Source organism: Canis lupus, chromosome 10 (assembly GCF_048164855.1).
Source record: "Canis lupus baileyi chromosome 10, mCanLup2.hap1, whole genome shotgun sequence".
Classification (NCBI taxonomy): domain Eukaryota; kingdom Metazoa; phylum Chordata; class Mammalia; order Carnivora; family Canidae; genus Canis; species Canis lupus.
Window position 1 is genome coordinate 61,046,781 of NC_132847.1, and position 120,771 is coordinate 61,167,551.

Consider the following 120,771-nt stretch of genomic DNA (forward strand, 5'->3'; position numbering starts at 1 on the left):
ACAATATAAGCAAATAATTAATATTTTATAAAAATATACAACTATCATTTACCTACATCCAATCAACCTTTCATATCTGAATAAAGATATGCTATTCATATACCTATACCAAAACTTATCAACTTTGGTTGATAACCCTTCTCTGCTGTGTAATACTATTTCATACACTTCAAATTAGAAAAAATATTTATATTTTTATTTTCATGTATAGACTATCACCTGCAAGAGGTCAAAAATATATCTTAAAATATTTTATTATTTTAACTCTTATTGTTCTTTTAAAATTGTTGTAAATTTGTTGTGGCATCTTTGAAAAATGAGTAACATGTTTCAGAAACCTCAGCTATCCTCCCTTGCATCCTTGGAAATGACTGTTAAAATTTAACTCCTGAAATATATAGTTTTCTTATTTCTACTATTTCATTTTACAAAATGAGCTTGTTTAACTTTTATAAGAACAATATCATTCATTTTTATTGTTTAAACTTTAATGCATTAATTTTAATGTCATAATTTTATGGATAATTTTTTTGAGTATTGATAATTTTTTTTGAATAGGAAAACTCCTATTCAGCATGAATGTTCATTATTTTTTTGACCAGAATTTTATAGTCAGCTTCTTACTCAAGGTTAATTCCCAAGAAGTAGTTCTCAGTGCTTCTTGGATTGATAAAAAAATTTAGGAAAATACTCCCATTGTTTGTAAGGTAATATTATGCTAAAATTTATGCTCAAACTAATCTGCTTCTCTTCTTTTACTTTTGCTCAACACTTACCCTCATGAAACTATTACCCCCCTATTATTGTGTCTTGAGTATTTTGAAGAACATTAGACAAGATACGGGAAGGGAAACTATCATCCTTATACACTATAACACTGTCCTTTGTAATTTATGTCTTGTCCTACCTAATCTCAATTTAATCCATACCATAACCCTGTGCATCACGTTTCCAAATTACGAAAATATTAACTTTGCAATGTCCCATATTAACTTAAAGAGATTAAATACTGAGCCTAAATACACTCAGATGGATAGAAAGCTTTTTAATGGTCATTTCCTATGTTCTCCTCACAAAACACCCTCAAGGCAGAGTAGTTTTGAAGGACCTACATTGGACTGTAGCTAGAATGATCTTTTATTAGTCACATGATCATACCTCTGCTTAAAAACTGCCCATACACATACAAAGATCTAAGTAGAAAATCACTTCCATTCATGATTTTTTGCCTCAATAAAAATGTTGATTCAGTAGAAGTGGACCTGAAAAGAATATCAAGCTCATTAGTTTTCTTTTTCTTTTAAATTTAAATTAATTAGCCAACATATGGTACAAACTTAGTTTCAGATGTAGTGTTCAATAAATTGGTGATGGGCATTAAGGAGGGCACATGATGTGATAAGCACTGGTATTATATGCAACTGATAAATCATCAGTTTTCTTTTACACATGGGGACACTGAAACTGAGATAAAGGCCTTGTCTATATGTCGTGCAGGGTGATAGAGACACTAACTAGGAAGGAACCTATATATAACTCCTAAATCACATCCCATCACACTATTCACACATGGTACTATTTCATCTTGCTATATTTCTAAATTGTCCACTGGCCTCCTTCTTTACCATCACAGCATCTAACCATGCTAAGATTTTCTTTGCATACAAACATTATCTCAAACTTATTCCTATCTAAATCCCAACCTCATCTTCTGACATCTTTTCCTTTCTTTCAGTTGTTTCACATCAAACTACTTTTTTTATTCCTTGATTTTTTATACTTCTATGGCTTTATAAATGTTCATATATTTCTTGTCCTTTGACAACTAGATTAAATATTAACTCTTTATAAAACATTACTTTCTGAATTTTCTGGGCAGGTTGGTTCTCTGTGATCATATAATCTCTCATACTTGCTTCTGCAAGTAAAAAATTATGATTTATAGGCACAGTGGTTAAAAGTACTGATTCTGGAGCCAAATTACCTAAGTACAATTCCTCAAACTGCAATTTAATCAAATGCTGCCCTCGGGATCAGGATAATAATAGGGATAACAATGGAAACTATTTCATTAAATGAGTTAATAAAAAAGTAAAATAAATCTCTGATGATTTTTACTTTTATCATATTTCCCTTAAATTTGTATGAAATTATTTGCTTCCATGTTTCTCTATATTATTTAATTCAAGGAAACAATTCTCATGTTTGCAAGTCTTAATTCCTGATGTGCAATAGAAATTTAATAAATACCTGTTGTATGAGTGAAAAACTGAGCATTCTGTAATCCTATAACAACTGATCTAGCCCAAGTGGTTTCTCTAGGATCCCATATTCAGAAATGCTATGTTTTGATATTCATAGTACAAAAGATGCTGGGATTTGACAAGATATTTGCATTTGGAGAATAATCTCCAAACAAATAAAGCAGATATATTTTAAGATCAGAGATGAATGGAGTAGTTGAAAAAGAAGATTTCACAATCAATAGCTAAAATCAGTTCTTTTCAAGGCAATGTATTTTGTTCTATCACTGTCATTTATATCAGTTTTTCTATACTTGGCATAGTAGAAAAAAGAAAATTTGCACATACTATATCTTGAATGTTCTAAACATCCCTTTCACTCAGTTTAATTACTGTCACTTAAGTCAGAAAAAAAAAAGTAAGGGGAGAAAGATATTGAAGCTAATTAAATTTTCAGCTAAGCACAAAGGAGGGAAAGTAATCTTCAAACTATGCAGTTTAGATAATTTCCCAAGCCAAAAATGATTCATGGATAAATGTCATTGATGGCAAACTGTTTATCCAATAGCATTTGCATTCTCTTGGTTGTAACAGAAACATAAAATATAGTATAAATGTATTAAAGATGAACTAAAAATCCTTAACTATAATTTTTATATTTTATATTCCTAGATTACTTCTTATTCCAAATGTAGTGTTCCAAATGATGAATAAATTTTATATGTAGATTTTCATTTTTATACAGGGAGAATAAAGAGATATTTTCATTTTTCTACAAAAAAACACCTACTTATAGATGTTTCCATATGGCAATAGTGACTCATTGCATGCCAAAGATCTCCTATAACAAAATTAAATAGTCCTTTACAATTGTATCAAGTCATAGCATAAAGCAAGAGTTATCAGCATGGTTCCTTGGCCAGGAAGAAGCGTTATATCCACTGGGAACTTATTAGATATTCAATTTCACAAGCCTACTAAGAACCATTAAATCAGAAACTCTGGAGGTCGGGCTCAACAATTAGGATTTAACAAGTCCTCCAGGTGATTTCAATATATGTTAAAGAAATATTCCCGAAAGATACATTTTGATACTTGCATTAAATGGAGGAGAGTAGATAGATGTGCGCTAATTCTCAAGTTTAATGGAGCACACTAAATCACTGGTTTAGCCATGTAAGATTCTTAGAGATAGTAGTAAATTTGTTGAATTGCTAGGAGTCATGGTGTGTCAACCATACTTCAATTTAAAAAAAGTTCTTAGAAAAAAAACGTTCTTAGAGATAATCAATAGTTATGTATACATTTACACATAAAATCTTGAGAACAAGAATGGTTAGATCTTTTATATACTGATACAAGTTAATCAACATTTTGGAACTAGCTTTTGCTATGGCAGTATCTTGATTATGTCAAAATTCACAATACCCGAAAACACTCAATCTAACTTTACTATTAAACATCTGTTTTATGAGACTACTTTGACTCTTAACTTTGCAGACATTTGGACAAGGAGGTGAGAAGCCCAAACTAACAGCCTCTTGCAAATTCTATGTTGCATTTCCGGGAAGGCAATGGTGACATCCTTGGCTTATTTATTTGACCTCTTATTAAACAGTTTATTTGATTTTAAGTTATTAATTTATTCAACAAATGTTTATTGAGCATTTATTTTACTCCAGACAGATCTCTCCTGATGTTTCCTAAACAGGTGACATTAGCTTAAAGAAAAGAAATAATTGAGGGCCACAGAGGAGTCACCTGCTAAAAATCTCCTTAATCCCTGTGGATTATTATCAGATAATTTCTAAATGGATATTAGGTATCTTCAGGTTTTATATAGAGAGCATCAATATATATATTGATGATTCACAAATATACAAAAAGCTAAAAAGTTTGCTTTTGGCATCAGTCATTATATGAACCAGAATAATACTTAGGTTGCTTCTCTCTGACAATCCTTCCATTTTTGCATGTTCATATTTGATGTGGAAATTCAGAGGTTACTTCAATAGTTAAAGTTCTACCTTCAATTCCACAGACACCTTCTGAAACCCACAAACTATCTGCCACAGGCAGTGAACTGAGCACATGACAAAAATCTCTAATAACTTCTCAACGCACAAAATATTAGACAAATAAATTTAAATGATACAGTTATGCGTAACACCACAGAAACTTTTTGTAATCCCGAAATAGAGCTCTTATCAAAAGAACGCTACAAATAGAAATATATAGATTTCCTATGGAAGCCTGGATAGCTATACAGGAAATGATTGGGAATTCTGTCCCTAGACAGATGTGCTTCAAGAGTCTGGTAAATCGGGGGTGGGGAGGTGGCGGGGGGGACTAAATTCAAGGGAAATAAGGAAATATAACAACAAGCATATAGATATATTGAATAAGATATTTTATTTTGTAAAAAGTAATTATGCTCTTAGAAAGATCTAATTTTCTATACTCAAAATTAGTTTATAGGTTTTTATCAAATATTTTATTTATTTATTATTTGTGCATGTGAGAAAGCATGACAGGGGGAGGGCCAGAGGGAGAAGGAGAAGTAGAATTCCCACTGAGTAGGGACCCCAACTTATGGTTCATACCAGGACTCCTGGGATCATGATCTGAGCCAACGGCAGACACTTAACTGAGCCAGCCAGGTGCCCCAAAAGTTTGGCTTACGTTAAGAGACATCATTAATCAGTAAATATTTCGATCTTACTTTAATCTGTAATACCTCTTCACTTTGCTTTTCAGGAGAATAACTTTATCCCTAGCTAAGTCGTGCATTTCTTTTCAAGTATTCTCATTACGTTTATCTTTTGCAGTTTTTAAAAAAGTTTATTTTTAAGATTTTATTTATTTATTCGTGAGAGACACAGAGACACAGGCAGAGGGAGAAGCAGGCTCCATGCAGGGAGCCCAATGTGGGACTCCATCCCAGGACTCCAGGATCACGCCCTGGGTCAAAGGCAGGCGCTAAACTGCTGAGCCACCCGGGCTGCCCTTTAAAAAAGTTTTTATTCAAACTCTAGTTAGTTTACAAACAGCATTTAGTTTCAGGTGTACACTATAGTGATTCAACACCTCCATACACCACCTGGTGGTATCACAAGGGCACTCTTTAATCCTTATCACTTATTTCACCCATTCTTCCACCCACTTCCCTTCTGGTATCCATCAGTTTAGTTTGTTCTCTATAGTTAAGAGTCTATTTTTGGCTTGCCTTCTCTTCTCTCTCTCTCTCTCTCTCTCTCTTGCCTTTTGCTTATTTGTTTTGTTTCTTAATTTCCACATTCAAGTGAAATTATATGGTATCTTTCTCTAACTGGCATATTTTACTTATCATAATACTGTCTATCTCCATCCATGTTGTTGGAAATGGAAATATTTCATTCTTTTCATGGTTGAGTAATATTACATTGTGTATGTATACCATTTCTTCTTTCTTTATCGTCACTTGATGGACACTTGGGATGTTTCCATAATTGGCTATTGTAAATAATGCTACTATAAACATTAGGGTGCATCTATCCTTTTGAATTAGTATTTCTGCATTCTTTGTATAAATACCTAGTAGTGTAACTGCTGGATCATGGGGTGGTTTTATTTTTAACTTTTTGAGAAACTCCGTACTGTTTTCCAGAGTGGCTGCACTGGTTTGCATTCCCATCAACAGGGCAACAGGGTTCCCTTTTCTCCACATCCTCCGCAACATCTGTTGTTTCTAGTGTTGATTTTAGCCATTCAGGTAGGTGTGAGATGATGTCTCATTGTAGTTTTGAATTGTTATTTCCCTGATGATGACTGATTCTGAATATCTTTTCATGTGTCTGTAGGCCATCTGTATGTCTTCTTTGGAAAAATGTCTAATGTCTTCTTCCCATTTTTTAATTGGATTATTCATATTTTGGGTGTTGAGTTCTATAAGCTCTTTATGTATTTTTGATACTAACCCTTTAGCAGATATGTCATTTGCAAATATCTTCTCCTATCCTATAGGTTGCCTTTTATATATTCTGCAGTTTTACAATCACCTTTATCAGATATATTTATGTATATATTGCTAGAATCTACAATGAATATTTGAGTTTATCTACGGAAATTTGATGTTTAGGAAGAAAATTGGGATCCTAGGCATTATTTCTGGTATCAAGAGCCCATTATATCTTAAGAAGCTTTCTAATGTTGATTGGCTGATATATATTAAATGAGATCCCAACATATGACACTGGTGAACATACTTCTGAAAAAGTGGGTTTAGACAACATTTGCAAAATCTTCTCTTTTACCTTTATTTATAATGCCTTCTCCATAAATTGTAGAATGTGGGTTGTTATAAATTTATAGAGCATCATTAATAAGATAAATTGTTTACCTTATTTGTCTACATTGGGTAGGAGAAAAATAATTGCAAATGTCTGATGACTAAAGAGATATGAATAGTTGCTAATGAATTACACGTGGGAATACATGATGGCTATTTTCTGATAACACCTTTGCACAATCGTATCAATACATAGAGTTGTTTATGCCTAATACTTCCATATTAAATGATAAAATCCATTACATATCTGTATAATGCAAACATAATTTTCATAGTCTTTCTAGGTGTTCTCTATTTTCTTAGTTCATTAATTTTTTAACTCTCTTCTGTGAACTTTGGTGATTTATGCCAACATGGTACCTTTGTCTATAATGATACAAAAACTGTTCGACATTCTTATTCTCTCACTTGCTACTACACGTAGCTTATTAGGTTCATAAATCAAGGCAAGACATAACATGATAGACAGAAAAGAAGACTACATAATAAAATGATTTAGTGTGAAAAAGGATCTGACCAAAATTACAAAAATTGTGATTTAGATTATACTCTAACATCTGCAGGGGTTGGGGCAAGAATAGAGATATAAGCCCAAATAGTATATGACTAAGTCTATGACTTCTAAGTCAAGTTAAGACCATAGCCCACCCAGTATTCCTACCCAGGACCAAGTTGCTCTACACTTTTTCTAATCCAAGAGCTGACTCTGATTTTTTTCGTTCCCACCTTTCTCATCCTATTCATGCAAGCTCTTTGGAGAACTATGTATACGTGCACACACACACACAGACATACACACACACACACACACACACACACACACATACATACTAGAGCTCACTCAGCCCTGATCCTCTGATCTGAGGGCAAGTTTGGTTTAAGATCTCTCTCCCATGAGTTTTGTTTGATCAAACTGTCACAACACTCTTACAGGATCAAATTGAAAAAATACATACATAAAAGGTTTTGTATTTCTGTTTGTGATCCAGAGTCCTCTAAATTCAGTGATTTCTTTTGAAAAGCAAAAACAAACATATGACCAGTTTTGTAACCATAAAACATTAAATATACATATACAGTATTTAAAATGTTGCCACAAATATAGACAAGAATATAGAGGTATAAATATTTTATAAGTGGAGAAATTATTAAAGCATCACACTTGAAGAGTTGTATCAAGTGGTTTAAACATTTGCCATTTTAATTTGCAATGTGATCGAGTTACTTTTTTATGCAATATGGCTACTTTTCCATATTTTCCACATAATCACAACACTTGTGATTGTTCTATTCAGGGCTTTAAATTCAGGCTTAATTATTCATGGCATATTCTAATAACATTTTCTAGATCCCTCAATGCCTTTGCATTTATTACTTGGATATCTTCTCTAAGGAAGACCTGTCTCTTCTCTCTCCCTTTATTTACCCTACTATTTATGAACTCATGGATAATTATATTATTTCATGGATTATAATCCAATGCACATGTTATTTTGTTGTTCAAATTGTTCTAGATTTTGTTGTTGAAAGCTCTTTTAGCTTAGCTCTTATGTGCTTTCAACCTACCCCCATCCTTTTTATTGAACAATTCAGTTCTCATTTTATTTTAATCATGCAGGGGTTTTAAGATGATAAGTCTAGTAAATATCTAAAACTGTATTTATAATATCATCTCAGTTTAATAAGTATTTGTGTAAATATAAATTATATTCCATGATTTAAAAATCTATTGATTATAATTTTACACGTATTTTTGTGATTTAAACTATATATTGTGATTTCAAAACTGTTGTCTCTGTGAAATGGGAAAAAAGAACACATTCTAATGTATATGTTTGTATTTTTAAATTGCTTTCTAACACGAGTAAGTTTTAATTTGATACAGAGAAAGAATATTTTAAATTGAAAAGTAATACATTCTGAATAAGGGGCAGATTTTTTCTTCTGTTTAACTTCTTGAATTTGACCTATCTATGGAATATTTTTAAAAATAAATAAATAGATATGTAAAACCAACAGCTAACCATGAGTTGTTGTTAATATCTTGGTTTCTAATACAACGAACCAGGGCTCCTTGGAGAAGTGTTTGATTTTATAACCATAGAAAGAAAAAATATTGATCCTAGAACAACCTGTGGTAGCAAAAAATAAGGACATACTTAAGCAAAAGCATGGGGCATGTTGAAAGTGCACACTCTGGAGAATTTTACAAAACAATAGAGCGGCATTCTTCAGAAGTGTCAAAGCATGAAAGTCCAGAAATGGTAGAGGAACTCCACAGATTTGGAGAAGGTGCCATGACAACTAAATGCAATGTGAGGGATCCCTGGGTGGCGCAGCGGTTTAGCGCCTGCCTTTGGCCCAGGGCGCGATCCTGGAGACCCGGGATCGAATCCCACATCAGGCTCCTGGTGCATGGAGCCTGCATGGAGCCTGCTTCTCCTTCTGCCTATGTTTCTGCCTCTCTCTCTCTCTGTGTGACTATCATAAATAAATAAAAAATTTAAAAAAAAATGCAATGTGAGATCCTGGGCTGTCCTTGAACAGAAAAACATTAGTGAAAAAAGTGGTAAATCTTAAAAAAAGATAGTTAATTTAATAGTATTGTACCAATATTAGTTTTAGTTTTTCAGGTTGTGCATGATGTTAACATAAGTTTTGGTCATGATGTATGGTGTTAACATCAGGGGAATTTGGATGAATGTGACAGGAGAACCTGTATCATTTTATAATTTATTGGCAATTCCAAAATTAGTTAACATAAGAAGTTACACAAATTATAAATTCACATGTAACTTCCTCTTGATCCCTGCACTATTAGAAGAATTTTGTTTAATCTGGTGACTTTCCAGATATCTTATTATTATTTTCTAGTTTAATTCCATTATGGTCCATGAACATACTTTGCAAGACTTCTTTTTATGGTGGATAATATGCTCTATATTGGAGAAAGTCATATATATTTACCTAAAAACTTGAAATGAATAAATACTCTCCTCTTGTTAGACTGTTTTAAATGTAAATGAGGACATGTTGGTTGATAGTTCATTGGGTCTTTTACATTTCTTGGTGTTTTCTGTCTATTTTTTATATGATTATTAAAAGGAATAAAGTGTGATAGTAGAAGAAGATAGCAGAGTAGGAGGATGTTTGGTTCAACTTATCCCATGGATACACTTAGATAACACCTGCATCAGTCTAAATAACCCAGAAAATGACCTGAAGATTGACAGACTATCCATACCTAAATGTAGAGAAAAGTCCACATCAAAGAGGGTAGAAAGGGCAGAGACCCAGGAAGGAGTGAACTGACTCAGGATTATCTGAAAGAGAGAAAATGATGCCAAAGGCCATGATAGGAGGGAGGATCACACCTCAATACAAAGTACACAAAATACAGAGGACTCATACTGGAAAGGTGAATTCTCATAATATTTGGCTTTGAAAACCAGAGGGGCTTAACTTCTTGAGTTCTTATAATCACTGGGGCTTACCATAAGGAATTTAAGAAATCAGGGGGCTCAATTCTGGGAGAGTCGAAGGGCAATGGGAAACTGAGACAGCACAATAAACAGACCTGCTGAGATACAGCACAGGAGCAGCAGTTTGAAAAATGCCTGGGGTATACAAGAAGGAGATTTATATACTAATCTTAGAGCATGTGCTGAAGGGATGGGGATCTTTAGGAAGACTTCTTAAAAAAAAAAAAAAAAAAAAGGACCTGGCAGGCATCAGTTCTTTCCCCTGCCTCCAGCCTAAATACATGGGTACCAACAGGGACCTGAGCACCATGAACACTCTCTGCCTAGCTTGCTAACAGTACACCCTGCCCCACATGCTTCTGTGAATCTGCTCACTCCAACCAGACTTCCTCAATTCAGCAAGGTGTAAACCTTGGTAATACCAAATGTCCCACCCCTGTACTCTTCTGCAGACCAAGTCCCTCAAACACACCTTCAGTAAAAGTTTATCCAAGTGGCACTACAAGTGTGGCAGTGTTCAAGAAGCACAGATCTAGGTCAGCACCACCTCAAATTGACTCTCGTCCCAAGGAGAAGAGAAGATAACCATATATTGCAGCCCAGAAGTGGTCTGGTCTGACTGCAGGATTTCTCCACCAAAGGTTCTCAGGGGATAATACAGGGAGAGTACCCTGAAGTTTAGTGCTCCTGCAGCTCTGGCAGTTGCCTGGTCTGATTCAACTGAAGCCCAAGGCATCCCCAGACTCAACCAGTAATAACACAGGGCCTGAACATTGTCCACAACAGGCAAAGAGAGCCATTGCAGACAATTAGTCTGAACAGAAAGGCAGCTCAACCAAAACAGTAGGGTTCATGCAACACACATAGGGGACACCCCTGAAGCACCAAGTTCTGATAAACAGGGGGCATTTCATTGTAAAGCACTACAGATCTCTTCTTCATGATGCTACTACTTTAACCAGCAGGTGATGTGGGTGACATTCCTAACACATAGAAAAAGACAGAAGGTTAGACAACATGAGGAGACAGAGGTATATGTCCCAAGAAAAGACCCATGTCCCATGAAAGACCAGGACAAAATCACAGCAAATAAAAAAGTAAAACAAAATAAAGATAAGTAACATGTCTGATAAAGAATTTAAAATAATGGTCATAAAGATACTCACCGGGCTTGAGAAAACCCGGTCCTCACTGGAGGACCTCAGTGAGACCCTCAACATAGAGATAGAAAACAAAAAAGAACCAATCAGAGATGAAGAACTCAATAACAAATTAAAAATACACTAGAGGGAATAAATAATAAACTAGAGGAATCAGATGAACAGATCAGAGAATAGAGTAGAGTGGAAAGCAATCAAACTGAATAGGAGAGAGAAAAAAGAACAATAAAAAAAGAAAATAGATCAAGGAAACTCAGAAACGCCATCAAGCACAATAACTTTCACATTATGGGGATCCAAGAAGGAAAAAAGAAAAGAAGGTAGAAAATTTACTTGAAGAAATAATAGCTGAAAACTTCCTGAATCTGAGAAGGAACCAAAAATGCAGGAGGCAGAGACAGACCTCAAGAAAAATCAACCCAATGACATCTACACCAAGGTACCTGGCAATTAAAATGGCAAAAAGTAGTAAGAAAGACAGAATTTTTAAAGCAGCAAGAGAAAAGAAAATTGTTATATATAAGGGAAACCCCATATGGTTATCAGAGGATTTTTCAGCAGAAATTTTGAGGCCAGAAAAAAAGTGGCATGATACATTCAAGTGCTGAAAAAACAAAACAAAACAAAACAAAACAAAACAAAACAAACAAACAAAAAAAACCTACAACTGAAAACAGTCTATCCAGCAAGGCTATGATTCAGAATAGAAGGAGAGATGAAAAATTTCATGGACAAAAGTGAAAGGAATTCATCACCACTGAACAAGATTTACAATAAATGTCAAAGGGGACTCTTTGAATACAAAGAAAAAATTATAAGTAGGAATAAGAAAAGTAGGAAGCATAACAGCAGTACAATTAAATATATCTATACAAATAAGTTAAGGAATTCACAAAATTAAAGGATATGAAGTATAACATCATATGCCTAAAACATGGAAGGGAGAGGAGGAAAAAATTTAGTACTTTTAGAACAGGTTCAAAGTTAAGCAACCATCGACTTAAAATACACTGCTAAATGCAAAAGATATCTATATCCTATATCATATCTATATCTATATCTATATCTATCTGTATATATAACACTACAAATCAAAAACAAGTGAGGGGTATGCAAAAAAAAGAGAGAGAGAGAGAGAGAGAAAGAAAGAAATCCAAGTATATCACAAAGGAAGCCAGTAACTGTGAGAGAAAAGAGCAAGATAAGAAAGGAATACAGAAGAACTACAAAAACGATCATAAAACAAGTAACAAAATAGTAATAAGAACATACCGAGCAGTACTCACTTTGAATGTAAATGGACTAAACACTTCAATCAAAAGACAAAGGGTAAGAGAATAGATAAAAAAACAAAACTCATCCATACACTGCCTACAAGAGACTCATTTTAGACCTAAAGATATGTGCAGATTGAAAGTGAAGGGATGAAAGGGCATTTGACATGCAAATACAGTTGAAAAGAAAGCCAGTGTAGTAATATTTATATCAGACCAAGTACATTTTAAAACAAAAACTGCAATGAGAGACAAAGAAGATTATGATTATGCATAATCATAATGGGAACAATCCAATGAAACATAACAATTGTAAATATTTATGGACCCAACATGCAGCATCCAAATACATAAAGTAGCTGTTACAAACATAAATGCACTAATTGATAGTAGTACAATAATAGTAGGGGACTTTCACATTCCACTTACATCAATGGATAGACAATCCAAACAGAAAATCAACAAGGAAACAGTGGCTTTAAATGACACATTAAACTAGATGTATCTAAAAGATATATTCAGAACATTCCACCCTAAAACAGCAGAATACACATTCCTTTCAAGTATGTATAGAACGTTCTCCATAATAGATCATATATTGGGCCACAAAACAAGTCTCAAAAAATTAAAAAAGGTTGATGTACCATGTATCTTTTCTGACCACAAGACTAAGAAACTAAAAATCAACCACAAGAAAAATCTGGAAAGAACACAAATACACTGAGATTAAGTAGCATGCTACTAAACAATGAATAGGCCAAACAAGAAATCAAAGGAGAAAAAAATATATATAAATATATATAAAGAGAAACGAAAACGAACACACAATGATCCAATATTTTAGGAAGCAGCAAAAGCTGACAGGCCTACCTCAAGAAGCAAGAAAAATCTCAAATAAATAAGAACCTTACACCTAGAGGAACTTGGGGGCAAAAGCAGTAGAAAAAAGGAAATAAGGATTAGAGCAGAGTGATGCATGTGTGGCTGTGTTTCAGCGTCTGCCTTTGGCTCAGGTCATGATCCCGGTGTCCTGGGATCAAGTCCGACTTCAGGTTCCCCGGAGGCTCTGAGCCTGCTTCTCCCTCTGTCTATGTCTCTGCCTCTCTCTGTGTGTCTCTTATGAATCAGTAAATAAAATCTTAAAAAAAATATTAGAGCAGAAATAAATAATAGAAACTTAAAAAAATAGAACAGATCAACAAAACCAGAAGCTATTTCTTTGAAAAGATCAACAAAATTGATAAACTTTTAGCCACTCATCCAAAGAGATGGGGAGGACTCAAGTAAACAAAATCAGAAATAAGAGAAGTAACAACCAATTCTTCTTGTGGAAGAATTATATGTCAACAAATTGGACAATCTAGAAGAAATGGATAAATTCCTAGAAGCACGTAATCTTCCAAAACTGAATCAAGCAGAAATAGAGAATTTGAATAGACTGATTACTAGCAATGAAATTGAATCACTAACCTAAAAACTCCCAATAAATAAAACTCCAGGATCAGATGGCTTCACAGATAAGTTCTACCAAACATTTAAAGAGTTAATTTTTATTCCCCTCAAACTATTCCAAAAAAAAAAAAAAATAGAAGAGGAAGGAAAGCTTCCAGATTCATTCTATGAGGCCAGCATTACCCTGATTTCAAAACCAGATAAAGACACCATAAAAAAGGAGAACTACAGTCCAATATCGCTGGTGAACATATATGTAAAAATCTTCACCAAAATATTGGCAAACCAAATCCAACAACATATTCATAAAGATCATTCACAATGAAGTGGCATTTATTCCTGGGATACAAAGCTGGTCCCATATTTGCAAATCAATGTGATACCTCACATCAATAAGAGACAAGATAAAAACTATAGAATCATTTCAATAGATGCAGAAAAAATCATTTGACAAAGTATAACATCCATTCATGATAAGAACCCTCGGCAAATCAGGCTTACTAGGAATGTACATCAACATAGTAAAGGCCATGTATAAAAAATTCACAACTAGCATCATACTTATACTCAATTTCTTCTTGGGTCAGGAACAAGAAAAGAATGTCCACTCTCACCACGTTTATTCAATATGGTACTGGAAGTCCTAGCCATGGCAATCAGATAACAAAAAGAAATGAATGGCACCCAAATAGGTAAGGAAAAATTAAAATTTTCATTATTTGCGGATGACATAACATTATATATATAAAACCCTCAAAGACTCCACCAAAAATTATCATAAATTGTCAATAAGTAATTGGTATTACTGGTATTATTGGTATTCATCAGTATGGCTGTGGAATACAAAATCAATATGCAAAAATCCGTTGCATTTCTGTACACTAATAAGGAAGTAACAGAAACAGGATTTATGAAAACTATCCCGTTTACAAATTCACCAAAATAATAACATATCTAGGAATAAAGTTAATGAGGAGCTGAAAGGAACACTCTGAAAACTACAAAACACTGATGAAAGAAACTGAAGCTGATACAAACAAATGGGATGCTATTCCTCGCTCATAGATTGGGAGAACAAATATTGTAAATGTCCATACTACCCAAGCAATCTACAGATACAATGCAATCCCTATCAAAATACCAACAGCATTTTTCACATAACTAGAACAAATAATCTTAAAATTTGTATGAAACTACAAAAGACCCCAAATAATCAATCTTGAAAAAGAAGTACAAAGATTGAGGTATCACAATCCCAGATCTCAAGATAGCCTACAAAGCTGTAGTAATCAAAACAGTATGATAACTGGCACTCTGAAAGACACATAAATCAATAGAACAGAATAGAGTCCAGAAATATGTCCACAATTATATGGTCAATTAATCTTCCAATGCATGGAAGAACATCCAATGGGAAAATGACACTCTTTAATAAATGATGTTGAGAAAACTGGACAAACTGGACGGCTACATTCAAATGAATTAAACTGGACTACTTTCTTACACTATACACAAAAATAAACTCAAAACGGCTAATTTTTTTTAAATATTTTATTTATTTATTCATGAGAGACACAGAGAGAGAGAGAGAGAGGCAGAGACACAGGCAGAGGGAGAAGCAGGCTCCATGCAGGGAGTCCCACGTGGGACTCTATCCCAGGACTCCAGGATCATGCCCTGGGCCAAAGGCACGTGCTAAACTGCTGAGCCACCGGGGCTGCCCTCAAAATGGATAAATGACCTAAATGTGAGTCTTGAAATCATAAAAATTCCTAGAAGAGAGCACAGGCAATAATTTTTATAACATTGACAACCTTTTTTTTTTTTTTTTTTAGATCATGTCTCCTGAGGCAAGGGATACAAATGCAAGAATAAACTAGTGGGACTACATCAAAAGAAAAAGTTTCTACGTGGCAAAATAAACAATAAAAAAATTATTGAATATTGAGAAAATATTTGTGACATATCTGACAAAGGGTTAGTATCCAAAACACATGGAGAACTTTTACAACTCAATACCAAAACCAAATAATCCAATTTAAAAAACTGGGCAGAAGACATGAGCAAACATTTCTCCAGAAAAGACATACAGATGGCCATCAAACAAATGAAAACATGCTCAACATCACTCACCATAAGAGAAATGCAAATCAGAACCTCAATGAGCGATACATCACTTCACGCTAAAATCAAAAACAGAAGAAACAAGTGTTGACAAGGATGTTGTGAAAAAGGAGCCCTCATGCACTGTTAGTAATAATGCAAATTGGTGCAGCCACTGTGGAAAACAGTATTAAAAATGGAATCACCAACTGTCTGGTAATTCCACTAGACACTTGGTAATTTTACCCATTTTCATTGGAAATTCCAATTGTGGAATTACCCAATGAAAATGAAAAACACTAATTCCAAAAGATATATGCATCCATATGTTTATTACACAATTATTCACATAATCAAAGTATGAAAACGACCTAAGTGTTCACTAGTAGATAAATGGATTAAGAAGATTTGGTGTTAATATATATATTTGATATACACACACAATGGAATATTAGTCATAAAAAGAATGAAATCTTGCCATTTGCAACAACATGGTTGGATCTACAGGGTATAATGCTAAGTGAAATATGTCAGAGAAAGAGAAATATCATATAATTGCACTCATATATGGAATTTAAGAAACAAAATAAGGAAAAAAGAGACAACCCAAAAAACCAGACTCTTAATGTAGAGAATGCACTGGTGGTTACCTGAGAGGAGTAGTGTAGGGCAATGTGTTAAATAGATGAAGAGGATTAAGAGTATACCTATCATGGGGCACCTGGGGGGGTCCCCGTCAGTTAGTGTCTGACTTCAGCTCAGGTCATGATCTCAGGGTCCTGGGATCAAGTCCCACAATGAGGTCTGTACTCAATGGGGAATCTGCTTGTTCTTCTGCCCCTACCTCACCCCTTCATGCTCTCTCTCTCTCAAATAAATAAATAAATAATAAATAAATAGATAAAATCTTTAAAAAATACATGCCAAGGATGCCAGTGGTTAAGTGTCTGCCTTTGGCTCAGGGTGTGATCCCGGGGTTCTGGGATAGAGTTCCATATCAGGCTCCCTATGGGAGCCTGCCTCTCCCTCTGCTAATGTCTCTGCCTTCTCTCTGTGTCTCTCATGAATAAATAAATAAATAAAATCTTTAAGAAAAAAACATACCTTGTGATGAGCACTGGTACTGTATAGAATTGTTGAATCACCATATTATACACTTGAAACTGTATTACTCTATGTTAATTATACTGGATATTTTTTAAAAGAAAAATAGTGTCCAACTATAATTCTAGATCTGTTTCTCCTTTCAGTTCCTTTGCTTTGTGTACTGTAAATTCTGGTTTTAGGTTAAAAAAATATTTAAGAATATTATATCTTCTTGATGAATTGAGTCTTTATGTAATGTTCTTCTTAATCCTTGGTTTTATTTCTTAGTTTGATACTTTGTAGAATGTTAATATAGTCATTCCACCTTCTAAGTATTATTACTACCATATGTTATATAAGTTTTCTACTTTTAATACATCTATGTCTTATGTAGTTTTTTAGTAAAAATTTTGTTACAATTCTAATTTTTCTTCTTTGGTATGTTATGTGTTTGTTATATGTTGTTCTAGTTGTTTTCCCTAGACCTGCCATTTCACAAGTGTTCATAATTATTATTAGGAAAATAATATTAATCAGGAAAATGCAATTTAAAGCAGCAGGGATATACCATCACATACCTTTAAACTAACTAAAATTAAAATAATTCATAAAAGCCACTGTTGTGAGGATGTGGATGAAAAGGAGCTCTCCTATACTCCTAGTAATATAGGCACTTTGGAAAATCGTTTGGCATTGTCTAACGTTGAATATCACTATACCCTATCACTAAATACTTTCATAAATGTTATATAACAACATAAATGTATGATCATATCTTCCAAAATACATGTGAAACAATTTTCATGACAAAATAATTAAAAATAGTTTAAAAATTAGAGGTAAAATAAATGTTCATCAATTTTGGTGTATATAAATAATATTATATACATATGTTATAATTATATATACAGAGAAATTATGAACAAATTGCAAATACATCCAACTATGTAGATCAATATAAAAGTATGTTATATTGAAAGAAGCCATATATGAAAATACATATTATATACTAATATGGGTTTCAAAAATAGACATAATTAATAGTATAATAGTTATAACAGTTTTAATAATAGTGATCACCTTTGGGGTGGGTATAAAGGTAAACAAATTGAATAGATCATAGGTCACTAGTTCAAACAGATTGTAACAGATAATTCTTTTTTTTTTTTAAGATTTTTTATTTATTTATTCACAGAGACACAGAGAGAATGAGAGGTAGAGACACAGGCAGAGGTAGAAGCAGGCTCCATGCAGAGAGCCCGACGTGGGACTCGATCCAGGGTCTCCAGGATCACGCCCTGGGCTGCATGCGGCACTAAACCGCTGTGCCACTGGGGCTGCCCTGTAACAGATAATTCTTTAAAAGTTTGTTCATTTTATACTTATTATGCTTATCACTTAAGATTTGTTACATTTAAAAGTAATAAAAGCTCAAAACTTTAGATTTTTATACAATTTCATGATTAATTTTTACAATAATGATGCAAACTACTAAAGTATACAAAATAGTTTAGATTATATTTAATACATTTATTTTTATACTTATATATTCTTGTTAGGTGTCAAATATTTTAAACAACAGAATTAAATAATTTGATGATACATGTATAGATACATAAATAGCTTAATATTATACAAATCTTATATGTATATATGCACATAAATATGTGAATCTTTGAAACAATCACATGCTTGAAAATCTATTTTAGTTATATAAGTACATTGATTTTATGGGAAAAATTAAATACCATACTTTTAAATTGGTAATAGATTATAAAATCTTAGGAAATAACTGAAATTCAAGGACCAACTGTTCCTATTTTATGCTGTGTTATTTTAAGAAATAAATGAGTTAATATACACAAATTATTTCATGACCTGTGAAATACTTAAAATATATTCTATACATTATACTTTTATCTTTTCATTTCACAAATATATAGTTCCTAATTATAATATTTGAAGACACGCTTTTTAAAAGGAATGGTCTTTTAATAAAAACAACAAAATGCTTGTATGTATTAGTGCTGCTGAATAGACATTGTCACAATCTTAGGACATGAAAAATACATATGAAGTTGATATATTTCTCATAAGCCTCAAAGTAAGGTTTTAGTCTAATTTTGGCTTTATGGTAGGCAAGAACTGAAGAATGACCCCCAACAACCTTCCCTTTGAGAATAGATGGGTTGTGAATATGAGTATAACTATATTGTATTATGGCTACAATATATCCATATATATATAATATATATATACATATATATATAATATATATATATAATCATTCCCATGGTTATGCTATTTTATGAGGTACAGGTGGCCTTAAAATGGAGAATATCTACATGGGCCTAATCTATCCAGCTGAGTTTTTTTGGAAGACAAAATTTGCTCTATCTGGTGACAGGGGAGGAAGGCAGAAAAAGAACACAGATGTGAACTATGAGAAGGACTTGAAACATTCCTGGATTGACGATGGAAGGTGTCATGTCAGAAGGAACGTCAGCAGCTTCTAGGAGCCACAAGGAACTGAGTTCTGCCAACCAGAATGTCACTTGGAAATAGATTATTTCTCAGGGCCTACAGGTGAGAGAATAGTCAACAAATTGACTTCAGCCTATGAGACACTGAGCAGAGGAATCAATTGAACTTGCCTGGGATTTCTGAACTGCAGAATTATGAGATTATAAATGTGTTTTGTTTTATAACTCTCAGTTTGTAGTAATTTGTTATATAGCAATAGAAAACTAACACAAGCTTATTATAAAAGATCATTAGCTGTCTGAGATCCTAGTAGATCACACACATTTAGTTAAGAATGACAATGAGAGATTAACACAAGAAATCATGGTGCAGAAGGCAAGCATTGCTGGGTGTCTAGTCATGATTTGGATCTTACTACATACTGATAGGGGGAATGCATTGGGTACATATATTTTTATAAACAAGGTACATATAAAATCTTAAACAAAATATTGTGGATTTAGAAATCATACATTGTTTGCTAAGTCATCACTTGGCAGGAAAACATCAGCATTAATAGTGTTAAGTTAGTGGATAATGAAGCAAATCAGAGAAACCCAAATTACTAAATCGCCTTAAGGAAACCTCCTACCCAACCACTCTAGAACTTACCATGGTCTGAGACATGAGTTAGAAATTTTCACTGTTTAAATGGGAAGGAACAATAAACTTTCACTGAGTTAAAACCACTGAGATTTTAGTAGTTGATCTCCTGCAGTAGCTGAAATTTAATGAAAGTATTCCTTAAGAGAAAAAAAATCAGCTGAAATTCCCTAAAAGGAGCTAGATAATGGCAATGTGTTCAAATATTACTCGATATAGTTATTTTCATTCATCTGTTAGTGGCTTGGAGTGCTGGGTGTAGTAAAAATTATCCAACTCCGATCTATCAGTAAGTCGACAATTTTAATAAGCTCTAGCCTTCTGTAAAATTTGGTATCTTATGAGAAACACATGTGCTTAAAATGGGAAAAGGTAAAGGCACAAAATTAAGCAAAGGATTTAACAAAAGACACATGACTATCATAGGTGCTTAGATTTATCCTTTTCTTATATCAGTCAATAAATTATAAGTACATGAAAAATTCAGACAAGATTTTTATTAAGATGAAAAACCAACTGATTATTTTTAAGCCACCTGTTTTATTTTGTCAGGAATAATGAATGAAAGAAAACACAAATCTTAGACTGAATATTAGAGAATGTGACATACAAGTAAAATTGATTCCTCTTGTTTTCCCCTTTAACTGCCAGTGTGCATGACCTCTTTATGATGTCATCTCTCAACATCACTAATTTGAACTTACAGTGCCTGAGCCCTGGCAAATCAGAGGTGGGGGAAATGTCTGTACCACGATTGTAAGTCCTCTGGTCAAATTGTATGTTTTAAAATAGCTGAAATGTTACAGTTAGCTTTCTATTCAACCTCTTTAGTGTAAAGAGATGTTTGTTATTTAGTATTTGTTATAAGCAAGAGAGTTTGTGTTTAGCAGACACATACATTCTCCAACAACATCATAGATTGTTTTGATCTAAGACTTAACTAGTTCATTCACTTCAGTAAAATAAATACTTAGCTTTGGATAAGTCTTTATCAATGTGATTCTTACTTCATTTATCTTTATCATACTGTATTTTCTAATACACAGAATCAAATAATTCATGGTTCTCATTCAGACAAATACCACCTCCTTAGAAGCCATCTGGAAATTGATGGGAATTTTTTTTTTTTTTTTTTTTTTTTTTTTGTAAATGTCACAGTGACTGAGGAGTCTACTGACCTTGAGAGGGTGTGGGTCAGGGCACTAAACCTCTGGCAATAATTTCTTCTTAAGAAATACTGAGTATGCAAAAGTACTTTGCAATGTAAAGCAGATTATCCAGACAAAGGAAGTTGGATGATAGTGGTTTCCTTATGCTTAATTCATGTCATGTTAAAATGAGGTAGAGAAAGAAGATCTTCAATTACATAAGCCTTTTTACCATGTAGGTTTAGAATGAAGATGAAGGCACAGAACTGTGAAATAGAAAGGAAAGTGTAACTGGATTTTCTTGGCAGTACTTTTAAAGGAAAGATAAAACACAAATCTCAAAAATAAACAAAATGGGCTTTAATTGGCACTGGTGCCTACTTCATTAAAATGCAATCAGTACTTTAAGGGACAATCATCAGTAAAAGGATTCAATGTATTTGTAATGATTAAAGGCTGAGAGACTTCCTGATGATTACAAAACAATCTGTACTCTGGCACATAGCAGGACAGAATTACACTATATGCTAATTACTTAAAAATGTTTAAGCACAATAAAATATTGATGACATTACTATTATGAGCATTGCACGGCTTTCAGAGAACTTCACTAAAAACTTATTTTTACTTTACATTGTTTTCTGGTAAAATCCTAAAACTCTCATGTTATCATAGAAAGAAACTGTTTAAATTCATTATCAAATGGCCTCAAGGATACACAAAAATTTAATGACAAATTCTTATACTTATTTAGATTCAAGTGGCAACTTCCAGGTCACTTAATAGAGAAGTTGAGATGCAAAAAACAATTTCCTACTTTGTTTTCCCTCTGAATTCTATGACAGGACCTTAATTTTAGACTTAAGTTTCTGTGTCATGGCTATCAACTTCTACTTGATAAATTTTCCTCTTTGAGTTCAGTTTTCCACCTCCCCACTTACTCTTCTTTAAAACCCTTTTCACCCAAATCTCAAAAACTCCATTTAAGTGTTTCACTTTAAGAGGTGAAATACTTCTTGCCTTTTCCTCCAACACAGGTTGTCAGTCAACTTAATCCTTCCATTTCTAATAGTGAATGGGTAGATCTAAGGTCTCTGAAGGAAGTGGGAGAGTTATTTACAAACATAGGGCTATCTAAAAATCTAAACTATTGAAACTTCCTGTGTTAGCCTCTGGATCTCATATCCATTGTACATTTTTATTTTTGGGGGCCCCTGAGTAGCATTAACAAGGTCCTCTCTTACTACCTTGCCTAGGAAACCTTGATATAGAATAAAGTTTCTGAACCTTAACACTATTGACCTTTTAAGGAAGAATAACTCCTTACTGGAGTTGAGGACAGGGAGGGCCTCTGCTTTGTTAGTTGTCAGCAGAATCTCTGGTCTCTACCCACTAGATGCCACTGTCAGCACGTGCATGTGCGTACACCTTCACCACCACCCTCAGACACAGACCCACAATTGTGATAAAAGTATCTTAGATAATGCAAATGTCTACAGGGGGAAGGGATTCTTAATAAACCCAGGTTGAGAAACACTGCTCTAGAATATGTTAGAAAAAGACAGCAAATCTCACCATTCTACACATAAAGCCATCCCTCACCAAGACAATGACCATGTGGCAGTTGACGTTTGCCTTAAAAAGAGAGACCTCTATAGCAAATACAGGAGTGGCTCAGGCCCCATTCAGCCCCTGGAAAATTTTCTGCCACGTGCTTTGTGACCTTATTGGCCATTTATCTGATGCAGAATCCAAAAAGCCAAAACCACGTGACAGGATATCGTATGGCACTGACATATATGATTGCAGCCATTTTACCATTAAAATCAAACTTCATTGTGGAATGTTGACTATCTTTCCTCTATAAGCCAGAAACAAGGCAAAGATGTTCATTATTTCTATTCAACCTTGTAATCCAGACCCTATTTTGTTCCATAAGGCAATAAAACATTAAGATGGAACAGGAAGAAGTAAAATTATCTTTATTCACAGAGGACATGATTGAGTGGATTATCCAGTAACACCTACAAAAAGATTTTTTTAGAGCTATTAAAGGAATGTAATAAGAGTATATGATACAGGTTCTAATTATATAAATTATATTTCTATAACTGGAAAAATTAGAAAATATAAATGTAAGAAAACAATACAATTTGCAATAACATAAAAAACTGTTTAGAGACAAGTTTATTGAAATATACACAGGACATATATAAGAAAACTAAACACTTTCCTCAGGGAATTTTTTTAAATTTTTTTTCCTCAGGGAATTTTTTGAGGAAGGTATAAATATATAAAATATATTATATATAAATATATTATATATAATAAATATATTGTATTATATTATAAATAAGTGACATATAAATAATATATAAGTTTATTTATATATAATATATGTTATATAATACATATATAAATATATATATAAACATACATACACATAAACTGTTATTTTTACTATATATAGTCAATATATATCCTCTGATTCAAAGATATCCTTTATACCCTTTTTACCTACTAGAACAGCTAAAATTAAAGATTAATGACACCAACAGTCAGCAACACTGTAGGGCATCTGACATGTTCAGCACTGGTAGTGGGTGTAAAATGGTACAACCACTTGGAATGCCACTTGATGTTTTAAAAATAAAGTTAAACACACCCATATTATATGTATGATTTAGTACTTCCACCATAGCTTACCCAAGTTCGCAAAAATACTTAGACAAAATGTGTATAGCAGCTTTATTCACAATAAGCCAAACTAAAATAACTCAAATGTTCATACACAGGAGGATGGAAAAACTCAGTGTATTCTATTGCTGTAATGGAATACTGCTCTGCAACCTAAAGGAATGGACTATTCATATACGCAACATGGATGAATAAAAAAATTATACTGAAAAGACCCAGAAACACAAAAGCATTTACTGTATGATGTAATTTCTATGAATCTCAAACATAGGCAAGGCTGTCCATGGTAATTTAACAGGCTTTGTGGGGGAGGGCCAGAGTGGATTGACTGGAAACTGGTACAATGTAACTTAATGGTGTGGTTGAAAATTCCTGTGTTTCTCAAGGTTGGTTAGGCCACGGTTAGTGACAAATAAATTTAGTTCTCTTTCATTTTCACTGGGAAAAGTTTATAGGACCCCAAAATAGCCATGATCTGAATACTCTAGTTCTCACTCCCTATGTAAATTTACATGTCATAAGCAATTCAATACATTTAACTTTTTGGGAATAGATGGCATTTTCCACTCTTTCACCTAAATCTGTTTCTGCTGGTGATAGCACCTCTCCCTTTACCTTTCCCAGACAGTCAAGAAATTTTCTAGACCAGGATATATTTAGATTCAATTTTCGAAGTTTCTCATTAATGACAACAGCAAACATGTCAGCATGTTTTATTATTTTCTATTTTGAAAATATTGTCTAATTTAATTATCTAAAAAGAAAAAAACTGCAACGAGTCAAAAAGGTTGTTCATTCTTAATATAACTAGTTTTTTAATTAAGGCCTCTGGATATTGATGGGTATAGATGTAGAAATATAGATATAGATAGATATAGATATAGATGATATAGATAGATAGATATAGATATAGATATAGATATAGATATAGATATAGATATAGATATAGATAGATGCAAGCATAACAACTAACCCTTCATCTCAACCAAGGTAAAATGGAAAACATGCCACAGAGTCTGCCTTCACTGCAGGTGCAGTGCCAAATATCCAATCATTTTAAAATCAATTTCAATATATCTGAGCATTTTTTTCTTTGATCTCAGGATTCCTTTTCATTCTTTAAAAATTTTTTTATTTGAGTATAGTTGACACCCAATGTTACACTAGTTCCAGGTGTACAACATAATGATTGAACAAGTTTATACATTATGCTTTGCCCCCAATAAGTGTAGCTGCCATCTGCCACAATACAATGGTATAACAGTATCACTGACTATATTTCCTATGCTGTGCCTTTTTTCTGTGATTTATTTATTCCATAACTGGAAATCTGTGTGTCCAATTTCCCTTCTCCCACTTAGTTCATCCTGGCAATCCTCCTCCACTCTGACAGCATCAGTTTGTTCTCTGTATTTATAGGTCTGATTCTGCATTTTGTTTTAGATTCCATATTGTGTGAGCTTTAAGAAGGTGCACGTTGTTAGCACGTGGAATGTCATGAATTCATGACTAAGAAAGGGAGACAGGTTTACGTTTTCCTAAATAAAAAGTTGAGATCCTAATGTAGGAGGTATGGAGACTTTATTTTTTCGGACAAAAATTTATTTTTATATTACCTCTGGAAAAGGTTTTTTCTTTTAAAGGAGTAAACATTTAGCTGCATTTGTGGATTTTTTTTCCTTCTTAGTCTGAAAAATTTTAAACTTAGTACAAAATACACCTGCCCTTAACTATAACAGAATACTTAACAGAATACTCTTGCCCTTAACTATATCTCTGGTACATTTTAAAATGTATAATAAATTCAAAGGATAAGGACTCTCAGTAATGTGGTATCTCCTTCAGTTTCATTTGAAATGGAGTAAGTATTGTCTGGAGACATTTTATCCATCTGAGGAAGATGCCTTCTGTTCCTAGTTTTCTGAGAGTTTTGAATTATGAATCAATGTTAATTTTTCAAAAGTTCTTCTGCATATCTTGACATGATTAGATGAATTTTGTTATTTTAAGTGATTACATAGATTGACTGACATATGTTAAACTAATCTTACACTCTAGGAAGTAAATCTCAATGACCATGATGTCTCTGCCATTCTATATATTGTTCAGTAAGATTAGTTGGCAAGTTGTTAAGGGATTTTTGTGTCTGTGTTAATGCAAAGTATTGGTCTATAATACTCATTTCTGGTATTGTCTTTAAGAAGTTTTGGCGTCAGGGTTATTTATATTGGTCTCAAATATGAGTTGAAACATCTTTCCTCTTTCTCTTCTTTCTGAAAAATCTGTGTAGTTAGTATTTTTCCTATTTTTCAGTAAAACACTCCGAGTCTGCACTCTTCTTTATGAGAAGGTTTTTGATAATGGATTCATTTTATTTAATTACTATGAGACTAATCACATATTTATTAATCATGTGTCTGTTTTGCTAAATTAGTTTAACAAGGAGCTCACCTATTTCACTTAAGTTGCTGAATTTATTGCCATAAAAATCTTTTTTTTTTAATTTTTTTATTTATTTATGATAGTCACACACAGAGAGAGAGAGAGGCAGAGACACAGGCAGAGGGAGAAGCAGGCTCCATGCACCAGGAGCCCGACGTGGGATTCGATCCCGGGTCTCCAGGATCGCGCCCCGGTCCAAAGGCAGGCGCCAAACCGCTGCGCCACCCGGGGATCCCTTGCCATAAAATTCTTATTAATATTCCCCATTATCCTTTAACATCTATGTAATTTTAACATTTGCATCAACCCTAATATTGGTAATCTGTATTTTCTCTTATCAGTCTTTCTAGGAGTTAATCAATTTTAATAATCTTTTCAAAAAACAAAATTTTGGATTTTTTTGCCCTAATTTTGTTTTCGCTTTGATTCCTTCTTAAAGCTTTATTAATTATTCTAACTTTGAGTTTACTTTGATATTTCCCTAATTTTATAGGAGGGATTTAAAACGCTGTTTTAAACTTTTTTCTAATATAAAACATTAAAGCTTAAATTCTCCTCTATGACCTCTCCCCAGTATTCTATAATTTTTGATACTGTTATTGTTTATTTGCTTCTTTTTTATAAGTGTGAATTGTGATTTCTGTTTGACCATTGGTTATTTAGTAAGAACTACTAAAAAATACTTGTGTATTTTCTATATAATTTTGTTTTTGGTTTCTAATTCAGTTGCTTGGTGATTAAATAATATGCCCTAGAGATTATACCAGGAAGTAATGGATCATGTCTACGTGTAATTGTTTTAAATCTCAAATTTAATAATATTGTTTCATGAACCTGAAATAGTTCCTCTTTCAGAATATTTAAAACAGAGATGTTCATAACCAGGGTAGAACATCAAAATTTCTCCAGGGGTGTATAAATGTACATTAGCTAGATGCATACCTAGAGATTCAGATATGGTGGGGCAGGTAATTTTAATGCAAGTCCTCAGTTAAAAACAGCAACAACAATAACAATAACAATATTATGTGGATGGAGCTAGAGAGTAATATGTGAAGTGAAATGAGTCAGTCAGGAAAAGACAAATACCTCATGATTTCCCTCATATGTGGAATTTAGGAACCAAAACAAACAATTGAAGGTAAAAGAGAGAGAGTGAGAGAGAAAGAGAGGCAAACCAAGCAACAGATTCTTAACTACAGAGAACAAACTGATGGTTACCAGAAGAGAGGTGGGTGGAGGGATAGGTTAAACAGGTGATGGGGATTAAGGAGGGCACTTGTGATGATCACCACATAGGGAAGTGTGGAATCACTATATTCTACATATGAAACTAACAATATATTGTATGTTCACTAACTGGCATTTAGATAAAAAAAAAAATTAAAAACCACTACCAGACACCTTTTTGATCAATATATCCTAAATTTTATTCAATTAAAATCATTTAATTTTTAAAAGAGATTTATTTATTTATTTGAGAGAAAGAGCACGCCAGCAGGGGAAGGGGCAAAGGGAGAGGGAGACAGACAGACTCCCTGGCTCAATGCCAGGACCCCAACATCATGACCCCAACTGAAATCAAAAGCCAGATGCTCAACCAATTGAGGCACCCAGGCACCCCTATTTATTTTTTTTTAATTTATTTGAGGGGAGGGCAGGCCAGAGGGAGAAGAAGAGAGTCCTAAGCAGATTCTCCACGAGTGTGGAGCCCAACGTGGAACTTGATTCCATGGTGCTGAGATCATGACCTCAGCTGAAACCAAGAGTTAGAGGCCTAACCAACTGTACCTCCCAGTCCACCAAAATCATTAAAATTTTTATAGTTACAGAAATGTGCTAAGTTTTGTGCTTGGAAATAGAACCTAAATAAAGATATCAAGATTTTTATTTTAATGTACTTTATTCCTTTTTTTTTTTCATTGAGTATAGCTGACATATAATGTTACACTAATTCCAAGTGTACAACATAGGGGTTAGACTTCTCTAAATATTATGCTATGCTGATCATAAGTGTAGCTACCATTTGTCATCATACAACACTATTACAGTATACAGTATCATTGCCTATATTACCTGTGCTGTGCCTTTTATTCTCATACCTTAGTCATTCTATAAGTGGAAGCCTGTATCTTCCACTTCCTTTCACCCAATTTGCACCTCCTCCCAAGCAATCATCAGTTTTATTTATGGATCTACTTCTGCTTTTTGTTTGTTTATTCACTTGGGGTTTTTTTGTTTGTTTTAGATTCTACAATGTAATTTTTTCTTAATATTTATGTAATGACAAAATAAGTAAAATACTATATGAGCACGTGTGTGTAAGCCCAAACTCATACGTGACAATGGCTATATTTCTGTAATGTAATAGGATGTTGTAAAATAAGATTTCTCTATCAGACCTTAATATATGCCTCCATTAAAAATAAATAAAACGGTATTATAAAATTCCTCTTTGTGGGAATAAACATGTTCACATCGCACTAAAGCAAATGGAAACTTTCAAATGAAAAATATCTGGGGCACCTGGCTGACTCAGTTAAGCAATTGCCTTTGGCTCAGGTCATGATCCCAGAGTCCTAGGATCCAGCCCCACATCAGGATCTCTGCTCAGTGGGGAGCTTACTTCTCCTTTTCCCTCTGCCTGCCACTCTGCCTACTTGTGCTCTCTCTCTCTCTGTCAAATAAATATAATCTTTAAAAAAAATGAAAAATGCTTTACAACTACGTAGTTTTATTTCTCAGGTGTTCCTGAAGAACATATATTTTTTAAAAATTAAAATCCATATCAATGCTTATGGTACACACTGACACATTCACAGACATACAAGTATGCCACTAAATGATTTGGATTTGCTTAAGTTTAAGAATATTTTGTGGATTAAGCAGTGTTTTTAAAGTGATGTCTTTGCTGAAATTCAATTGCAAGAGAATTTGGAATATGAGATAGAGAAAAATAATTCACCCATGAATTCACAATTTTTTTAAAAGGTCTACACTTCAGAAATGGCAATTTGGTAATTTTTAAAATGTTTTTATCTACTTTGTCTTAGTTATATTGAAGTTTGTGCTAAAAACACACATTTACTCATCTATTATTTTTTTAGGATGATGTAATCTTACATAATAGTAGAGATCTGAGAATACAAAATATTTCTGTAGTTGGTAATGGCAAATGCTTACACATAACAATAATCATTAAATACAGTGAATTTATGTAAATTAATTAAAACTTTTCCCTCTTATTTTAATAGCCAAAAAATAAACTTTGGAACATATGATAATTACATTCCAGGTAAGAAAGTATTAATATTTATTTCTCAAACATGATTGATTTTAGGATTATAATTACTTTTAAGGATAACTGATTATTATCCTCTATTCAAAGTGATAAAGCAGTAGATCTTATGGAATATTATTAAAAATCAGCTTTCTCATGGACCTTTAGGAAACACTTTCTAAATATATTTTGTTCTTGAATCCAACAAAGTTTAAGCAAATATGTTCAGCAACATAAAGGTGTTGTCATGTTAGAAATCAAACAATCAGATAATCTTACACTTGAAAAGTAGTGTAGAAACTGGATGAACAATTCATTCATGTCTGCAATGACTTCAAGTACATTCATGATAAACTATAGTCCTCTTATAGTTGGCCAAAAATTCACCAATCTGATGTTGAAGGAACTCACGTATTGGACAATTTACTTCATATATTGAGTTTAAATATGCCTTTAATTCTGTATATTTTCTCATTGTTCCTGTTTTCAGGAGACTCACAGGAAAGTATATTTTCTCTTACAAGAAGTAGTACTTCAATACTGCACATATTTAAAGGAAGTGAAAATCTCTCTCTCATTGGTCTATGCTAATTATCTTTAAACATTTCTCTTATAGTTTCCAGGTAACTTGTTCCTCACAGTTACAATTCTTATTTGCAGTTTTCTATATTAATATGTCACTTACTACAACAATGCAATTCTTATGTGTATAACATTGACTCTTATAGCTTGGAAAATGATTACTAACCAAAGGAATCTTATTCATTAGCATTCAGATACAATCATATATTTACTGACTATTTTATAACAGGTACTGTCTATACTAATACTAAGTACTTTAGAGGCTACAAAATTAGCTATCATATTTTTCATCTCAAAAGAATTGTATTCTAACCAAAGGAATCTAAAGCAAAAATATAGACTAGAAGAGAAAGATTAAAAGAAAGCAGTAAAGATATTTCTTTGCATTTATATTACAGACTATATTAGTTTCACAATGACTATGTAGTTTTCTATAAAACTGATCAAATAGAAAAAATTATTTTCATATGTTGATAGCAGAGAATTTAAAACCTAACTAAATAAATAAAGCCATAATTTGTATCATTTGTTCAGTCATGAAATCTATTATCATACTGCCATTTTAGAGCTGACGAAATACTATTTACTCTAAAACAGTTAATGTTTTCTGATTTTAGTCAGTGAATTAAGCAAAAAATCATGGAATCAGCAACACTTTGCCCTGAGATTTCCCAAACCACCACGGCCAGGAAAAAAAAGGAGATCAAAACCATCCCAACTACAAGACAATACAGTTTTCGTGAGTATTGAAAAGATCATATCATTTTACTAGTGCTAAGCTTGTGAAATCATGTATAGTTATATGTGTTACAGATCAGCGCTGACCAATGGGATTTCTGTGATGATGGAAATATTTTATGTCTTTGCATTCCAATGTGGCTATTGAACACTTAATATGAGGCTAGTGCAACTGAGGAATTGAATTTTACATCTCAATTCAATTTAATTCAGTTCGCTTGTGGCTTTTAAATACCATATTGGACAGCACAGTTAAAGGTAATTCAAATTCTACACTTGAAGAAAGTAGATACATTTTATTTGCATTTCACTGTATAAACACTGCCCCTTATTTCATATTAATTATTTATTTAGTAGCCCCACGTTATAGAAAATATGTGTTCAAGAAGCACAAAAATCTGGAGATCCTAATACTACAATTAGTATTAACATTCAGAAAATGTTCCCCAGCTGGAAAAAAAAAATCACTCATTATAATCATGTGGTTATATTATACTTTGATGAAGTTTTAATTCTTTCTCATTTTCTGTAGTATAGCATTCAGGATTCTGAATATTAGAAGATAAGTATTTCTCAATGTTTCCTAGAGTCATCAAGGGATATGAAATGTTTAAAAAAAGTTTCACAAGATAAATTTATCATCAACTCTTATTTATTTTAGGGAGCGTTTCCATTCAGTAGCGGTCCTAGCTTATTCTGTTATCTCACACTCTTTGCTTTTCCCTTCTTTATTCAATTTATTTTCTCCATTGTTTGTTAACATTACTTCCTAAGTTTGCTGCTTCTGCAATTAAGATTTTTGTAAATACTTGGTTAGGAGTTGAAAACAAAATGTACCATTCTGCACAATTTTATGTGCATTGAATGTTACAGCTTTATTATCGTAGTTTTCTATCTGATGATACTCAATTTATATCTTGCTAAGCAGGAGTTTCATGTTTTTACTTTTTACTACACATAGTATTCCAAATTCCAGAGACCCTGAATCTGATAACAGAGACCAGGATATGCCTAAACATAAAACTATTACATATTAGAAAATGATTATTTTCTGATTTAGCGTAGGAATAAAAAGTGGGCAAGATATTCTAATACTACTTGAGAACACTGAGCGGGGGTGGGGTGGGGAGGCCTCTCTTGATTGTGAAGAGAGATTCTGATGTCATTAGTCAGTGGAGGTCTCTACCCATTTTTTTTCTCTACCCATTTTAACATAATATATTGAGGGAATTTTGAAAATCCTCTAAATTGAAATAAGGCCCACAATAAGACATGACTACCCATTAGTCCAAAAAAGAATGAAATTGGAAAAGCAGAATACACTATGACATCTTACTTTATCCACTATTTATCAAAATCTAAAATCCTTTAATGGTCGAAGTTAAAATGTATTTGGTATGTGGTAATAAAAGCTGTGTAATTCACATACAGGTTGTTAATGATTATTATTCTAACCAATATTCTAGGTATATGATGCAGATAAATTAAAAGAAGCTTCTAAACGACCATTATGGATGCATAGTTCTTTAATGAGAATTTCTGAGAGGCCATCTGATTATTTAGCTGCCAGGAGTCAGCCTCCATATAAATCATATAAATGGAAGAAAGATGCTAAAGTAGCAGAAGTAGAAAAACCTACATCTCCAATAGCAGGTAAGAAAGATAAAGAAGACAAGCAAGCACACAAGGACAAATTAGAATCAGAAACAGAATCCACAGTTTTAAAGGAGCCAAAAATTACTAAGACAAAGCCAATGAAAGATAGGGATATAGAAAGAGGAACTAAAGGTGAAAAGGATGTTGCAAAAACAGATGCCAAAAAAGAAAAAAAAGATTTAAAAAAGGGCAAGGAGTCAGCTACAGAATCTGAAGATGAAAAGAAAGGTCCCAAGAAAGAGAGGAAAGCTTCAAAGAAGGGCAAGGAATCAGGTACAGAATCTGAAGATGAAAAGAAAGGTCCCAAGAAAGAGAAGAAAGCTCCAAAGAAGGGCAAGGAGTCTGCTACAGAATCTGAAGATGAAAAGAAAGGTCCCAAGAAAGAGAGGAAAGCTTCAAAGAAGGGCAAAGAGTCTGCTACAGAATCTGAAGATGAAAAGAAAGATGCCAAGAAAGAGAAGAAAGGTTCAAAGAAGAGCAAGGAGTCCGCTACAGAATCTGAGGATGAAAAGAAAGATGCCAAGAAAGAGAAGAAAGGTTCAAAGAAGAGCAAAGGGTCAACTATAGAATCTGAAGATGAAAAGAAAGATGCAAAGATGGATAAGGATGGGAAAAAAGATTCAAAGAAACTAGGAGAGAAAGATGATCAGTCAAAAGACAAGAAGGGTCCCAAGAAAGATACAAAGAAAAAGGGGAGTAAAAAAGATAAGAAAGATGAAAAGAAGGCCAGTGGGACAGATATTGAAACAAAGGATGATGCCAAGAAGGGGGCCAAGAAGGGCTCTAAGAAGGATGGCAAGAAGGATGGCAAGAAAGATACTGACACAGAATCTGCTGATGCAAAGAAAGATGCAAAGAAGAAAGATGCAAAGAAGAAGTAAGCCCTGGATAATAATTCGAAAGCATTTGATAAACAATTTTAGTAGTCTGAAACTGAATATGAGTGACAGGGGGATTCAAAGAATTAATCAAATAATTTTTAAAACGAAGCAAAGAAGAATACAAAGAAAGACTCAGACAAGTATAAAAATGTAAGAAATACGAAAAATTAAGCAATGGTTCATTTAAGGACTTGGAGGATACTTATGCTAAGTTTGGAGATATGAAAGATTCGATGAAAGGTCCCTAGAAAGGTTCAAAGAATAATATTTAATCAGGATGCAGGAGTTAATGACACAATCTGTGGATACCAAAAAAAAAAAAATCAATCAAGACTTCAAAAAAATTCAAGGAGGCAGATATTCAATCTATGGAATCAAACAGTCTCAAGCTGCATCAACAGACTTAAATAAAGAATCACAGGAGTAACGAGAGGAAGTCAGGAAAATTTAAGGAACTCTACTTTAAAATAAATACAAATACAAACTAAATGTAACATTCTTCAAAAAAGAAAGAAAGAAAGAAAACCTATTATTTCCTTGTGAACCCATACCACCATCTCTGAAGTATAAATAACCACAACCAGGTTGATGGATGTTAAACGTTCCACTTTCAAGCCAAAATAAACATACTTGGTAAGTTAGTTTTGTTTTATTTTAAGTCAAATAGGATTAAACAATGCTTGAGTCAATTTAAAGTTTGAATTGAAGTCTACCATTCTTAGAAAAATCTGTGTAATCTGCTGACTACATTTTTACTGGGATTTGGTAGAATGAAGTAGCATTTACTTTGTGCTTTCTCATTCACAATAACTGGGAAATTTGGTGACAATACTACAATAATGAAGATGTTAAAAGTATTAATGAAAAAGTAGATTTGTCATGAGAGATGAGACTGGTTTATGATACATGATAACTTTAACACTTACCAAGAATTTTTTTTTTCTTCAGGCAGAAAATAGTAGCCAACTTCTCTCCATTTAAGACAGGTGTATATTTAAACAATACATATTAAGGAGATGCCTGATAAATTGCTAATACATATGCAAAATCAAATTAGCTAGAATTCAACAGAGCCTAACAGAGTGAAAGCATCTACATATTATTTAGATGTGAAAACAATTAACTTTGTATCTTTATAACTATATTAAACTCTCTTGTGATCCATAAGTCCTATTAATGTGAAGAAAAATAAAAAGCAACATAAAGCAAAATGCAAAACTCTTCAAATATCCAATTAGTAGCAATTAGATCTTTTAACATCTTTTTCAGATAAACGTTGTTGCAGAACTTGCTAAATGATTTTCTCTCCCTTTATCCCTCCCAATATAAATTCTGGATGCAAAATAAAGCTTTTCCTTGATACTTCTAATTCCACATGCCTTCAAGAACTAGCTTTCTATGAATAATGAGATATAATTGTGTGACCTTCTCTTTAAACATTGGCCCCTGTTTCCCTACACCAACTACTGAACGATTCATGGCCATTTGTAATTTACGTATCCTTGTGGCTCTACCTTGCAGATCTAAATCAGCTGTAATGACAGTCAAATCCTGTCTCACTGTTTTCTCCCTCTTCCAGGAAACTCATTCTTCCTCTTCCTCTGCTTATAGTAAAATTCTATATTCAGACTTTCAAAATTTTCTGGAAATTTTAGCATCTCTCTAAGGATTTAGGGAATCATTTAAAATTTTTTATTCCTCTAAAAAAAAAGCCCTTAGATTATTTTCTAACATGGTATTCAAAAGTCAAGTTTTAGATTAAAATTCAATGTATCGTGTAAGAATAATTGAGCTCCTACCTTTACCGTTCTACTGAAATGCATGATGGTTCCCCCAACCCCTTGGAGTTCCAATCCTAGTCCCTCTTTTCTGTCTATATATTCCTCTAAAATTATTCCATTCCATTTCCATGGCTTTATACATCATTATTCTTCTGTTGAATCCTACATTTAAAATCTAGGACTGAATTTTCCACTTAGTTCCAAAATCATGTGTCCAAATATTAGGTTAAACATCTGCTTGACTGTCTTCTAGACATCTCAAAATCACTATGTCCCAAAAAGAACTCAATACCTCTCCACCCAAACCTGTCTTCCCTAGGTTTTCACCATATCAGTAAATGATACTAGCATCTAACTTGTGACTCAATAAAAAATCCATGGGTCATTCATAATTCTTTTTTTTCCCACCATGTTTATCTATTATTAAGTCCTGCCTGGCTACCACTAAAATATTTGAATTGGTCTACTTCATTCCATTTCTATCTACGCTAGAAGTCCAATCAGCCATTATATTACACTTAGAAATCTCAAAGCCCCCTAAATGCAGGTAAAGCCACCTACATCATCTCTCACCACCACCCAACATCCCATTCTCAACACAGAAATCAGGTTTTTCCATTACTCTAAATCTTCTAGTGGACTGATGTCCTATGTAGCACAAGCTTTTTTTTTTTGCACTAGCTTATAAAGCCTTTAATGATCTGGTTTCTGACTACTTACCTGCCTTCATGTGGTAGCAAAATTATCTATCATGCTCTTGTCACACTGGATTTCTTTCTAAATTTAACTATACAAATCATTACAGATACAAAGCTTTACAATTGTTTCCTCTGCTTATAACACAATCCTAGAACCTTGTATTTCTGACTCCAAATTATTTACTCTCAGCTTAAATTTTACCTTTCCTGACCTTCAAAACATACTTTATTTTAGAGCATTTTTAGGCTCACAAGAAAACTGTTGAGAAGGTGCAGAGATTTCCCACTTATCCCCTATAACCAAAAAACGCATAGCTTCCTCCCATTTATCAATATCTGTCACCATAGTAGTATATTTTGTTATAATTGATAAGCTTATGTTGACATATCATCATCACCCAAAACACTTAATTCATATTAGTGTTCACTCCTGGTGGTATTCATTCTGTGGGTTCTTTTAAATGTATCATGATGTATATTAACCATTATAGTATCATACAGAGTAATTTCATTGCCCTAAAAATCCTCTGTGCTTAACTGTTTCATCCTATCCTTCCCTTTTATGTCTGGCAACCACTCTCCAGAGTCATACAGCTGAAATAATGGAATAGATGGCTTTTTAAGGCTGGATTCTTTCATTTAGTTATATGCATTTAATCCTTACATGGCTTGATAGCTCATTTCTCTTTAGTGCTGAATGTTACATTGTCTAGATGTACCACAAATTATTTATCTATTCACCTACCAAAAGACATCTTAGTTGATTCTAAATTTTCACAACTGTGAATAAAGATGCTATAAACATTCATGTGCAGGTTTTTGCAAGGACATATGTTTTTGACTTATTTGAGAAAATACCATTGAGTGAAATTGCTGGATTGTATGATAACAATGTTTAGTTTTCTGACAATACAAGTCTTTTATGCCTAAAAATTGATAAAAGGGGATCTTATATTAAGTTTTCTTATCATACGAATGACGATAATATATAAAACGAGTGGAAGAAACTTTTGGAGGATATAGATATATTTATGGTATAGATTGTGGTAATAGTTTCATAGATGTGTATGTGTATACCTATCTCTAAACTATCAAGTCATCAAGTTGCATACATTAAATTTGCACAGCTTTTTGAGTGTCATATAGATATAGATAGAATGCACATTAAAAAGAAACCTCTAAACTGTCTTCTATAATGGCTGTACCGTTCTGTATTCCCACTAACAATGAATGAGAGTTCCTATAGCTCCATACCCTCCTAAGCATCTTGTGTTATCATTGTCTTAGATTTTGGTCATTCTAATAGGTATGTAATGGTATCTCACTGTAGTTTTGATTTGCATTTCCCTGATATCATATAATGTGGAGCATTTTTTATTTGCTTATTTGCCAGCTTGACTATCTTTTTTGGTGATGTATCTGTTAAGGTCTTTGGCTTATTTTTTAATCAGGTGGCTTGTTTACCTGATTATTGAATTTTAAAAGTTCTTCATATGTTTTATATAACAATCCTTGGGGGCACCTGGGTGGCTCAGTGGTTGAGCATCTGTCTTTGGCTCATGTCATGATCCCAGGGTCCTGAGATCGAGTGCTGCATCAGGCTCCCCACAGGGAGCCTGCTTCTTCCTCTGCTTGTGTCTCTGCCTCTCTCTGAGTCTCTTACGAGTAAGTAAATACAATCCTCCCCCAAAATAATCTTTTATGAGGTATGTATTTTCTAAATATTTTCTCCCTTTTGTTCTCTAAACAGTGTCTTTCACAGAGCAGATTTTTTTTATTTTATAATGAAGTTTAGCTAATCAGTTTTTTCTTTCATGGATTGTGCCTTTGGTGTTGTATCTAAAAAAGCCATCACAAACTGACAGTCAGATTTTCTCTTCTAGGAATTTTATAGTTTAGCATTTTACATTAAGTCTGCAGTCCTTTTGATATAGACATATTTCACTGTCCACTCTCATTACTCTCTTCCCTATTACATACCTACTTCTATCCTTTAACATGCTTTATTCTTTTATGTAACACACACAACCACCTGCCTGTGTGTCTCTATCTATCTATCTATCTATCTATCTATCTATCTATCTATCATCTATCATCTATCTATCCATCTATTACCATTTCCATCATCATCTAAATCATTTATTGCACATTGCCTATGTCTCCTACAAGAATTAAAAACTCCACTAGGAAAGGAAAATGGTGTGACTTATTTATTGCTATACCTTCAGTATATAGAACTATCTCTAGTAGGTAGGATATACTCATTAACTCTAGGTTAGGTAAATGACCACTTACAATTTGGAGTATCTAGTGAAAAGAATGATGTACTTGGGATGAGCCTTTCCAAAATCCCAAACTGAAACATACCAGTCTCAGTAAAGTCAAACTAAAGTAATCATAAGTATCCTTTCAAAAAAGGGAAAGTCCCAAAAAGGGTGATTTTGACGGTTAGTGGCAATTTGGACAGCAGACAGTGTTCTTTATTTTAATGTGATGATACATGGGAAATTTTATGAACTATGTAGTGATTTTATAAACTATGTGTGCAGGGTAGCAGAACTTTTTGGCTTTATTCATTTTAATCCTTGATCAATCACGCTTGCTTGTTTGTTTTTGCAGTGTGACAACTGAACATTGCAACATTTCTAATCATGGAATGAGGATTTATTTATGATCTTTATTAAGGTGAGAACATGGGCTTCTACATGTTACATTGTTTTATTTTCTTTAGAAAACTTATTGTGGATTTTTCTAATTTTTATAATTTATAAGAAGCACTTTTATAATGTCCATACTTGTAATAGCATTTGAAAAATACAGAAATAAACAAAGAAGGCAATTTTCCCTTTTTTCCACTCCTACCTCCATTTGACAATGCATATATCTTTTCCAAAACTAACTTTCCCATTGTTTTCTAATTTATTTTAATTGCCTGGCAAATTATTGAGTTGTAAATTTTTTTTTATTGAAGAGATTAAATTTGCCATTCTGTGAGAGAAGAGGGAATGAGAGATGACAAAACTGTCCATTGATCATAAAGTATTTTTCTAAGATGAAATCTCTTCATCTCTAAAATACACTATTGAAGTAGATGATGTAAATTGAAGCTAGTGGTCCGAAAGAATAGAAAGAGTGACAAACATAAAAATGGATATTTCCTGCACTTTACTACCTTAAAATACTCTCAAGTTGTTTCGTTTTCTGCCAAGAAACAAGAATTAATCTTTTTTGCATTTGATGAACATACAGCTCACAGAATACTCCTCATGGATTCTAATTCTGCAATTGCTATTTGGCTCAAAGGGATATGGACATGGCTCAATATCATTTAACAAGGTTCTTCTCAATGAAACTTCACTCCACTTCAAATGATCAGCTCAACTTGGAACTTAGTTACCTAGATTCATGCACTCCTTCATATTTATAGACTGATATAAGTAGTTTTTTTTTAATTTCCTACAACATGAGAGCAATTAAGATTTTGTACCCTCTAAAATCCAATGGGAAAGTACAGGTGGAGTTTTTTGAGTCTTTATATATCTGAGTTCTTTATATATATATCTGAGTTCTGACCTAAGTTACTCAATTCTTCCATAAAGACTACTAATGACTCTCCATCAGGTTAGATCCTGACTTATGCAGAGGATAGTGACTGTCTTCCAAAGCTATATTTTATGACCCAGATGGGGGTTCTGAATTCTGTTAGAAATATATGGAAGTGAGTAAAGAAAAAAAAAGTTATTTTTCAATACAACGTTTTGGTCATTAAGAAAAAATATAATAAGGCAATATGAATTATGCACATTTCTAAAAAGTATCTAGTTTTCTTTTAGTTATTTGCTAATTTTTCCTCATACAAAACAATAAGCAGCAGAGATGATTGGCTCTCTAACTACAGGTCATTTCTCCAACCTTCATTTACCTGGTCTCCTTAGTACCAAAGTCAAAAGTGCAGAAGAAACAAGATAGGAGATTAGTGCAAAAGCAAAGATCCATGTATAGCACAACTTCCTACTCAATAATCTTGCCATATGTTTCAGTTCTCAATTTAGACTTTTAATCACACAGTTTGTATATAGAAGGTACTTTTTCCTCTTTTACTAATTAAATTTCCCTTGAGTAAAACTCAGAGCCATAAAAGTGGAATACAGATGTTAAAGAATTGCTAGTTTTGTTGGCTTGTTGATTAGTGAATATATGATTAAGTCTCTGCAAAGGCTTGGAGTGATGGTTAAAGACTCTCAGATGTGGCTAAAATCACAGAAGAAATATCAGTAAAAAAGAAATGTCATAAAACAAAAACAAAACTTTCTTTAGAAAAGTATGTAACCTCTAATTTAAAAAAAATATCTATAAATATTCCACAATATGACTCATCAGCTGCAATAGTTTGGTAATTTGCAAGGTTCTTTTGGTTTGAATTTTTTTCTCCTCTGTATATGTGCATATATGTGTGTGTCTGTGTTTTTGTGATATTATCAACATCACAGAGCAACTAAGAAAAAATGTTGAAAGTGTCATCAAAGATGAAATGACTGACAAATTTGAATACTTTTTAAGAACTATCTTTTAGGTAGGGGGAACAAACATTACAGGACACCCAACATAAAATAGACACTAATTTTCCAAAATTGTAAGAACCTTTATTTTTTAAAGATTTTAATTGTTTATTCATGACACACACACAGAAAGAGGCAGAGACATAGGCAGAGGGAGAAGCAGGCTCCCCACAGGGAGCCTGATGTGGGACTCAATCCTAGGACCCTGGGATCTTGACCTGAGCCAAAGGCAGATGCTCAACCATTAAGCCACTCAGGTGCCCCTTGTAAGAAACTTTAGATATCAGTTATATTTAATTCTAATAAGGCCACCATCAGCAATAGTTTTAACATATAAATAAATAAATACTAATGTTAGTAACAATCTGTTGTGCACCCATAACAGTATTTTGCATTGTGTTTCACAGAGCCTTGTCCTAAACTTTTAACATGCTACTCCAATTGAAAAAAATCAGCGATGGCCTAGATGGGTAACAGGTATTAAGGAGGGCACTTTTTGTGATGAGTACTGGGTGTTGTATGTAAGTGATGACTTACTGAATACTATTCCTAAAACCAATATTACGCAATCTGTTGACTAGAATTTAAATAAAAATCTAAAGAAGAAAATAAAAAAGAAAAAAATCTACTCATACCTGTATTATAATCCACACTACAGCATTAAGTAGACATTTGGAGATTAACCTGACCTCTATATGCCATTTATGATCTCCTTGCAATTGCTGGAATTCATGGGATCCTTTAAAAGGTCACACTTCATCCTTCCACATCCTCAGTGTATATTGCAGTATACATATTAGCTCCTTAAGAAATGTTTTTTTTTAATTGGATTATAAACATTTTCTCCTACTCCATAAATTGCCTCTCATTCTGTTGATAGTTTCCTTTGTTGTGAAGACATCTTTTGAAATAGTACCAGTGGCCTATTTTTGCTCTTATTGCTTTGGTTGTAAGACTCAAGAAAAGCATTATATACACCAAAGTCATAAAGATTTTCCTCTAAATTTTCTTCTAGGTTTACAATTTTAGTTCTTGCAATTTAGACTTTAATCCATATTAAGTTGATTTTTGTGTACAGGATAATATAACATAATTAATTGCCCATTTTCAATCTTTTCCATGTGAATATTGTTTGTCTAACACCATTTTTTGAAGAGACCATCTTTTCCTCATTACGTACTCTTGAAACCCTTGTCAAAACTCAGTTGACTCTATATGTGTGGTTTCGTTCCTGGGCTCTCTATTCTGTTCAATTTGTCTATATGTCTGTTTTTATGCAAGCACTGTGCTGTTTTACATACAGTAGCTTTGAGATATATTTTTAAATCAGAATGTTGATTTCTTCAGCTTTGTTCTTTATTAAATTGGTTTTGGCTCTCTGGGGTCTTTTATGTATTTACATATAAATATTAGAATGTTTTTTTCTTTTTTTTTAAAAAAAAAGATTTTATTTATTTATCCACGAGAGACACACACATAGAGAGAGAGAGGCAGAGACACAGGCAGAGGGAGAAGCAGGTTCCATGCAGGGAGCCTGACATAGGACTCCATCCTAGGACTCCAGCATCACGCCCTGGGCCAAAGGTGGCACTAAACCACTGAGCCACCCGGGCTGCCCTGTTTTTTTCTATTTTAGTAAACAATGTCATTGAAATGTCATTGAAATTTTGATAGGGGTTCCATTGAACCTGGAGATTGAATTGGGTAGTATAGACGTTTTAATAATATTAAGTCTTCCAATCCATGAACACAGAATGATTTCCATTTGTTTCTGTTCTTTCATCAGTGTTTCATAATTTTTAGTATATATAATCTTTCACTTCCTTGGTTATGTTTATTTTTAAGTATTTTATTTTTTTGATGCTATTGCAAATTGGATCTTTTTTTACTTTCTTCTTTAGATAGCTTATTATTACAAACACAATTTTTTTTAAAATTAAAGTATAATTGACATACAATGTTATACTAGTTTCAGGCGTACAATATATTGATTCAACAATTCTCTATATTACTCAGTGCTCACCATGATAAATGTAGTTACTATCTGTCACCAAACATTATTATAATATTATTGACCAAATTTCCTATGCTGTATTTCTCATCTCCATGACTATTTTATAACTGCAAGTTAGATCCCTTAATCCTCTTTATCTATTTTACCCATCCTCCATCCACTTCCCCTAGGGCAAATATCATTTTGTTATCTGTATTTAAGAATCTGTGTGACATAAGTATTGCTAAATATTTCATATAAGTTTCACTTATATGTGGAATTTAAAAAAATGAACTAAGAAGAAACAAAGTAACACAGCTGATTTTTGAATGCTGATCTTATATCTCATGAATTTACTGGATTTGTTCATTAGTTCTTTTTTTCTGAGTTTACAATAAGGGTGTAGTGTATTATTATACATAAATTGTGTGGTACACATCCTAATATAAAATTTATAATAACCTATGTATAGAATATACATTTTTTTCCAGAGAGTTATTAAGCATTTATCAGCAAACTACTGCCTGTGTTTTACTCATGTAGGGAAAGTGGGGGATTGATCCATTTTTCTTTGTTAGTTTTGTTTTTACTCTTAGCACAGGAATCTCTTTTTATTGAAAAATATCTAGTTTCAGATCCCTGCCTATTGGCCTTTTGTTGTTTTTTACAGTGTCAAGGAACTTGGGTTAAGGGCTACCACAAAGAAGAGAAGGCAGTGATTACCTATTTTCTTTACAATTGAAAGTGGCCTTTAAAGATGACAGTTGACCCTTGAACAACACAGGTTTGAACTGTGTGGTCCACTTATATGCAGATTTACAGCACAGTTCTGTAAATATATTTTTGCTTCCTCGTGTTTTCCCTAATGACATTTTTTTCTCTAGCTTACTTTATTGTAAGAATATAATATGTAACACAGATAACATATTAAAATATGTTATAATTGATTGTGTCACTGGTAATGTTTCCAATCAATGGTAGGCTACAACAGTTAAGTTTTGGGGGAGTCAAAAGTTATATGCAGATTTTCAACCGTGCAGGGTGGGTTGGCACCCCTAACCTTGGGTCAACTATACGTACACTCTGCATTATCTGGGCTAATAGTCAAGCTGACCCAAAACATATTAGCTGTCCACTTAAAATTATTTTTATGAGTTTAAAAAAAGATTTATGCCTGTGATGTTTAAAAGAAAATGACAACTTAATTTTTTTTCACTTTTTAAGAAACCAGTAGGTACTCTGAGAACAAGAGTACCTACATTTTAAAACCCAGGTGTGCAACCTATCAACTCTGTTATCTGCTTAGATAAGCTCCCTGTACTTCAACTTCCCCATCTGTTAAATGAACATAATAGAATCTACTGCATATAGTTGTGATAATTAGATTAGTCAATGTGTATAAAGTATTTAAAACTGTGGCTGGCACACAATAGAAGGCTTGCCACTATCATTTCCATGCTTTTACTACTATAGTTGCTGTTGCTGCACAAGGAGTCAACTCACTGACATCTGTTTTGGGTTCTAATACTACAAGGTGTGTGATCTTTGGTAAGTCACTTTTTTCTGCACAAGCATGAATCTAAGGTTAGGTTTACATTTAATATCGATAAGTCAGTGAGTTGACTATTAATTTTTTTTGGTTTGCTACTTACAAGTTCATGCCATCTACAAAGAAGATAATTTTGTTTCTTTCTAATTTAAATGCCTTTTATTTTCCTTGCCTAATTTCTCTAAGACTTTCAGTACAATGTTGAATAGGAATTGCTAGAGTGGCATCCTTGCCTTGTTATAGATCTTAGAGGAAAAGCTTTAGGTTTAAAGGTTGAATATGATGTCTGTCGGCTGTGGGCTTTTCATATACAGCTTTTCTTATGTTTAGGTAAATCCCTTCTATATCTAGTGTGTTAAGAGTTTTTACCATGAAAACACCTTTAATGTTGTCAGATGATTTTTCTGCAGCTACAAACTTGATCATGTGATTTTTTGGCCATTCATTCTGTTATTGTTGTGTATCACATTATTTGTATATGTTGAAATGTCATTGTGTTTCCAGAGATAAACCCACTTAATCATGGTGTATGACCCATTTAATGTGTTGTTGAATTCATCTTAATAGCATCTTATTGAGAAATTTTTCATCCATATTCATCAGGGATATTGGCCTGTAATTTTCTTTTCTTATAGTGTTTTTACTTGGTTTTGGTATTAGAGAAATGCTGGCTTACAAAACGAGTTTGCAAGTGTTCACTTCTTTTCTGTTTTTTGGAAGAGTTTGGGAAGAATTGGTATTGATTCTTATTTAAATGTTTGTTATAATTCACCAGCCAAGTCATCTGGTCCTGGACTTTTCATTGCTGGGAGGTTTTTGATTACTGATCAATCTCTCTCTCTCTTTTTAAAAGATTTTATTTATTTATCCATGAGAGACACAGAGAGAGAGAGGCAGAGACACAGACAGAGGGAGAAGCAGGCTCCATGCAGGGAGCCTGACATGGGACTCGATCCCGGGTCTCCAGGATCAGGCCCTGGGCTGAAGGTGGCACTAAACTGCTGAGCCACCTGGGCTGCTCTCAATCTCTTAACTCATTATTAATCAATTCAGATTTATTTTCTATTTATTCATAATGCAGTCTTAGTAGACTGTATGTTTCTAGGAATTTGTCCATTCTTTGGGGTTATCGAATATGTTGGTGTATAATTTTTCATAGTAGTTCCTTATGATCCTTTTATTTCTCCTTAAGCATCCCTTGTAAATGTCTCTTCTTCCATTTCTTATTTTGTTTGTGTTTTACCTTGTTTTCTTAGTCTGATAAAAGGTTTTCCAAGTTTGTTTATCTTTTCAGAAAGCAAGTCAGTTTTGATATTTTTCTACCATACCTTTTGTTCTTTATTTCATTCATTTCTGCTCTAATCGTTATTTCTTCCTTCTGCTACCTTTAGGCTTGGATTGTTCTTTTTATAGTTCCTTGAGTTGTAAAGTTATGTTGTTTATTTAAGATCTTGCTTCTTTTTTAATGTATGTGTTTATGCTACAAGCCTTCTTCTTAGTATGACTTTTGCTCCATCCCATATGTTTTGGTATTTTGTATTTTTATTTATCTTGAGATATTTTCTAATTTCCCTATTGATTTTTTCTTCAACCCACTGGTTGTTCAAGTGTGTTGTTAAATTTCCATACATTTGTGAATAATATATGTATATAGACAGTTGATCTTTGACAAAGTTACCAAGAATATACACGAGGAAATGACAGATTCTCCAATAAATTGTTTTAAAAAAAACTGGATATGAAATTAGACCCTTATCTTATACCATATACAAAAAAAAAATGAGCTCCAAATGGATTAAAGACCTAAACATAAGACCTGAAATTGTGAAACTCCTAAAAGAAAACATAGGAGAAAACATTATGACATTGGTCTTGACCACAGTTTCTGAGATTTATCATCAAAACCAGTCAACATAAGCAAAAAAATAAACTACCTCAAAAACTCCTACAACTCAGCAACAATGTGGTCCCAGGCCCTGAAGAGGCATTTCTCCAAAGTAAACATACATTGGCCAACAGACATGAAAATGTGCTTGACATCATCCCTAATAATCCCTAATCTCTTCACATTTGTTTTCAGAAAAACAAAAGATAACAAGTGTGGGTGAGAATGTGGGGATATTGGAACCTGTGTACATTGCTGATTAGAATGGGTATATATCCAAAAGAATTGTTAACAGGATCTCAAAGAGATGACCGCACTCTCACATTCACTCTAGAATTAATCAAATAACCAAAATATGAAAATAACCTAAATTTCCATCAACAAGTGAATGGATGAAGAAAATGTGATGCATGCATACCATGGAACACTATTTGACCTTAAAAAAGAAGTAAATCCTGTTATATACATCCTGTTAAGTGAAATAAATATGTCATGAGACAAATACTACATGATTCTACCTATATCAAACATCTAAAATAGTCAAGCTCGTAGAAATAGAGATTAGAATAGTGGTTTCCAGGGGATGGAGGGAGGAAGATATGCAGTTGCTCTTCAACAGGTACTAAGTTTCAGTTATACAAGATGGATAAGTTATAGATGAGTACATCATGTAGTAGTTAACAATACTGTACTGTGCATCTAAAAAGTCTTTAAGACCATAGATCTCATGTTAAGTGTTCTTACCATAATGAGGAAAAAAAATGAGTGTCTTAGATGGCTGACCTTGGAAGTGCTACTTAGTCTACTAAAGAATCTCTTATTTGTACTTTTTCTTGGGAAAAGTACTTTTCTTGGCTTTTCAATCTTACAATACCACTTTTAGATATATCAAATTTTCTAAACTTTCTAAAATTTGGATTTCCTATACTATGTAGATATTTTAATAGGTGAAAACTGAGAGATTATCTCTAATACCCCTTAATGAGGAGACTGAGGACACATGAAATTGAGTAATATTTCAAGTTTTTCTAATATCTCAGTGACAGAATTTGGATGAGAATACTGGTTTTTCTTCAAATTCCCATTCCACTGTTTCTGCTTATGCCTACTAAGCAAAATTTTTGATTACTAAATTTATGTCACTCTTCACCCTTCTCACAAAGTCATTTCTAATCTAAATTTTCTTTGATAGCTGTATATAAAAGGAGAAATGGAATCAGTATTTTCAGGCTTTATTGGAGACAGAAAATAAATTAATGCTCTAATCAAGACAATAAAAACACACATATTTTAAATCTCAGGAAAAATATATTTGATATGTAAATGTAGCCTTTCCTGGTGTCAATGAATATTTTTTAATTTCATCATTAATATGAGTTAAATGAAAAAAAATAATATGAGTTAAATGTCCAAGAAAACTGATCTTGTTATTTTTTTGCTTCACATAGAGCTCACTTTTAGTCTTGAACACATAAATTCTTATAAATACACTTAAAGATAGGGTCAGTATATTTTCAAGTAGAACTTATACAACATGTGTAAATGTAAATGAAGTTTAAAACAATTTTAATTATAATAAATTGATCTCTAAATTTCAAGAGAAATAAGATTTTCTTGCAACAAATCTGGATGAATTATACACTGTCTTTTTTTCTTGCAATAAAATTTTCTAATTTAAAGATAATATATTTTAGTTTATTAGTTTGATAGGGGTTATTTACTACCAAAGAAATAAGAAAAATCAAGTCTATTACTGTAACATTTCTGAAGACTGAAATTATGACAAAATAAAAAGTTTAAAATAAGCTACTGATAACTAAAATGTTCTGACTCAGGCATCATCACTCTTCAAATGCTACATTCTTTGTATTTGAGAAAAAATATCTTGACAAAATTAAGCACTGTCTCATATATATTATTTCAGACATATTATTATGTGCTAATGTATCTGTACAAACAAATTAATTCTTTCTTCAACATTTTTGTGAATTTTTGCAGCTATCTATAAAATATTCATGATGCATGGATATCCTATGACAAGGCTCTTAATTAAAAAAAATAAAAAGTATGGTTATTGGTCCTTATTGATCCTGTAACTCTTATTACATATGCAATCTCTATATATTAAATCATCATATAGAATAATTATTGGAATAAAATTGGCTTTGAATTCCTAAGTTCTAGAGACAATAATTTATTTTCTTTTCACTAAATTGAAACAATTTTTTGTATTGCATAGACACTACTATGAAGGAAAACATTTGCAGTAGAGACATTGTTTAGGAAGAGTGAAGTAATAATACCCAAGGTACATCAAATTCTAAATTTAGAAATATAGGTGTAGTTTGGGTGGTGTAAATTTTTATTCCATTAACACTGGCTACAAACTCATCCCCAGAAGCAATCATTAATTCTATCTCTGTAATGCTGTATCATGTAGAGAATGTTTTAAGAAAAGAAGATCCTAAACAGCATAGAGATAATTGAGAACATGAGCATGGAAAAACTAAGAAGGAAAGATATACAGAAAAAGGAAATCTTAAAGGTCCTTCCAAAAGTACAACAGAACTTTGGCAATGAAGACTTTTCAAGGTTTTATAATTTAAAATCTATGATATGTACTAAATTTTAATTTTGCTGAATTTTAATAATTTTTAATGATATATGAGAAACTATCACTTAGCTCTTATGTGATCCTTATCTGCTGGGCATTCCAATTTCATCAAAATATTCTCTGTCCAATCTTTGTGGACTATGCATTAGCTTTTGCAATGAGTTAAAATGTCTTTAAATTATCATCAGTTCAATTTTCTTGATTTAGAAACACATTATTAGCACTACAAAGATTAATTTAAAATAGTGAACTTATTTGCATGGAAAAAATTAATAGATTTTCCATTCTGACTACAATTAATTCATGTAACTATACAGAGTAGAGCTGTACATATCATGTACCCCATAAATATCTTCCTGTATATTCTAGAGAAAGTAGAAGTAACAGAGATATTTTAAAAATCTAGATTTCATTACTAGATAACTGTCAGAATTTATGATCCACTAATAAAAGGGGATTGACTCATAGTTCAGTCATTCTGGAATTGTATATATAATTACATTTCCTAAAAAAAAAGGAAATGCATGAGTTCCTTCTATTCACTCAAGTGCTAATTAAACTTAATTTATGCTTTTTGGTAAGACATATGTCACATACTGAAAAACAGAAATTATTTAGACTGTTATATTTTTATATTTTTATTTATCACATCATTATGCCATTAAAAAGACTGCAGTTGGTAAAAAATAAAAAAAATGTTTTTTCTCTATATATTCAATGTTGAACTTAATGTGAATCATTAAAAAGTACCATTGTATATGAAAATAACATTTTACATTCTAGAAGTGTGAATAAATATTATAATCTAGTTGTTTGAAAAGACTATATATTTGTTTTATTAATTGAGTAGTTGTAAAAATTCAGAAAATCTTTTTATATCTATGGTTCAATTCCATTTCAGAAACATAAATAATAATAATAATAAAATACAGTTAAATTTTTTCAAAAAACTCTTATATACACTTAAAATATATATCACTACTTGTGTATGTATTCAATTTTATTTCGAGGAGGTATCAAGTACTATTAATTTAAAAAGCAAATAACAATCACTGAAAAGAGACAGAAAAGTTAGAAATCATTTACTGAGAAGGCATAGACCACTTTACTGTCTAGCCAGGAAATTCTGTAAAAGCAACGGCAAAATCCAAAAATATTTCAATGCCATAATCATATGTCAAACCACTAATCAAATACTTAATCTACAAAATATTTCCAAATTGAAATAACAGCAATAGCAAAATCAACTAATATTTATTGGCTACAATTTGCTAAACACTTTTCTTGTATTGTCATTTAATACTCATAAAAATCCAAATACGTCACCTGTTTAACTGAAGCACAGAGAGGTTAAGTAACAGAAGTAAATTTTAATGGTAAAACCAGGATTTCAATCTGAATTCAAATCTCATTGGATACAAGGACTTCGACCATGATTTTGTGTCTTAATTGTTCTGAGATTTGGGGGAATTTTCTTTAATATCTCGGCATTAGTTTCTTCATAGTATCATTTCTGTATCTGCAAAAATGTACAGCTTTGTTAAAATGACACAAAATTACATCATGTGTAATGTTCCCACTATATAATTTCTTTAAAAAGGCAATTATTCAATGCTTAATTGCTTGGGTCCATTAGTCTTAAAGAAACCTGTCCTGCTACTACTCTTCCCATTCCCTACATCTTTTAGTGTGTCTCTTCATAAACATTGCACTCAAATTAGCAAGTTACATGAAAGGTATTTGCAGGAATATGCTATAGAGAACAAAAATATGGAAATTGAAAATATGCATTTGAATCCTAGTTCATCCATTGTGTATCATGAAAGAGGGACAAAGAAAAGAATATAAAACACTGGGCCCAAAGCAGAATGGAAAAATATCATCTCACATCCAAATGGCACTGATTCTAAAAAGCATTAGAAAAAGAATGAATTATGCCTGGAAAAAGGTAAAGATAAAGATTCATCTATTTATCTACCTAAAATATTTTAAGGATAAAACTTTATGAAAGTAAAATAAAATTTATGATGGATTTAGCATATAACTCATGATACACAGAAATACTTATTAAATACTACACTGAAATTATCTTTTATTATAAAAGGGCACGAAACTAGTATTTTGTTCTACTTTTATGAAATGTAACTTTCATTAAAATTGATAGCATATACAATGAAAAGACATGCAAAATTCAGGTGGTTCTATGCATATATACAGTATGTGTATATGTTTGTGTATATATGTGATGCTTATGTGTGTACATGCATGTGTTCTGCTTCAGAAATGTTACATTAGAATTTTAGGTTGATTCTTTGGAACTCTTTATTCTAGACATATATAAGCATCTTTAAAAAATTAAAAGCATATATAAATAGACTTCAGAATCTGGGAGTAAACTTGGCAGAGGTAAAGGTTTTCTAGAGAAATTTCTTGTAAGCCAGTAAGCACTTACAGAGGTGAAAAAACCATCACTCCAATATAAGATAGAATTACTCAGAATAAATTGTGTTTAGTAACCATAACTTTCTTAGAAGTCCATGATGGGGGATCCCTGGGTGGCGCAGCGGTTTGGCGCCTGCCTTTGGCCCAGGGCGCGATCCTGGAGACCCGGGATCGAATCCCACATCGGGCTCCCTGCATGGAGCCCGCTTCTCTCTCTGCCTGTGTCTCTGCCTCTCTCTCTCTCTCTCTGTGACTATCATGAATAAATAAATAAAAAATCTTTAAAAAAAAAAAAAAAAAAAAAAAAAAAAAAAAAAAAAAAAAAAAAAGAAGTCCATGATGGGACAAGTTTAACCACATTTGTTTGTGCGACCTAGTTACTTTTTTTCAGGACATATGTGTGTTGGAATAATTGAAGACAAGCTAACAAACTGGCAAGTCAGACAAACTTTAAAAATACTTTACGTAAAATTCTCTCTCTTTCCCTCTCTGTGTGTGTTTCTATATCTCTTTCCAATACCCATTTATTTTTTTTCTATATTTAGAGTAGTTGTTATGGATTGGTAAAGATAGGGCAACGCCTTTGGGTAGTTCGCTCTACTTAGCAAATTAGAATCTTGAACTCTAAAAGAATGAGGGTGAGACATCTGAATCCCAGAAGCACATTCTGGTTAGCCCTACAATTATCAAGTATAGTTTGATGTGAACAAATATTCCAAAACTCATGAAAAATAGACATCTTATATGTCTCTATAGTATTTCATATAAATGTTATGTTTCACATTAAACAATAAGCAGCTATTACAAGTATTTTCCATCTCAATAAAAATCAATAAAATTTTATCAATAAAAATTAAAAATAATTATACAGTGACAGATTTTAAAAACTGTAGGTTAATACAAAAAGATCACTGATATAGATATTTTAAATATATTAAAAGACTCATTAACAGAGAAATTAAAGTTTGAAATGAAAGGGATCACTGCCAATAACATATGTTTCAGTTTACCAGGAAAATATGATGATTCTAATCTTTTGTACAACTAATAAAAGCATCTCAAAAATATAAAGCAAAAATTGATTGAGTTAAAAAGAGATGGGGCAGCCCGGTTGCTCAGCGGTTTAGCTCCGCCTTTAGCTCAGAGCCTGATCCTGGAGGCCCGGGATGGAGTCCCACGTCGGGCTCCCCGCATGGACCCTGTTTCTCCCTCTGCCTGTATCTCTGCCTCTCTGTGTGTGTCTCTCATGAATGAATAAATACAATAAAAAAAAAAAAAGAGAGAGACATAGATCCAACATCCTATTGGGAAAATTTAATTCATGTCTCTCTGGAATGAATAGACAATAAATATCAGTAAGAATTTTAAAAATTCAAAATAGCGAACACCTATATATACTAGATAAATCTATAACTTCATACCTAATAACTAAGAAAACATATACTTTTTTCTCCATTATGCAAGGTCCATTCATGAAAAATAGTTTCATTAATAACAACAAAAAAAGTCTCATTCAAAGCTTAAGGCAAAACTCAAAAAATGAAAAAAAATCATTAGTTGCAAATTAATTAAATTAAAAATCAAGAATATACATAATTTAGGAAGATTCTAATTGGAAATTAATAACTATCCATTTATAAATAAAGGAATAATGTATTTTTAACGAAAGCATAAAGAAAAAGTAATGACAAAACTGTGTAATAAATCTTGTGGATCTAATTAAAATTGGAGAAGAGGGGTGCCTGGGTGGCTCAGTGTGTTAAGCATTTGACTTCAGCTCAGGTCATGATCAGATGGGGATTCTGCTTCTCCCTCTTCTTCACTCAACTCCCTACCTACCCAGCTCATGTTCTTTCTCTCTCTCTCTCAACCTAAATAAAGTAAGATCTTAAAAAAAAATTACAGTAGAGAACTTTCTATAATGCAACTTAAGAAATTAGAAAAACTAAATACAATGTAAATTTCAAAGAACAAAAAGAAATCATAAATAAATTTTAAAATATAAGATCAACATATCCATAAAACTGAGCTTCTTAAAAAAATAAGATTCATTACCCTTTAACATTTACCAACTAAGATTGATGAGGAAAGAGAGAAGGCAAAAAAACAGACCATATTAGGAAAGTAAAACATGTATGAAAACAGTGGAAACCTATATTTTAAAAATAACAGATAAACTGTGATTTCTTTATCCCAATAAATTTGAAAACTTATACTTCCCAAGAAAACATAATATTTGTCAAACCTGACTCAAAACAAAAAGCTTTAATATTACTCTCATGTCAAAACCCAATATGATTTTTAATAATTGTCCTATGAAAAATGGCAGGTCCAAGTAGTATTACCTACTAACATTCAAGGAACAAATCACATTTACCACAAGTATTTCAAAGTCCAGAAAGGGAACATATCTATATTACTTTAACCAAATCTCCTAACCTTGGTACCAACTCTAATAGAGACAATATTCAAATTAGAATTATAAGCAATTCTCACATATAAACACAGATACAAATATATTAAATATCCTCAAACCAAATTAAGAACAAATAAAGGTGATAATACACCTTGAATAATTTAACTTTACAGCAATTTATTGTTTTCCAGTATTAGAAAAAAACCAATTTAAAAGGATTAATTTGTGAGAAAATCAAGTAATCATCCCAATAGTCACCAAAATGAGGATTAAGGAATCACAACTTTCATTATTTTCAAAAAAAAATTTTACTAAGAAAAGCAGAAAATAGAATGTTCTTAACCTGATAATCCTTAACTATTGCAAAACTTGAAACAAATACATAATATGAAATATTTAAAATATTTATGTTATTACCAGAAACAAGTAAAAAGCATCCATTCTTACTGATATTATTTCTTATTCTGCTGGAGACATTGTCTAGTGCAATAAATTAAGTAAAGAAAATAGATAGGTGGATGGGAAAAAACATGTCAGTTCTTAATTTTTAAATTATTAAAATTAACAATGGAGCATTTGTATACAAATTGATATTTGAAATTTTACTGCACTTTCATATTAAAACTACAAGCATTTCTAACAACTAATTAAAATATATCACTTTACATAGCACCAAAAATTTTAATGTACCTAAGAGGTAAAATTTAAGAAAATGTGGACAAAACTTTTACAGGAAAAAAAATGCATTTATAATATTTATATATAATTTATATATTTTATGTATAGGTTATTTTTAGTATACATACAATGTAATTATATATATTTAAAGCAATATTAATAAATCAAGAGATATCACATACTCGTAAATTAGAAAACTTAATACCACATTTATAAAAAATGATATAGAAATTCAATTTAATTCCAATCAAAACGCCAATAGGATTTGGTGGAAATTAACAAACACATTATAAATTTTAAGTTGTAAAAGGCCAAAAATAGTCTAGGAATTCCCAAAGACCAAGATACCCACCAGATAATTATCAAGTATCATTTCCAAAGATGACATAATTATGGCAATATAATATGACAGTGCTTTAAGCTAATCCAAAATATTTTCAACACATATGACTGCACAATTTAGGACTGGTATTATACATAGGATTTCTATAAACTTATCAAAAAAATCCCATGAAGTATCAAGAAGATAAATGGACATACACAGGGACATGTGGGTGGCTTAGTTCATTGAGCATTTGCCTTTGGCTCAAGTCATGATCCTGGGATCCCAAGATGGAGTCTCACATCGGGCTCCCCTCAGGGAGTCTACTTCTCCCTCTGCCTGTGTCTCTGCCTCTCTGTGTCTCCCATGAATGAATAAATAAAATCTTTTTAAAAAATGGAAATACACAGAGGCAATTTACAGAAAAGGGAATATGAAAGCCCTAAAATTATAGTATGATATCATGTATATAAATATCAAATTCATGCAACTTCAAATATAATTTTTAGGAATTCATATATGTGTGATGACATTCTAAACACAGACAAAATATAAAACAAAATTGAGGCTAGCAGTCTTTTAGGAGAAACACAAAGGTGCTCTGGCTAATTTTCAGTAAGTATATGCAATATTTTTAATATTTGGTATCTAAATGCCACATGGGAAGATGAAGGGCTCTGTTGATCCAATTCTATGCCATCATTTTAATCACCATCTCTCCTTACTTGCCTTTTGTATACACATGTAGATTGTCAAAATAATTTTGACTGTTGTCTCACACATAAGATCACAACTGGGGTTAAAAAGAGTATGAATCATTGCAGGAATCAAAATGTGCTTATATCTGGAACATCAGAGGTCACAGATCTATTTATGGATAGAGGTATATAGGTTACTTTCCTGAGATGAAGAAATTTTCTCCTTGAGGAATTAGAATACAGAAGAATTTCTTTTTTTTTTTTTTCAGAAATTTTAAAGTATTATTTTGAGAACTCAGGCCTTTTCTAGGGCCAAGTAAGATGTATCTCACATCAAACTTATCTCACATTTGGCTTTTAGTATTAAGGGGAAGATAAAGTCCATCAAGTCCTTTGTGTGAGATTTCTTTTGAAGTATTAGGTATTGATAATTGGAAATCCAAATTATTTTTCTAGATGGCTTTTCTTAAATTCTTTTCTTCATGAAATGCTAGGGTCTGTTATTTACGACTGCAACATGAAAATAAGAGCCAAAAATGCATTCTGGTTGTTTTGGAGCAATGAAGTTTAACTAAGATCCAGTTTATGAAAAATCTGATGGATAAAAATTGTGAGAAAGAACATACAGCACACTTTTCATTAAAATTCTTAAGCCTGAGGGAATGTGCCAACTGGAACTGAATTCATACCACGGGATAAATCCTGCATTATCGAATATCTTCTTATATATCCATATCTTATAAATATAATGTTGCTGCCATGCAACTATGGAGATGCTCAATAAAAAATCATTTCATCTGGAAGATGACCAAGTATGGAGCTCCTGCAGATAGAAGCTATGGGGTAAATTGACCCAAAGAAAGGGATTATGAAGTGTAAATGTGAGATGAAAAGAAAGAAGTTTCTTTTCTGCCATCAGCTTTTGCGATGTTTTCTATCCACTTTTTCTTTCAAATTCTTGCCAAAATTAATTTAAATTGATATTTGTTTTCCAAATATAGTAATGTATGCATGTGATGCTTACTGGTCATAATCCTGTAGAAGAGGAAGGGTCAGTGGCAGAATTAATTCTGAGAAATGTGCTCTAGAAAATTTTTCCAATTCTTCTCTGGCCAGAATGTTACCACTACTATTGATTACTGCATAAAGAAATCCACTCTGCAAGCCCAGCAACCCTCTGTTTGTGACTCCTGCTATATCTATCCTGCTCTATTCCTATCTTGAAGAAAGGGCATGGTTCTCTGTATATCTAGAGTTGGATTTTCATTTATCATTGTTCTTACCAGGGATACAGCATCTTAAACTCTGCTGGACTACCCCACTGACACTGATTCTGATTTAGAATTTTTCAAAAATAGGATGTTTTTATGTTTCTTGATTTGGTGATGCTGCCAGAAATTGTTTCTGCCACTAATAGCAGAAGAAAGAAAATGACATTGATATCACTAATTTCTCATTTCTGTTCTGCCATATATGCCCAGGGGTGTATCACTTCCCCCCACTAGAATGGATTATAAAACCTGGACTTGATATAAGAGAAGATGTCTACCCCTGTAGTCCAAAGTTTGCCTCATATTCTGCTCTATTTTCCAGGATGATTAAGAACAGATTAATCCATTCTCTTCAGTTGAAAATCCTCTATCCCCAATGTCTGAGCTATTTACAAGATTCCAATGGGGGGACAAAAGTACATTTCTCATGCAAAGTTCATAATTTTCTAAGGTAGTTGAATCTTTTAGTCAATTAAAAAAATCCAGTACACTAGAAGTCTAGTATACTTTTGTCAGGAAATATAACAGGCATATATTCAAATTAGCCTAGATCAATAAAAATGACAACTATTGGAAGGATTCAGAGATATTGTTCAGAACCCAGGACAGAAATGTGACAAGAATCCACGAGACTCTAGATCCAGGACACAGAATGTTGAGAACTGAGGCCATAATATGAAAACAGATATTTGAGAAATTATAGCTTTGGATAGTGGAAACTCATTAATACTGCATCATGAATAGGTAAGTTCTTGGTAAAGTAGAAAACAATACATAGCTGAGATGAGTTATGTCATGCAAGGTATCATCTTAAATGAAAGGAAGGAAGTAAGACTATCTTTTAATCATCAAAAATGTTCTCTAACCCCTCCTACATAAGGATTTCCTTGGTATAGGTGTATTGAAGGATTGACAGTTGATGCTCAAACTATCCATACATGCACATACACACCTCTACATTTAACTAATTGACTGGGTTTTTGTGTCGTTTTTGTTTTGCTCACTGTTTTGTATCATAAGCACAGCCTGCATTTTTTTTACAGCCTGAATTTTTTTCTGTAGCTTTTGTTATTATAAATTTGAAAGTTGCTTGGATTTTCTTCTTTTAAGTTCCTATATAACGTTGATAATGTAGGTTTTCCAAGTACTACAAGACATGAAATAGTTATATTCTCTTTCTCAAAAAAAAGCTTCATGTTTGACATTGTCACACAGGTTTGATGGCTAACTCACTTCACTATTGAACCTTAGTACTTCAGGTTAAGGGAATTTAGGTTATTTCTGTAGAAGAGGTGACAGTCATTCTGTAAGGGTTCTTGAAACCTGATGAAACCATCTAAGGGACAAAAATGAGGTCCAAGTGAAACCTATTTTGATAACTGGAGGAAGTGAGGATGGCTGAGTAGATAAAGCATTATTAATACAGTTCTAAGTTAGGGCTCAATTTCACAAGAGATGACAGAAATCTAAAACCACTACTCTGTGGGTTTATAGAGTAAAGTTTTCTAAAGTTCTCTCATGAAGTATACAAAAAGTTTGCCTCCTCAAGAGAAGGTATTAACCTAAAGCCCATAAACATCCGAAACTTATAAGCAAGTTCTGTAGACATCTGCATTATTTTTTACACAAAGTTTGGCCTCAGTGAAAAAATGATAGCTCAGAGTTTCTATGAAAGCAATTCTAAAGAAATATTATTCAAACTCCCGTGGCCTTTGTCAAATGATGAAAGGAGAACTTGCTAAATCCTGAATTATTATCTTTAAAAATGAGAGGAGAGTGATCATGTTAAGATAAAGAAATGTTCAAAAGCTAATTAATAATGGAATATCCATCTATCTCTCCTGTTTTTTTCAGTAGTTTCAGTATTTTTGTATTACGCTCTTTCAGAACTATTTTTAATCCATCAGACAAAAATTCATTAGAAACTTCACCAGATGGAAGAATTCTGGTGTTTTGATCATTCAATATGGCATCTGGAGAGATCTAATACTTTCTAAGAAAACACAGCCTCCATTTCAAACTTTTCCCTGTTAAATTCTTTATTTTTTCCCTGTTATTTTTTTTAAATTTTTATTTATTTATGATAGTCACACAGAGAGAGAGAGAGAGAGGCAGAGACATAGGCAGAGGGAGAAGCAGGCTCCATGCACCGGAGCCCGACATGGGATTCGATCCCGGGTCTCCAGGATCGCGCCCTGGGCCAAAGGCAGGCGCCAAACCGCTGCGCCACCCAGGGATCCCTATTTTTTCCCTGTTAAATGATTAAAATAATATTTGTGCCTTCAGTATAATCTGTAGACTAACACATGATAAAAAACAACACTGCCTATGGAAATGAAGTATAATGTATTACAAACAAAAAATAATTTTAGGAGAAGATATGGGGACCGGGGAAATCCAGAGAGTAATACCTAGTTTTCTTATTAGATGAAATTATTGGGAAAAACATAACAGGAAATCTATTCATGGTACTGAATTTGTTCAGGAATTAATTTTATGGTTCTCAAAAAAGATACATACTAAATTTTTACATTTCCCAAGTTATTGCATGCAAAAGGAAATAGTTGTCACAGTACATTTGTAATTTGCATAGTTGGCAATAAGAAAAGAAAGATTTTTCAAGGTATATAGAGATGGTAAAAGAACATGGAATGGTGCAGTTCAGCCTTGGGATAAATAGGAAGTTAGTCACAAATATGCCTAGGCAATGGAAATACATTTTTGTAGAGGAAAAAAAAAAAGGTAAAGGTGTGTTTTTTATTGATACCAAGAGCAAGCACCACACAGGATGTTTGGAAATCTAATGATATATTTAAATAAAATAATCTTTAAGACAATTTTAATATAAAGCATGTCTAAAATATTTCTCTTGAATATTCCCTGGAATGTCTATTTGAGCATATCAAGTGATATGGATCACTACCTTACAGAAGACTTTTTTTTTAATTGAAGTACTTCATACAATTTTACATTAGATTCAGGTACACAGCATAATGATTTGGCACAGAGTAGGGCATTTTTGTCTTTGATTAGCTTTAATTTTAGAAGATCTTACATCCAAGATTGCACCAATATCAGTATCTGTTCAACTTCAGATAAACACAAAACCAGAAAAGATGGAAAGATGGATATTAATGTCAACCACTGATTTGATTCATATCTCAGTTCTGGAGATATGAATGGATGAATGTTAAAAGCTGATAAAGAACTGAAAAGCTAGGTAGGGAGAGTGACCTAAGATTGAGGAAAAGCAGCAACCTCTGGTAGCAGTTGCTCATCACCATGGTCTTAAAACAGGCTATGGGAGAGCTTTTTTCTTTAACACATTGCCACAGAAAGATCCTTGCCACCTGCTGTTCTTTTGGGGTAGAAAAAGATACAAAAGTATCATCATGCTAGTACCAGAGTTGTTGTGACATACAGGTAGCTATCAATGTAGGATGATTATTCTCCTGACTTTTATTCAAGGATTATAACCAAACAAGGAAAATAGCTTTAATGGGAATGATTCCCTAAATCACCTAATGGGAGCGAAGAAAAAAGGATGATCAAGAATATGATTATGTGAAAAGTCTTCCACTCATCAGAAGCCCTACTGTGAATTGCATGTAGATGAAGTGTATTAAGAATTTTAAAACACTGCATTTTTGACTTATCAATTATTTTTTCTACTCATGACATTGCTTTATTTTCTTTAGAATTTTATAGACTTTTTGTATGTGCATTCACAACAGTTATTCCATCATTGTTATATTTTCTGCTATTTACTACTTCTAAGGACATTATATTCTATATAGAATTTTTTAGTTTAAATTCTTTTATCTCCAATAGTTCTCTATTAATTTCATATTGCTGTCTTAGTTTCTCATTAATCATTGCTTGCAAGAAAGTAACAAAAAAGAAAAAGCTGCATACCAATTGATTCAGTTGATTTACCAAGGAAAGTAACTTCCTCTTAGGAAGAGAAATTCTTTTTGTCTCAGGTAAAGTACCTTAACAGATTAATGGGGTAGTTGAGCATGAAAAATGAGGCCTTCTAAGCATATCCCAGATAGAAATTACAAAAAAGTCAATTTCTCTATATAAGAAACAAACATGGATATTTTTTTTTCTTTTTCTTTCCTTTTTTTTATGGGGACAAAGGGAAAGCTGACAGTTGGTGCTGAAGAAAGTTAGCCTAAGAGACAAGGGACACCTGGGTGGTTCAGTTGGTTGAGTATCTGGTATGGACGAAAGAAAGAAAGAAAGAAAGAAAGAAAGAAAGAAAGAAAGAAAAGAAAAGAAAAGAAAAGAAAAGAAAAGAAGAGAAAAGAAAAGAAAAGAAAAGAAGAGAAAAGAAAAGAAAAGAAATCCAGGGAGAATTCACGAAAAGAAAAGAAAAGAAAAAGAAAAAGAAAAAGAAAAGAAAAGAAACCCAGGGAGAATTCTCTTTTATGTGTAATGGACATCTAATTTTAGGATAGTGATGTTTAATATGTTAAGTTTTTTTCTTGCCTCATCTACTATTGTCATCTGCTGCCCCATACCTACAAAGAAAAACATTTGCACCACTAGTTTTATTTAATAGTATTTATGGAGAATAACTGATGCATTCGTTGGGAAAATGGTAATAATAAAGAGAAAAGAGAAGATATTTCAAAAGGGGATTTAAGGTGGGCAGCATTTCTGAAACCAGCTTATAAATGAACCAGTAATTCATATATATCTCCTATTAATATTGAACCCTCCTGAAATTCAAATATTAGATAGTTGCAAAGTCTCAATGATGATTTGATTATAGTTAAAGTGTTCTTATTTAGACATAAAGGGCATCCGCAGAATGTTCAAGGCTTAGAATCATCTGAAATACATTTCAGAAAAGAGCTCTTTAATTTTCAAAGAAAAAAGTTTTTGTTGCCTCTAATTTACTTTAACAAATGAATTGATCTGAAAAAAAAAGTATGGCCATTAACTCTTTTAAAGTATGCTCTGTTTATATCTTCAGAAACTTCTTTTTCATGGCATTTCCCTCCTATCCACACCTACAGTAGTCCCTCCATTCAAGGTTTCACCTTCCATGGTTTTAGTTACCTGTGGTTAACCATGGTCCAGAAGATGATTCTCCTTCTGACTTACTGTTAGAAGGTCAACAGTAGCCTAACAATATATCATGACATATATCATCATTCACCTCACTTCATCCCACAATGTAGGCAGTTTTTCATCTCACATCATTGCAAGAAGGGTGAGTATAGTACAATAAGACATTTGGGGAGAAAGAGACAGACAGAAAACATCCATATAATTTTTATTAGAGCATAGTATTATAATTGTTCTATTTTATTAGTATTGATATTAACATCTTATTGTGCCTGATTTATAAATTAAACTTTATCATAGGTACGTATGCATAGGAAAAATCACAGTATTTATAAGATTCAGTTCTTATAAAGATTTATTCTATAAGATTCAGTATTTTTAGGCATCCACCAGAGTCTTGGAATATATTCTCACAGATAAGGGGGGAATACTAGAAATACTATACTTGAATGTAAGTAAATATATTCATAACACATATTTTCCAAAACAGTATAACTGGGTATCAATTGGACAGCCTTTAAACTTTTCTAGTCACAGTTAATAAGTCTTTCTTAGAATTTATGTAGGAGGGGTGTGTTTGTTTTCTAGAGTTTCCATAATAAAATACCACAGACTGGATGGCCTAAACAACAAATTTATTTTCTCATTCCTTTGGAAGACAGAGGTCCAAGATCAAGATGTCTGCAGAGTTGATGTCTTCTGAAATATATGTCCTTGGCTTCTAGATGACATTGCCCTCTGTCTTCACCTGTTTATCCTCCATGTGTCTGTGTCCTAATAATCTCTTCTTATATGGACATCAGTCATATTGGATTGGGGCCCACTTTAATGACTTCAGTTAACCAAAATCACCTATCTAATGTCCTTATCTCCAAGCACAGACACATTCTGAGATAACGGGGGTTAGGATTTCAACACTTAAATTTTGGGGGAAACAATTCTGACCAGGAAAATAGGCATATGAAATTAATTTATTTCACAGATTTAATTATTCATAATATTAAAGTAGTGAGTTTGGAACTCACAGCTGCAGTAGAGGAATAGAGGAATTTTAGCATCTGATGCTACTCTGGTCTGATTATATTCTAGGACTACCGTGAAGATATACTGAAAATTCTAACACCCTGGAGGAGTATAAAATCCCATTTTGTTGCTAATCTTCCTTTCATGGAAGTTGCTTGCCAGCTCTAATTTTGAGTGAACGTATTAAACACAATGGTGAAAAAATCAATTAAAAAAATCTACTCTCCATACTATGAGTGTCTCTTTCCGTGTGTTTTCTGACCTAACTCATATCCCACCTACACACAGTTGTTTGTGGCTTCTGTTTTGTAAAACTGTTAAGGCAGTCTTAGTTAAAATCATCTATTTTTTTCTATTATTCTACTTTGATCTTGGCTTCAGCTCTTATTCCTTAAAAATTGGAATATGGAGGGATATTTCTCTCCTTCACAACACAATTCTTTTGTCAGGAATTTCAAAATTTCCTCAACGTTTGCAGTTATGAGTTTGACATTATTCTGTAATTTCCACACTGACTTTTTTCATTTTCTATCATCACACTTCGTAATTTGGTTTGGTTCTTATATGAATTAAAAAATTTATACTTGCTCTGGGCTATTATTCCCCAGATTTCTCCCTTTACAAAGCTTATTTCTACGTGGATGCTCTAAAGAGCACCAAAATGTTAGCATTCAGGTTCCTCATTCCTACCTTTCCCCATTTATATCACAGTTCTTGACAGCTTGTAATTTAGCAAATAAACTTTGTGAACACGTGGTTGTCTTGAGTTAAACTCATTATCAGGGAACAAAATTCCTGTCAATAAAATTAAAATCTAAATCAATCAATACCAGTCCGCATCATTCCCCTTTAATGGATTGCTTTTGAATTTCAAACTTTTTTTTCTTTTTCCAATTTAAATGTAAAGCTTTTACAGCGGGTACTAACATTTTCAGTCTTACTCCCACTATATTCCCACCTTTCTTCTTTTGATCCAACAATATATATCAACATTGCTTTCTTCCCCCCAAAATATTTTATCCTCTCCTTCCCTGGTATTTTTATCATACCTTTTATTTGATCTGAATTATCATTTTCTTCCATTGTATCTGTCAAATATTCTTATAACCCCCAATGTCCCTACTGAGGCAGATAGCCTAATGGCATGTTTCCAGTCCATCTTCAATAATCTGAGCCTAATATCCCAGTGGCATCTACTAGAAAAATGTTGGGTTCTTCTTATCTTTATGAGCAGAAATCAGCATTAACTATGGACAACAGTATAATTCTTCCAAAGGAATTGTATTTGAAGTCTCTATCAATTCCTCTAATCAGAGTTGACTCCATTGATCAGTGAAGTTGCGCAGCAACCAGCACTTAAAAAAGGCCCTCCACTTTTTAAACTTTCATAGTTTGTTGTCATCACTTAAAAATCATCTTTGAATTTGAGTTTTATAAATGGAGTCAATATGGTCAGATTTAAATGAGAGCATTGCAGCATCTGGGGCTGGGCAAGGTAGCCGCCTCCTTGGCTCTGGCAGATTAACTCAATGGTGTCTACCAAGGGGACTTGATGGAAAACTCTCACCCGTTACCCAGCCAGATAACTGAGTACATCCCAGCATGCACATTACAATCCCTTGGGTGTCTGCATGGGTCAGGGTTATGAGCTCTGGAGAAAAATAAACTGATTTCCTGCTCCAAACCAGGGCCCTACATTTTCATTTGGTACTGGGTCCCTTATACTATAGAGCCAACCATGCCTCAAATGAATCATACAGCAAAAAATCACTCTTTACCAATTGTTCTAAAATAACAGGGGGAAAAAGAGGAAAAAATAAAGTAATAGGAACTCCTTTTTTCCCCAGATACTCATAAAGTTCAACATTTAAAGTTAAAAATAACATAGAAGGGTAAGAGGCACTCTACATCCACTGTTTGCATTTTTTCTCTTAAATGGTTTCAATAAATAGCATTACTCTGTTAAATTGATTTAATACAGTTCTGAAGGTAAGATCTGTACACATTTGAATAACTAGAAAGCATATAAGTATAATCTGACTAAAAGATAAAGGTTCTCTATATAAAAGTTGAGAAGAGATATTTCAGCGTAGTGTGGTACACAGAACATATGCCCAGATTCTGGACCTGACATTTTCTAGATGTGTATTCCTCCAACATTATTTGGTTTCCAAATATAATGTTTGTGCGTGTGTGTAGATAGATAGATAGATAGATAGATAGATAGATAGATAGATATAGATATATAAATTTGTGTGTAAATATATATATATTTGTATATATATATATTTAGTATATGTTAGTATATTAGTATAAATATTTATATATATATATATTTGTTTAAACCTAAAAATATACCTGAAATAAAATAGATACTAATTAAACTGTAGCCACTTTCTTACTCTAAAACAATTATCTTCTATTATTAGGAAAGTACATTGAGCTGTTAATTAGCTCTTAAAATATATATTACTAGGAAATAGGTAATATTAGAAATAAAAACATTCACACAAAAGAGCAAAATTTATTTTTATAATTGAGTAATCTGTTATTTCCAGGAAGATCTGTGGAAAGGGTAGATGGGGCCTTTATAGAGAGAGAAAAAAAGAAGCAGATGAGGGGATCGCTGGGTGGCTCAGCAGTTTAGCGCCTGCCTTTGGCCCAGGGCGTGATCCTGGAGACTCGGGATCGAGTCCCATGTCGGGCTCCCTGCAAGAGCCTGCTGCTCCCTCTGCCTGTGTCTCTGCTTCTCTCTCTATGTGTGTCTCATGAATAAATAAATAAAATCTTTAAAAAAAAAGAAGCAGATGATGTAACTGGTACATCATATGTGTTGATGGTTAGTGAGAATTAATGGAAGACTTTTTAAGAATATGGGTGAAGTCTTTGTTATATAGTAATGATAAATAGAGAAGGATCTATGAAGTAGTGCACCGTGGTACAGACCAGTAACAGATAACCCATAAAGCTGGCATAGGTCCAACAACTGTGTTATTCACCAGGACGAAGAACTCAACCCAAATATCTGAGCTTCCTACACCACTTTTACTGGAGAAAATAGGATAATAATGAACTATCACTAAAAATATGGGCAAACAGATATGATTAATTATGTTATGGACACTATAATGTACAACATAAAAACGACGTGAGACAGATACTATTAACATACAGATTAGGAACCTAAGGCACAGAGAGCTGATTTGCATACTACCAAAGAGATTACAAGTGGAATAGCCAGGATTGGGACTATGATTCTTCATCTCCAGAACTTATGCTTTAACATCTTTATCACATTATCTATTTGTATTGATTTTTAGTTTCCTAATATAGGTATTCCTAATTTCAATTTTTCCTCAGGTAACATCTGGCTTGTACTAACTTGGATCTATTTCTCTTTTTCTCAGTCAACATGGGGAAATATGTAGCCAGAATTGCAAAACCATCATAATGCACTTTTTTTCTCCACAATTGTTTAGGAGTAATTTTTTTTTCTTTCTCCCCTCTCAATTGCTTGGAATAGTGTAGTCATACTTCTGATGGCTTAGGAGCAATAAGACTATAGATTTCTTAAACATTTTATATTATACTTACTTTATGCTTATTTCACTCTGTGATTTGTTTTTTTTTCCAGTGATATGTTAAATGGTGGTATTTGTTCAGAACTGATCAATATAGTATTTTTCAATTACATAATTATTTTATAGTATTTTTCAATTACATAATTATTTTAACTTCAACATTTTTTATAATATGTTGTATAAAAAAGGTAAAAGTATTCTAGATTAGATTTTGAAATTATTATTGCTTTGCTGAGATTGTACTGAGGACTCCACAGTATAGCATTTGACAGGTGGTATTTATTTGATTGATGACATGGGAGAAAACAGAAAAAAACGAAGGCAAAGACAGACATGGCAAATGCGTCTGTATTTCACCTATGAATTTTAGTTTTCAGTGACTTTGACAGTTAAAATAATGCAAGGCGATTGTCACTGCATTCATTGTCACTGATTTTTTTTTCAATGTGTTCAGAAATTCATTTTATTTACATTGGAGCTAATGAGTTAGTGTTTTTTTTTTTTTTTAATTTATTTATGATAGTCACACACAAAGAGAGAGAGAGAGGCAGAGACACAGGCAGAGGGAGAAGCAGGCTCCATGCACCGGGAGCCCGATGTGGGATTCGATCCCGGGTCTCCAGGATCGCGCCCTGGGCCAAAGGCAGGCACCAAACCAGTGCGCCACCCAGGGATCCCTGAGTTAGTGTTTCTAACCAAGATAGACAATAACAGGGTCACATGAGTTATGGGAAACAGCATAGAATGTAAATTATTTTTCTATCTTTGACTAAATATAAAAATATAGATTTTAATATTGGTATATGTTTTTTAAAAATTAAAATTTATTAAATACTTATAATGTGTCAGGAGATATGAGCCTTAACACTGAACTCTTTTTCTCTGCTTAAATTGCTTTATAATATATTTTCTTGATCTACCCTAAAAATATACTCCATCACTTTGTTCTTTATTTTTCCTTCTCTGACTTCATTAACATAGCCATATACTCCTTTTCTTTGACTGTGTTTTCACAAAAAATAAGTGACTGTTAATTAATCACCCTTTGTCCCCACTTCTCAGGAATCCGCCTGCCATAGCACTTAACCAAGCTTCTTCCACCAGACTAAATTCAGTAAGAGTAGCTCTGCTTCTCTTTGGAGAGGTGTTTCAGGAGCCTAAAACTTCAACTGAGGTGTGTGCACTGCTGAAATGTACTCAAATGGCCTGAAGATTTCACTGGTAGATTTAGATACATAGTAGTGACCTTTACAGTATGTGATCTTGATATTCTAATGTATATATTTAGCTTTACCTTTTATAGTAGGAGATGCTGAAGCTGAATACAATCCTCCTTATGTAATGTTGAACAATATAGCATGTCCTTATTTTAAAGCTGCTAATTTCAATAAGTCCCCAAAAGCAATTAGGTGTGAGCTTCTAGCTTTACCTAGTTAGTGCTTGTAGGTGGGCAATAGAGATGGACTACCCCTACTTCCATTTGGGATTAGAAGTGAAGAAGAAAATAGTAAATATTCATACTTAGATACATGTGGGTGTCCCCAGACACATGATCCAGGGTCATATATGGTCTCACATGAATTCTAGGTTTATAAATTATGTAAGAGAGCCAAACATACATTTTCCAATGAAAATTGTTAGATTTTATTGAAACACAAATAAGAAGGAATTATGGCTCTCTCGTATTATTGTGACAATATGCCAATTTCTTAAGTCGAGTTAGTTAAAATACTCATGAAACAATTGTAAACCCAAAGGATAAGAAGGCAATTTAAAAGTCCTGAGATTAAAGCACTGCCTCTGGAAACCAAGTTTGCAAATAAATCAACAGTAAAGTAGAGTGGATTCTATCTTACTGTCAGAATGAAAACAAAAAAGAACACAGAAGCACAGAAGATACATAAGCTAGAATTGGAGAGAGATCTCCTTAAGATAAATGAGAAAATATTAAGGGACAGATCAGATACATATGAAATGAAAAATGAGATATTTATAGTGAAATAAGCCAATATGCAGGAAAGTGTAGGCTTATTCACATTTAACTTTTTAAGGAAGACATTGGACAATGTGTCTTAATTAGTAACGCGCTCTGGGATAGGAAAGCAGCACATTCTCAGGGCAGCTCTCATTTGGTACAAATGTGGGATTCAAAAGAAAAATTGAAATTAAGTGGTCTGATTACTTTCACTTTCCAAGAGATAATTTGCACATTTTATTTTCCCTCTATATTTTAAATAAAGTATTATAGTAAACATCAAATGTTTAAGTTGATTTAGTTTAAGTACAAAAGCCATGGATTCTGAAAGAATTTTGATGATGATAAATATTGGATTTTTTTTCCCTATTCACAATCCACCACTCAGATAACATTTAGTCCTGGAACATAATTTTCCTGGGAAGCTTATTGAGGGCTAAGATTTAGCTTTTTATTTGTTTCTTTCCTTTCTTAGTAGTTGGTAGCATGAGGCTGGTACTATAATAATTCAATTTTATATTAAACTCTTTAAAAGTGATATTCATGTGAGACTTTCCATTGGATCTAAACAATTTCTGATGTCCTAAACTACTTAGCACCACTCCATAGAGAAACACCTAAGACTAAAACTTTCATTTGAACCCTAGCTTTACCTATGTTCTGATCTAAGTTAATCATATTATAAAATAAGCTAGAACTTGGCCTATTAAGCTAACGTCATCAATTCAGTCCACCAGCCATTTGCGGAAGCTCCTACAGCGTATATTTTTATTGATGCTTTCAGCATTTGATACTAATGCAAAAAGTGCTCAGTTAAGCTGTCACCAGATTCTTGCACAGATATTGTGAGATGATAAATGGTCACTGTAGTTTGAACCCATTAAGATTTTGTATATTTTGTTACTCAGCAATAATAAGTGATGAACGGAGCAAAGAATTTCATAAAAAGCTTTGGCTTGCAATTAATATTCTGCTTTGTTGAGTGAGCCTGAACCATGGTGTGAATTAGTTTACCCACTCTTGAAGTCCTCAATTCTAATACAATGCAGTAAAAAAGCCTGCTGTGATTATAATCCCTCGTATCAGTCCTGGGTCTTAAAATCTACATAAATTTAGACAGGGAGAAACAACAAACTGAAACAAACCATGCCACTAGAACCTATTCTTAGTCAATCCCAGTATAAAGTTTTGTGTTTTTTTTTTTATTTTACATTTTTCTCACTGCTGTGAACAAGGTATTTTATTCCACATCATTATCTTTATTATCACTCTGATACATAAAGAAATCCATGATATTTCTGTATCTATTTCACAACAAAGACTTCACTGAAACACTTAATATTTCTGATACCTGTTTAGCTGATTGTCACATGCTTTTGAAGGTAGATAATCCTATCACCTATAGCATGGTGGAGGGTGGGAGGTGAGATACAGAGAACTTTTGTAATACTTAAATCTTCCGTAATTTTCCGTAATTGCAATACTAGTATCCAAAGAACACGTAAATAAGAATAATAAGTAAAATCACACCTGAGAATAGCTTCGTTGTATACCTTTAATGTGGATACCTTTAAAGTCTACAGCTCATATGCTTACTTGATTGTTTAGTTTACGGTTCGTTTTTATAAACTGAAAAAAATTAAGAGTAATAACCCCAACTCCTTATAGGTAATAATAATTTTATCAGTGGACTTTTTTAAGTTTTTGTTTTTTCTAGTCATCTCTTTTCTTTTTAAAACACTGGGACTGGAAGAATAAAATTCATGGGGCACCAACAAGATCTCCATTATAAAAGAAGTCCAACTGTGCTTTTGATCTTCTTTTCCATTCCTGTTTTGGTGTAATGCTAATTTCACCTTGTCAAAGCAGAGTCCACAATTGTGACTTGACATCTGCTTTTTTTTTATTTTATTCCAAATATTTTAGAAGCAAAACAAGTCATAATAAGCATACAAAGTGCTGAATTTTACACTGCTAGCCTCTTGTCTTTTTCTTTGATATTTTAATAGGGGATTGCTAAAAATTTAAATGGAACTTAAGGTGGATACTGCTCCAAAATATCTTATTCTAAGATAGCAGTTAACTTCCAAGTTATTATCTACTCAAAGCTTTTCAGCTCCTGTATTAACTTAGCCAGATAGCACCAACACTAATCATATCCTTCTAAAAGTGCTCTGTCCTGTAAATATTGTAGAACAATAGTATTGTGATATATTTGTATTATGCAGGTTTTCCCTTTCCATTTCCATTGTCACCTCCCTCTCTGTCAGCTGATCTTTGAAGTTGAAATATCTCTTGTCCTTTTTTGTGCCCCCCCTTTCTTCTTTTTCTTTCCTCTCCCCCCTCAACCCTACTATATAAATATTCCTACAAGAAGATCCTCCTATCCACTCCATTGGTTTAAACTGCTATCACTACCACCTCTTAAATATCCATCTTAGGCTTTGAGCTTTCTTGAACTCTGATCTGAATTTTCTACTGATTCTTCAACTTCCTTATTTTGTGTCCTTCTAAGTACTTCAAATTAAAAATGCCCCAAGCTAAATCTTTTATGTTCCCTTCCCAAAACTGGCCCTTTTATCAACATTCTGTATCAGAAATTACAACTACTTTTCAATTGTTCAAGCCAGCAGTCTGAATTCCACTATTTCTTTTTTTAAGCTCATTTCTCAGATCTGCTCCCAAATATCTCTGATTTATTTACTTCTTTATATATCTACTGTTAACACCCTAGTTCATATGCACCCACACAGAATGTATGAATTATCAAAACAGCCTTCATCTTCCTGCTTATGCTCTGATCCCTTTCCACACTAATTCTCCCCAGTGGCAGGCAGAAATGTGGCATTTTTGATACAAATCTAATTGTTGTCTTCATGATTAAAGTACTTAATGACTTAATTTCTATGGGCTGAAAAATTATGCCTTTAAAGCCTCCCAAGTTCTTGCCCTTACATCTCTCTTAACAAACTCTTCATTGATTCACTGCAATTCAGCTATGATGGAACACTTTTTGTTTCCTGTTTGCTATTCTCCCCCAGAACTAAGATATGTTATCAAGGTGACCTTCCATTTCACATTTATAATTTCCTGTACTTTACCTTTATATTTGGTGTACTTTTTTTTGGCTCTTTAATTATCTCTTGTCATTAACTGGATATCATTCTACTACAGTTTTAAACATTCAAGTTAATTGCACTCCTGCTATAGTTAAAATTGTTTCAATCTTCAAAGAACACTTTTGTAATTATTATTGTCACACACACAAACATGTACGGACACTTCTATATGGCTTCAGAAACATTCCCGTATTAAGCTTTTATTACAATTGTTTCCTATGGTTATCAGTTTTTACAATAATATAGACCAAAATTAATAGCTGGATTCTAACCATTATAAATAGAATGATTCCTTGCCAAAATGCAAACTACTTTCTATGTTTAATGAGATCATCTCACAAATGCCTCTGTTCATTCTTTTGCCTGAGGGAAGCAGTAAATATCATGATGTTATTTTTCATTATTATCATCTTTGTCTCTTCTCTCTTAAATTTTATGAGGTATTTTTGCCTATTTTCTTGACTTTAGAATCTTTTTTTTTTTTTGTATTAAGATATATTTAATTTATCTGCCGGTGGAGCAGTAGGCATTTGTTACATATATTAAAGTTGGGCTAGGACGAGAACCTTAGGCATTATTTGCCACTTACATCTTCAAATCCTTGGGGATTAGATGCATCCATCACTGTGGGAAATATTAATGTACTAAAGATCTCACATTTCAAAAGGCATGCTCTAATCTTCGGAATATTTCAGTGCCTCAAATCTATGCTATATTCTGCTCCAAAGTTTCAGAAATTTGCCACTCTCCTTCAGGGAATACTAACGTCACGGAAAAAAAAAAATAGTAGGGTTCCTAACACTTCAGAGATGTTTTTCCAAAGCAGTCCTGTCACTATTACATGTGGGGTGTGTAGGTGTGCACACACACATATGCACATACGTTAATATTATTACTTACAATACTGTTTTTCAAATGCTTGACTGAAAATCCTTTTTTTTTTTTATTTTTTTTTTTTGACTGAAAATCCTATGAAGAGGTAAGACTTTCAGAATGACAGTCTGAGGAACTCGGGGAAACCTCTCTCACTGGTAAAATATGTATTAAGCTATTCAAAATTTGTAATGACAGTTATTGAAAGTCTTTGGAGATTTACTAAAGAACATACAATATTTTCACAAAATTGGCAAAATTTAACAAAAGATCTATGGAGCTTAAAATGGACAACCATCCACTCACAGTTCTGCTCCCGTGGACTGTCCTCTGGCTCCCTGTGTACAGGAGCTATTCTGGGTAAATTAGGCTGGTGAACACCAGCAGATACCATTACTCCTTACATTTCCCTCACTGCAGCAGGCCTGTATCAAGTGGGTGGTAGCAATGGACAATGGTGCCACTATCCTGTCTTAAACTTCTAATATGGATCCAGTGTGGCAGCTGTTGAAGTATAGAGTCCCCCTTTCCTGCAGAGTTGTGTGTTGCCGGACAATTGCTCTTGTGGTCTTGGCAGTCAAGCATCAGCCGTATTATCCTCTAGTTTCCTTACAGGCACTGGAAATGGAAGATCCCATCCTCCCAGTTCTGTGCTACAGAAGGTCACACTAAGCAGTTCTCACCTCCCCCCACAAGCAGCTCCTCTCCATAGGAAAAATATCTGTTAGGCAGTTGGGAAAGATCAAGTTCCCTCCTCTAACTCCCCAAACATGCAAGTTCTGTTGTATATTCAGAAGTTCATCTCAAGGTGGGGTATGAGCAAGCATCACATCTAGAAACTCCACAGATCTTACCAAGTGATTAAACTTTAATTTTTATCAAGTTGTAAAATGGATCATGCCTCAAGATGTGATCCCCAACAATAAAGCAATCAGCTAGCAGTTAATGGAGGCTAACAGTTGGGTCCAATACCAATAGATGCAGACTAGCTGGAAGCTGAACAGGAGATAAGAAAAAAAAGATTGTCAGAGTGCCCAGCTAAATCCAAAATGAAATTAAGAAAGCAACCATATATACAAAAATGATTTTAAATGTTAAGAATAAATTGAACATGGGTGCCCCGGTGGCTCAGTCAGTTAAGCATCTGTCTCTTGATTTTGGCTTAGGTTATGATCTCAGGGTTGTGAGATTAAGTCTTACACTGGGCTCCACAGTAGGGAAGGACTCTGCTTAAGATTCTCTCTCTCATTCCCAATTTGCCCCTCCCAATCTCCCCTTCAAAAACAGAATAAATTGAGTATTAAAAAGTACAAGACTTCTACACTAAACTTAACACTGCTGAAGGAAATAAGATCTAGATAAATGGAATGCTATCTCATACACATATACTAGAAGCCTCACTATTGTTGAAATGCCAATACTTCTCAAACTGATCTCCAGATTTAATGCAAACTCTATTACTTTCAACTTGCTTTTTTTGCAGAAACTGACAAGATGATCCTTACACTTATGAGAAAATCAAAGGACCCAGAATTGCCAAAATAATATTGAAAAACAAGGAAAAAATGAGAGTGCTCATGCTTCACAATTTCAAAACTTACTACAAAGGTAGTAATCAAGATAGTGAGTTAGAGGCATAATGCTAAATATATAGATAGAAGTGAAAATCCTGAAGAAAGAAAATTAAATTTATGCTTAAAATGATTTTTGACAAAGGTTTCAAGATAATTCAATGTGTAAATATAGGTTTTCAACAACTTGTGTTGGAACAACAAGATAACCAAGGCAAAAGAATGAAGTTGGACCCACACCTTATATACAAAAATTAACCAAAATAGACCATAGCCCTAATTATAAGGGCTAAAAACTATAAAATTCTTTTTAAAACACCAATGAATTCTAATTTATTCCTATAAATAAATAAATTCTAATTCCAATTCTAAAACACTGAAGAGTAAGCCTTTGTGACTTGGGTTAAGCAATGGTTTCTTAGATATGACATCATACAAGGAACAGTAACAACAACAATAATAAAAATATATAAATTATCTCATCGAAATTTCAAAAAAAACCAACATCTGCACTTCAAAGAATATCATCATGAAAAAGAAAACCTGCAGAAAAATATTTGCCTTAAAACTATATAAAGATGACTGCCAACTCAATAACATAATAAATAATTGAAAATGAACAAAAATCTGAATAGATATTTCTACAAGCATGATAGACAAGCAGCCAATAAACATACAAAAAGATGCTCAACATTATTAGTCAATAGGGAAATGCAATTCTAAACTACAGTGAGATGTCACTTCATGCCCACTATGATGGCCAAAATAAAACAAAGATAGTAACATGTGCTGCCAACACTATGGAGAGATTAGAAGCACTACATTGCTGGGTAGATATGTAGAATGATATAGCCGCAAACTTCTTGGTAGTTCTGTAAATAGGTAAACAGTCACCATATGAATGAGCAATTCTACTCTAAGAGAAATGAAAACATACAGCCACACACACACACACACACGATATATATATATAAAAAAGATATATATATATATATATATATTGCTACATATATATACCATATTGCTAAGTAGTTGTTTTAGTTGTTTGATGTCTTTAGAAATAGCAGAAAACATGTAATTGATATTTGCTATTTTTATTTCTGAAACATGAACTTTAAGATAATAATACATGTATACTTATTGTCCTAATACATCTTTCTTACTATATTTTTATATTTCTCTCCTATCTTCCTTTTTCTTCTACCATTATTTTCTACTTTTACTACTCCTGCTCTTCTTCCCTCCCTTTTTTTCATCTTTGTCTCCTCCTTCTACCATTCCTGCAGGGTTTTTTTTGTTTGTTTTGTTTTGTTTTTTGCTTTTTATTTTTATATTTTTAAGAAATAAGGTATTTGTCAGGGAGCCTGGGTGACTCAGTCAGTTAAGTGTCTGCTTTTGGCTCAGGTCATGATCCCAGGGTCCTGGGGCTGAGCCCCAAAATAGGGTCCTTGTGTAGTGAGGAGTCTGCTTCTGTATCTCCCTCTGCTGCTCCCCCTGCTTATGCTTATTCTCTCTCTCTTTCTCTGCCAAATAAATAAAATCTTTAAAAAAATTTTAAAAATATGGTATTTGTCAACAGAAATCCTTATTTCTGTTCAATTTTTTTTAACAATATGGGAGCCATATAGTGATTAATTATTTTGTCTACTACACTTGAAGCCATCTATTCACTCCTAAATCTCCATCTCTCTATCTTACCATATTAATTTCTTTCTATTGCCTTTTACTCTGGTGAAATAAAGAAACTGACACAACAGTATACTCCCAGCCCCCTCCTGCATTAAGTTTCTGGTTGGTTAACGCTGTGGTGGCTAAATTTCTACTTAGTTTCTCCTATTTATTCTCTTCTATTTATTTTTCTTATGGCAATTATTATATTAGTTTACATAGATTATCTAACACAAATATTTTGAATCCTGTTAGGATTCTCATTTACATATAGTTCTGAGATTCTATAATTTTGCTTCTCAATATCTGTCATTTTAACTAATCACATTTTGATTTTTTATTTGTCTTCATTTTCTTTTTTTTTTTTTTAATTTATTGATGATAGTCAGAGAGAGAGAGAGAGAAGCAGAGACACAGGCAGAGGGAGAAGCAGGCTCCATGCACCGGGAGCCTGACGTGGGACTCGATCCCGGGTCTCCAGGATCGCGCCCTGGGACAAAGGCAGGCGCCAAACCGCTGCGCCACCCAGGGATCCCAACGGCACCCACTGATTTCAGTTCAGTGATGTTGCTGTTCCCTTTACAAATAAATAAAATGCAGTATTTCAGGTTTCTTTATCTTCTCATCTCCCTCATTCCCCACCTTCCTCCCCCCACCCAGCCCCCAGTGAATTACTTGGTAGATCACATTCTATTGAACTGTGGCTCTGATATTAATATGTTCACTGGAGCAACAGTACAGAATATTCCACTGGAAGACAGTATTAAGAGTAGAGAATTAAAGATATGAAGTTAAAAACAAAAGCAAAAAACAAACCTTAAAAACACAAAAACTAATTTCTTCAGAACAGACTTTTCCTTGGCATATGTCTGAAAGTTTGACTGTTTTAATTAAGGCACTTATTCATCCAAAAAAAGTTTCTTATGATTACCTTTATATTTCTGTTTTTAATGTTCTTGAATCAAATTTAATGATGTTAAATTTCTATACTTTAGATCTTAACTTTCTATTACAATTTTGTTTCCTCTCTAAAGATTTTAGATTTTTACCATATTATTTTGAAATCTGATAGAGTGGCTTTTTATACTAAGTATCACTGAAAATGTTTTATAGTGTTGATTTTTCTGCTCTGATACTTCTGATATTACTTAGGATATAAACGTATTATGGGTTTCATAGAGTCCTATATTATTTCATTCAGATCCACTTTAATTCTTATAGATTTTTGTGTAAGCCACTCTTCAATATCTATCTGATTTTTTAATCACCGATTTCATCATGTAACAATATAAAATACAATCTAAATGCAACCTTTAATTTTATACTAATATATTAATATAAATTCTTTCTTAGCACAATCTCAAATGTTACTTTCTCTGTTCTACATAGTAAATTATCTCAACAGTTCTCATTTAGTATTGCTTTCTATTTGTCAATATTAATTGGGAAAGGCACAGCTGTACTTGTAAGTAGATTCTCCTCTGTTCCTGCACTTTTACCCTCATAATAGTGTGCTAAATAAAAACTAAACTAAAACAATTGATTTCTAATACCAATACTGAAGAATGATTGTTATAAAAACATTGACAAGTTAGAGGTCCAAAAGACTAAGAGAAAAAAAAGGGGTCAGAAACTAAAGTAACGGGCAGCCCCGGTTGCTCAGTGGTCTAGCGCCGCCTTCAGCCCGGGGTGTGATCCTGGAGACCTGGGATCGAGTCCCACATCGGGCTCCCTGCATGGAGCCTGCTCCTCCCTCTGCCTGTGTCTCTGCCTCTCTCTCTCTCTTTCTGTGTGTGTCTCTCATGGATAAACAAAGAGAGAAAGAAGAAAGAAAAAAGAAAGAAGGAAAGAAAGAAAGAAAGAAAGAAAGAAAGAAAGAAAGAAAGAAAGAAAAGAAGAAGAAGAAGAAGAAGAAGAAGAAGAAGAAGAAGAAGAAGAAGAAGAAGAAAGAAAGAAAGAAAGAAAGAAAGAAAGAAAGAAAGAAAGAAAGAAAGAAAGAAAGAAAGAAAGAAAGAAAGAAAGAATCTAGAGTAAACCCAGCCAGGAATATCTTTGTTCTATGTCTTCTTGATACTTAGTTTATTAATTACAGTAGAAGCGCATGTTACACACCCATATATTTATTTAGTCTGATAAATAAATGACTCTCTAATCATCTTCCTATCATTTAAATGGGGGAGATATTAAAGTAATATTAGTCACCTGATCATGAGTTTCATGGAATGCAGTATTTTGGTTTAGAATCAGTCTTTATTTTTAATATAATGTATTTATATAAGAAGACTGACTCCTGCCTGTTATTTTTTCCCCTAAAAGGGAAAAAAGGATTACTAGTGTTTTGCCCATCAGAGAAAATAAATGGAAATATATGATTCAATATTCAAACACACAATCACTTTCTTAGATCCATCAGAATACTGAACTTAACTAGATACATAATCCCCTGAAATCAGGTGAAAAAGATGAATCTTGAGAGGCTTAACTGAGATCTACTTAGCTGAGATCTACTTAGCTGGAGCAAAAGCCTATGAAACCATAAAATGACAGGAACAATTAAAAAGTGACTTTGATGAATTACTGAGTGTTGATTAGTATGAGACTGAGAAACTTCTAGAATTTCTTGAAAACTACAATTTTCTGTTGGTCCCTAAACTTTCATGGACTTTATCTCCAGAAACTTCACTGAGTACTCATGATAAGAAGTTTGCTGAGATCAATGTCTTCCAGTTGCTGGCAGGTACAAGAAGAGATTATTTCATTGTGAAATTTGCCCAGAGTGTTTTCTGTAAGAAAGGCTGACTCTCCAGGGAAGAGTCTTTTGTAAAGTCTTATCAAGAATTGTGAAGAAAGGGCATCCTTTCCACTCCAGAACTCTCTAGCTTTCTTATTTCAAATGAGGGGTGGGGCGGGGAGCAAGGTAGTATGCAAGATGAAACCCTTTTTAAGTTCACATGCAAGAAATACAGGTCCACTAAAATGCTAAAATTTAATTGGAAAATTGTGGAATCCTCCATCTGCCCTACACCATGCTACTTACACCAACAGAGCTACTGTATAATAATAATGGATTTTTACTTCCAAGAGTGGAAAGACATAGACTCTTTGTGTATGGGGGAGTACTCAGGGAAGCCTAGCAAGATGGAAGACAAAAACAGGACACTAGAAGAATATGAAGCCTCTGACAACTCTACTACAGCAAACATTTAGCATCGCCTAACTCCTAGCCACATCAGCACAAATACTCATATTTACCTCAGTTACAATTACCAAAATGGCATGCCTGAATTTCAACCAAAATTTACAAGGCATACTAAAAGGCAAGAGAGGCAAGGAAAAAAAAAAAAAAAAAAAAAAAAGACACTCTGAAGAGACAAAGCAAGTATCACGAACAGACACAGATAAAACACAGATGTTAAACTTATTAGATCAGGAATTTAAAATAACTTTGACTGGTATGTTAATAGCTCTAATAGAAAAATAATGCAACCTACAAAAATTGGTCAGTAATCAGAAAGATGGAATTTTTAAATAAAAATCAAAAGGGGATATTAGAAATTAAAAAACGCTATCAAAGAAATATTAAAAAAAGAAATATCTTTGATGTGCTCATTATTCAACTTAAAATGGCCCCCAAAAAAGAATAAGTGAGCTTAAAATTATGTTAACAGAAACTTTCCAACATGAAATTTAAAGAGGAAAAATAATCAGCAAAACAAAACACTTAAGAACTGTGAAACAATTACAAGGTGTGACATATGCATCCCAAGAGTACTAGGGGAAAGAAAAAGAACAGTGAAGAACAGTGAAGAAGAAATATATGAGGTAGTTTGACATAATGATATCCAAAGGCTTTCCACATTTAATTATGTACCCAAACCATAGATCCAGAAAAATCAGAGAACACCAATCACCACCACCACACCCTAGTTAGTCATATCATCATCTTATAATGCAGAATACCAAAGACAAAGAGAAAATTCTGGAAAAAGCCAGTGTGTGTACATAGAAGGTGAGGGCATCTTATCTCTTTAGAAACAAGGAGAATAACTGCAATGGACTTTTCGTCAGAAACTAAGCATGTAATAAGAGAATAGGAAAAACATGTGAAGTATTATAAGAAAAATGCCACCAACCCAGAGTTGTTTTTCTTTTTAATTTTATCTATTTATTTGAGAGAAAGGGAAGAGTGAACATGAGAAAGAGAGAGAGAGAAGAAAGAGAAAGAGAGAAAGTCCACCAGTGGACTTTGGAGAGAGGTAGAGGGAGAGGGAGAGGCAGGCTCCCCACTGATCAAAAAGACCCAATGTGGGGCTTGACCCTAGACCCCAGGATCATGATTTGAGCTGAAGGCAGATGCTTAACCAACTGAGCCACCCAGGCATGCCCAACCCAGAATTTTAGAGCCAAAGAAATTATCCTCCAAAGTGAGGGGGAAATGATAACTTTCTTAGACAAACCAAAACTAACAGCATTTTGACAGGAGATTTGCCTTGCATAATGGGTTAAACAATTTTTTTAGGCAGAATGAAAATTATATAGGCCAGAAAACTGGTTTTACATTAAGAAAGGAAGTCTGTCAGAGAAGAAATACAATAAGGTAAAATATCAATTGTTCTTATTTGTAAACTAAAATATCACTTTAAAATAATAATAGTAATAATTATTGGGTGATAACAACATGTAAAGAGTGAAATAAATGATGGCTATGTCATAAGGTATAGGAGGAAGGAACTGGGAATGTTCTATTGTAAAACATCTCTGCCACATAGGAAGCATATAAACGTATTTAAAAGTGGAATTTACCTAGTTCAAATGTTTATTCTAAACCCTAAGGAAAACACTATTTTGTTTAAGGAAGCATAGCTGGTATGCAAGAAGAGAGATAATATGGAATCATATAAAATGTATAATCAAAACTAGAAAGAAGTATCTCTGGAAAAGCAACTGCAATCATAGCTGGCATTAACCTAAATGTAAAAATGATCATTTTATTTGCTAATTGACTATACCAAAAAAAGCCAGAAATTGTCAAACTAGAAAAAAACAAAAAAAGAAACCAAGATCTGACTATACATTGTCTGTAAGAAACTCACTTTAAATATTAAAGACATGTAAAACTCTAGTAAAGGGGTAGAGATATATCATGATACACTAATTTTGAAGAAAAAAATAAGTAGTTATATTAATTTCAGACAAAACGGTCTTTATAAAAAAGAAACTTATCAAGTATAAAGACAGACATTACATAATGATCAATGGCCAGTTTTCTAAGAAGACATAATAATTGTTAATTTTTGTATACACCCAAGAGAACATCAGAATACATGAGACAAAACTAACAGAACTGCACAGAGAGAGACAAATCTACACAGATTTGAAAATTTTGAAACCCCTCTAACAGTAATTGATAATCAAACAGGAAAAAAAATCAATGAGGTGTAGTTGACCTGAATAGCACTAGCAATCAACCTGCTCTGACACACACAAGATAATCCATCTAACAATATTAGAATTAATCTTTCCAAGATCGCATAGAATATTCACCAAGATAAACCACATTCAAGTCCACAAACATGCCTTGGGAAGACAATTTTAAAAAGAAATCATACAAACTATGTTCTCTAATCATAAAGGAATTAAACTAGAAATAAATAGTTGAAAGACAGGGAAAAAAATCCAACATTGAGAAATTAACAACATGCATATAATGAGTATATCAAACAAAAAACAAGTTTCAGGGGCACTTGTGTGGCTCAGTCAGTTACGTGCCTGGCTCTTTATCTCAGCTCAAGTCTTGATCTCAGTGTAATGTGTTTAAGTCCAGTATTGGCCTCATGCTGGGCATGGAGCCTACTTAAAAAAATAAAAAAATAATAAAATTTAAAGTTTAAAACAAAAAAACTTTTAAAAAACAAGTTTCAAAATAAAATTTAAAATATTTTAAAAGGAGTGAAAATAAAAAATCAACTTATCAACTTTTGGAGTGATGCAGTTTGTAAAGAAATATTTTAGAATTAAAGGTATATATTAGAAAAAAAGGAAGATCTAAAATCAATAATCCAAGCTTCCATGTTAGGCAATTACAGAGAGAAGAGCAATTAAGCCTACAGCAGAAGAAAAGAAATAATAATAATAATAATAATAATAATAATAATAATAATAAATAAAGCAGAAATCAGTAAAATGGATAATGGGAAAAAAAGAAAATTAAAAACAAAAGAGGCTTCTGTGAAAAGATAAAAATGATGCCACAAATTTGCAAATTAGCAATAAAAAAGAGTGGGTGGCTCAGTCTGTTAGGTGTCCAACTCTTGATTTTGACTAAGGCAATGACCTCACGGTTGTGAGATCGAGCCCTACATTGAGTCTGTAGGTCTTTTTCTTTCTCTTTGTCTCCCTCTCTCTCTGCCCTTCCTTATCTCTCTCTCTCCTTCACTTTAAAAAAATAATAATGAAAAATGGTTTAAAAAAAGAAATAAAAAGGGGATCATCATTACTCATCCCATAGACATTCAAAGAACATTACAGACAACTCTATTCTCAAAATGTATTAATTTTGGTGAAATATACCAATTACCTGACAGAGACAAACTAATCATTTTTACAAAAAGAAAAACAAATAATATGAATAGCTGTGTATTAAAAAGAGACATTAAATCAATCATTAACATTTTTCCAAAAGAGATATAATCAGGCCCCAATAGTTTCATTGATAAAGTCACCAAACATTTAAGGATCTTTTCTAGAAAATAGAAGCAAAAGGAGAAACTTATAGTTCATTCTGTAAAGTTAGTATTACCCACATATTAAATCCATGTAAAGACATTACAACGAAGGAAAATTGCAAACCAATATACCTCATGAACATAAACATAGAACATCCTCCAAAATATTAGCAAACATAATATATGATGATACAACACAACCACAACTTTTAATCTCACAAAAGGTATACAAAGTTAATTGGATATCTGAAAATCAGTCAGTACAAATTATCACATTTCATGAACATATCAATTGACATAGGAAAAATGCTTGACAAATCCAATATCCATTCATGTAAAAAACTCAACAAATTAGCAAGAGAGATGAACTTTGTCAATTTGATAAAGAACATTAACAAAATATCTACCACTAAAATCACACTTTATTGTGAAAATTGGATACCCATTCCCTAAGATCAGAAACAATAGAGGCAAGGATGTAATATCTCATTACTCCTATTAAACATTTCCCTGTATGTTCCAGCTTGTGCAATAAGACAAGAAAAGGAAGTATGAAGTGCACAGATTGGAAAAAGATAAATAAAACTGTTTCTGTTTTCAAATGATTCTATATACAGAAAATCCTAAATATTTATAAAATAGTAACTTTCTGGGACTAAGTGAATATACCAAGGTCATAGGATATAGGTTGATATGCAATTCAATTTCTTTCCATGTAACAGTAATGAGGCAGGAGTTTGAAACTTCTTAAAATAAGATTTACAGTAATATATCCTCCAAAAGCACATATTTCACATATTTATACTCAGGTATAAATATAAGAAACTGTATAGAACCTCTACGTGGGGGTAGCCTGGGTGGCTCGGCAGTTTAGCGCTGCCTTCCGCCCAGGGTATGATCCTGGGGACCCGGGATCGGGTCTGTGTCGGGCTTCCTGCATGGAGCCTGCTTCTCCCTCTGCCTGTGCCTCTGCCTCTCTCTCTGTTTCTCGAATAAATAAATGAAAATCTAAAAAAAAAAAAAAAAAGGACCTCTACGTGGAAATCTCAAAATAAAACCCAAACTGATTATCAAATAATATTTAAATACATGGAGGGATATATATCACATCCAGGGACTAGAAGATCCAATACTTTTAAAATGTCAGTTTTGATATACGGATTTAACATTTTAATCAACATCCCAGGAATTATTTTTTAGATATCAACAAACTATTTTATGAAAATGCAAAGGACCCAGAACAGCCAAAAAATCATGGAAGAGGAACAAAGTTGAAGAGCTCAAACTACCTTTCTATAACGATACACTTATTATTTTTTTAAAAATTTTTATTTATTTATGATAGTCACAGAGAGAGAGAGAGAGAGAGAGAGAGGGGCAGAGACACAGGCAGAGGGAGAAGCAGGCTCCATGCACCGGGACCCTGATGTGGGATTCGATCCCGGGTCTCTAGGATCGCGCCCTGGGCCAAAGGCAGGCGCCAAACCGCTGCGCTACCCAGGGATCCCACGATACACTTATTATAAAAATGTTATTCAAGGCAGTGTAACACTGGTAAAAGATAAGATGCATAAAATGCAGTCTTTTCAAAAAATGGAAAGTGTTCACATGCAAATAAATAAAATCATACAAACTAACCTTACACTATATACAATAATTAATTCTGGTTCATAGACCTAAATCTCAAACTCAACGCTAAAATGATTATCAAATAAATCACAGAATAAAGCCTATATAACCTTAGATTTGATGAATTTTAAAATACAACAATAGCACCATTCATTAAAGAAAAAAGCTAACTGGACTTCACTAAAATTAAAATTTTCTGCTTTGTGAAAGCTACTATTAAGAGAAGGAAAGCAAATTATAGAATGGTATAAAATATTTTATATCACTTACCTACCAAAAGGCTAGTATCTAAAATATTCAAAGAACTCTTAAGATTTAAAAGACCTAAACAACATCTTAAAAATAAAGTTATAAAAATGGGGACGCCTGGGTGGCTCAGCGGTTGAGTGTCTGCTTTTGACCCAGGGTGTGATCCTGGGGTCCCAGAATTGAGTCCTGCATTGGGCTCCCTGCATGAAGCCTGCTTCTCTCTGCTTGTGCCTCTACCTCTCTCTGTGTGTTTCTCAAGAATAAATAAATAAAATCTTTAAAAATAAATAAATAAAAATAAAGTCATAAAAATGGAAAACATCATAGGAATAGCTATTTGTCTTTAGGGAATTTATAATTAAAACAGCAATTACATATCACTGCATAACCATTAGGGATGTCTACCATGCAAAGAAAAAGGAAGAGGAGGGGGAGAAGAGGGAAGATGAGGAGGGGGAGAAGGAGGAAAAGAAAGAAGGGAACAATGTCAACCCTCAGCTACTACAAGGATAATGGGCAACAGGAATTCTCATTCATTAATATGGGAATGCAAAGTGATAGCCAATTTGGAAGGCAGTTTGGTAGTTTCTTGCCAAATTCCAAATAGTCTTATGTTGCCATCCGACAATCACATAGTGAAATGATTTCAAAAGTTATACCTATACAAAGACTTGTAAATGTTTATAGAAGCCTTATTTATAATGTCAAAAACTGGAAATTATCACAATGTCTTGCAATGTCTGAATGGATACACAAGCCTTAACCATCTATGGAGTACTGTTCAGTGATTCAAAACGAAACAAAACAAAGCAAAATATCAAACCATAAAAAAATATGAATCTTAAATGCATATGTTAAGGTTGGGAAAGTTGCAACCACAAAGCAGTTTATTAAAATGAGATATACTTTCAAGGTGGGAGAGTGGTCAGGTTCCATGAGGTGGAATGGCTGCTTTTTGGGTTGCTTTGAAATCGGGTCTCTCTGGGCTGGGAGGAACTGTGATGCATAGTGGGGTGGTCTCTAATGGAGGCTGCTTCCAATCAATTGGGCAATTCTTCCCACAGGTTGAGCAAGGGAGTTTTTGACCCTACCAGAACCATAATAGCAGCCTTTCTCCATTGTGGGGAGTGGAGGGTTGGGCTGTCCCACAATGCAAATGCATTATAATGAGTCTAGGGATTACCCTGGGGCAGAGGTAGAAGAAGAGAGTGTATGCTCCTTACCTGTGGCTATTGATCTGTCAGCCCCAAAGGTCTTGGAAGCCACAAGGTCAGGATGCTGTACTACAGGGCTTATAATGTGTAGTTTATCTGTCATGGTCCATGCTTCCAGCTCATGTTTCTATCATTCCCCTTCAAGGTCTTGGGACTCTGCCTCAGGCCATTCCTTCTACTGCTCATGTCTAGCTTCTACCTAATACATACTGCGAAGTCCTAAAAAGCTGCATACTCTGTTATTGCAAATATATGACATCTGAAAAAGCTTAAACTAGTAACAACATCAGTGGCTGCCAAAGGTTCAGGAACTTGTGAGAAGTTTGAATACATGAGACGTAGGATTTTTCAAGACTCTGAAACTATTTTGTAGGGTACTATAAGTAGAAAACAGTATTAAGCTTTTGTCAAAATCCACAGAATTTACTGCACATATAGTAAAACAATTGAAACACTATTTAGGAGATTATAGGATAATAGTATGAAATTCAGAATGTGGCAAAAGAATTTTAGTTTATTACAAGTGTATGAAAGAGACTCCCTGAAGGAAATGCGAGGACAAGATGTTGACCTAAGAAATATTGGAAATGAGTAATATCAATGATATTAAAGACAAAAGTTACTTTTCAGAAGCACTAATAATAAAGTTGTTTCCAGCATGGGAATAGGTTAACAATTCTGATACTACTATTCATATACACTTGAATAATTAACTAAATGGCTGGCTTAATGATCTCATTATTCAAGAGAGGGGTTACAAACTGGTAAAAGGAATCATGTAGTAATGAATTAGAGTTGGAATGTTACTATAGACTCATGCTTAACAATATATATAGGGGCACCTAGGTGGTTCAGCCAGCCGGGTGTTCGACTCTTGGTTTTGGCTTGGGTGGTGGTCTTGGGGTCATGGGATCAAGCCCTGTATTTCACTCTGCTCTGGGCATGGAGCCTGCTTGGGATTCTCTCTCCCCCTCTCCCTCTGCCCTTCCTCAACCACTCATACTTGCTCTCTCTCTAAAAATAAGTAAGTAAAATATTTTTAAAATAATAATATAGATGGTTACATATAGAAATGTATATATGTATGTTTGTATGTATACATGTATACACACACAGATACACATATACAAACTCCTTTGTCTAGAAGTAACACTATAGTAGTAATGCATACACATAGCACACACAGATCTTGCTTTCTATGTATTTTTTTCCAGTAAAAGAAATAGAATTCCTTAGAGAAAGGGTTGACTCTAGGATGGGGGAGAAAATATACAAGATGAAGCTATGTGGCATATTTTGTTATGTCAGAAATTAAGAAAATACTCAAAACAAAACAAAACAAAAAACCCAACAGAGTATGTAAAAGGTTGTAGGAGCCAAATGAGAGTTCCAATAGCCAAAACTGTAATAATTTAAAAAACAAAATACATAAAGTAATATTGGACAATAATCCAAAATCTAAATAAATGAGTTCATGCTAACATAACTACTTGAGTAAACAAATAAATGGGAGAAATAGATAAATCTCCCACAGAAGAATTCCAAATTGTTTATGTAGATATTTTGCCCTCAAGGAAGTAAGGCATAATTTTCCAATCTTTCAGTGTGGGCCAACTGCATATGGTGAATTTCTTCCAAAGGATACATTATGGGGAAAAAGAACTAAAAATAGTAATTTCATGGTGGAGACCTAAAAAGTACTATCTCAAATTCAGTGATCAATATTTACATCACTAGTGATAAAATATTAATACTATCACCCTTGATAGGATGTGAGTGTCAATTTACTTTGTGCTCTTCCTCCAAAAACATATCCCAGTCTAATCATGAGAGAAAACATCAAGAAAATATCAGTACAATGCTTTGTTTACAAACTATCTGACCAGACCTCCTAAAAAACCATCAAGGTCATCAAAAACAAGGGTAGTCTAAGAAACCGTCATATCTATAAGGATCCCAAGACATGACTACTAAATGTAGTGTGATAATCTGGGCAGAATCCTCAAGCTAAAAAAAGATATAAAGGTCTGAAAGAGTATGAATTTTAATAATAATGTATCATTATCAGTTAATTAATTGTGACAAATATTGAGGTAACGTATTAATCATGGGAGAAACCAGATGTGGGGCATATTGGAACTTTGCTATTTTTATAACAATTCTGTAAATCTAAAATTATTCTATAACAAAATATTTACTAACTATATAAAATCACATAAAAAACAGAAGGCAAAAGAAAAATATTCTAAGAGTGTGGTTTGCTTTATTAGATGAATAAATGCAATACGTTTTGAAGGCTATTTTCTCAGTAAAATTAGAATCAAGGCAGGTATAACTTTAGACCTTTTATCTCTCATTTGTCCCATAAGCAAGAGGCCATGCGTAACTCTCTGAATTCTGAATTAGCATTCCTTTTTAGAGACCTCTCATTATTCTAAGAGTTTGAGCTGGAGGATAAATGTAGGGCACAGCTGGATTGACCCATAAGCCAGAGGCATTTTGCCCAGGAAACTCTCTGTGGAGCAAGTTTCGTGAAGAAGATATGGAGAGAGAAGAAGCACTATAATCCTATTTCTTCAAGGGCTACATTTTCCATTTAGTTCATCTCTAATGCAGATTTGAACTCTTAATGAAATTCATTAGAAAATGTTTACTCAGCTGTACAGGTTGATCCAAAGTTACAACTGTGCCTCAGAGCACAGTTTTTGATTTATGAAAGAAAAAAAGTGTTTTGAAAGCATTTTTTTTGATGGAATCAAATGCAAGCTGTGGCATTTTAACATTGTCATGTGAACTTTAGTTTCTAGAGCTTAAGATCAATGAAGTCAATTTTACTATTAGGGGAAAAAGATTTGATGTTATTTTATTTATTGGACGTCACAAAATGTTTTGAAACTTTAACTGAGACTGAGTTAATTTTGTTTGAATTATTAAAAATCAAATGCAGTAATATCATTTGTATGTTATTTTTATTAAATGTTTTCATGTAAATCATAAAATAATCTAAATTATCAAGAAAAGCTGGACATATTCAGGGAAGGGAGTCTGACCATTTTTAAAGTTTAAATTGTCAACCATATTGGTAGGGTACAAATATTTTGAGTTTACCTGCTTTTATCACAAATTTTGCCAAAATTTAAATAATGACTCCTAGTTTACATAAGGTGTCAAAATCTTGCAAAGTAAATTTTAGATAATAACCACTAATTTAGAAAATATGTCCAAATACTCTTCAATACAAACAATGTATCATTTGCCCCCAAATTTTATCTACTACATTTCTTCATTATTCACATTAGATAAACTTAAATCTTTATTCATTTGTCTGCTTATAAGTTTATGCTTGTGCAACTTTCTTGCCAGGCAGATTTTTGTTTTCTTCTCTACAAATCTGGTAAGAGAAGGGTCAATAATAATTTAACAGGTTCAATATGATGATGAACTGAGATGTTTTAGGTTAAATAATTACTACAAGGGATCGCATGTAGAATTCCTCAATAATATTAGTTAGGAGAAGGAAGAAGAACAACAGGAAAATAAAGGAACACACATTTGACTGGGCATCTATTTTGACCTAAGCACTGTCGTAAGTGATAGAACCAGAAGACAAGTAAGCTGTAGATTCTATTTTTACCGAAGGCTGTAGTCCAGTGGAAAAGAAAGAAATGCAAGCCGATAATGACAAGAAGACATAATAGACCCTAAAGTACTGTAGAGGGAAGGAACAAGTCCCTGCATGGGAATTCAAAGGAGATAAATTAAAGAATTTCAATGCTTTATTAATTTCTATTGATATCAAGTTAAAGATTTAGTCTTGCCTCAATTTTTAGATCAATCTCCATTAGAGACAGGAATTGTAGAATCTACCTTAATACCCTATTTTCAACCAAACAATTATTTGTATCTCTTTCTCCTTCTAGGCCTCTCTGATCTCCTTGATTCACAGTTTACATGGGGCCCTGCCCCATAAATACTTATCACACTGCTTAGAATTCTAAGCACAGTATCCTTTTAATTCCATTCTACTCTTCTCAAATCAAATTTTAAGTTTTCAATTCCTCATCTTGAAAGATGAGAAAATAGAATGTTTCATGATAATCAAATGTAATACCAAAGGCTTTTAGGTACCTCAGAAATAGCAATCAACATAAGATAAAATAGAAAGTTGGGATGCCTGGTGGCTCAGCGGTTGAGTGTCTGCCTTCCGCCCAGGGCATGATCCTGGGATTCAGGATCAAGACCCACATTGGGCTCCCTGCCAGGAGCTTGTTTCTTCCTCTGCCTGTCTCTGCCTGTCTCTGCCTCTCTCTCTCTCTCTCTCTCTCTCTCTCTCTCTCTGTGTCTCTCTCTGTGTCTCTCATGAATAAATAAATAAATCTTTAAAAATAAAAAGGCAAAATAGAAAGTAGAACATATTGTTGGAATTCACATTTTATTTTTAATGAGAATACAAAATTCAACTTAGACCTTTTGTATATCAAGCATTTTCTAATTCTGAATTCTACAGTTACTTAATAATTTCAAAATACTTATTTTATGATAAAATATTTGTGTATATAATATTTTTGGAAAATAAAAAATATCAAAAAGAGAAAAAACTTAAACCTAATATGACCATCCATTAAAAGCACCATTAAAATATTTTCCAATGATTTAAATTTTTTCTAAATTTTTATATTTATATATTGTATTAACATATTATATATGTTTTGACATATGCACTCTTCTGACCATAGCATTTTTTCTTTTTCTTTTTTAAAGATTTTATTTATTTATTCATGATAGACACAGAGAGAGAGAGAGAGAGAGACACAGACAGAAGCAGGCTCCATGCCGGGAGCCTGACGCGGAACCTGGTCCCAGACTCCAGGATCGCGCCCTGGGCCAAAGGCAGGCACCAAACCGCTGAGCCACTCAGGGATCCTCATAACATTTTTTTCTTAAGCAAAATGCTATTCGAAGGCATTCATTAAGCCTACATAAAATTTTATTTCACTGGCATAGAAATTAGCCATTCCACTTTTTAAGTATTTTGGTAATTTTTGCAATTATAAATTATGATATATTACATTTCAGTATATATAAATAATACACTCCATTATGATTTTTTCCTTGTACAGGTTCTGCATAGTATAAAGTACTATCAAATAATGCAGTAATTTTGAGGCTTTTGATACAACTTAAGAGCTTTCAACAATGTAGAAGAATATCAATTTCAACAAATAGTATTAGCACTTAATATTACTTTCTTCCTAAATATCTGCACATTTGGTAAGTCAAAAAAAAGGCACTTCTATTTTCTATTTTTATTTATTTACTTTTCTTTTTTGAATTGCAGTTGAACTCTTCATAATTTGTTACTGAAAATTTCTATTTCTTCTGTGAATAATCTATATTATTTATTTTTCTCATTGAAGAGTATTATCTCATTAATTTTTTATTGTCCTACGTGTGTTAAGAATATGAAAGTTTAAAAAAAAAAGAATATGAAAGTTTTGTTCATTTAATTGGTATTTTTCCTAATTCTTTGTCTTTTACTTACCTTTTTCCCCCCTTAACTTAGAGAAGGACCTATTTTCCCGGTGTTCTAATCTATTAAACTTTTGATTTTTCATTTCCCTTATTTTTATCAGAAATGTTCTAAATATTAAAAAACATCCAGAAATGTTTATTCCAGACTTGATACTAAAATATTCAGTCCAATTGTAATTTGTGTTAGTGTGTGCTATGGAGGTCTACTTGATATTTTTCCCCGTAAATGCTACCTAATATGCTACATACTGGGTGTTTGCAATCGCAGAATAGAGAGAAAGAAACTAGCAAGAGCAAGAGCCAATTGGCTCAGAAGATTGTTACCATATTTCAGAGGTATGGCTTTCTATTTTTCTTACAATTGCAGACTTTATAATCTACAGTTCTACTTACATACTGAGAATTCATATTTCTACACTTATTTGAAACTACCTCTCAAATACTGTTTCAAAAAATGTAGCACATGTTTTTAATTCAAGGATATCCTTTATTACTGCCAAAAATGTGATTAGTAGAAATGAGCCTATGTTTTTTTTTTAGTTGTGGTAAAATACATATAATATTTATTATTTTGGCCAATTTTAAGCTTTCAGTTCAATTATGTTAAATATATTCCATGTGGTGCAACCAATTGTCACAATTTTTTTCATCTTGCAAAACTGAAATTGTATGCACATTAAACAACTCCCCATTTTCTCTCCTCCCCCAGTCATGGCAACTTTATTTTCTATGAATCTGACTACTATAGAGACCTCATATACATGTAATCATACGGTATTTGTCTTTTGGTGATGAGATTATTTCATTTAGTATAATGTCTTCAGGGTTTATCTTTGTTGTGCCATGTGACAGTTTCCTATCCTTCAAGTCTGAATAGGACTGCATGTATGTATATGCCATATTTTGTTATCCATTCATCTGTGAAGTGATACTTGGTTTGCTTTCACCTCTTGGATATTGTGAAAGATGATGCTATAAATATGGGTGTACAGATATTTCTTTGAGATGCTGCTTTCAGTTCTTTTGGCCATATACCCAAAAGTGGTACTTTTGGATCAAATGGCAATTCCAGTTGTATTTTTTGAGGAACCTCCATGTTGTTTTTCATAGGGACTGCACAATTTTACATTCTGACCAACATTTTTTTTTATTGGAGTTCAATTTGCCAACATACAGCATAATACCCAGTGCTCATCCCATCAAGTGCCCCCCTCAGTGCCTGTCACCCAGTCACGCCCACCCCTGCTCACCTCCTTTTCCACCACCCCTTTTTCGTTTCCCAGAGTTAGGAGTCTCTCATGTTCTGTCTCCCTCTCTGGTTTCCCACTGATTTTTTTTCCTTTCCCCTTTATTCCCTTTCACTATTTTTTATATTCCCCAAATGAATGAGACCATATTATGTCTGTCCTTCTCCGATTGACCTATTTCACTCAGCATAATACCCTCCAGTTCCATCCATGTCGAAGCAAATGGTGGGTATTTGTCGTTTCTAATGGCTGAGGAATATTCCATCGTATACATAGACCACATCTTCTTTATCCATTCATCTTTCGATGGACACCTAGGCTCCTTCCACAGTTTGGCTATTGTGGACATTGCTGCTAGAAACATCGGGGTGCAGGTGTCCCGGAGTTTCACTGCATCTATATCTTTGGGGTAAATCCCCAGCAGTGCAATTGCTGGGTCGTAGGACAGGTCTATTTTTAACATTTGAGCCTATTTTTTGAAATACAATCTTCTCTTCTCTGTTGTTTATAGAACTATTACCAACTTTTGTTTTATTTGTTACATATTATTACACACACAATTAAAGACCAAAATAAAATTCCTTAGCAATGATGATTCATTCTTGATCAGTGACTATCCCAGCCCTCTTCACCAGAGTGAGGGCAAAAGCTTTTTTCTTTTGCAGGAGATGAGGAGTCATGAAACAACTGTTTCTTCATTTCAGAATCTCTCAGATGAGTGTTTGCTTATTTGTATTTTAAAGTGCATACTTTTGAACTTCATATAACAAAAACCAACTACAAATATTTTTTTCTCATCAACCATACAATAACCCAAACACATATTATACACAATTTAATTTTGGCCTCTATCAATAGCAATAAGAAAGCTCTGATATTTGATTATGAGTGTGGGTATATTTTGCAAGGCAGCTGTCATTTAACAAGAACCCTAGACTGTTTAAGTTCTCATTGCCTGGGCAGCCCAGGCAATGGCTCAGTGGCTTAGCTCCGCCTGCAGCCCCGGGTGTGATCCTGGAGACCCGAGATCGAGTCCCATGTCGGGCATCCTGCATGGAGCCTGCTTCTCTCTCTGCCTGTGTCTCTGCCTCTCTCTTGCTCTCTCTGAATTAATAAATTAATTAATTTAAAAAAAAGTTCTCATTGCCTGCCAAGTGTAGATTCCATAGTGCCTTTGAGTTTCTGAAATTCTTTGGGACTGATTTCGATCATTTCCTCTGAAACAAGATTTCTGGCAATTGCTTAACTGATTTTATAAATGGCCCTTCTCCTGAATTAGTAATATTTTCACTAGGTGCTAAGTGGACAGAGTTTCTCTGGCTAACAATTTTTTTCCTTTTTTCATGCAAAATCTTAAAATATTTACATATCTTTTTTATATTTGCTTTTTGCATATCTATATTCATATCTTTATCTATCTATCTATCTATCATCTATTTCTATCCATCTATCATCTCTAATATATCCCATGTAGTACATTTTATTTTCTTTTAAAAAGTATTAGAGGTACACTTTTCACGCAGAATATATGTCTATATGGATTTTAAGTGCAGTCTTTGCTATAGAAGAGGGGATACATTTTGTTTAGTTTGTCTTCTTTATTCTCTCTACTCTTTTTTTGAAAATCCAGATAATTCTGTAATGGCTTTTTCCCCGTATACCTTCCAACCTTCTATATTTATGTGCTGTATTCTAGTCCAATCCTTTATGTTAGTCTTTAACAATGCTACTTAACCTTTCAGCTTTGTCCTTTCTGCTATTCAGCCCATCTTTTAGTTTTAAAAAAATCAACAATTGTATCCCTCTTTCCTATAGTCTCTTATTTTATTTAATGAAGATGATCTTGTACTGAATTCCTTATGCTTTACATAGGGTTACTCTGATACCCCCTTCTGATTGCTTTACACATCTACAATTGGTTTAGCTTGTTTTATCTTGTTCACGTAGTGTTGGCTTACCTACAATCCATGCTGTTCACTAAATTTATTCTTAGCATTTGGGTAGGATAACCAATTCATCCTAGGTTTCCCAGGATCCTCCGGCTTTAAAACCGGAAGTACACATCTTAGGAACTAAGGCCTAGGCAGATTGAAATGGTTGGTCTCCCTAACTCTAGGTCAAAATTATCTGATGTTAGTTCTGGGCCGTGGCTTTTTATAAAAGACCTTGAAAACTTCTGCCTTTTGGAGGATTTTTGTTATATTCTTAAAAATCTTTCAATAAATTATTTTATGGCCACTTGTAACTATTTAAAAGCTGATCCTCAGTAATGTATTCAGTATTTTTTTATTTTACAAACTTGAACAGATAGGCACTAAAATATTGCCAAGGTACAATACCTTATTTTTTCTTGTTTCTTAAAGAAATATGTCAGAATTACTTTTGTAAAGGATGTGTGCATGGGGTAGTAAGTACAGTCTTCTAAGAAAAAAGGCAGACATAAAAGTTTTGTATCGAGTATGAGAATGTCTTACGAATAGTAAGCTCCACAGACTTTCAAACCAGAATATAACAAAATAGGTACATTGTAAGTAAAAGTAGATTATTACAAAAAAGTATGGCTGGCTTGATTTTATGAAATATATCGAGTTTCAGATACTGTAACACACTACTTCACAAGCATAACAGCTAAAAGTATGTTAGATATGTCATTGAATGCTATTGAACGACAGTCCAGTAAAGAAAATAATTCTGTTTATAGGATGAATAAGGAAAAAGATATTGAAAAACAATGTGACTAACCATACTCTGGGGAAACCATTCAGGTTCAATTTAGCCTTCAATTCCTAAGAATGTTGGCTATGTATTCAATTTTGTGACTAGGACTCAGAGAAAAGTTTATATGTAAGCTTAACAATATAATAAATGCAACCAATTCTCCAAGTGCATGTTGGAAAGCAGATGTGATAAAACAATATTGAACAGATCTCCATATTTAATGCTGGGTGAATGCTGTGACCAACAGAATGGTGTTCTAAATAGGCTAACATAGCATCAACGGATTCTGTTCTGTGGCCATAGCTCACTCCATTAATGTCTCCCAAATACAGGAATCCCTGGGTATAGCATTATAGGAGGTAACTCTACAGTTAGAATTTGTAATCAGGCATTCAGGGCACAAGAAGCAAGGACCATGTTGGCAAATGTAAGCCGGAATTAGAAGTGCAGTAAGGCTGACTCAAATATTAGACAACTGTGAAGGACTGGCACAAATCTAACTTAAAAATACTAACACGAAAGAAATTTCCAAGATAAGCTACCTGAGATCTTCAATTACTGAAGCAGAAAGAACTAACAGAAATTAATCTTGATGTTCAATCTTTACATAGTTACAAAATAGGTTAAGAAGGTCCTGACTCTCTTGGCGTATCTGATTTCTTCTTCTATTCTAGGTCTTCAACAACTTCTTTAACCACTGAAGATGGATGTCAAATCAAACAGTTTGGGTTATACAAAGATATTTGGATGCAACAAGGTACACTGTTATTTGTACACTTCTTTCATGGCCCAGTCTAACATCAGAAATTGTTCTATAGGTCTGATTCTTTTTTTTTTTTTTTAAAGACACATTTATTCAGCGTCATGATCAGACTATTACATTTAGCAATCAACAGCATGGGTGCAAAAAAAAAAAAAATCTACATTAAAACCCTTTGTTGGAATGCTTTCCACTTTCCACAGAACAGAAACTAAAATAACCTGTTATACAATTAGTCACAAATACAGTCCTCGAGTTTTTTGCCCGTACCCATGAGTATTGTCTAAAACATGTCGTCTATGTAGCAGCTAGGCCCTGCCACCACTGTGCGTGGCTGAGTTCACAGATCTGTTGTAACCTGTAGCTTCCCTGTCCCTTCTCTGGCTCTCCTCTCCTGCTAAGCTTTGTTTCCTGGCAGTAATTAAAACCTTCTGTCACTGCCATAGCTGCTGCTGCTGCTGGAACCGCCATAGCCACCTTGGTTTCGTGGTTTGGCAAAGTATTGGCCTCCACCACCATAGGGGCCAGAGCTTCTGCCTCCAAAATTTCCTCCTTTCATGGGTCCAAAATTTGAGGATCGATTGTTGTAATTGCCAAAATCTATAGGTCTGATTCTGACAGATACTTTTATATTTCTCCAGAAGTCTCAACTTGCCTTATTGATTATCCTGTCTGAATTAAGACAAGGGGTATTTATAAACCTGCATCATCCTATAATTCTTTAACTGAATATTTCCGTAAATTAAATTGGTAGAATTTTGATAGATACGGACTCGAGAATGTCATATTACTATTTTGTCAATCATCACTTCTCCTGAGAGATTCCCAGGAAAGCTATATATACAAGGAATAATGAACATGATGATATTTGCAGAGTATTATTTAGAGCTGCAAGAGAGTCTGAACCTGCAAGTTATGTTTTCTAGGAAAGACTGCTTGATTTAGAAAAAGCAGCTTAATCCTCAAGGTTTAGGTAGAACCTACAACTCTGCTGAGACTCCAAATCTTAGGTTATCATCCTCTTCTGATCATCTACACTGTCAGGAAAAAAAAGGATATGATGTAACTCTTATTTTTTCACTTTCCAGAAGGAATTGTGATCCATAAACAAAGTAAGGAAAATATATAATATTAAAATATCAAACTTTTTGTTTCAATACTTTTAGATGAAACATAAATGATGAACTTTCATCATTTCTATAAAAAGAAAATTAATAATTTCATGTTTTGTCTTAGTTCACTTTACCTTATTTAAAAATAACTCCTGTACTTTTTATCATAACCAATGGAATTAACTAATAATATAGGTGATACCCTGAATGCACAATTAACAAGTTTGTAAACTTGCTTAGTTTATTTTTTTATATTTTTTAAATTTTTATTTATTTATGATAGTCACACAGAGAGAGAGAGAGAGGCAGACACAGGCAGAGGGAGAAGCAGGCTCCATGCACCGGGAGCCCGACGTGGGATTCGATCCAGGGTCTCCAGGATCACGCCCCGGGGCAAAGGCAGGCGCTAAACCGCTGCGCCACCCAGGGATCCCTGCTTAGAAGTTTAAAATGAGAAATTACACATGTATTAGTATTCTTAAAATATTTGAAAGATATGACACTCTCCAACATAATGGAGGCACATCAAGGCAATGATTTCAACTGCAGGTTTGAAGGGACACTTATAACAAGGTAGGATACAGGATGGGGTAAGTGAGAGGAGCCTGAATAAATGTTAGAGGATGGGGAATATATGAAGAATTTGAAAAGAAGTTCTCATTCTATACATACAAAACAAACTCATCAGTAAATAAGATTCTTATTTAAAAAATAAATTGGGCCAATGATAAGAAAATGGAACTTCCAAAGTGAAAAATAGAAATAGTTTTACGTATTCTAAAATAAAAATTTTCACTTAGGGGCAGCTCAGGTGGCTCAGAGGTTTAGCTCCGCCTTCAGCCCAGGGTGTGATCCTGGAGACCAAGGATCAATTCCCATATCAGGCTCCCTGCATGGAGCCTGCTTCTCCCTCTGCCTGTGTCTCTGCCTCTCTCTCTCTGTGTCTCTCATGAATAAATTAATAAAATCTTTAAAAAATAAGTTTAAAATTTTTTTTCACTTATAAGACAAAGATCAAACCATAACAAAAACGTTAATTTCTAATACTGGAGTGCTAAAGGCTATGAAATTTATTTATTTATTTATTTATTTATTTATTTATTTATGAGAGTGCACAAGTGTACAGGGAGAATGGCAGAGGGAAAGAGAAAGAGAGAATCCCAAGCAGGCTCCACACCTAACAGGGAGCCAGCACGGGGCTGATCTCACAAGCACAAGACCATGACCCAAACCAAAATCAAGAGTCAGATGCCCAACCTACTGAGCCACCCACATGTCCTGGATATAGGCATTTTATACACAACTTGTATGAGTAACACTGGAACTGTTCCGACAACAAATTGGTCCTAAGGGTATTTATTTTATGGGGTAATATGACAAGGAAACAAAGGGAAATATTTTATTCTATAGTCAAGAAAAATAGGTATTATTCTTATTCAGTACTGTCTAGTTATCTAAAGGCAAATTAATTTCTAGCCAAGAGGAAATGCCTCTTATTCCTTCACAGCTCTGTCCAATAGTTATATCCTCACCCTGTCATTTAGTGCTTAAATTATTAACCACCTGAGCTAAAGAAGTTATCATCTGAAATAATCTCCATCATTTTCAATCCCATTATTCACATATTTATCCCATAGTTATTACAAACTGAAATAATTTTCTTATATACTAATTGAATATTAGTTTGTTTTTGTGCCTATTTGTTCCTACTCTCAGAATCCAAATTCTTCTATCAAATTTTACTGCTTAACTTAATTAAGATTTGTTTTTGCTCTTGAGACTAATAAATAACTGAACTGGCTTTTGTAGGTGTTTGAAGATGTGTCATTTGATTTTAAATCTGCCATTATTGATCTCACCAATCAATATATCCCTATTGTTAGAATAATATCAAGTAGCCCACATAATCAAATGAATTGATTTAAAAAATCAAGTTCTAATGAAAACCGATAAGGTAAGACACATTGACACTATTTACATGGGACAAGCATGTCTGATACAGTAGCAAGTTAACATTCTATCATTACCTGGAGACCCACTGACAACGAACATTTGTCTACATAACTCTTGGTGCTAAATTCAGCTATCAGATTTTATCCCTAACTGATCCTGAATATATGCATGACTTCTTCAAGATTAAACATTCTGAGCAGAAACCACTGATTAATTGTAATTAAGTTACATGTTATGTGCAGTTTTTTAGGGTATCCAAAAAAGGGGGTTATCTGCTTTCCTTTTGATTAATGACATAGTTGGATTAAAAAGCTACCACCTTGTTATTTATTTTCTCTCTACCAATTTGTTTTTTTCTTTCGAGTTTTCTTTTTTCTACCTTGCTCTGAATTAACTGATTTTCGATGTTTTAATGTTAACTTCCTTTTTAGTTTATCTGCTATAGCTATTTTAGTTGTTGTTTTAGGGTATATTGTACATATCTTTAACTTAGAGTCCATTTTATTATAATATTATACCATGTCATGAAATGTACAAGAATCATATAACAGTATATTTCCAATTTTCTCCTGCCAACCCATGCACTATTATTTCAGAATCTTATTTTGTATATGGTATACATGCCTCACTACATTTTAATATTCAATTAACTGTTATATTTGAACAAGAAAAAATCTTAACCATGTCTCTTCATCATTTATGGTGCTTTTTATTGCTAAGATCTATATTTTCATCAGATGTCATTTTCCTTCCCAAAAGAACTTTCTCTAACATTTCTTGTGATGCTTAGATTTTCAGTGCTTAAAAGATTCTTTTTTCTTCTTCATTTTAGAAAAATATTTTACTCAGTAATAGAATTCAAAGTAGTTTCTTTCTCTACTTTAGAAATGCTGCTCCGCTGTCTTCTCACTTGCATGGTTTATGATGAGAAATCTGCTGTCAATAAATGTTATTTTTCTATAGCTAATGCATTGTTTCTTCTCTATAAATACCTTTATGATTTTCTCTTTATCATTGATTTTAAGTAATTTGATTATGATGTGACTTTTTGTGGTGTTTTTTGTGGTTCTTGTACATGATATCTGTTATCATCTTTGATCTGAGATGTTTTTAAGATTTTATTTATTTATTCATGAAAGACACCGAGAGAGAGAGAGAGAGAGACAGAGAAAGAGAGAGAGAGAGAATGGCAGAGACACAGGTAGAGGGAGAAGCAGGCTCCGTGTAGGGAACCTGATGTGGAATTCGATCCCAGGGCTCCAGGAGCATGCCCTAGACTGAAGGTAAGCACTAAACTGCTGAGCCACCCAGGGATCCCATGATCTGAGATTTGACATATCAAATTTAGAAAAAAAAAAAAGGCCATAATTTCTTCACACTGTGCCCGACATTATAGTTTTTATCTCTATAAATTCAAATTTAGATCCTGTCACATCTTCCATGTCTTTATTTTTAAGTTTTTTTTTGAGATATAATTCATATACCTTAGAATTCATCTATTTAAAGTTTATAATTCAGCGTTTTTTAGTTTTCTTCCATATACGTGCAGTTGTTACCATAGTACTGTAATGATCCCTGATTATTTCCTTAAGATAAATATTTAGTAAAGGAATTTCTGAGAGAAAGAATATATAAAATTGTGAAGTTTCGCATCCATGAATGCATCAACATATACTCTTAACAGATTACATGTTTTAAGAACATACTTTTCTGATGTCTGTTCTTTGTAGTTTTTTTTTTTCTTTGAGAATAGTTGACACACAATGTTACATTAGTTTCAGGTACACAACATAGTGATTCAACTTCTCTGTACATATGCTATGCTCACTACAGTGTAGTTGCCATCTGACATCACATCACACAACACTATTATAATATCACTGACCATATATATTCCTTTTGTTAGCGTAAAATGACAATGTCAAAAAACTATAATTGAATAAATTTAAATTTTAAAATATTTTATCATAACCTGGAAATCTTTCTATTTAAGATTCTTAGACCCATATGCAACCCCGTATCTTTAGCCTGTCGTTTAAAAAAATACATACTTTCTCATTAACCATGAACTTAATACTTCTTAAAGTCTAGTTCATTTAGAGGCTGGAATGCATAGGAATGGTGTCCGTTCTTAAGAAGTTATCCTTATAGTAGTAGAATCAGAGCGAACAGAGTTGGTTTTGGACTTAACTTTTGATAATTGAGTTTATTTAAAAAAAAAAGATTTTATTTATTTACTCATGAGAGACACAGAGAGAGAGAGGCAGAGACACAGGCTCTATGCAGGGAGCCCAACGTGGGACTCGATCCTGGGTCTCCACGATGACACCCTGACCGAAGGCAACACTAAACTGCTGAGCCACTGGGGCTGCCTGATAGTGAGTTTAAAAAATGGCCATTACTATTTGCTAGTCCTTTATAGTCTCAAAAAATTTTCTCTTAAGCACTGAGTTAATATTTAAGTTTGTTGTCTGATTAAGAAAAATGGAGGTGCCTGGGTGGCTCAGTAGGTTAACATGATCTCAGGATTCTGGGATCCAGCCCTGCATTGGGCTCCCTGCTCAGCTGGGAGTCTGCTTATCCTTCTCCCACTCCCTCTATTCTGAGAGGTACAGAGAGAGAGAGAAAGAGAGAGAGAGAGAGAGAGAGAGAGAGGCAGAGACACAGGCAGAGGGGGAAGCAGGCTCCCGGCAAGGAACCCGATGTGAGACTCAATCCTGAACTCCTGGACCCCGGGATCATGCCCTGAGTTGAAAGCAAATGCTCAACTGCTGAGCCCCCCAGGCATCCCAATAAAATCTTTTTTTAAAAAATGGATAGTATTTAATCATTGCATATTTTTAAAAAGAATGATACCCGTTTGAAAAATTGTGTCAGAACAGTTGACTCCAAAAAGGGAGAGTACAAAAGAAACAGGACAGCTTTTCTATAGTATTATTCTCTTCTACTATGAGTGATTTGTGGAATCAATAGCTTTCATCAATGCTCTTACTCTTTACAATTATCAAGTATACATGCATTTGGATCGAATGAAATGTCTTGGCTTACTCAGGGAATGTTTATTCACAATATGAGCCATCTAGACACTAGGTTTTTTTCTCACATTCATTCTTTTTTGTAAACTTGAAGTGCTCATAAGTATGCACTCTTTGGGTTTATAAGGGAAAATGCAGAGAGACAAAAATAATAATAATCACCTCAACAATTTAAAAGAGTAAGATAAAAAAGCTTTATATAAAAGCAAAGATCTAAAATGATATTTAAAAGTAGGCAGCTAACCTCTAAATTGCATCTCAAATTTCAATACGAATGCCATCTTCCATCCTTCAAGTTCAAATAGGGGTAACATGCAAAACAGTGATGGCATTACTGAGGCAGTGATCTGAAACTTATAATTCTATGTCTTACTCTAAAATTTTACCTCATTTGTATAGCACATCTCTGATTACCTAATAAGAATGCCCTTTTCTTCATTATTCTCTTTAGAGTTTTACTGTGTCAATTTAGATAGATTATAATAAATTGAGGGCTTCTTATCACTTATTTCCAATTTTTAAATGAACAGCTGTTCCAAATGCACTATCACTGTTTCTTACTACTGTCTTTGGACCCACTGACCATAATTTAGATCAAAGATACCAAGTCTTTATATGTTAATTACTACTTAACATTTCTTTTGAGAATGAGAAGAAATATATAATGTATCCTTACAAAATCTTCCCTTACTCATGAGACTCTCCCATTAAAGATATGCATTATGAAGACTTCACTTAGAGAAGTAATTAAAACAAATTAATTTTGAATAAGAGACAATTCTAATAGGCTTTCAAAAAAATTTTTTTTTTCAAAAAAATCTATGAAGTAATTCCAACTTCTTACATTTTTTTTATTGGCTTTTATTTTTGTCTCAGATCCTGTTACCTCAGCTCTTTCAAATGGTTGGTTGACTTCTCATTATTCAGGACTCAGTTCAAATATGCCCTCTTCAGAGTTTTTTTTTTTTTTTTTTTTTTCTTGAACAATCTCTCTAAAGGAGTCATGAATTATCCTGTCTTTTTTCTTTTTATATGACTTGAAAATATCTTTAATTTCAATGTACTTATGTGTTGGCATGCTCATTATCTGCCTTCCATTACAGAATGTAAAACTCCTTGAGGGCAAATACTCTTGTGGATTACTACATCCCTAGCACCTAATATGATTCATGGAAAGTAGGCACTTAAAATGTTTACTGCTATGAGTGCTAAAGTAGTATAATTTTATACAATTTTTCAGCATTACTACTGGTTCTTATGTTTATGCAAAAAAAATAAGGAGGATAAGTCTTGACCAGTACACTAAAGAGACACATATAAACTAATACTAATAACATGATACAATAAGGGATATTAGAGGTGGTATTTGTTGTGGGAACATAAATAGGGTAGTCAAATGTTCTGCTTTCAAAGAGGCTACCTAAAATACCTTACACTGGGGCTCACAGGAGAAAATAAAGCACAAATTGTTCAGGGGGCATTAAAACAAACATTACAGGGAGAGATGATAGGAGGAGCAGAAATAAAAAGATGAAATCCTATTAATATTTTGCATTGCTTCTGGTAAACATTTTACCTTAGAGCTACAAGGGTGGCCTCAATATTGAAAGGTATTTCAATAATGACAGTGATAATATCACTATTTATATTGATATCCCTGCATGTGTTATCTCATTTAGTAAAACAGAGAATTACTGATTTTATTTCTCTTACAGAGAGAATAGTCTCCAATCTAGTTTTATACACAGAAAGTCATTATGACACTGGATTTTTGACCTTGACCATTCTGTTCCTCCACACTTGCTCTTAAGATGACATATACAAGGGGGAAAGAAATGCCCCTGTAGATTTAGAGCTTCAACTAGCTTATTGTTTCTTAGAGACTATTTTCCTAGTTTTATAAATTTTATGTGATGTATGTCAAGACAAAATTGATCAAGAGAAAATTAACTTCTGTATGAATTTCTGCATGATATTTTGATGTTAAGAAAACACAAGGTGGAGAGCTGTAATATGAGTTAGTCAAAAGCAATAAGAAATATAAGTCCCAGATTCTTAAAGGAGAGGACTACATATCTCTTCAGTTTTGTCTGAAGATATCCTAACCCATGGTCAAATAGAATAAGAAGGGGAACAAAAATGAAAAAGAATTCTGATGCCTGTAATCCATATTTATCATCCTTCTCTGAAAACATTGAAATATTTTGGTGAATAAGGTTCATTTTTAATGTTTCATGCATTTCAGTTTAACATTCCTGACTACATTTTCAATTTCCTACTCGCAAGGACTATGCCTCTTTGTTATTTTCCACTGTACAATTCACACAATGATACATTTTTAATTATTTCTCAAACGTGAGTTTAAAATATTAAAAGTATTGTTATACTTTAAAAATGTCTTATTAATTTTTCCCAAATGATCTTATATTCTGATTAGGATATAATATTATTTGAATCATGCCATACTTTCTATTTTCATAAATTAGATCTTTATTGACACTGGGTAAGTAAACAAGAGCAACAAAGATGTGATTTTTTTGTGTAAAACTCATATATACCCATTGACAGAAAGAGAGATGGAATTTGGAGTCAGAATAGTTGAGTTTGAATCATATATTTGAGACTAACCTATCCGTGCTTTGATAAATCATTTAACCTTTGTGAGACTCATTTCTTTTATCTCCTAATTTGCACAGTAGTAATGACACTTATTTTACCATTATGGTTATAGTGAATATAAAATGTAATGTATAAGGAAGTACCTTTATAAACTATAAGTTTCCATTCTGTTATTATTTAAGCAATTGCACACGTGAAATTTTTTACCTTAGTTTCTTGCATCTGCCAACCAACCCCATCCAATGCCAAATTTTAAAATATAGCCTTTTAATATCAGCTCTTCTTTAAGGGACAAAAATATACATCTCCCCTGGTGCCTACAAATAGGTCAGATATTGGACAACTCATTAATTTCAAACTGCATCCATCTCTTCAGAGAAAATAAATAATCCAGGGTTGTTTCTAAAACTATAAGGCAAAATCCATTATATTAAAAGATTTATAATCTCTCATGTTCAGTCATAATCATAAGTCATTCCTGTTAAAACTGGACATTACAATTCAAGGGTAAATTAATCAGGTGTCAAATCACAGCCACACTAGTATTTTTAAACAACTCTTTTTGGTGCCAGTGATTTGAAATTACTCTTAAATGGCACATGCTCTTATACAAAACTAGTTTACTTTGTCAGTCTCTACTAATTCAATATCATTTTAGGATAGCATTTAGTCTAGCATTATTTTAAAGCGCTTTCATAAGGGTTTTTAAATCTTTAGAAATCGTGTTAAAAATCTAATAACAAGTTTCCTCTTTTACATTTAGAAATAATAGTTTTAAAACTCTTCACTCAGAATCTAAATTACAGAAGACAATTGTTGATAATTCAAGAGCTATTTGTCATACAATGTAATAGAAAGTAAAACCAGGTATTCAAACAAATCAATGGAAGTACAACAAGGAAATCATGTTAATATCATAACTTGTTCTTGGAAATTAAGCTATTTTCCAGCAGAGCTTCAGCTCCTCTTTTTTCCCCATTCTCTAAAGTCATCTGTAGCACACTGTTCTTTAGCCCTCAATAATTATTGGATTAATAAAGAAAAATAAGTAACTTTGGACTTTTGCATTCAAAGAAGAGTAGAGCTATACTGGGTTTATAAGTAAAACAATGTTAATCAGGATGCATTTTGAGAGAAGAGAGCATAATGGGAGAATGCTTTAAAGGGTACTGAAACAAATATCACCGCTTTCTAGTAATTTGGCAAGGTAAAATAGGCCAGAGCCAAATAGGCCCCATCCATCTATCAATTTGACATTCTCTGTCTCTGTTCTCCTGCTCAGTGAGTGACTCTTTCTTAATTATGAAGTTTCCTTAATTCTGCAAACCTTTAGGAAAGTCCATCAGGAACTAGGGAGAAGAAAGTCACTTAGAACAACAAAGCTTATACAGATGACTGCAAGTACAGCTTCTATTAGTGGGATTAATAACAAATACTGAGGACCACAGAATGCTTAACAAACTACTAGAACAGGTACATTTAGGTGGGCAGCCTTAAGAGAGAGGATGGTCATAACATGGTCAATGATCTCTGAATGCAAAACTAATCATATGTCTTTTAAGATTTCTCAGCATAGGCTACCTAAAAAAAATTCAGCATGCACTGTCAGATGAACTTTTGATAAGCAAAAGCCTATGTGTAGAGGGAAAAGTTCTTTGATCTTGATCACTCTTTTTTTTTCTGGTTAGAGAGACTTCAGTATCTCCCCATCCCCCCAGGGCACTGGGGTAGGAGTCACTCCAAACAGTAAATCTGACTTACAGTCTTTCCTTTAATGATGTCCATCATAGTAGGTGGGAAAATATTTGCTACCCAGATTATTTTTCCCTTTATTCTGTTTCTCAACCATATTTTACAAATATTTCTCAGCAAATTCCAAATGCAGCAGAAAAATTATCAAACAAAGGCATTTTATTTTGCAATTGTGAAGGTTAATTAAATGCTAAGAGATGCAAAAGCTAGGAAAAAGTGAAGTATAAAGGGAAACACTTTTTTTTTTATGGAACTGGAGGGTATCATGCTGAGTGAAATAACTCAATCGGAGAAGGACAAATATTATATGGTCTCATTCATTTGGGGAATACAAAAAATAGTGAAAGGGAATAAAGGGGAAAGGAGAAAAAATGAGTGGGAAATATCAGAAAGGGAGAGAGAACATGAAAGATTCCTAACTCTGGGAAATGAACTAGGAGTGGTGGAAGGGGAGGTGGGCAGGGGGTGGGGGTGACTGGGTGCCGGGCACTGAGGTGGGCACTTGACAGGATGAGCACTGGGTGTTATTCTATATGTTGGCAAATTGAACACCAATAAAATATAAATTTATTTTAAAAAAAAGATCGTATTTATTTAGTCATGAGAGACACAGAGAGAGCGGCAGGCAGAGACATAGGCAGAGGGAGAAGCAGGCTCCATGCAAAGAGCCTGATGTGGGACCCGATGGCGGGACCGTGAGATCACGACCCGAGCCAAAGGCAGATGCTCAACTGCTGAGCCACCCAGCCATCCCTGGAAACACATTCTTATTGTAAGTTTGTCTGTTAGTTTATTTTTCTTTGAGAGTAAAATGATGGGAAAGGCTAATGGATGCATCATTTGGTTCATGATAAAGTTCTCGGGAGCTAAGTCCAAAGAAGTATAATAGAGGTGATGTAAGTTTCCTCAAATTGAGCCTTTACATTTATATTGTATCATTTTACCATATTTTAATTATATGATCATATATTTTACACCATGAATTTTATTAAAGTATATATATGTAGCACCAGATTTATAAAAGAAAAGCTCTTCTCATTCCTAAGTCCCAATCCTAAATGGTAGCTAATATTAACAATTTGATATGTTTTCCTTCTGATGTTAAAATATACACAGTAAGTTCATTCATTTTGCTAACTGCATAGACATGAATTATTTAATCAATTCCTATTTGAAAACATTTGGGTTATACCACTTTTATGAATACATAATGCTGCAATTAACAGATAAGATTTAGATTTTGAAGTGTCCTCATGAGAACATCTGAGCTGATGCCCTGTCTTTGGCCTAGCAGATACTATCATGAAGAAATGTAGACCCAAAGTGCTATGCAATTCTCTTACCTGATAGAGTTGTGGTTACTGTCAGTCTAGTTAAGACACAATGATAAACACTAATTTCTATTAATACAACTGCTTCTAAAATGTAGAATAGTTTTAAATGAAAATAATGCATGTGTATATTTTAAACCTCTAAATAGTACAGCTCCCCAACTCCCAAACCCAATTTACTTTTAATTTCACAGGTTATAAACTCCAGACAACCAGCAGCAATTGGTAGGCATTCTGCCAAAATTACAAAACAAGAAAATCTTATCTTTCAGTTCTCATTTTCTCTCTTTTTCCCAAATATTACAAATTCTTTATTATCAATCCTAGTTGTTAATAAAAATGTGAAACTAGATTATAGTGCATATTATTATCTCTAGGAGAATACTTTGGCTTGGGAAATACCATTTTATGAGAAACTTGGCCCCATGTATAGGAAGCTACAGTGGCCATATTTGATTCCAGATATGTTTGCATTTCCTAAATTTTATAGATACATAGCTGAGCTGGTGCTTTGATAATATGTGTTCCGTTGTTCTTCTAGAGTATTTTCATATGAAAAACATTGAAAGAGCTGCAGAATTTCTACTGGAGGACAACCACAACTGCCAAAGGGGAAACAGACTCCAAAAAGGAAACCAAAATTTCTCTATGTAGAAACAGAAAGATGTCTGTTTACTATTTGTTACTGTGTAGTAGACTACTTCACCATCTCCTACTTTGGGGTTTTTGTTGTAGTTGGTGGTGGTGGTTTCTAATGCACATTACATAATCTTACTTGAATTTGGGGCACCAAAAATGAGCATGATCAATAAGTATCTTAAATTAGACTGAATCCTGAATCTGGGGCACAATGTGTCCTCATTTAATTAATGCATAGATTCTCAAATTTCAGTAACTTTGAGGGAAACATCATAGTCCCTCCATAAAATCTTTCAGCTACTTCCATCAGTTGTCCGATGTGGTTGAGGAACTTGATTGAGGACAGAAGTAATGAGCTGAAAAAGTATGGGCAGAGATTCTCTAATCCTTTGCTTATTCTTTCCTTTGACAGAAAACAAAGAATCCACAGTTGACTGTGAATGGACTATAAAATGTTCTGGGTAAAGATGAGAACTAACTACTTCAAGAAGAACAGTAAGGACAAAACCAGAAAGTAGCTAATAAGGAGAGTATCACAGCTAGCCTCTCCTCCACAGTACTAACAACTAGAACTCAACAAAAAGCATTTTTGAAGACATTAATATGTATATTTTTTAGAAGAAGTATAAAAATATTTTTTAAAATCAAATAGCCATTTGATTCCTTTCTCCATGAATTCTGATGAAATAAGTAGAAACATGCATACTCTTAGAAAATTTCCAGGCAAAAAAAAAAAAAAAAAAAAAAGAAAATTTCCAGGCCATTTTGTCTTCACTATCTCTCTTTCTTGATTCTGTTCTTTGTATTCCCTGGAAATATTTTTCCATGATTCTAGAAAAATAAGATAAGCATTTACTTTTCCTGGAAAGGCCTAGGTAAATTCAGGGCCAAGAAATTTTAAAAAGTAGTATTTTCAAACCATGAGAGACTCCCAACTCTGGGAAAGGACTGCAGAAGGGGAGGTGATGGGGGACGAGGGGATGAGATAACTGGGTGATGGGCATTAAGGAGAGCATATGATGAGATGAGCAGTGGGTATTATACTGGTTGGCAAATTGAATTTAAATTAATTAAAAATAAATTTTTAAAAAGCATTTTGTTCTTGACATTTTTGCCTCTTGCTAATATATTTGTATATTGGGACTATTCTACTCTTGCCACTAGAGTGCTGAAGACAGAGAAGATTGAGCATCGATGTGGAGTTGGAGAAAATAGACTATAGAGTCATTTATAGTCATTCAGAGCTGGTTCCAGGCTCTGGAGTTGTCTGTAATACAGCCATTAGTAATTCATAGTAGTCCAGGAGTTTGTGAGGGACTGCATTAGAGTTTGGATCAGATCTCCTAACACTGTAAAGTGGTCCCTTTTCCAAACTTGATTTATATGGATATGCTTCCCTGGGGAACATCAAGGAATGGTAGATGACTAGCTGAGAATAAGAATCAAGGACACACACACACACACACACACACACACACAAAAGAATCAAGGACACAGAGCCCTGTGCTCTCAGGAAAATTGGGTTTAGGTAAACATGTATAACTGGATTTAAATAAAAACTTGAAATATGACACTAAATATAAAATAGCTAATTATATAGGAAGTTTTGTGGGATAATTCATATCAAACTTTTGAAAGATATTACTTAATTAAAAATTCAAGTTGATTTTTTTTAGAACTAAAGAGAAAGAAATCCAAACAAGAAAGAATCCCATAAACAGTAGCAAGTTATGATTCTTTGATTTCAAAAAGAGCATTTCAGTATGGTATGGAGAGTATTTTATGTTTCAGCTTCTAAATATATTGTCTATTATCACAGATACTGATCAACATATAGTGAATATTATTGTGGGTTCTCTCATTATTTTCATCTGGATCCTGGGACCAGAATTATTTCTAAATATCACGTTTTGAAAAATAAACTCTAGTAAAAATTAAAAATTTAATTAAAAAATTAAATTTGACACTTTAGGAATATGTATAAGTGTAGATACATTTGAAGATGAAGTTGTGAAGTTCACTCAGAATTTTGGCCCACTCGCTTATCTGGGTCTTTCTTATCTAAAATTCCATTTCAAGAACTAAAAATTTCCACTCCATAGAAATTGTTTCCACCTACTAAAAATGTCACCAAGTAAACAAATTGGAATCTATAAAGTTACTACCAAATTTGATTCTGTGCTACTTACTGTTCTTTATCCAATTCATACAGGTATTCATGATTTCTTTAGTGATTTTAAAGAATGAAAGAATGAAAGTTTAAAAAATAAAGAATGAAAGTTTACAATGAATTAGTAGCTGAAAAATAAATTGAAAATTTCTTACAAGCCTCAAACAATTTGGGAGGAAAATTTTGGAGAATGACAGGCTATAATTTGCAAAAGTACATCTTTTATCATTACAGAATTGGACAAGAGAATGCACATATCAGTGAAAAATACACCATCTCTCTTAGTTGGTAACTCTAAGTGTTACCAAGTATTAGAAAGTGCTAGCACTTAATTTGATAAACATTAAAGAATAACTAATGACTCTGAAAAAGACAACACTAAGTGAATTTATGGCTGAACAATTTTATTTAGGGGATCCCTGGGTGGCTCAGTGGTTTAGCGCCTGCCTTTGGCCCAGGACGCGATCCTGGAGTCCTGGGATCAATCCCACATCCGGCTCCCTGCATGGAGCCTGCTTCTCCCTCTGCCTGTGTCTCTGCCTCTTTCTCCCTCTATGTCTATCATGAATAAATAAATAAAATCTTTAAAAAAATTATTTATATAAATATCATATCTTCCTTATCTATTTGTCTTTTGATGAGCATTTAGGTTCCTCCCATATCTTGGCTATTGTAAATAATGCTGCAATAAACATGGGGTACATATATTTTCTAAAGTAGTGAATGATATCATTATAGAGCTGTATTGGGACAGAGGTGGTAGCTACACCTCTGGTGAACATAGCATAATGTATAAAATTATTGAATCACTATGTTGGACACCTGAAACAAATGAAACAAATGTCACACTGAGGGTCAACTATACTCAAACAAACAAACAAAAAAATCTAATCTAACAAATCAAATGTCCAAAAAAAAGATTGGTTAAATTTTGATTTTAAATAATATCATTGAAGATTATTTATTTATATGGATAAATTTTTATATTTGGTGAAGAAAGCACATTACAAAATAGCGTATTCAGTATGATTTCATTTTATAAAAAGTATACAACTGTCCCTGGATAATACAATTGATAAATAATTTTTATTTTCTTCTTTGCATCTTTTCCAAATTACCAGTAAACGTGTTAGTTTCATGGTCAGAAATAAATGAATAATAAATGCTTTAAAAAACTAAATGAATTTATCTGGTAATAAATGCACTGAACTACAACATTAAAAAACACCATAAATGTAAGGAAGAAATGAGATTTATCATTATTTTCAGATAATAGCATCATATAAAAAACAAAACAATAAAGGGAAACATAAAAGAGTTACAAAACAACCCAACAAATTGGAGTATGATATGATAAAATTAGAAAATCAATAGCATCCTTATGCACCAGAAAAGAATAAGAATATAATGAAAACGCACTAAACCTTAAAAGTACAGAACAAAAGTCATAAAATACACAGCAATAATATTCATAAAAATGTGCTACATCTAGATCCATTTTTAAGAAAAATTACACACGAAAGGTATGATAGCTTTGTCTATTTACAATGTACTAGTGTGCTTGATTTATCTTTTCTACTATGCAACTTTTACACATACACAAAACTAAAAAATATATTTGTACCGAGTACACAGTAATAATGAAGAAATCATGTAACTTACCACAACTTGGGGGATCCCTGGGTGGCTCAGCAGTTGAGCATCTGCCTTCGGCCCAGGGCGTGACCCTGGAGGCCCAGGATGGAGTCCCACATCGGGCTCCCTGCATGGAGCCTGCTTCTCCCTCTGCCTGTGTCTCTCTGTGTCTCTCATAAATAAATAAAATCTTTAAAAAAATAACTTACCACAACTTAATAAATAGAGTATTGCCAGAACCTCATAACCCCTTGGATGCTTTCTCAGATCTCACAGTCTCATTAGAGAAAAGAGCCCTAACTTTTCAATAATTATAGCCTTGCATTCCTCAATGTTTTTTACACATATAACTGATCCTAACTATTCACAGATTTTAAATTTGCAAATTTATATATTTGCTAAAATGTATTTGTGATCCCCAAATCAAATATCATAGCACTTTCATGATTGATTCCAGCCAAAGGCAAACTGGTGAAAAAGTTGAGTCTCCTGATGCATACATTCCCAAGTGAGGTAGAGCAGGATGATATTTTGTTTGGGATTTCAGCTCTCATACTGTAAATGTGTCTTTTTCACTATTTATTTAGTGCCACATTTTCTCATATTTCTGTATTTTTGGTACTGATTTCACTTTTAAAAATGACCCCCAAGAACAGTGCTGATGTAGCATTTAGTGGTGTTTCAAAGCAAAAGAAGGTGGTGAAATATCTTATGGAGAAAATACGTGTGTTAGATAAGCTTCTTTCCACATGATTTTCAGTGCTGTTAATAGTGAATTCAATGTTAATGAATCAACAATGTATATTAAATAAGGTATCTTTAAACAGAAACAAACACAAAACAAGATTATGGTATTGCCTGGCTGACAAAATGTCAGGACAAGAGACTCACAGGAACCTAACTTTGTATTTCTCCTAGGAGCAATGGTTCAGTATTCATTAACCCACTCTTTGCAGGGAACTTTATTGTAATGGGAATCAACTGTCCATATTAATCATATGTCAATAGAAGATTCAGTTTTGACCTTTTATTTATGTTTACATTTATCTTTTCACACTATGTAGGTATTCTTCTGTAACTTGTCTGTTTTGTTAAATATTATATTTATGACATTTGTCAATGTTGATGGAGTCAATAACAAGAGTTATTATAGCTAGAGAAAGCTGGTTACAGTTTGATTTTGTTAAATACGCAGACCCAGTACTTCAGAAGAAAAAGTGCAAATAAGTCTCACAATGAAAATCTGGTGTGGTCAGGCAGTGTACAGCAGGGTTTCTCTATAGAGCAATCATAGAATCTTCAAGTATTTCACAAATACTGTTTGGACCCAGGTCTTATGCCTTCATGCTTTCTCTCAGTCTAGTGGAAGTTTTCAATAAAATATTTTAACATACTGATTTAGCACCAGTACTTACTTCAAGTGACAGAGTGGAAGGTATGCTGAACACATTAATCAGATTATCTATAATAATGACATTCTATTTTAATGGAGTTGTGTGGGATAACTTCTAGACACTTCCAGGGTTACAATGTAAACATATCTGCAATTAATTGGAATTATCAAATACGTCTATGATTATTTAACTTAATCTGATTAAGTTTGGTGCATAGGACAACCATTTTAGTGAAAGGGGTATTGATGGTCTCTAGATGGGATTTTATGATTATGACATAAAATTTTATCTAATGGCCCCAAACCTCTAATTTGTAAAAATCAAATGCTGAAATTACGAAAATATATCTGGCCACACTTAACCAAAGGGAAGTTACCTGCCTATTTCCTGCTCCAGGAAGTGTGGTTCTCTAACATCTGCATAAGAACCAGCTGTTGTGCTTGTTAAATATGCTCATTCCTGGGAGTCATTCCAGACTTTCTGAAACTAAAATTTCAAGTATGATTATTTTCAAATGTCCATTTGACATTTTATGAGCTAGACAATTTGAAAATCTTTTTTTTTTTAAAGATCTTATTTATTTATTCATGAGACACAGAGAGAGAGAGGCAGAGACACAGGCAGAGGGTAAAACGGGACTTGATCCTGGGTCTCCAGGATCACGCCCTGGGCTGAAGATGGCACTAAACGACTGAGCCACCCAGGCTGTCGGACAATTTGAAAATCTTGACTCCATATGTTTAGGTAACTAAAGCAAATGTGCAGTGGTTCCTCTGTTAATGATTCAGTGGTAATACAGGAAATGCCTTAACTGCATTAATTACACTAGGATTCAAAGTATAGGCAGCAGTTCCTCCCTATGTTCTAATCATGCTGCTCACAATACTTATTCCAATTGCATTTCTTGTAACGCTAAGGTTTTTATTCTTGAAGCCTAAAGCTTTAGTTTTTGTTTCAGAGGGTATAAAAGGATTGCAGAAAGAATGGACATAACAACATATTAGCGAATCTCATATTGACCCTCTTCATCATAAGACCACTATTAGAAGCTGCTGGTTTCTATTTGGGTTGTTTGTTTGGAGGTGTAGAGGTTTTCCAAAGCCTCGGAAATGTTGAAAATGCACTCACATTTCAGCAGCCCTAAGCCTTTAATTCTAGTGGCTGCTGCCCTGGCAAGAAAATATGTGTACTAGGAAATGAGAGTGACTGTTCCTCTTCCTATTTCGTCCTTCAACAGCTTCCAGAGGCAAAAGTTGTTTGCCTGGAATATTGGATTTTAAAGGTCACTTTTTATTTTATAGCTCTAGGTTGGTTTTTATTTCTAGATATTTTACATGACCTGTGGTAAATTAGAATCTAACCTGTACTGAAGGACAAACTAGAAGTATGCCTAATACCCTAGAACTTCATTTTCCCACTTTAAAGTGAATACTTTAAAAATGCCTTAACAAAATCCTGTGATAATTCCTTTGGATTGGTACTTAGATGTCTATTATGGCTTTTAAAAATTTAAACCTTAGGATAAGACAAACATGGGTTGCCTTTGAAATATTAACCATCTGTTGAAGATTGGTCAAGTTGCTTAATCTATAAGAATGATGTATTTTCTGTAAAACTGAGGCAACCATGGTCCTATATTGTAGTATTGTTGCAAAAAAAAATTTTAATAGCAAAAATTAAGTGTGATGTACATTTAAGACATTTAAGAAAATAACTAATGTATAAAACTAATCAATAAATATGTGTTATTAAGTCAGAAACTATATTTAATTATATCTTAAAGTCACAAAATGCATTTAATGATTCTTAAAATCATTTTCCTATTAAGTTAATAATAGCACTTTATATTTCATTATAAAATCACGCAAATAAGTGAGAATATAATTGTTCAATTTAGTAAGAAGGATGGCAGGTAGAAAAGAAAGATGCTCCAATTTCATCTTTCAAAATGTAATTAAAATTAAACTTCATGAAAATAAGCATACACTTGCTTTTTAATATATCCTTATAATAGATATATAAAACCTAACACCAGTGGTTAGATAGATAGATTTTATTCCCACCTTCTTTAAGGTATGATAGTTTCCCTTTGCATATCTGAATAGTGAGAAGATCTCCTTGTAATTTATAAGTTTATACATGTTTAACTTAATGGTGAATGTATAGCTGGTGCTCAGTAGATGCTTTTTTGAATCAATAGTGACTGAATGAGAAAGCCTTGGTCATTGCCCAAGCATGTCACTTTTGGAGAACTACTTTTACTCAAATATTGCTCATATATTTATTTTTTAACCATGTAACTTTTAAAATAATCCAAGAAATGCTTTTTTTAAAATTTGAGTTACAGCTATTACCAATGAAATTTTCTGGCATAGAATATTGAAAATACCATAACCCTACATTAATATAAAATCTCCTTCAGTTTACTTGCTCCCTATTAAAAGCATCATAAACCGTATATTGATTCTTTAAAAAAGAAAGGAGAATAACCTTGTACCAACTGAGGCATCCTGTTAGCTGGCAAATAAAACAAGTCTTTTTCACGGAGTTTCTACATTGTAATTGGTATGCTGACTGTGTCAAAAAGAAGAAAGGACTAGAAAAAGTGTAAAAATGAATTTAAAATAACAAAAATTTACTCATTATGATCCCAAATCCCAGATTAAAAGAAATAATGATCAAAAAACATTTCTTCAGAAATCACTTCAATATATTGTTGAAAGCTGAGATAATGGTAGTATAGTTATAATTAGGGGGAAAAAACATTTTTCAGATGTATCAAAACGTTTTAGGTGATGGCAAATCATTTGGTCAGAAATTTGGATTCTATTTCTCCACAGCTCACATACTACACACACACAAAGGATTCGAAAGTTTATAAAAGGGTTTTTATTAGGTATAAATACCAAGTACACTGAGATAATTTCCAGCAAATTTAAAAACACTAAGCACTATAAAAATTCTATTTTGAAGAGAACAATCAACTTCCTCTGACAGAAAGTTAGATGAGACTTCTATTTCTCTATTCTTCATACATAAGTACAACTTAAATCCCTGCATATTATATTAAGTCAATAATAAGAAGGCTCTGAAAGTTGGAAAGACAAAGGAAAAACAAGGCTAAGAACCGTGGAACCCAAGAAACAGCACAATGGTGAGTTTCCTGGATTTTCATTTTGCCTCATATATCCCAGGCTTAGACCTGAAGAAGCTGACAAACCAGAAACATGAGTGAACACAAACAAACAAAAGCCCCAATAAAATTCTTTCTAACCAAAAGACCAGGAAAGGGATAACTTAACAAGACAAAAATTTTAGAGTATAACCTCTATACACAAATAGGGTTCAATTCCACCATTCTCAGCAAAGAACTAGGGAGTTTGGACTTCTACCTTTTCTTGGCTGTATTGAGTCACTTACTTCCCCACTGGGGTAGTGTCAGAGAAGACCTGATAGGAAGCCAGAATTCTCATTCCCACTGAGGAGTTACAATCTCCTCTCTTCATATTAGTCAATATCATAGGTAGAACTTGAATTCCTACTGTTACAAATACAGCTAAAAAGCAAATTAGAAAATATTTTTCAGAAGAAAAACAATTAGTAGACAAGAATTGTGAGAGTAAGATCACCATATAAATTATGAAGTAGAAAGATTAAAACAAATGTCTACAATGTACTAGACAGAACAGAAAAACAGAATAAGACACACATGAGGATTTTAATCCTAATTCAAAAAGCATTATAAACTAACTGGAAAAGGGTTATTCCATAAAATGTGTTGGGGTAAGTAGTTAATAGCTTGCAAATAAAACTTAGTTTAGAATCTCATACCTCAACTTTAACTAAAATATATTGTAGGTGAAACAGTTAAAATATCTTTATATAAGGCATATCAAATGGAAACCAATATATAAGGTATATAAAAATGGAAATAGGAATAGCTGAAACTTTAATAAAGAAAATAATTCGCCAGCTTAAAAAGTACAGAAGAAATCATACATTTGTGTCTTTATAATATTTTTATGCGTTTGATGAGTTGGTTTCAGAGGAGACCTATTAGAGTCAGGATTTTCACCACCACTACCAAGCAGTAACAAGGTCCCTATGGGATCAGCTGAGGTCATAAGAGAAACATTAACAAGGCATTTCTATCCTTCCCAGTAGGGTAATATCTACAGAGTTATAGAGAGAAGCCAGATCTACCATAGCAATAATGAGGAGCCCTCACCCATACCAGTGTCAACAAAGGGAGAGTGGGGAGCCTGGACTTCTACCCTCCTCCCTCTCCTTGGCAAAAATAGTATCAGAGAAAGCCAGATTCAAGGTATCTTTGAAAAAGTTCAAAGAATCTTTGAATAAGTTCCAGAATCTTATAATAACCACATGTAAAAAATCACCTGTAACACTGAAAATAAGGAAAACTGCAACTTGAATGAGAAAGGCCCAAAACCTATATAACAAAGATGGTAGAATTATCTAACAAACATTGTAAAGCAGTCATCATAATAATGCTTCAACAAGCAATTATCAACATACCTGATACAAATAAAAAATAAAGTTTCAGTAAGGAAATGGTGTCAGTAAAAGTATAAGACATGAAGAACCAAATAGAAATTTTAGAACTAAAAAATACCCCTTCCCCTCACACACAAATTCAGTTTTGGCTTTAACAGCAGAATGGAGTATACAGAGGAATAAATCAGTGAACTGAAAGATAGAACAAGGGATTACCCAATCTGAATAAGAGTCAGAAAAAAGAAGACAAGAACAAATTCTTAGGGGCCTGTGAAAAGTATAAAAGATCTATACTTATGCTATTGGAGCCCAGCAAAAAATTAAGAAAAGCAAGGTAAAGTTGAAAAAGTAATTGAAGGAATAAAAGAATAAAACTTCCCAAATTTGGTTAAAAAATCTATAGATTTAAGAAGTTAAATAAACCTTAATTAAGATAAATACAATAAGAGTCACTTCAAAGCAAATTATAGTTACAGTTGGGAAATGAAAGCAAAAGAAAATACCTCAAAAACAGCCAGAGAAGATTAATACCTAACCTGGAATGAAACAAATGACAGTGGATTTCTCATAGGAAACTATGGAAGCCACAATAAAGTGTCACTACATGTTTTAAATGCTGAAAGAAAAAAAAAACTCTCAAATCAGAATTCTATATACAGTACAAATATCCTATAGGGATGACATAAAACTAATTGAATTTGTTGTAGCAGACCTACCTAAAATGATGGCTAAAAGGAATTATCTAATTAGTACAGAATCCTGGAACACAAGGCATTAAGAAAGAACAAAAAGAAGAGTAGAAGTCTGGGTAAGTAGGTAAATATATACATTATTCTTTTCCTTTTGAATTTTCTAAATTATGTTTGATGGTCAAAGCAAAAATTGTAATACTATCTGATATGCTTCTCAATTAATGTAGAGAAAATATTTAAAGCAATTATATAATAAATGAGGAAGGTAAAAAGGCATAAAAGGAAATAAGCTTTGTACACTGTATATTTTGTTCCTTCTGGTAAAATGTTAACACCAACAGACTGTGAGAAGTCACATATATTGAATGTAACAACAAGAGCAATTACATAAAAAAAAAATACAAAGATATGCACTTAAAACAGAAAAAAAAACAAAAAACAAAAAACAAAAAAACATCAAATCCAAAGTAACCCAACAAAGGCATGAAAAAGAAAACAGAAATCAGGAAGCCTCGATGGCTCAGTTGGCCAAGCGCCTGCCTTTGGCTCAGATCGCGATTGCAGTGTCCTGGGATCGAGACCCAAGTCGGGCTCCTTGTTCAGAGTCTGCTTCTGCCTCACCCTCTGCAACTCTTCCTGCTTATTCTCTTTCTCTCTCAAATAAATAAATAAAATTCTTAAAAAAAAAAAAAAAAAGAAAACACAGAAATCAAAGGCAGAGAGAACAGAGAGAAAACAGAAAATAAAATGTCAGACTAAATCCCTAACATATCAATAATTATACTATATGTAACTGGCCTAAATACTCCAATTAAAAGTCAGTTTTTGGTAGAGTGAATTTTAAAAATATGATCTAATTATAAAACTGCTATAGAATTACTTCCCCCTTTGAGAAAAGTAGGCAATGAAACAACAAAAATCTCTGAATTCTGGAGGGACCTTGCTTCTCAGAGATCTGTGGATCCTGTAAAAGTATTGGGAGTTAGTCCACATTGGTCCTGTGTGAAAGTCAGGACCTCTAAAGTGCCAAGAGATTAAGGAGTTGGGCAAAATTCTCCATGACACTCATGCAAGGGGATCAGAAAGAGATCTGAGAGCAGGGAGGATGTTTCCAGATGCCTCTGCAAAGGATAGGTATTGTGTCTACTATTATACTGTAGGTCCATAGGTGTGGACATTGTGTTATGTGTTTCACTAAGCAAAGGATTGATTCCATTTGCCTCTTAGGATACCGAGATGAAGTGAGCTGGCAGGAAAGCAGGAAGAATGGTAGAAAGGGAGGAAGGAAGGAGGGGTAGTAGGCCAAACCATCCATGTAGGCCCATGTCTGGAGAGAATATCAATCAAAATTAATACAAACAGGTAGTTAGACACAATGGTTGTAATACATGTTCAAGAAACAGAATTTTAAAACTTTAAAAATAATAATAATAAAAAGATATGCTTTGGGAGCTTTAAATGAAACACTCTCTGGAGAAAAATGTATGACTTTCCAACTCTGCATTCTGTAGATAAATGAAAGGAGACTGATCTGGATATATATGAAAGTACAGACACAATTTTAAAAATCATAACTGGGATCCCTGGGTGGTGCAGCGGTTTAGCGCCTGCCTTTGGCCCCGGGCGCGATCCTGGAGACCCGGGATCAAATCCCACATCGGGCTCTCGGTGCATGGAGCCTGCTTCTCCCTCTGCCTATGTCTCTGCCTCTCTCTCTCTCTCTCTCTCTCTCTCTCTGTGACTATCATAAATAAATAAAAAAAAATAAAAATAAATCATAACAAAACTTGAATTGGAAAATAACTTGTAGATAATGGGCACAACAATAATAAATTAATGTCTAAAAGAAAAATAAAAATTCATTGAGATGAAGAAAGATCTCAATGCCAAAACTGTAAGGATTCTGTAGGCTCCAGGTACATTTACTAGAAAATACACACACACACACACACACACACACACGCATACACACACAAATAGTCTATATATACACACATGAAATTGAACTTTTAGGATAAAGTTTGTATGAATTTGTGTTCAAAAACAGAAAAATTCTAAGAAGCATGAGACTCCTTCCACAGAATAAAACATCTCTAGATTTCTTGTAAATATACAGTATATTTTCATAATTCTTTTTATACACGAAAACAATGGGAAAATGTGTCATTTATCCCTATTAGTTCTTAAATGTGATACAACCAAAAAAATCACCTGAAATAGTACCAAACAATTTACAGTACTGTCCCCAGATCCTCCTTTTTATATATTAAAATTCTATCACTAGATCTAACATTATGTAGCTCTAAATATGCATATATAATTATACAATACAATATACATTTCTAATTACAGACATTTAAAATAATGTCAAATAGTTT

General features: G+C 33.2%; 1 protein-coding gene across 29 annotated transcripts; it reads left to right on the forward strand.

The window, feature by feature from the left end:
• The first annotated feature begins 20,934 nt into the window (after positions 1–20,934).
• Positions 20,935–95,543, forward strand: CYLC2 (cylicin 2). 29 transcript variants are annotated; one of them, XM_072842197.1, is made up of 13 exons: positions 20,935–21,009; positions 29,795–29,835; positions 31,020–31,141; positions 32,607–34,310; positions 37,731–37,821; positions 38,776–38,841; positions 41,123–41,192; positions 44,182–44,256; positions 48,382–48,450; positions 48,583–48,734; positions 50,559–50,704; positions 90,410–90,560; positions 95,461–95,543. In XM_072842197.1, exons 1-4 carry the CDS (start codon positions 20,993–20,995, stop codon positions 33,675–33,677), a joined length of 1,251 nt encoding a protein of 416 aa, XP_072698298.1. In that variant the 5' UTR covers positions 20,935–20,992; the 3' UTR covers positions 33,678–34,310; positions 37,731–37,821; positions 38,776–38,841; positions 41,123–41,192; positions 44,182–44,256; positions 48,382–48,450; positions 48,583–48,734; positions 50,559–50,704; positions 90,410–90,560; positions 95,461–95,543. The 29 variants fall into 29 exon arrangements, with proteins under 29 accessions (XP_072698298.1, XP_072698296.1, XP_072698283.1 ...); XM_072842195.1 differs by lacking the exon at positions 41,123–41,192; XM_072842182.1 differs by lacking the exon at positions 37,731–37,821.
• Positions 95,544–120,771: the final 25,228 nt, after the last annotated feature.

Bases quoted from the DNA above. Each gene is read 5' to 3' on its own strand.
- CYLC2 (XM_072842197.1), top strand. The intron at 29,836-31,019 runs GTAAGAAAGTAT...TTCTGATTTTAG, and splicing joins ATATGATAATTACATTCCAG to TCAGTGAATTAAGCAAAAAA. The intron at 31,142-32,606 runs GTGAGTATTGAA...CCAATATTCTAG, and splicing joins TACAAGACAATACAGTTTTC to GTATATGATGCAGATAAATT.